We start from the raw sequence: 144179 nt of genomic DNA on the forward strand, positions 1-144179 counted from the left end.
GCTATTTTAACAGTGTCTGTGTTGTGTTGCTGTGCGTGAGACTGACAGCCGAGAGCTCTCAGTCATAACTGTGGCGCAAGCAGGGGGGACGTGGTCACTGGACTGCGTGTCCTGTTCATGAGTGTTCTGTGATTGGTTGTTAATGTTCTGTTGGCGTGGTTCTGGTTGGCTGAGGGTCAGTAACAATGTATATGTTCATGTTTATCTTTTCAATCTAGCTGCTGAACTCCACCAAACGGGATTTACCCACTTCTTTTATTTACTACACCACTGGTTTTATCAATATTTAATAATTAAACAGTAGACCTGTTTAATTAAATGTATAGTTGCCAGCATACACTGCTAAATGTTGAACTAATGATTAACAAGTTAATTCTAATTCAATTAAATAACCAATTGCATGACATTAATTAAAATGTTTCTAATTAATTGTCCAATCACCAACAATGTGCTGCTGAAATAGTTAATTTTTCATCCGTGGGTGGCAGAATGTTGTCCCCTTGTGAATCCCTCCACAGTGAGCAACAGGTGTCACTGCTTACAACAAGGATTCTTGTTTTGTTCTCTTTCTTTTTGTCTTTTTTTCAAAAAGGGACTTTAATCACGTTAGGCTACCGTATCTACAATTATATAAAAAGTTTTGTATCAAACTTTGTCATTTTAACCCCAGTTCATGCCTCGTGACAGTTTGCCTTTCCAAACAAATCAATTAGAACTGGTTGCTGATTCTGAATTAATTAATGGGTGATTGCAAGTCAAGTGTTATAATATTGTTTGCACAGAGGGATTATCTTAATTAGTGCTGCATTGTGTTTGTTTACTGTTGCAACCAAGACATCTCTGGAATAGAAATATCTAACCAGTGATACATCACACATTCCTGGATTGAGAGATGGGTGTAAGGTGCAAGTTAACGATGGCTTGTCTGCTAGTCATGGTTAATATTGTAAGCTCCTTGTTTGGGGCAGCAGTGTGGAGTAGTGGTTAGGACTCTGGACTCTTGACCGGAGGGTCGTGGGTTCAATCCCAGGTGTACTGCTGTACCCTTGAGATACTTTAACTAGATTGCTCCAGTAAAAACCCAACTGTTTAAATGGGTAATTGTATGTAAAAAAATATATATATATTGTGTAAATAAAATAATGTAACTGTATGTAAACATAATGTGATATCTTATAACAATTGTAAGTCGCCCTGGATAAGGGCATCTGCTAATAAATAAAAATAGATGGAATGTTTTATTAATTGTATAACTAAGATTAATTTTAGTCCTACAGGAAATCGTATTCCTAAAGTTTGATAGACCCCAATTAGCATTAATCTTGGGCTATCAATTGTTATTATTATTATTATTTATTTCTTAGCAGACGCCCTTATCCAGGGCGACTTACAATCATAAGCAAATACATTTCAAGTGTTACAATACAAGTAATACAATAAGAGCAAGAAATACAATAACTTTTGTTCAAGCAAAGTACAAGTGTGACAAACCACAATTCAATAATACAGCATATAATAGTGATAGTTACATCAGGATGTGATTAAATACAAAGTACTACAGGTTAAACACTTGGCAGATTACAGTATTCTGAAGTACAGGATTAAATGCAGTAAAATAGGGGGCAGATAAGAGCAAAATAAAGCACATTTACATGAAAGGTGATAGTGTCCCAGGATACAAACAGAGGAGTTCTACAGGTGCTGTTTGAAGAGGTGAGTCTTAAGGAGGCGCCGGAATGTGGTCAGGGACTGGGCAGTCCTGACATCTGTAGGAAGGTCATTCCACCACTGCGGAGCAAGGGTGGAGAAGGAGCGGGCTCTGGAGGCAGGGGAGCGTAGCAGAGGTAGAGCTAGTCTTCTAGTGCAGGCGGAGCGGAGAGGTCGAGTGGGGGTGTAGGGAGAGATGAGGGTCTGGAGGTAGCTGGGTGCAGTCTGGTCAAGGCATCTGTAGGCTAGTACAAGAGTCTTGAACTGGATGCGAGCGGTGATCGGGAGCCAGTGGAGCGAGCGGAGTAGTGGATTCTTCGGATGTTGCTCAGGAAGAATCGGCAAGTGCGTGCCAGAGTGGAGATGTGCTGGGAAAATGTGCTGGGAAAATGTATATCTAATGTTATATTCTACCAATGTGCCAAACTCACAAAGGAGTGGCAGTGATTATATTGTATTATAAAACAGTCAAATATGGAATATTAGAAATCCTATGGCCAGGCACTTTTAAAGACTGTAGTAATGTTAAGTTGTATTGCATAACATCTTGTTATTAGTTTATAAATAGGTTAATATACATTATTAACACAAAATGACCTGTATTTGTTAACATGTTAGTGAGTTATTTGTTAGTTGTTAACACAATAAAATAGTTGCCCCTTTAAATAAAGTATTACCCCACTGGCTTAGTTTGTCTGAATTTTTGTGAAACAGTTTTTAAAGTTTTTTAAAGAAGGAAAGGGAAAATACTTGTAGTTGGTTGTGGAGGTGATGATGTGACAGGCAATGTTGTGGTTTTGGAAATCTGACAGAAATGTCTCTTGAGTCTTTCACACAAGAAGCACGCTTCTCTTTAAATAGGATGTTACACAGTCTCTGGAGATTGGTTTTAAGCGCCTTGCTCCAGGCTCGCATTAAGAGCTGTGAATTGAGTTAACCAGTCTAGGAGATTACTAATCTAAGAACAAGCAAAACAGAGAAAGGAATGAATCACAAGCTACTTTCAAGCTTTCCAGTGATCAAAACACTGCACGCTTTGCCTGAAGGGTATATTATAGAGCATATATTCCATATTGTCCTTTTCATTTCTTACCTGTGTATTATTATATGCTGTCTGTTATGTATAATTCTCTATTGTAATGATCTCAGTTCAAAGGTCACACAAAAAAATCTTAATATTGGAGCAACCAAACTCGAAATGTGTTGTTTGAGCCATCAATTTTAGCATTCTCAAAAATGTTTTTTCAACTTAATTGAATACTTGGCTGTGGGTCTAAGAGGCTCAGAGTCAAGCCCTACCTGCAATTAACTACTCCAATCACCTGACTGCCCCCTGCCTGTATTATAAATACTGCACTCTACTCACCTGTACTTGTCTTTTTGTTTTCATGCGACCGCCATCCCTCCATCTCAGCAAAGGCTGGAATCTTTCCACCATCCCGTCCTCTGCCAAGCCAAGCTGTACCTCATCATCCCTGCAGAGAAAGCGAGTCAAGGCCAGCAACATGTTCTGTGTTTCTGTTTGCTGGTAATAGAATGCTATATCAGGGGCCTCAAGAAGAGAATTAATGTGCCAGTGGAATGGCATTGTGGGGTAAGTGGGAGCCAGGCCTGTCCTATAGTTGGTCCTGCAGTATAAAGGGATGCCTCATTTAATCTAATCTGAATCAATGTTTGTCTATGTGCCTCTTTGAAATGCATGTTCTGTTTTGTTAACTAATGTTGCATAAGTAAATGTGCACAATATGTAATTTGCTTTTTAAGTTAATAAAACTCCACATAAGTAATCCAGCTTTGAAAATAAGTGTACTTTACTGTATGTACAGAAATGTGATAAATACCATACCTGTGTCCTGTTGATTTTGTAAATGAGATGGAGAAAAGTCGACATAGTCTTTTATCCTAGTTAACAAATAAACAGCAAGCAACATGTTGTGAGTTTGTAGGCAATAACACACCACAGGGTGTGCATTTATGAAATTACCACACACCCTGGAGTGTGTTATTGCTCTTATAAAAAGTGCAATTAATACAAAAAATCACAATATTCAGTATTCACTCAGATGACAACATTAGACCTAAATTGTAGTGCAAAAAATCCTGCATGGACCAGCATGTGATTGCTAAGAACCAATCAGAGCACTTAGTTTGCCTATGGCATTTTATAATGCACAGGGTTCCCTTTTAAAGTAAGGACACATTCAGGGTGCTGCTCAGTACGTTTATTTACGTGTTTTGCAGATTTTCTCAAGAAATCACATTCATGTGCAACTTTATTAATGCATAACAATATGACATTCACTTTCACGATGAACAGAGCAATACATTAATATACACTGGTCCACAAAATGCCTTTACAGCACCAATATCCAACCTGGCAAGTACAGCTAGTCTCAATCAGTTTAATATTGCCTGCATAGTTTCAGCTATATTTTAATCACAACATTTCCACATAGTTACTTGATGCAACTCCCTATTAGTAAACTTAAAAATCCTCGCCGATATGCAAAATCCTCTCTTTCTGTTTCTCTATTTAAAACTATATTGGTACATATAGAGGAGTGTATTTCATTTTGAGATATATATTAAGAATACCACACGATTCAAAGTGCTTTTGTTAGCCTTTCATGCTTTTCCATATAAAATATTTTCTTATCACAAATGATATTTGCATGCCACAATCTAGAATGTTCGACAGCGTTGAAGCATTTTGGCTGTGTCCTATTTTTCATGTGGTTTTGGTGGGTCTTTCAGTCCATTCCAAAGCAGGACCTTGTTCGAACACACAGCTCAATTACACAATGAAGGATCTGGCTGGAGCAATGCTCTACTGCTCAATTCAACAATGAAGGACATGGTTGGAACAAAGTCCTGGACTGAAATGGATTAAAAGATCCACAAACTGTAGGATATGCTTGCTTAGGGGATTTGATCAATTTCTAACCACCCCTGGATTCTAATAGAAATTGTATTAGAAATTCTCTTAATTAAACTTCATCATTGTTTTCCTGTAGTCTCCTGTCCACAATGTAGGAAAAATAAAAAAAAAACACAAAAAACCAACCGGGTCTCCATTTGAATCCACAGTTTCAGAATAGTCATTTGTCAGGAAGTTGAGGGTGCATTGTAGAGGCTGTAGCAAGCATAGCCATGCCTGTGCTGGTATGGCAAACATGTATAGAAAAATACATTATTACAGCCAATCTTTGCATTAAAAAAGCAAAGATTGGACTGGAATGCCATTGAGCCAGTATACTATTGCAACACAATACAAACACAAACACAAATCAGAGATAAATGATACAGACTTGTACAATCTTAGTTTGTAGTTTATGGATTATATAAAGATTTAATTATTTCTAAACTAAATGGAGGCAGCCTTATTCTGCAGTGCCCCAATAAAATCCATCAGTGGCTTATCCCAGCGGTTATAGATTGATCAAATCATCCCATTAGTTCCAGAAAGTTATCTTTCTCCAGCATAGTTCAAATTATAAAACCAGATTTCTAGCTTAGTCTCTTTGTACCTACATTTGCTGAATGACTATCACATGGTGATGACAACAAATGCATGACATGCAGTTTCCAGGGACGCTTAAGACCATGCAATTTATAGCTCAGATGCTATAAAGGTTTGGAGCACTTAAAAATCTAATACATTTTTAAAGACAATGTATTTAACAGAGAGCTATACAAGTGGGACTTTTTCATGGTTCACTTGACTACACTGTTCACAGTTAACAGCAAGGACGGGTTTCAGTCTTGACAATTTAAGGGATTTGTCAGATCATATGGACATCAATGTATTACACCTCTTGTGGAGCACAAGTCTGATAATGTATTGAGATGTAGCAACATATTTTTTTTGCTTTACATCAAAACTAAACTCTAAAATACAGTAACTGATTTGAGATATGATTTGAGAGACTAGGGCTGGTCTGAAATATCATAGTTGACTTAACTAATGGATTTTTCTTTTAGAGCCACATTGCAAATCATTTTCTGTTTCATTCTGGAGACTTTTTAAAACCCAGCTCATCCCTGTGGCCACTATGGAGCTCATGGCTTGTACACCAGAGTCCAACCATTACCTTTCCCTGCAACACTCTTCCTCCAAGTGAATGTAGGAAATACCTTGTGGCGGAGTGTCCCGCCCCTATTTATTATTATTTGTATTTGTTTGCGGCGCGGATAAAAGCGCAGCTTCTTTTGGTATTGTTTTTTATATTTATAATTTAAAAACCCATAAGGATGCGTGGCTGATCAGCTACTGATTATTTAACTAGCTGACAGCCATGCATCCTTACCAAACGCGTGCAGACTGTGGCCGAGGGGTAATAAGATAATTAACAGCTAGTTAACCCCTCGGCCAGAGTATAGGAACCTGCAGCTGTCCGTGCTGCAAGGTTGGGTGTATAGAGAGGAGGTATGGGGAGATAGAGAGGAGGCAGAATTTAAAATAACAATTGCTAAAATGTGCTGGATCAGCCAGCACAACACTTACTTGTTTCTCTGTTTATTCGTTTGGCCCTCGTGCCCTTTTGTTTTTGTTGTTTTGTTCAAATCGTTTGTTTTGTTTATAATAAAATCAGCTGAACGCCGTTGCATTCAGTTTCACCTGCCCATCCATTGTTGTGGTTCTGTTACTTCCTGGTCTGTGACGTCACCACACCTCACCACTGCAAGCCATCCTGCCACATACCTGCTTTGCTATTTGTTACTCATGTATTTCTTACATCCACTGGTCACACTCTGGTGTACCAGGGTTTAACCTCTGGGTTTTAAAAAGTGATTAATCTTAGAAATCAACTAAAATCACAAACATTAAGCTAATAAACAAATTTAATAAATCTTACCTTAAATTGCCGAGCTGTTCCCTGTACTAATCTTTACTCACAGAATCACACTTTTATTTAAATTAAACCTGATTGAACCTGAACCCCTAATGATACTGAAATCCACCAATTTAGAATCAACAAACTAATAAAGATGGTTCTACAGAAATGGAAATAAAACCAGATCATAATGAGTTCTCCTATGGTTCTTAGCCACATTTCTACGTGCATCATTAACCTGTAAATCTCATCTCGTTCCAATTTCAAACAGGGCATCTACAGTCTACCATCCAATTCAAATGTTACACACAAGATCAAAGATTGTGTGTCACGTTTTTGTGTAATTTCCCTATAAATTCCTTATTTCCCTGATATGAAATGAATTGAGAGCCTTCCCTGTATTCTACAGGGTTCTTTCCCTCTCCAGTTCAAGGTTTACACGAGCACCACGACTATCGTCCTTTACAGTAGATCTTCCTTAGATCACTTCCTCCATCATGGAGTCAAGCTGGAGGGACCTCTTTCTGCCAGTCCCACAGTCCTAACTGGGGATGATGGTCCCTATTTAGACTGGTTTGATCTTGGTCTGTCTGCTGCTAATGGAAACAAAAGGTACTGATTTAGATGGAGAGATAGACAACCCTACTTCCATTCTGATTCTCTCTGTATATTAGTATCCGAACCACATTTGCCTTTTTTATAAAATACCACCTCCATGCACCATCTCTCTCATAGGGGAACGATCCTACCAATCTGTCTACTATCAGCCAAGATAAACTTCAGACAATGCCTCAGAAACTAAAAAGTCTCCCAGGTAAAGAGAATTCAAGGGGGAGTAATAAATAGCCACTCTAAAGATGTTTATACATATTCACAAAACTTAAAACAATTAGTTAGAAGGTTAATTAACAGTTACTGAACAAAGAAATTATCTGCTTATAATCACATTTTACCAAAAAAAATGACACAGCTGTAAACACCATTTTAAAACATTTCATGGCACTAAAATCAATTAAAAGGCAACTTGGTATGTGTATGGAATGGCACACTAACTAATGTATTCTTTGTTGTTTATATTTTCTTTCTAAGAGTAACATATAGAGCAAATGTGGTATTTCTTACATGCACTAGGGGCAGAATGTTGCAAGGGGACAGGCTAATGGTTGCACTCCTGTGTCCCCAATGTACTTAAAGTTTAGACATGACTCTGGGCCTCATTTACGAAACGGCACTAAATGTAGCTGTAACATGCACATTAAGTAATGAGCCAAACGTGCACCATGAATCTAAATTTACTGTCCCATTTACTAACAGAGAACGTATTAATTTACGTGCACACTATTTGGCTAATTTACATACCATAGCATGCACACTACATGTATTGTGAGCGATAATTTAATGAGCACGGTAATGTCCAAGACTTACCTGTGACCACCGTGATATAAAAAGCCCCAGCAGTGGTCAGTGCTTATTGTGAAAGGTGGAGGTGGCTTACACTGACCGAAAAGGAGCAATCAACAGACGCAGCCCTCTGCAGGGGACAGGCAGAGGCAACACAAACTAAAACTGCACACAGAGGAGTTAGAAATTCTAGTGGAGGAGGCTGTTTTAAATTATAACACCTAGTTTGGTCCAGTGTTTTATTTAACCACTCTATTGTTTGTACCAATGTAATGAACTATAAAATAAAATCTAAGAAATTATAACATTCATTCACGCTTAATATAACCTGTTATTTACAGGTAATTTTACTGCTCTGTATGAAAACTTTAATGCAAGTAATGCCTCCATGGTGCCAGATAGATTTCAGTCTAGAAAAATAGGTTTAAATAGTGCACCTATCAGTGGTTAAAGCCTGGTTTCAAAACAAACTAATTATCGCTTACTTTAAGGTGCACATTACGATAATTGCCCTTTAGTGAATATGGTGTGAATAAAGCACATCTCATTATTCAGAGCAGGGTGCCTCATTTAAATACATTATCACGGATTACCATAACCATCAAATATTCATTCTGATTACCATAGTGGGGCACAATAAAATCAGTGTGTGCCATAATATGCCCACTATTTTGCACAGTAATGAATACAATTGCAAAAGTAAATATGGAAATTATGAACGTCCACACGAATTGCAATTATGGTGCACCATAGTGTTTAGTGCCATTTCGTAAACAAGGCCCTAAGACCACTATAGGGGACACCCTAAAATGCCCAAACTTTGACATTTCATTCCCATAACAATTTATTTTTGAGAGAAAGTAAAACAGATTCACTTAAAAAAAAAAAAAAAACACTCAGCATAATGCTATTATTATGTTGTTTTCATCTAAGAGTTACTGTCCTGCTGTTTGGAATGTCTAAGTGCTAAAAGTCAATTTGGTAACTTTATTAGTCATACTGGACCCTCAGTCAAGCCTTCCAGAGGCAAGCTGGTCGCATTGTCAGCAGCAGACTTTTCTTCCTCTTCAGCTGTGGCCTGCATCATGAGGCTGGCATACGGTAGATGGCAATCTATGTGAAGAAAGGGGGGATAATGCTGTCTGTAGCAGATGTAGGCAAAGACGAGACCAACCAATCCACCAACTAGGGCATCTGAAAAGCAAAAGTACACAGTCAAACAAAGTTATACAAGCAACATGCTGTAAGTGGCTATGGCTCAAAGGTTACTGGAGAGCTCTGAAGTGACACTGTACAAAAAGTCAAGATTTGGCTAATGCCTTGATCAACGTTTCTTATTCTTTATGATTGAGTTCATTCTGCCAGAAACCTGTTGCGGTGATGCCCAGGATAGAACATCCAACATAAGGGAAAGCACAACACAGGGCAGACAGTCTCATGTGTCACTGGGCTTGAAGTAAGTAAGTGTGAAGTTCAAGCTACGATTGCAATACATTGTTATCCTTTAAGAAAATAGGTAGTGTAAAATATTTGATCAACTTAAATAAACAACTGTACACTGCTCCAAACAAAGAATAAGTAGATCAATTTACTGTTTTACATTTAATTTCTTTATTTATTATTATGTATTTCTTAGCAGATACCTTTATCTAGGGCGACTTACAGTTGTTACAAAATATCACATCATGTTTTATGGTGCTTGCTGAGTGGTTCTGGGTTCTGATGCTCCCATACTGAGTTTTCATTCTTCTCTAAATCTGGCTTTACCTTGCTTTATGCTTGTCTGGAGAATCCTAAATCCCGGCACTGAACAGCTTTCCTTATTGTGACTCAATGTAACCTTTGAACTCTGCCAAAACCAATCTCAGAGAATAGGTGGGACTGACAGAGTTCAAAGGTGACATTAAAAAGGACCATTTAATTGCTAACTTTTGTAATTAAAATATCTGGAAAAAGAGATTAATTATCTAATTTAAGTGAGTGGAATGGAAAGGCCTCGCTGATAAAGACCATTTCAAATGACTTTTAGTTCCATCTCAGGCAAGGGATTTACGTCATCAATGTGAGACTAAAGCTGAGGGAACACGAAACCACTTATTCAGAAATAGTGGCTTGAAACCTGGTTCCAGGAGACCAGGAGACCTAGTTTGAGACAACTTTGCTCTATTAAGCTCTAAGTCTACCATGTTGTGCCATGTAGTGGCCTGAAACCAAGTTCCAAGCCACATAGATAGTGAGACTGTGAGATTAATTGGATTATTAGTCTCACCTTCCCCATCTTTACGAGATTCACTGCTGACAGTTGCCATGTGCTGAGTTGGTTGTGCTAATTGCTGCTGTTGTAGAGATACATTGAGTCTTAATCCAGTTAGTCTCACTCTCCATCCTTTAGTCTTACCTTGATGATACAAAAAGCCTTTGCTCAAAGCAACTAACATGACTGTCATGTTGATAAGAGAATAATATATATTTTCGAACCCATTCCATTCTACCTTTAAAGGCTGATAACTGCGCAACACCATATAGTATGAACCACAACAGCCGTACTGTTTGTTCTTATTGTTTTAAACTGAAAACATCTCTAAAATATATTTAGTTTTGTAGTGTAAAAAGACATATACATGTTCCTTGTGTTTAAATACCAACCATAACCCATCTCTCTTGAAATGTCTTCTAAAAGATTAAATTATTATTATTATTATTATTTATTTATTTCTTAGCAGGCCCCCATTATCCAGGGGTACTCAAGCCAGTCCATTCCCCTCCAGGCACTCACTGCAATATGGTTCCCAGAAAGCAAAGCTAAATAGATTCAGGTTGCTTTATCTACCTAGCACGGCCATGTTGTAGTTGAGCTTGTCTGTCACTCTGTGCGCTCCTGTTTAAATAATTTAAAAAGCCATGTCTGAGCCAGCTCTCAGTTACCATGACATCCGGGGTCATCTGCAAGCCCGGAGGCTGATCTGCTGGGGAATTCAGCTTTCCACTTGAGAAACGAAAATCGAAAACGTGAAGCTGTTTGTGTATTCAAACAAGTCTATTTAAATTAAAGATCAATTGAAATCTGCTGCATGTTTAGCTTTAGTTAGCTGATTTAATTGGTACATTTCATGACTCTCTCTAAGAAAATGCTGTTCACAATGTACTATAATTATAAAGCATGTATGAGAAATTCACCAATCAGTGCATGGTCTTGTCTTGTTTACAGAGAACATACGTCTCAATTAGTTTTTTTTTTTTAGGTTCCTGACTATAATATCTGTTTTTGTGATTTATAATACGTTAATATGTTGTGCGTAAGGTGTCTCTTATAATGAGAGACATACTTTTCCACAGTTTGAGCTGATTATTTTTGCTTTGAAGTCCTCTTACCCAAATGCATTATTTATACAATAAGATACACCTTACACATCACATATGAACATATAGTATAGGATAGAATTCTGGCCTTTGCACCAGGGCTTTGTTTAAGTTCCTTTAAAAAAAATCTAATCATCTCCACTATTTCTCTCAAATCCAACTTCTGTGTTCCAATAAAATACAGTATGTACATCAACAAGGGTTTCAAATTTTTCACCTCTGGACCAGTACAGCCAACATAACAGATTTTATTTACAAGCAATTCTCAATTTATCTAGTAATGGTTTGTATACAAACATATTGTACTAAAGGGTGGATTACGTTTGTAATATTTCATGTTTTATTAAATTATATGGATATGTACAGTCATTTAAACACAATCAAAATGATGACCAACACAGGTGATTTGATTGGATTTGCATTACTTAAGAAATTCCACCAGTCTTTTGACACATTCTTATTTTCCATCTGTATCAAATCCTGTGCAGGCCCACTTGAACAATTTTGCTAATTTTAAGGTATTTTTTCCTAATTTGCATCCAATGTGATCGTCATTTTTAAACTTCAGAGGGTAACACTTTACATTGTGTCTCTAATTAATGTGTATTTACATAGATACATGTGTACTTACACATAATTACATTGTTATTATGCATAGGGACAATGTACTTAAAGTGTTTTTGCATGATATAACCCTAACACTAACTCTAAACCTAACCCCAACCCTTTCCTGATACAACTGTGTACTTACATATATCATGCAAAACGATGTACACGTATATGTATCTACAAGTACATGTATCTACTTGTATGTAAAATAAAGCATTTCCTGCTATGAATAAAAAAAAAAAAACATTCAAAATAATATTGATCATTATTGTCTCATATCAATATTGGGTTTTTAAGTTCAATCAAATGATTTAACTAGGACTGGCAGATTCAAGAAATGGTTTTAAATCAGTAACTAGTGTATTAACTAGGATCTAAACTGAACTCATGCTAGTAGTCAATGGTTTAATAGGCACAGATCTTTACATCTAAAATTCACACAGTTATGTTGAATATAACACAATTATAGACAGGTCTTCAGATAGCAATGTCTTTTGAGGATCGAGTCCAGTATAGTTGAATTAATAGAACATCATTGCAACTTTGTTCTTAAAGTTCAGCAGAGTTCTGTTGTTCCAGCTTGCTTGTAGAAGAGAAGTATTTGGTTGTTGTATATTGCTGCTGATGCTGACTGCTTCTCCCGGCCTTGCTTTGTCTGAAGAAAGTCAAAATGAAACAAGCACAGGACTAAAGGCCAGCATTGATCCACAGGGCCTCTAGTTGAGATGAAGGGGGGAAAGATGAATACTTGAAGGTGAAGATGAAGGAGAAAGAGCGTGTCTGAGATGGAGAAGAGAGAGAGAAGGAGATGGAGATCATGTTCTTCTTGAAGCAGCACTTCTTAAACACCTTTCCAGAGGTGTGTCATTGTTAGAATCATCCAGTTAAAGTGTATCCACCCAGATGATGCAGAGAAGTGATCACTCCTTTCCATGTCTCCTCCCTGATTATCATATGAAAACAATAACGTTGTTTAATAATGATTACAATAACGTTACCAAGAGGACACATTCTGTGTAACTCAGGGTCTGCAGCGTGCCACAAGTGACACATATTGGTTAATTAGCCTCTTGGACTCCAAAGAGTCTGTGTAAGGCCATATAACTCTCACTTTAATCCTGATAAGAGAGGTTTACACTGGGAAGGTTGACAAGTCAACCTGAAAGCCTCTTTCCTGAAGACAGATACTGAAACTGCTGTATGAAACATGCATTACATACAATTCTATATACATAGAAATAAGAGGAATATGGCAATAGATATATTTCATTTTTGGCTGTCACTTATTGGCAGAATCCCCATCCTGTCCATTACGCTCTAGGGTAAAACTCTTTGAAAACTGTGTTCAAGGTTCATCATATAGGATTGAAATATATTGAAATTATCAGGACTATCCATAGGAGAAAAATAAGATTTACTGTACAATCATATGGTAAAAAATTCTTCACCATATTTGGCTATCTGAAGTGTGTCCGTTTGTGTCCAGCATGTTGAATGTCAAAAGCATTTGAGGCCATTTTGAAAGTACACATCATCTCAAGTTAACTTGGAAGGAAGGGGCTTAAACAGTAGGCATAGATGTGCAGTTTAATAGGTCAGGTATCAAAGCCTTGGAGCAGGAACCTGCTGACTCCCATTACAAGCACAGCCTGACACAACCTCCAAACAACTTTAAAGCTGGACTAATGCCTTCAAACAGGCAGTGTGGTCCTGTGATTAAAGTCCAGGGCTTGTAACCAGAAAGTCACCAGTTCAAATCCCACCCCTGCCACTGACTCACTGTGTGACCCTGAGCAAGTCACTTAACCTCCTTGTGCTCCATCCTGTGGATGAGATGTTAAAATTGTAAGTGACTCTGCATATAATGCACAGTTCACAGCCTACCTCTGTGAAGTGCTTTGTGATGGTGGTCCACTATGAAAGGCGCTATATAAATATATTATTATTATTATTATTATTATATGCCTGGGGCTTCAAGACCGATTAAATTACCAGTCAAACCATATTTAAAATAGCACGCAGTAAATCATGGTTTTGCATTCACGATGAGTCATTCTTTATCCCGCATTGTTCTACCTAATTATGTTCCCTCACCACAGCAATCCCGCACAACAGCTCAGGAGAACTGAAAGTCAGTAGGCATCTTCCGATCCCACCACCAAGCCAATTGCTCTTTACACACAGGAACTGTAGCTTGGAGGTCAAAGTTGAGTTTTGGGCACATGTGACACCAGCATGATGAATGGAAGTGCAGGACAGTTAAGCTTTAAGGAATGAGTTATTTAGCTAGAACCCCTTTACAAAGCAGGAAATTAATTCCAGCAGCATACAATACATCATGACAAGAAATGAAATGCAAGGTCAACAACTTAAAGATGCAACGGTTGGATCAATCCCTACAAATAAAACTGTACAGCTGTGGTAATTATTGAGAAGAAAAGAAGACTCCTCAGTAATGGAGAGTAACAGATTGCGGTGTCCCCCGTCACATGCAAATGCAAATAACTGTAAATACTGTGTATTAGGGTAGTGGTTGGGTTAAATCACCCGGTTTAGTTCCCCTGCAATAGGCAGTATCCAGGCATGTGAGAATGTGGCTGGAATGCTTTAAGTCTGATCAGATTGGAGGGGAATGAAAAGCTCTGTGAGGATGTGGTCAGGCTAAAACGGATAATTCATTGTCAATTTAGCCTGGCCACATGTAAGCTCTCGGTTTCAACCTAGGTGCGTGACAGCGCTATCATCACTGCACAACACAGAGGCAATATTGCGGAGGAGAGGGCTTACCTTGCCAGTGGTGTTTGTAATCACAGGTGCGTGACAGCGCTATCATCATTGCACAATACAGAGGCAATATCGCGGCACACAGTCGCCAGCTTTTTCCACGCCCGTTGTCTGTGAAGCATTGCAGCTTCCCCGCCAAGTAGAAGGAGGTGAATCCCAAGCCAGAAAAGGCAACTAAAAACAAACACAAGGGTTTCATTAACACTGTGTCAAGAACTGACATGTGTCAATTCTATCCTATCAAAATTTCTGCATTTGTTGTTGTGCACATTTTCTGGTGTCTATATTTAATAAATAATTGATATAGAGTGTTGCTTTATTATTATTATTTTCTCTCCTGTTACCATTATAGATATACACCATACTTTATTCAGACAAGTAGTTTAATTTGAAAGTGACACATTTATATGACAGTTCAACACTAAATACAAGCTTTTAAACAATATGGATCGTTGTGTCCTATATTCCAACTTTCTAGCTTAATTTATTTTTCATTTGTTGTCTCCTTGCATTTCTCTGAAATCTATATATTTGTTTTCTCTGTTCCTTCCCCACTACCATTCATCTAATTACACTGTATAGTGCAATTTAAGTAAAAATATATTACAATTGGACTTTACAGTTGAGATTATTGTAACAGACTGACAAAAATATTTCACTGTGCTTCCCTTTCCTCCATGGCAAGGTAATTGTTACAGCAGGGAATGGTGCAGGTTTCATGTGAGATGCTGGTACTTTGACACGCGAAACTTCTCTGTGTACCATTAAAGTCTCTTACATGCTAGACTTTGATAACACAAAGTACATGTACCTATGGTTTCAATTAACAACTCCAACCCAAAGGTTTTTCTAACAGCAACACTATTCTTATAATCTCTAATGTTAAAGGAGAGATAATGAATAATTTAAAATCAACGTTCTTCTTCTCAGCACTAGCAACATTATCACAAAACCGGTTCTTGACTCTGCCCCATGGCTATATGATGTCCACAATCATTTTGAAGGGTTCTTCCTGCAATTCCTCAGGTACAGTGTTTTTTTTTTTTTTTAAGTCTGTGCTTTGATGTGAGCTGAAGAGTTGTTCTTAAGTTCTAGTGCTAGCCTTAGACATATGTAAGAATGACTTGGGGCAAAGTGTCTTTATGCGTCCTTTGTGTCCTTATGTGTCTTTATGTTAGTTATGTGGCCATCTATTGAAGAGCCACAGAAGTTCACTAGATGGCACGGGTGCTTACTATACAAAGACGTTTGGCTTACCTAGCCTATGTTACTCATGTCTACAATTGTCAACTGGAGAGCAGCCTCTACTTAGCAAACACAGTTTTTAGTAATTTTAATAAGAGCCACATCATTAAAAGTATTATTGAAGAAAACAATTACAAATGTAATTTGAAGCTAATTACTCTTTAAAGTCTGTCATGCAAGTTGTCAGATCCAGTATTAAAGTGAGTGTAGCTTAAAAAATATTTCCATAAATCTTACCTATTGTCCACTTTGCTATTTTGGTCTCAAATGTGCAGTTTTAAAAGAAGCAGATGTTATAGTAATATGTAATTTTTTTTATTTTAAAACGAGATATGTGTTACTACACGAGGTTAAAAAAAAAATCATGTTTGCAAGCCATTCTTTCAGGTAGTGTTGCAATTCCTTAGACATTTCACCCAGGGAATGAAATCACCCCACCCCTTCAACGGCTTCTTTTCTATTATTAACCAATGGGCTGCGTCCCGTATTGACTGAAAATGTTAGTGTTTTAGTTCCTGTACACGTTGGTCTTGGTATAAATGTTCTACAGGATTATTCATATTCCTCCAGGTCTAAAACGTTATCCGCAGCTCGTGGTAAAGATATAAATCATGCCACTGTGCTGCATTTTAATTATGTGAATTAAATCCTGATGACAAAACTGTAAGAAGCAGCATCCAGACAAGGCCATTCGTTTCCCTGGCAGTGCAGTGCACAGTTCCACAGAGATCTGCCACTTTGATATGGGGTAAACAAGAACATAATACCAACAGGGGAGACAAGGAGTTAAGCCAAGTTCAAGTGAGCTCAGGCAGCATCTTATACCACGTTTCCATGAACCACATAACCCGGGTAAGTGCTCGAGTTGCCCCCCACAGTGGATAGAGTTCTTTCGCGTCACCAGGGCAACATTCAGCATTACAGTGGAACTGGTAAAGGAAGATATGCAGCCAAAAAGGAATTACGTATGGCCTCCTGTGCCAGCGGAAAAAAGAATGGCGATTGCACTGTATAGGCTGGCATCCTCAGTTGAGTATCGGGTAGTTGGCAATGTGTTAGGGTTCATAAAACCACAGTTCATCGCTGTATTTATAAGTTTCAGAGGCACTGCAACACGTACATAGCTATGCCAGATGTAACTGAAACAAAAAGCACTGCTCTGCGGGACCGTCCTGCTTCTGGCGAACAGCACCACCTTGCTTGTTCCTGCGGTAGGACTGTTTCAGTTTTTTTAATTTGTCCCTAGCTTGTGGGACTGTATGCTGTATTCCTCTTTCTGAGAGGGCATCAACCACTTGTTGGTACACATGCTTGTTACGCTGTTTCAGGCGATCGAGCTGGCTCAACACATCTAAGTCACTAACTATACTTATTAATGCCCAGGTTTCCTCCTCGCTCCAGCGATTTTGAGTGGAGGGCGGACACGCGTTGTCTTTGGACATAGATGGAATCAAAAGCAAGGGAATTCAGTTACAGACATGTAGAAAGCAGCTCACTTGCTCTTCGTTTTTAACTTTAGCATATTTTTTACAGCAAGGGTATTCTCAAACAGCTGCTTTAGTACTATAACAAGGGCATATAACGCAGTTCATGGTAAGTGGTTTTATACAGAACTGTAAACCCACACAAGATATACAACATGACAGTCCAGACACAGCATAAAACAATAATAAAAAAAAGCCGCCCGCATTATCATTAAGGTGAACTACACCACTGCTAACCATAAAACTGCCCATCAGCCACTTACTTGGAATCTAAAGTAACAACTGACCTGCTCCCTTGGAATATTTACAGTCATGTCACTTAAGGATAAACAAGCTCATTAACATTTACATCTGAAATGTGGGTTTCCAGAAGAAACGGGGTGGATTTTCCAGTGTTTTTCATCATTTACACAAGTAAATGAGATTTACCCCATCCCTCTTTTTTTCAGCCACAAACCTGATTTACATGAGTAATTCTCCCAAACGCGAATCACCATTTTATGTGTAAATAGCCCCACATGGAAACCCCATGATTGTGTGCAAGTTTCCCCTTAATGCAGTGTGCATTGCTTTTTGGATACAGTTTGAAAATGAAAACAATAATACTTCACCCTGCCCTTGTAAAGTACTTTTAGCCTCAGAATTATCTTTGATGTATTACCCCCACCATAGCGTTAAAAAAAAAAAAAAAAAAAAATTGTTGTTGGGTAATTTCAACATTACCTCTGGCAGTTGTTGCTATGGATTCAAAACCACCAGAAATTAGTGCAGAAAAAAGAAGCATGGATTTTCTCGTTCGATCCTGTGGTAGAAAAAAATGCTACTCATTTAAATTTAATGTCATGTTGTTTTGCACGACTGCAATTACTGTACGGAATTAGAAATGTTTCACAAAGCTTTTTCACATGCATGGCCTGAGGGTGAAATACTGGTATCTATATATACAGTATATATTAATTATTATTGTACATATGCTTCAACAGTAAGTTGCCATTTTAAAATATATATGTTTGTATATATTCACCTATGTTTCAGTGAGAACAGTTATGCGTAAAAAAAACAGTTATGCCGAACAGGAAGGGTAATTTAAACTGCTAATGGTAACTGTAGTGTTGCGTTTTGACTGAAACATACCTGTGCTGGCTATGTCATGTCAGCCTTTCCCTTTCACTATTTTGCCTAATCGTGTCTGTCTCTCCACCCATCTTTGCCTGTCACACTATACATGTTGAACACGATAACTAGCTTCAATTTACACAAATCTTCACCAAATCTTTACCCCTAGCTTCATATATACATTTCAAATTGATGTGGCTTTAATCTGATAAATGTATACAATATTTTAACCAGTACACTCACTTTTTTACATTTTATCGTGTTCTTACTTTCGCGATTATGAGGACCCACTGGACACAGCTGGACATTCTAATTTATTATTATTATTATTATTATTATTATTATTATTATTATTATTATTATTATTATTTATTTATTAGCAGACACCCTTATCCAGTGCGACTTACAATTGTTACAAGATATCACATTATTTTTACATACAGTTACCCATTTATACAGTTGGGTTTTTACTGGAGCAATCTAGGTAAAGTACCTTGCTCAAGGGTACAGCAGCAGTGTCCTCCACTGGGGATTGAACCCACGACCCTCCAGTCAAGAGTCCAGAGCCCTAACCACTACTCCACACTGCTGCCCCAGGGAGAGGATGAAAGCCAGGCCAGAAACAATGTGAAAAGTCTTGAACACTACAGCACACGATTACTCCGTCTCTACAGTCTATATGATTGTGTGTATTGCATGTACAAACTGCAGATAATAATTTATTTTAAAATAAACTATTCACACAATAAAACACTTGAAGAAATAGGGTAAATAAGGTGCAGGCTACATATAGTCATGGACCACAATGTAGTTTACAAATAAGTTGGAACACTTTTTTAGCCTATATGCGAGGAACAAGAAATGCTACAACATAATAAAATAAAAAAGAAAATGACTAGCTAACACTCTCCATAATAATGACCTTCAAATTACACGATATACAGTATATATGGACAAAATGCAAAATGACTACATAAAAGTGCGATTTAAAATAAATCTTGAATCAAATTTCTCTACAATAGCAATATACTGTATTAGTGGTTGTATTTCTTCTCAAGCTGGATGTGTCTGGGTGAAAAAACTGTAGTTTACTGCAAAGTTAGTAATGCATAGTAAAGAAAACAGGGGGTGTGTGACAGTGAGGGCTGCATTGGTGATGTTAGACCAGGAAATGAAACAGAAACACAGGATGGTACAGGGCAAAACGGCGTGGCTGCACTCGTATTTTAATTAATTAAACAAAAACAAAGAGTTTAAACAAAACACAGAAGAAATGGGCACATTGGCCAAAACAAAATAAACACTAACAATAATAAACATTTCTCAGAAAACGAGTACCTTTGCTCGCTGGCTAGTAGCATTCGCTCTCACTATTATCTCTTCTCACTCTTCTCCTGCTCTGAGTCCGGAGTGGGTCTTTTATACTGTGGCTGGAGCCTTAATTACCTATCAAACAACCACCTCACTAAGGCTCCAGCCACACTCCCACGGGCTCCACTGGGATGGGGATTCAACCCCATCCACGGCGGCTACATTTTTGCCGGTCTCAAATAATAAATAATACTATCGGACGGCTTTCGTCCATCCGCACACAAACATAATTTATAATCCTAATAATAATAATAATAATAATAATAATAATAATAACAATCATACATAAATAAAATACACACAAGGGGTGGGCACCCTGTCATACTGCCCCCCCCCCCCCCCCCTTGTTTATGTCCACAGTCTGGGGTGGGAGCGGAGGCTTCCCCTGGCCTCCCAGTGGCAACTCGGGCCATAGCATACTGGCAACCCCAGACAGTAGCATACAGGCGGCATCCACTGGCGATGGCATGCAGACATCGTCAAGGCGACGGCGAGCAGGCGACAATAGGCGACGGCGAGAAGGCGTCCCCAGGCAACGGCAAGCAGGCGACCCCAGGCAAAGAAGTTCTGGCGACCCCCTGCTAAGCAGAGCCGGCGACCCCAGGCGACGCAGAGCTGGCAACCCCAGGTGAGGCAGAGCTGCCGCTCTCGTTCTATCCACATACCATCTAAATGCCCGAACCGGGAAGAGGGAATTTAATCTCCTATCCATCTCCTCCACAAAGGGAGGCGGATGGAAAGCGTGTCCTTTCGGTCCATTGTGATAAACCTTTCGCCCGGCCGGACAGACTGGCGAGTACGGCAGACGCCAGCATCTCATTCTCTCCCGTACCAGAGTACAGGAGGGGAGCATTGAGGCTACCTGCCGAGACGCCTTGCGTTCTTGGTAAGAACGCTGCAGCAATTCCTCAACCTCTGGTTCAAAGGAATGGTCAGGGGAGGTAGGGGCTGCTTCTGAAGGAAGGAGCCACCTTCCCATGAGGCCGCGATTTAACTCACATCATGGTCCTCCTCAGCAATGCTGACATCCGGGGTGACCACTGGTGCAGGCGGTGTACTGAAGGATCAGGGCACCGAGTGCAGGTGTTATTGACATGCTGTGGCGCTAAGCACCGAGGCATGGGGCATCTAAACACCAAGGGCGCCGAAGCACCAAGATGCACATAGCCTTAACTGCGTGTAATCAACACAAACCCAGGGTAGCGCATAGGCAATCAGGAGAGCAGTATAGGGGAGAGCACGGTGCTGCACCACGGTGCAGCGTGGCGATAACCTGGTTCTAGACCGCGTGCAGTCACACAACGTGGTAGCATATGCCAGAGTGGAGCACAGGGTCAAGGAGCATGTTAGCAGGAAGATAAATTTACTTCTTTTTAATTAACTGCAAAGGCGATAATAGAAAAAAATAGATGCTTACACACCAGCAATTCAGCTATGAGAGAAACACATTCACCATGTCAGGCGGGTGAAGCGCGCCAAGTAGGCAGGCTGAAAGCTTGCTGATTCAACTCAACAGTGGGACACAGCAAAGCTGGGTCCCGGTGGGGGAATCACGCTGCTAATACTTTTTCTTTTTAAACTGCAAGGCAGTAAAGAAAAAACACATATACACACACAACAGAAAAGTTGTAAAGATAAAATAGCAGTCACCATGGAATCGCATCTAACTGTTTTTTTTATTTATTTTTTTTACCAGTGCACCGAGTAGCTGGGCTGAAAGAAGCCAGCGGATGCAATTCAACAGCGGGGTGCAGCAGAGCTGGGTCCTGGTGGAGAAACCGCGCTTCTTTTTTTTTTAACTGCAAGGCAGTAAAAAGGAAAAACACTGTAGCGATCTCGGTTAACGCAGGCAGGCGCATCACACAAGGTGATGCAATCCACACACAGGCGGAAAGCGGGCGCGAAACCGGGACCAGCTTCCAGCAATGAAATTGAGAGAGAGATAGAGAGCTGTTTCACACAGTCTCGATCACACCAACATCTACAAGCAGAGGGCAATGAAGCACCGAGGTACTAGACACCTGCGTACCAAGCACCATGCGCACCAAGTGCACCAGGTACTGTAAGCACCGGGGCGCTATGCACACCGAGCACTGTGCGCAACGAGTGCACTAAGCACTGTGCGCACTGTGTGCACCGAGCACCATGTGCACCGAGGCACAGCCAGGATGCGAACCTGCACTCCCCTGACTGGCAAACCTGCGCTCCCCTGACTGACGAACCTGCGCTCCCCTGACTGGCGAACCTGCGCTCCCGACTGGCAAACCTGCACTCCCCTGACTGTATGACTCATGGCCATGTCTTAACCAGGTACCCCCACCCCCCACCATCAGATCTATTTCTTGGACCACACAGCCTCCTGTGATATCAATAGCATCCTCATACAAATGGAGCACACTGTACACCAGATAGACTGGTCATGCTGAGAACAGACTCTAAACTGACTTTGCTTATTCTAAACTCCAGACAAGCATGCACTGGAAATCAGTACACCCAGACTGTAATGAGATGCAGCATCAGCACCCACAGGCATAATGGACTGTGAAGCAATTATACTCAGACCATAATGACAATACAAAGCTGCCGCTGCTGTTACCCAGACTAATGGGACAGAACCTAACTGATTACAGAACATTGCAGAACTGAAGTCCAGTGCGCTGGAGTACTTTTTAGAAAATACACACACCCACACACACAAAGATAATGATTCACAGTTTCAACTTGTGAAGAGACAGTTCTTAGGAATTTAATAAAGTTTTGATATTCATGAGATTGTTCTAAGCTATAAATAACGTCAGACACCAAACTTCAAGCCGAACAACTGGTCAAAACTATAGTAAAGTATATTATTTTCTCAAATTGCCTGCAGTAGGAGAACAGTGCAGTGTTGTGTAACTGAATACTGCAATATTCTCCTCCTGCATGGAGGGGGAAAGGGAGCGTGGGGGACTGAACAATAATATAGTACCGGTTGAGTGTTAGAAAGTGGTACATTGTCAGACTGTGGTACGTGTACCAAAACTCAAAACTTGACCTGTGTAATGTCAGAAAACTTACACTGGAAACTGTCAGAAACTTTTTGCAAATTTACACTGGAAACGGACAATCAATTTCTCTAAAAAGAAAAAAAATAAATCACAACGAACAAGACAAAATGAGAAGTCCACCTCAAAGTTGCACAAGTAAAAAAATGTACAAGACCCAATGTATTGCATATGATAAATATTTGCATACTATTTTCTTGGTGGAAAAATATGATAAATTACATTAACAACGATGTAAAAGACTGAAAAATATTATGAATTAAATTAAAAAAGATGTAAAAGACCAAGAACAACATAATGTACCAGATTTGAATGGGCGCTTCCCTGCTTTCTTAGCAGAAGTTGTTTAGGGATGCGCAAGCAAGCACAGTGCGCTGAGTACCTGAAAATAATACTACACCGGTAAGAAATGAAAGTTACTTTCGCCTCTGACTATAACTTCTACTTTGACTTCAGTTTGGGTAAAATCTGCCAATCTGACTTAGACATTGCCAGAACTGTATATATACTGTATTCTAAATAGTACATTTAGTATTATTTTTATTATTTGTTTTGCAAAACATAAACGTTTCACTTTCATTGCATTTGCACTTTTATTAAGTCTGTAATACAATGACGCATTTAACTGTGATTCAGTTCATTTGATTTCAGATAACAATGTATTTTTCATCTTTTCTCTTTTACACAAAAAACATTATTTTGAGTGATTAATGAAGTTGACTGTACCAGGGAATGTACAGTTTTCTAAATTAAATGGCTGTTTCTCTAGCCTCCTGAGAAGCATTGGATAGCAGCTGTGGTGCATACACAATGATTAGTGTAAGTACGTGATAGATTGGCTTCCTTACAGAGTGACCATTATCTTGAAAAGATAGTTGATATTCATGGGCTCCATTGTGTACCACACATCCTGGATGTTGAGATATTTTTGTGGGGGACGCTTGGGATGTAGATAAAAAGTGGGCGCGCCTAGGGGCAGTTTTGAAAAGTATTTTTTAAATGATGACACTGGGCACATCGCGTTTCCCAGGTAAGGCATACAAGAAACCTTGGTGCTGTTCCTTGTTTGCCTCTGTGTGGCGCTTGTGATTTTCTGTGGCTTTGTTATACTGTAACGTCACATATTCTATCCCATCTTCATCTTGCTTGATAGCGAATTAACTCGGTTTGAGTTCTCCGAGTCCCTCTCTGCCACGTCTGGCCATGTTTAGCTGTATGTCCAGCTACACTTTACGTACTAAGCCAAGTGCTGTACGAGGACAGAAATGAAGACACTGTTTGCTGTTTTAAAGTGGGTATCTGAAATTATGTTTATAGATCGTCTCACTGTGGGAGAATTTAAAAAACTATTCAGGCCAGCTCGCAAGCTTGTGTAGCTGCTAACTGAATACTGTGTGCCAGCTGATGTTATCACTTCAGCAAAGAAACTTCTTAAAACTGTGTTTATTTCAGAATTAGATGCAGTTTTCCAGTCCATATTATTTTTTTGTTTGTGTTGACCAATCATTAAAAACTGACACAGCCCAAGTGGTTACTTTTTTTGTATTTCGCTCTTCTTTATTGACTTCAATTCTATTAATTTCAGCAGTACTGAGAGAGAGGTGTCTTGTAATACTCACGGTTTCATTTTTTTCCTGACCTTTTTTCTTTAATTATTACTGTTGGTTCCATTACCGAACTGTTGTGGTCTAAATTCTCCAGGAATGTGTGGGCATTGGAGTCAACAAACAAGTTAAAATTTACATGGAGGAAGTCTGAAATTGTATTATTATTTTGTTTTTATTGGGGAAAAATGGTGGCCAATTCAATTTTTTTTTTAAACGGTATTAAATGCTTGGCGCAGTAATATCTGTTTGTAAAAAGTCCTAGTTGCTGGGACTTGATTTTACCCGTTGGTTGTACTGTAATAATTCAATGGCTTAGAATGCCTATCAGCCAATCAGGACGCAGATATCTCCCAACCCATTTTATAATAATCCATAATGGAATAAAAAATGAAGTTCACACAGACAGAGATTTCTAGGGTGACTCATAATACTGTATAGTGCAGCCAGTACATGCTAGAGCTGGTGAAAGGAAAAGTAGACCAGTTGTTCTTCGGGTCGGGTTTATTATTTTGAACCCGTGAAGACCTCTTCATGGACTTGGACGTTATTCCTGACTATATCTACTATTATTGCCCAGTGTGTGCTGTTTTCTGTTGCTCTCTCTCTTTCTCTCTCTGTTTTTGTTGCTCTATATTTTTTCATATTACCTTGTATTCTATTAGGAGTTTAATGATGGTGGAAGAAGGCTTTCTAGGGTGTTTTACTTTCGTTGTTTTGCAATAAAGAGCAATCATTGCGCTTTGTTATTTTTATGGCTTTATATTTGGATATTATACTCTGCATTTATACGCAGCGTATTGTTAATTGTTTTTCTCTCCTCCATAATAAATTATTTTCATTTGGTATTAAGTTATTCTGTTGTTCTTTTTTTGCTGTCACTCAGTCCTCTGTCATCTGTCTGATATATTTGCCTGTTTGATGGTAGGCAAGTTTCAATTTGGGACTTTAGTGCCTAGTTTTACACTGAATTTTCCCGGTGAATTAATTGACTTTCTGATATGAATTAAGAAGCTCTAAAAGTAAGATTATAACTTATATGTGTATCCTTTTTCATTCATTTTTTAAAGTAGTAAAGAGAAAGGGTCATTAAAAGCCAAATAATTATGTACTTTTTTTTACCATGCTGACATTAATTATTCCTTATAAAACTTAATACAAAAGAGAAAAAAAAACTTGGTCTTTGCGATTGCAGTTGGATTTGTAGCTGGACTGTGGGTGTGTTTACGCTACAACATAACTTGCATCCAATTTCTTATTCTTACTATGATTGGCTGTAAAGACAACAGGGCTAACTAGTGATTGGATAATGTTTCATTGGGTGGGTTTTTATAGTGCAGTTTCCTAGCAACTGAAGACATTGCATTCTGAGAGATGTGTGACAATGTAGGTTTTGGATTTGTGGGAATACGGGTTTTGGATTTGTGAGAATGTGGGTTTTGGATTTGTGGGAATGCAGGTTTTGGATTTGTGAGAATGTAGGTTTTGGATTTGTGGGAATGCAGGTTTTGGATTTGTGAGAATGCAGGTTTTGGATTTGTGAGAATGCGGGTTTTGGATTTGTGAGAATGTGGGTTTTGGATTTGTGGGAATGCAGGTTTTGGATTTGTGAGAATGTAGGTTTTGGATTTGTGGGAATGCAGGTTTTGGATTTGTGAGAATATAGGTTTTGGATTTGTGGGAATGTAGGTTTTGGATTTGTGGGAATGCGGGTTTTGGATTTGTGAGAATGTGGGTTTTGGATTTGTGGGAATTTATTATTATTATTATTATTTATTTCTTAGCAGACGCCCTTATCCAGGGCGACTTACAATTGTTACAAGATATCACATTATTTTTACATACAATTATCCATTTATACAGCTGGGTTTTTACTGGAGCAATCTAGGTAAAGTACCTTGCTCAAGGGTACAGCAGCAGTGTCCTCCACCGGGGATTGAACCCACGACCCTCCGGTCAAGAGTCCAGAGTCCAGAATGCAGGTTTTGGATTTGTGAGAATGTAGGTTTTGGATTTGTGGGAATGCAGGTTTTGGATTTGTGAGAATGCAGGTTTTGGATTTGTGAGAATGCGGGTTTTGGATTTGTGAGAATGTGGGTTTTGGATTTGTGGGAATGCAGGTTTTGGATTTGTGAGAATGTAGGTTTTGGATTTGTGGGAATGCAGGTTTTGGATTTGTGAGAATGTAGGTTTTGGATTTGTGGGAATGTAGGTTTTGGATTTGTGGGAATGCGGGTTTTGGATTTGTGAGAATGTGGGTTTTGGATTTGTGGGAATGCGGGTTTTGGATTTGTGAGAATGTAGGTTTTGGATTTGTGGGAATGTGGGTTTTGGATTTGTGGGAATGCGGGTTTTGGATTTGTGGGAATGCGGGTTTTGGATTTGTGAGAATGCGGGTTTTGGATTTGTGAGAATGTGGGTTTTGGATTTGTGGGAATGCGGGTTTTGGATTTGTGGGAATGCGGGTTTTGGATTTGTGAGAATGCAGGTTTTGGATTTGTGGGAATGCGGGTTTTAGATTTGTGGGAATGCAGGTTTTGGATTTGTCCTGAGGCTCTGGGAACATCATTGGCTCCAGGAGTATCTATACTACGGGGTAGGTGTACTGAAGTGTTGTGCCTGTCGCAAATATCGCAAACCAGTTGCAAACAAAATGTACTAAACAAGCGCAATGCTATTTGCAACTATAGGGAATGCTTTGCTGCAGCAGTTTTACTTTGCGGTTCAAGCATAGATTAATATGTATTTATTATTATTTATTTCTTACAATTGTTACAGGATATCACATTATTTTTACATACAATTACATTATTTTTGACACACAATTACCCATTTATACAGCTGGGTTTTTACTGGAGAAATCTAGGTAAAGTACCGTGCTCAAGGGTACAGCAGCAGTGTCCCCACCTGGGATTGAACCCACGACCCTCTGGTAAATAGTCCAGAGCTCTAACCACTGCATATGAGGGTTCTCAAATATTATAATGAGATGTACAAAAGCTCCAGGCAATTGTGACACTTCAAATTGCATCAATTTGTTAAGAACTTTTGAAAGCACGTTTAAACAGTTCCAATTTTTGCTGGCATTTCCTTGTCCGCTATTTCTTGAGCTTTGCCAATTGTGCTCAATGCATTTTTAAGCCGAACACCCAAGTACCTAATTATCACAGAATGCAGGGTGTACTTACAAGCCTTGAAAACAAATTTCCATGACAACGTGTTGAGAGCAACAGACTGCACACATGTGCCATAACCCCTCCAGCTCATTCTGAGCATCTGCATAGGATCATGATCCATTTTGTGTCAATTGTCTAGGCTACTAAGTAGGCCAAGTTAATAATAATAATAATAATAATAATAATAATAATAATAATAATAATAATAATAATAACCCGCTAAAATCATTTGTTTCAATTTAAAATAATCTTTTATTCGGTAGGCTAAAGTAAAAAGAAAGTGTGCTAGGTATTAATTAGATTTTACTACTGTACTTTATAGGCCTACTGTACAGATTACATTAATGTTATTTCAGCGCAATGATTTGCATTTAAAATGCAATGAGCACTATAAATGTATGTGTGTGTGATTTTATTGTATTTTTTTTTAAACCTGACAACTCCTTATGTCGGACAAACATGTCTGTTTTAGCGTGGGGCTAGTGTATGATTATGAAAAGCTTTTTGGGGGTGAAGATGGGGGCCCTCCTATAGAATCTAATGGGATTAAACGGCCTTTCTTTTATATATATATATATATATATATATATATATATATATATATATATATATATATATATATATATATTCATTCTACCTTCATTTGACCTATTTTAATATATAACAGTATTAAAATAGGTAAAATGAAGGAACAGAATGCATTGTACAGATGAAGTTTACATATAACAAAACAATGTTATTTTGATTAATTTTTTCTCATCTTAGTACACCTAAGTAATGGATATTGCTGCAGTGTTGGAAACAACCCGTTTGTCGATATCGTTGAGCCGTGTATTAATTGAAGCAATTGAGACTATGATGGGGTGAATGAGGGACTTCACTTCATGTCTTTGAAAATTATGAAGCTTAAGTATGGGATCTGTTCGGCTGCGCTGCACCGGAGAGGAGGGGACGACATGACTGGAGAGGAGGGACTCTGGCGAGCTAGTTTGCGAAAGCAACGTGGGTGTAGCAGATAAAAAGGTACAATTATTATTGAACAATGTTATACGCTCGCTTCCTGTTGGGATGTTGATATTGTTGTCGTGCAATGTTTTTAAGAGTTTGGCGAGTGGCCAATCCTTATAGCTTCTCCAGAGGTTGAGCCTGCTGGCGGGGTGTTTTCATCTTCATAGTGCCGGGGCAGCAGGTCTGGTTGCTGGGTAGAGGTCTGCATTAGAAGTAGACGGTACTGAGCTTCCATTGGAGAAATGAGATAGAGAAATGAATGCAATATTTTGAGGAGATCTGGCAGGGAGGGAGAACAGAGAGGGAGAATGTAAAAAAGCAAAACGCAAGAGAAAGAGCTGAGCTGTGACTGTGATTAAATAGGGAGTCAATGATGATAGACAGGTGAAATTAGTCAATGATGATAGACAGGTGAAATTAGTCAATGATGATAGGCAGGTGAAATTAGGAAACAGTGAAGCCCTGGTTCATGCCCCCCAAATTTTCACAAGTTAACATTTAAAAGAAACTTGATAAAATGTGCCACATTCCCAAATGTTCCTTTACATTATTTTGAGCAGTACTTTGAAAATGCTGTTTCACCAGGAGATTAAGGGAATTCTAAAACCCCTGGCGTTTGGCTCAAGCAATCAATAGACTGAAAATGAAAAGAGAAGAGAGTCGACAGAAATGTAATAAGAGGCATAAACAAAACTGATTCAGGGCTCATTGCAGCTGACAAATCATCTGCAAAGTGTTATTTCAGGGTTGAACACACACTTGTCCTGCACTCAGTCCTGGCTTTCAGAAATGGTTTAGGAATAACACAGAAATGACCAGGTGCCAGGAATTGGAGCAATCAGGCCTCTGCTAAATATGAACCGATCTCATCACAGCATGAATAAGTCTGTAGGTTTACTAATAGGAAACGGTAATGGAGCTATAGGCGAGGTATCATTTTATTTACCAGAGGCCTGTTTGCTCACACATCATATGATTCAATAGGGAATCATATGTTTGTGTCTGCATAATTACATTCAAATTACGAACACTTATTAACTGCTGCACTTAATAGAATTAGAAACAAACCGATAAAGAAACTCTTGCAGGCATGCAGATGTTTGAGTTAAGGCGTGCCTGTGTGTGTGGGTGTGTGTTTGCTTGCTGTAGCACTGATGGGGGCCCTCTGTGCTTGCTGCCTGCAGCTTCACTGATACCCTATTCAAATAATGTATTGAAACCACGGGATTCTGAACATTACATAGGTAGTGACAATAGCTTGTTAGCTGAAGATGGCTTTGAATAGACATGGACACCAGTTATTATGTAGCTTGTACGTTTGTGATCCAGAGAATTATAGAGGATTGCTTTTTGTTGCACAAGACCACACTATGATAATCCTTAACAATACTGGCACATTGGTCGAGACAGTAAAACAATGAGCCCTCTTGTTAGTCACGGAAAGGGTTAAAGCTTTTGTTTTCTTGTTATGTGTTCTTTGCTATTGTGTTTTGTGATATCATTAATCTTCCCGTGAACCTGAGAAGATTAACAGGGGTGTGTATGCATGTGCTCTAAATATAAAAACCCACACACAAATAAAGTACCATACCTTATTTGAAGGTGTATAGGAGCCAGCTGTGTTCAAAATGTAGTTTAATGCTGCAATATCACCATCTCCCAAAAGGAAATATTGTTCAGAATGTAAAACAGATATGAATCGCTTAACAGGCTTTCCTGGATGAAATGGGGATTAATAAAGGGTAAAGAGAACTGAAACATCTGCTTAGATTTAGTCCTTTTAAGATAAACAGCTCTCCAGGCTGCATTTAATGTGTGGCATTGCAAAAGGGGGATTGCATCTGCTTATTTCAGAGCAGTGCGCCTCTAGCCACAACACTTTTTATGAAGCAGTGTGTTCATAAGAAACAGCTTAATAGTAAATAGCTTCAGTCATAACGTTTTTCGGTCTCTGAGGCAAATCTGCCGCCAGACAGTTCTGCCTCTGGGGCAGACATGATAAAAGTGCAACATATCACAAAGGGGGCAGACTTCCTACTCCAGGGTGATGTTGTCTTTTGAATATTTACATTAGGTAGAATTATGTCCATGGTGAAAAGACAGCGCCCTTGATAAAGTGATTTTTTTAAGCATAGAGAATGTTTAATAAGCATCGTGGTGGTTCTGGTAGGGAACTTAGTTTAACCCTAAATCAAATCACGTAAACATCAAGCATATTTTAGGTGCTTCCAATACCAGATTAAATCGTCAATCAAACAGCTAATTCCTTATTTGTCCAACGATAAACAATACGTCTAATGATCGGCAAGGAAATCATTTATATTTTGCCTCAATCCATTACATCCCTGCTGTGCTCCCCCTCCTCCACCTGCTTTTTGGCTTCACTTAACTAGGAAGGGCAGCTATCATGTCCCCCTGCCTATGGCTTCACTACAGTCAGCTCCTTCACTTATATGCGAGCTAATTTATGGGCAAGGGTACCTCGAAAGACGAGGACAAAGAATGTAGTGTAAGATGTGTATCTGTTATAGTGTTGCCGAGTCTGTTTTAATAAATAATCTATCGTATGAGTTTCCTGACTAAATCATAATTATCCAAATATGCAAACTTGTTCTCAGTTGTCTTACCTTGCTAAAGGGCTGATTGACTGACATTTCAATTTGTAATGAAACTTTTTTTTTTATGTATTTCATTAGAAATCTGTGATTTGGATAATGCATTAATTATCTGTAGGTTAGTTTCACAGACCCTGGACTACCTTACCTACTGTAATATTACACACAGTATTCCAAGATTGCACATTATCTTCTCGGGTTATCGGGTGTGTTTTTGCTATCTGAAAAAAAAAAAAAAAAAACATGCTAATGCTAATGATGATTTGGAGTAAGCAGTTCTGGGAATCTGGCCCTGTGTGTGTGTGTGTGTGTGTGTGTGTGTGTGTGTGTGTGTAAATATCAACACTACAAATCCTCTAAACCTCTTTCTTTAAAAAGCACACTCATCTGTAGTCAAAATATGAAATATTGAGTGTCTGATGAAGTCATAAAAAAAGTAAATTCCACAAATGTTTCAGCTAATGACTTCATCAGCACCTTAACATTGATGAAGGCAAAACAACATTGTGCAAAATCTGCAGCAGATGTTCTAGGGCAGTGGTGTGAAACTGAAATGAATGACAGGGCCCCATGTGTAACCCTAAACAGCCCTGAGGGCTACCAGACCCAACAACACATCCAAATGCCAGAAACCGCCAATTACAATACATAAAGAAATAATCAAAAATGCATTCACTGACTAAAATAGAAGCCATGTTACCATTTCAATTGAATAACACATGTAATTAAAAATAAATATGCAATTCCTACCATTAATGTGACTTTTGGGAGACCATAATTTCCACCAGCTTTTTGAAGTCCGGGTAGCTCAGCAGGGAGATTTCCATCAGTCAGTCTTTTGTTAATTATTTGCTTATTTATTCCACTGCCCTCTTCCTTTTTGAAGCAGCTGGTGTGTTTGACTACTCGACACTCTTTCCACTTACTCTTGTCACCATTTTAAACTGTCTTTGCTATCGCTAACTCAAACCTCTTCCCAATTTTATGGCACTAAAAGTGTCGCACGAATTACATTTACTAACAACAACCATCTCCTAGCAACGCGGCAGTCGCTCTCACGGTGAGACTTGACTATTAAAACTTGCAGGTTTAATCTTCTTACAAAATCATTGCTTCTTTTGGTTTAATTAATTGTAATAGTAAGTAATACATATTTACAAAATATAGTGAAAATCTTATTTTTGTGATATAATTGTTTGAAATGATTTGTAAAATAAGGGACAGGGTTAGGGCAATGCTTTGTATGATATTATTAGAATTTAAAAATGATAAGAAATGATAAGAAAGCAGAATATCATAAGTTAATTTCCACCAATAAAGTTAAAATGTATTATCAGTCCAGGATATTTTTTGTGTTAATGTGTGTGATTATTTAAAAAGCATATTGCAGGAGGGGTGCTCTTGTAGTTACGCTTGTGTAATTTCTGGTTACCGCTGTTCATAATACGCTCCATTTGACAGTGGTTTGATATAGCAAAGCTAGACCGTCTGAATCACATAGATCAGCAGTTCTGCGACCCCTTTCTACCAATAAAAATTACTTTGTGACCCCACTGCCCTGTATTACTGCAGAATAGTTAGTACTGATAAGTAAAACACACATTACAAGGCAATATCAACAAAACTAAAATATAGCCATTGCTTATTTTACAGCCAACAGTATAAAAAATAATAATAATACATTTGTACTTACCTAATGGGAGGGGTGAGCTTGCATGGATGAACACAAATGCTTGAAACAGGGCTCCATGTGGCTGAGGTAAAGGCGAAGGTCCTCTTCAACAGCGAGGCGGGTCCTGTACTTGTTTTTTTAGTAAAGTGACTGCAGAAAAACCTGATTCACAAAGGTAGGTAGACAGGAAAGGCATGCACGCTTTTAGAGCTGCAGATGATAGCTCTGGGTATTCTTGTTGCACAGAAATCCAAAAGTTAGCAAGAGGTTGCTGAGAAAATCTGAGCTTCAGTGTCTTGTCACAAGAAAAGTCAATCAATGTTTCTTCTGCTGTAAGTGACAAATTAGCACCTGCAGTCGCTTCAGCAATAAAGGGGTTTCTAATCCACCCCTCTGCTTTCTGACCCTTTTCAGGGAAGTACTCTCAAAACTGTAGCTGAAGGTGGCTGACGATAACGGATTGCAAAGACGCTCTCATCCAGAAAGTTATCTAATAAATAAAATGCTACCAGATTGTCAAGATTTACACAATTGTACCACAAGGTCAGCTTCTTGATCCAGCTTTTGATTTTGTCGATGTAGCTCGTCCTTGGTGTGACATGTTAAGGTTATTCAAGCAATCGAAAATATCTGCCAGGTAAGCTAGCAAAGAAAGCCATTTAGCATCTACAAGCTTTTCAGCCAGCAGAGAATTGTTGTTGGAAAGAAATATTCTCACTTCCTCTCTGAGCTCAAACAAACGATTGAGCACCTTGTCCTGTGACATCCAGCAAACTTCTCTGTGGTAAAGTAGCTGACGGTGCTCTGCTCCCATCTCATCACACAAAACTTCAAACAGGCAGGCATTTTTTGGACAAGACTTGATAAAGTTGACATTGCTAACAGCTTCATCGAGAACGTTTTAGAACAGGTGGCATTTTTTTGCAACAAGGGCTTGCCTTTGTATCATGCAGTGAGTCCAAATAGCTTGTGGTGCAAGAGCCTGCACTCTGGTGACTAACCCGCTGTTTTTTCCTGTCATGGCACAAGCACCGTCACTGCAAATGCCTACACAGTGCTGCCATTCTAAGCCAGCATCGGAGACAAAACCATCCAAAAAGAGCAAAGAGTTGTTCTCCTATTGCACGCTGAGGCAATGGCCGGCAGAACAGAAATTCCTCTTCGAGCTTCCCATCATCTTCAAATCTAATGTAGGTCAGCATCTGAGCAGCACCTGACACATCAGTCATTTCATCCAATTGAATAGCAAAAAAAATACTTTGCTTTACCTTGACGATCACTTGTTCATACAGGTCAAAAGCCATGGTGTAAATACGCCTGGCAACAGTGTCATTAGACAGGGGAAGGGAATCAAGCTGGCTGGCAGCACTTTGCCCCATCATAATCGAAAACCAAATGTTTCTCCAATATTGCCAGCTATCCAGTGTGACACAGTAAAAGATGCACAGAGAGCCTTCTCGTTAGTTGTAGCTGCCAGCTTGAGTACTTTCGTTTGGCCCCTTAGCACTGTCAACTTTCACTGAAAGAAATCTATAGGTTTCCCTTGAAGAGAACCCTGCTTTGTCTGCAGGTGCTGCAACATTTTCGATGGTTTTAAGCTCTCCTTAGCCAGCACTTCACCACACACTATGGCCGTGGCCCCAGTTCAGAACCAAACCAGGTAAAACCGTATTGCAAATATTTTTTATCATAATTTGGGGTTTTTGTTTTTTTGCTGCTGATCGGATCCTTGTTGTCAGCACTTCTTTTTCTTGCAGTGCCGCTCGACTCCCTTTCATTACTACCGTTTATAATACTCTTCTTCAGAAAATGCTCCTTTTTAAAATACTGTAGCAAAATATTATTGCTATGGCGAAGAAGGAACACGGACAGATACTGGGTAGGGAGGGATAGAAAATAAAAGGAGGTATGCACCGAAACACACAATAAAATAAAAATGTAAACAAAACAGTTGCCTATTACTATACTTACTTTATCGTTTTCCAATCGGACAGAAGCTCCCGCCAATCTAGACTAGCTTGTGGAGCACAGATTTCACCCAATATTTATAGCCCACAGCCAACCCACAACTGCAACATTTAATCAGCCCCCAACCAGTCACACTCTCCCATCCTGTAACCCCCCCATACACACCTCCCTCCAGTTGCACCCCAAGTCCCATGTGCACCCTTCCTGCGCTGGCGAGGGGTCAGTCTCGGTGCAGAACATGCACCCATTATAACTATAGGGAAAACAGATTTGCAGGGCTGTCAGCCAGTGTCCTGTCATGTATCCAGCAAGGTACTGCTAGTTCTTGTATTAACACAATGTTGACATTTGCCAGAGCTTGCAAACAACTCATGCAGCATTATCCTGTAGCAGCAATGGCTACAATACACTAAAACTTTATGAACTCCCTTCACAGCAAATATAGTCGAGTTAACACTACAGAAGTGGATTCCGCTGATTGGCTGACATGCAAGACCGGTACCAAAGTGCTGATTGGTTGACATGCAAGAGTGGAAAAAAGCCTTAGTTGGTTGTTAGGTAACCAGATCAGAACGTACAGACAGAGGCAGAAAGAGAAAATGAGGACTTATTTGGAGTAAAAAGTGCCAATAATAAGAAATGAACGTACCTGTTTCTTAAACAAAAATAGTTTTTTTTTTTAATTGCACAAGTATTCGCGACCCCATTAAAAGGCACTCGCGACCCCATGGTGTGTAAGGGGTGACCCGTCCCATGGTGTGTAAGGGGTGACCCGCCCCGTGGTGTGTAAAAGATGATCCGCACAGTGGTGTGTAAGGGGTGACCCGCCCCGTGGTGTGTAAGGGCTGACCCACCCCGTGGTGTGTAAGGGGTGACCCGCCCCGTGGTGTGTAAAGGATGATCTGCACAGTGGTGTGTAAGGGGTGACCCGCCCCTTGGTGTGTAAGGGGTGACCCGCCCCGTGGTGTGTAAAAGATGATCCGCACAGTGGTGTGTAAGGGGTGACCCGCCCCATGGTGTGTAAGGGGTGACCCACCCCGTGGTGTGTAAAAGATGATCCGCACAGTGGTGTGTAAGGGGTGACCCGCCCCGTGGTGTATAAAGGATGATCCGCACAGTGGTGTGTAAGGGGTGACCCGCCCCGTGGTGTGTAAGGGTTGACCCGCACCGTGGTGTGTAAGGGGTGACCCGCCCCGTGGTGAGTAAGGGGTGACCCACCTCGTGGTGTGTAAGGGGTGACCCGAACAGTGGTGTGTAAGGGTTCTTGGAAAGCCATGTTGACGGATTCCTGTGAAAAACTGTTTTTTTTCAAAATTGCAGATCCAAGCGCACAACAAAATGTGATATCACTAACTCTGCTTTGCAGATGGCACTCTCCTGGTACCCTCGAACACTCACGGAAGAAGAGAAGGTAAAGTAAACTCTGTCACCCGGGTGGACTTACAAGAGGAGTGGTTACTGGGGAAACTCTTCCTGCCATCAGACACCAGGCTGGGCTCCCCGGTGCACTGCATCGCCGTGGTCATTACCCCGTCCGGGAAACAACGGTAGAAGAAGTCTGGCCGCGGCCTGCAGGGGGAGACAGAACAGCCGTTCAGGACCCAACAGTGATGCACATAGCCATGTATTATAGACTGCTGAGGATATTTCAGCCACAGTGTGCACATATTGCCTGCTGTAAGCCACAGCACAGCACAAAGAAAACTCATTCATTACATCAATACCTGAGGCACCTTTTGGAATACAAATTCAAAGCAGTGACGTTACAAACAGCCACCTTTCTCAGTCACTTAATGGTATTCTTTTGATCAGCTTTTTCCCCACTTTTCAATGAAAATCACAGCAGTCTAAATAATGGTTGGTAATGAATAGAATACAATAAGATTTGTATAAGAATGAAGCAGTATATAATAGAGTTATAGAAATGCAAGCTTTAGTGTGTGGGTTATATTGACACTTATAGCATGTAAAGAGATCTCGACTTTAAAGACTCAACCAGTTCATGGTATTCCTGCCGATATTAAGGATGGTGAACAGACGTTCACCGTCCTTAACCTTTTATTAGAGTTGCAATAATTGTTATGCATATCCTACCCAGTGGTGTAGTCCTAAATCAGAACACCACTAAAATATTGATTTTCTTGAACAAGAATTATTATCACATTTTATTTCTATACTGAACTTCTAGTAACACATGCAATAGGTAATGCATTTATCTAATTTCTACACACAGTCATAGTCGATGCACTGTTGCTGTCGTCTTCCTCAGCATTTTAATAGAATAGAAGAAGTTCCTAATGCTGTTTTCATTGCATCAGTGGGACTACTGACTGAATCAGACAGTTGTGCAAGAGATGTGAGTCAGACTTAGCTTGTCTAGTATGTGAGTTCTACACCAATGTTGCCTATAGAGAATAATACTGGAACAAACCAGCTCTGTAGCAAACACATAACAGGAGCAGTGATAATGTAGCTAAGGCTAATAAGACAAAAGAAAGGTGACTTCAAGCCTTGGTTATCGCTCCATTCATGACAGGTGATAGATAGTTACTATTGAAGGTGTAATTTCATGAGGCAAACAAACAGGTTTCACAAGACCAATCCGTACAATAGTAACAACACTATAATAATATGAAACGTTAAACAGACTCATTTATAGGTTAATTATCTGACAGATACTGTTGGTATAGATTAGTGTATAATATCATGTGTCAAATACCTAATGATATTCATTGTACTTCTACAGTAAGTTAGGTAAGACCATTATAATTTCAAGCAATGTTTCATGTATTTTCTTATTAAAAAAAGGCTCATAAAAGTACAGTAGATCATCCTGCTTTAACATTTGTAAATCACTGAGCACACAGGGCTGTTCAGCCGAGCAATCTGTTTGTTCATTCCCTTTATCAGTGTTTATTTACGTTTTTTTTATTTTCAGGCTTTTTGTACAGGGCCAAAAATGTGATAATAAAAATATCATACAGAAAACATAACTGACGGGCTCTTCAACAGATGGACAATGTGTTTTTTTCGTTTTATTATTATTATTATTATATATTTATTTTATTAAGAAAAAGTCATAGCTGATTTTATTAAGAAAAAGTGGTAGTTTGTTGAAACAAAATAACAAGGTGCCTTTGATGTTCTTTCCATGTGTATATTATAAAGTGTAGTGTCTCTAATTACTGTGTATGTGCATAGCAGTTAATTAGTAAACACATGTGTACTTGCACATAATTACAATGTTGTTATGCATACTTACAATGTGCTTATGGCCTCATTTACTAAGTGGAGGTAATTTGGCCAGAATTGCAGGAAGAAAATTGAAATGACTGAGCATGGTATTTCCAAAGCGTCACGCCCTGTTTACTAACCAATTAGAAGCAAAAGTACCGGTTGAAAAATTCTAATGGGATGGAGTTGCACATGGTATTTATCTACTGAAAACAGGTGAAGGAGTTTACTTACTGGAGATAAAAGAAAGTATGCTGAAATAATTTAGTTTTAATTTAAAATCATATTTTATTATCTAAGCGTCCTATAACAATGTGAAGCCTACAACACATCAATCAGCATGGTTTGTTTTGTACTATATTGCATGTAGGATCGACTTAAAAGAAAAAAAAAAAGCCTGCTATAGGTATTCATTTAATTTTACTATTGTACTCTTTAAGCCTATTGTACATATGTACAAACACATTAATGTTATTTTAATATGCCCTAATTTATTAGGCTATTTTTTTTTTTTTTTACATACAAATACAAATACATCGAGAGAAACTGTAGTTCCTCACGCCAAGTTACAGCGAAGCCCGAGAACTGCCAGTGACTGGCGCAGGAAAAGTAAATCAGTAAATCAGCCAAAAGGACCATTCCACATTTAATTTGTAGTTCCCAACACTCTTATGTGAAATGTAGAAACAAAAAGTAAATACCTGTCATACAGTAAGAGAAATAAGTCGCCAAAGGAAGGTAAAAATGTCCTTCTCCTTTTTCTCCCGACGTATTTTTTGCAGATTTTTGCAGACCCCAGGCACTTTTATCTACGCATATGTATATTACAGGACATCAGATTTTAATGACAATTAACTTGTTTTGTCCACATGGAAATATACTAGGGAACACACTTATTGATATGATTTATTTCTCTTTTAAAATGAACATTTGTCTGCAAAAATATCTTCATATTTTCAGTAAAAAAAAAATTAAAAAAAAGGCAGGTATATGTGGGGTTTGAACTTACAACCATGTTGTGTTATCTGTCAGTGCTACACAGTTAGTTGAGACAAACAGTATTTTGAAAGATGAAGTCAGACATATTTGAGATTTTTCGAGCTATCATTCATCATCATCATCCTCATTCTGAGATTCTGAGCTTGAATTCTGAAAATGTTTAGTTTCCTGTGAGAGTAACGCTCATTGTGCTCCCTATTGGCACAAGCAAGTACGGCTTCCTCTCTATATTTATGTATTTATTTATTTATCTTGATATTTATTTATTTATTTTTCACTATCATATAAACAATGACACTTACTACTGTATGAAACGAAAATAATACAATTGAACAGTTCTTGTTCAGTTGTATATTGGTGAAGATTTTTGTACATAAAGGTCATCATGCTTTCACATATTTTTACTTTCAAATTTAAAAATATATTGTAACGACCCGGACAATTGCTTTGTTGCAGGACTTGTTGTCTGTTCAGCTTGGCTTGTTTGTCTATGTTACATGTAAGGGGAACGGGACGGGTCATGCCGTTAGTGATTGGGGAGAATGTGTGTTGTTGTTTACAAGGGTTGCAAAACATTTGATAATTCAACTCCGTCTCCTTTTCTTTGACATATATTAGTTGCTTAAACGATTTTCACTATCTTATGTAGAAAAATGTACTGTTTATTACTGATCTGTACATTCTGCTTTGTCCCCAGCATTTGAATAAAGTCTGGTTCACACTGGGCATACGATTGAGCGGAAGCTATGAACGGACACAGGCTGTAGTTAACACTGAGCGATCTTCTCCCTGTGTTAGTTCATTCCGATGGGTTTAAAAAAGACAACAGTTTTCTGGAGGTTCGGGGAGTCGTGCACACAGCTGCAGTTAACTTATACGCTGTATAACCGCAGCGCCTCTTTTTTTATAAACAGACTTTGTTGAGCTGGCCCGCTCAATTTAACCATCCCGCTTTCAGTAAACACTGTACATAGCTGCTGAGAGACACACATCAAACACGGTTTAAATTCAAGACAACAAACATATCCACGTGATGTAAACAATCCAAGTTGCAGTCACGTGACCCCAGCAGGCTACATAACTCGGTATTTTGCAACCACAGAGTATTCTTCTTATAAGTTGTCACAGGAATTAGAAAGACCAAGGCTGACTGAGAAATATGTCCGAGTTTGGTCTGTGGAAAAAATGGCAGCCCTACCCTGAGTACTACTTCCTAAACATGAACACCTTACAATACACTAAATTAACAGATCAAGCTTAGATGAAAACGTTCAATCAGGATAATACATAATCATGATTTACAAAATCTTGTTCATCTCTTTATAAAAACTGTAACTTTACTGCTATACTACTTGCAAACTTGCATACTACTTCGTAGCGTGAAAGCTACCGTCCCTGCACTGCAACCTGCGTTAGAAGCATGTCTTGGGTTTGATTCCCACACTGGGTTTATATTGCAAAAAATAAATAAAATGTATTTTATTTGTGTAACAAACACATTTTTAATGTGAAAAAAATGTAGTTGATATGATTGACACTTTCATTGAACAGACTTTTGAACACATATTTATCATGCATATATAATATATATGGTTGATGGTTTCTATTGTATACTGTTGATGAAATAATATGAAATCATGATTGAATCTGGATATGTCAATTGCATTATGCTGAATCAATTATTATATTTATTTTAAAGAAATTCACTCTAATTTATGTGTCAGATTGCTGCTGAACATACAGTATGTAGCACCCGGGAGGGGCACTCCTTTTTTCTGATCAGGGTGGGATCAGCCAGGTAGAATACCAGAAGGAAAATATAAACTAGACCAAACTACTATGTCGGGCAATGAACATAATTTTATTAAATACAGCTGGTAAACTATACTTAACAAACATGCACACTTTGACCAGTCTTGGCCATAAAAGCCTGTAGCTCTTGCAAAGTTGCCATTGGTCTCTTGGTAGCCTCTCTGATCAGTCTCCTTCTTGCTCGGTCATCCAGTTTGGAGGGACAGCCTGATCTAGGCAGGGTCTTGGTGGTGCCATACACCTTCTACTTCTTAATAATCGTCTTGACCGTGCTCCAAGGGATATTCAAGGCCTTTGATATTTTTTTATACCCATCCCGATCTGTGCCTTTCAACAACTTTGTCCCAGAGTTCTTTTGAAAGCACCTTGGTGCTTATGGTTGAGTCTTTGCTTTGAAATGCACTACCCAGCAGAGGGAACCTACAAGAACTGCTGAATTTATCCTGAAATCATGTGAATCACTACAATTGAACACAGGTGTAGGCCACTTAACTTGTGTGATGATTTTGAAGGCGATTGGTTACAACTGAGATAATTAAGCTATTACAAGGGGGGTGGACACTTATCCAACCAAGCTATTCGAGTTTTTAATTTTAATTAATTTTCTGCAAATTTCTAGAATAGTTTTTTCACTTGGAAGTTGTGGGGTAGGATGTATAGATAAATGAAAAAAAACTATTTTAATGCATTTTAATTCCAGGCTGGCTATAAGGCAACAAAAGGTGAACATTTTGAAAGGGGATGTAGACTTTCTATAGGCACTATATATACTGATGCACAAAAGAAATGCAACACTCAGGTCTAATGGATTTAATCAAAAATACAGAGCAAAGAATCATGATAAGCACCAGCAACCAAGCAAATAGGCACAACTGTCAAAGCGGTGGGGGTCAAGGTTGCCCCAATTGTTTCTACTAACTTGGCTTGTGTTTTTCAGGCATTTGATCCACGTTTATTGTGCCTGAAAAACACAAGCCAAGTTAGTAGAAACAATTGGGGCAACCTTGACCCCCACCGCTTTGACAGTTGTGCCTATTTGCTTGGTGCTGACCAAGGTTGCCCCAATTGTTTCTTGTAACTTAGCTTGTCTTTTTGTACTTTATAACACACACATTACGGGAATAGCAAAATTGTTCAACCTATTTTCAGGCAATGTATTGCTGTTTGGATAAGGTAAACCAAGGAGAAACCAGAAAACCAGCTCTGTGAGTGACAAGCCACGTCCTGGTAGGCAAAGGGTCACCACACCGGCCCAAGGCCATTATGCTGAATGTTGCATTGTTCAAGCCAACCGGTGGGGCAAACGCGACCAGCCAACCTTTGCCAGCCGGCTGCAGCTGCACAGGAAGAGCAGCAGAACATCCCACAGCAGTCATTCCAGAGGCTGATCAGGTCTATGCGCCAACGCTGCCAGGATTGTGTTAATGCTCAGGGAGGTCATACCCGATACTAACTTTGTAATGTATTCATTTTGACAGTGTGTCATGTTTTATACTGAAAACCTATCATGATTCTTTGATCTGTATTTCTGATTAAATCCATTAGACCTGAGTGTTGCGTTTCTTTTGTGCATCAGTATATATACTGATATATATATATATATACACACACACACACACAGTATATATAGTAGAAAATATAGATGTTAAATAAAAGTCTACATCCCAAATGTGTGTCAATTATTCATACTTTATTCATTAAAACAAGGTAAAAACAGGTACGCTGATGTGTTTTGACATGTTGTCTTCATCAGAGCGTATTGAAAGCAGGACTCATCAGATCTATTAAATGGGCTCTCTCAGGGGCTCTGGCAGCGCGGGGCTCTCTCTCTGGGGCTCTGGCGGCACGAGGTACTCTCTCTCTGGTAGTGCAGGACAGACTCTTCTGGGCAGCGGGAGGTACTCTTTCGCTGGTGTTGCTGTGCAGTCTCTCACTGGCAGTGTAGGGCACTTTCTCTTGGGCGTCGCGGGACACAGCCGGCAGTTGTGGAGCGGAGCTCTCTGGTGGCAGCTGCGGCACGGGTTTCTTTCTCAGGCGGTAGCGCTGGGCACTCTGGTGATGCTGGGCTCTCTCTCTGGGGCTCTGGCACTGGCAGCATAGGACACTCCCTCCTTGGCGGCATGGGGTACTCTCCCTCCGGCAGCGCCAGACTCTCTGGCAGTGGCTACGTTCTCTCCAGCAGCGACTTGACGACCACCTGGATGACCTCATCCCACTCCCTCTCTGAGCGGCCCACCCCCAGCTGTGATCTCTCCCACTCATCCGGTGCGGGGTTCTCGGATTCAGCAGGTGGTAGAAAAACAAATAGGAAAGAGCCAACGAATTTAAAGGCCTATCTCCCTGCCTGCGCCTTTGGTCTCCATTTTGTCATGTATGTGTTTTTGAACTAGGTTTTAGAGGAGTGCTGGAGATGGGCTGTATTGGTTTTATTGCAATTTTTTTTTTTTTTGTGAGCTACGTCTCCCTGCAGATATTGAGCCACACTGCTCTTTAGTTTTAAATTATAATTCTGTGTTTAGTCGCTCGCCGTGACTGTGTATTCTAGATCTGCTCTGTTTGTTAGGTGATCTGCCCCTGTTTAATAAAATGATGTTCATTGCCCGACATAGTAGTGTGGTCTAGTTTATATTTTCCTTCTGGTATTCTGCCTGGCTGATCCCACCCTGATCAGAAAGAATGAGTGCCCCTCCCGGGTGCTACATACTGTATGTTCAGCAGCAATCTGACACATAAATTAGAGTGAATTTCTTTAAAATAAATATAATAATTGATTCAGCATAATGGAATTGACACATCCAAATTCAATCATGATTTCATATTATTTCATCAACAGTATACAATAGAAACCATCAACAATATATATATGCATGTTAAAGATATGTGTGCAAAAGTATGTATGTTCAATGAAAGTGTCATTCATATCACCTACATTTTTTTCACATTAAAAATGTGTTTGTTACACATAAATAAAATCCATTTAATAAAATATATGCAATATAAACCCTGTGTGGGAATCGAACTCAAGACATGCTTCTAACGCAGGTTGCAGTGCAGGGACGGTAGCTTTCACGCCACGAAGCAGTACGCAAGTTTGCAAGTAGTATAGCAGTAAAGTTACAGGTTTTATAACAAGTAACGAGATGAACAAGATTTTGCAAATAATTATAATGTATTATCCTGATTGTATTGAATATGTTCATCTAATTTTGTAAACTACCATAATAATCTTTAGTATATTGTAACGTGTTCATGTTTAGGAAGTAGTACTCAGGGTAGGGCTGCCATTTTTTCCACAGACCAAACCCGGACATATTTCTCAGTCAGCCTTGGTCTATCAAAACTGCAGTATACTGTAATACAGTTTAGGACAATTAATCAGGTTGGTGATTCCTAGTCCTTACATAAAATATGCCTTTACTGTTAACATAATGCATTATACTACATGTATTACTTTACTGAACTAATATGAAATCACTGAAACATCATCATTTATAACATATTTAAAAGTACAATAATTGCAAACAGCATCCATCTACCTGTAATTTTAGTCAACTTGAAAACTGCTTATCTTAACCGTTTAGCTGGCACTTGCTGAAGCTGATTTTACAGGAAATATACAGACTCTTACTGACGCTTCGTAAAACAAAAGTTTATTTTATTATTTTTTTTTTATCCCCGTACAAAGTTATGATACTCTTATACCAAATATGTCATATACAGTACATTGTTTTAATAGTAAGTCTATTTAATGAAAGATGGTACACGTTTATAAACGAACATAGAAATACCGTATATAATTCATATTAGTACTGTATCTTGTAAGAAACTATTGAAAATGTATTTTTTCTTAATAACATGTACCGGTAAGTAGGTTTTCTTAAAAGGAAAAAATAATCTTGGTCAAATCACGTCAAAGTGTGCTTGCTCATCGGTGGTGCACAGTAGGGGTCACAAATTCCAAGTATCTGGCATATCATAAATTATATCTTTCTAACAGAAAGATATAAGAAAAATACTGAGTTATGTAGCCTGCTGGGGTCACGTGACTGCAACTTGGATTGTTTACATCACGTGGTTATGTTCGTTGTCTTCAGCATTATTCAAATGCTGGGGACAAAGTAGAATGTACAGATCAGTACTAAACAGTACATTTTTCTAAATAAGATATTGGAAATCGTTTAAGCAACTAATGTATGTCAAAGAATAGGAGACGGAGTTGAATTATCAAATGCTCTGCAACCCCCCTAAACAACACACACATTCTCCCCAATCACTAACGGCGTGACCCGTCCCGTTCCCCTTACAATACATGTAACATAGACAGACGAGACAAACTGAACAGACAAGAAGTCCTGCAACAAAACAATTGTAAGGGTCGTTACAATATATTTTTCAATTTGAAAGTAAAAATATTTTCACTAACAGTTATTGTTCAATTGTATCATTTTCGTTTCATACAGTAGTAAATGTCATTGTTTATGATAGTGAAAAATAAATAAATAAATATCAAGATAAATAAATAAATACATAAATGCCTGTATTAAGTTATGTATTCATTTATTCCAATATTTATATTAATGTATTATTTATTTGTGTGTTACGTTTACCAAATATATAGGCTCTCCTTCAGCATAGCTAATTCTCAGAAATTATGTTCTTTTTTTTGTCCACCGGGGACCACAAATAGCGTTACTCTCACCGACCTGTATATAGAGAGGAAACTGTACTTGCTTGTGCCAATAGGGACTACAATGGAAACCAAATATTTTCAGAACTCAAGCTCAGAATTTCAGAATGAGGATGAAGATGATGAATGATGGTTCAAAAACTCTCAATGTCTGGAGAATTCTCAACTGGCTGACTTCATCTTTCAAAACACTACTTGTCTCAACTAATTGTGTAGCACTGCCAGATAACACAACATGCTTGCGTGTAGGTTCAAATCCCATGTATACTAGACCTTTATTTTTATTTATATTAAGAAAGATTTTTGCAGGCAAATGCTCAATCTTTAAACAGAAATAAATCATATATATATATTCAGGACCTTAAATATATGCCATTTGAAATCACTACACAGCTTCTGCTACCTATGCTCTCTGCTTTGTGACAGCATTCAGTCGGCAGAATTTTTTGGTCATTTTTGCCTGCGCAAAATCCTTGTCAGACCTTCGTGAATAGCTCATGAATGTATGGCAGCTCATTATCTGTGTTTAACATGCTGCTTTGCACACGTTAACATCCTTAATTCAATGCAAATGAGGCGGCAGTGCTATTTTTGCATCTGCTAAATCCTTGCTTTCCGCATGGAAATGGGAATAGTAAATAGGACGAGGACAGAACTGCACCCTGTAATCATGTTATGCGTACGGTAAATGCTTCGTCCTTAATGTGCACATTTTTTTGCATGCTATAACCCTAATCCTAACCCTAACCCTAACTCTAAACCTAACCCTAACCCTACTTGCATATATGGTGCAAAACTATGCATAATAACATTGTAATTATGTGTAAAAGCACATGTATTTACTATGTAAATGCACAGTAATTAAACCCACAATGTAAAGTGTTACTTATTTGTCTAATTGTATTACTATTTCATTATTTAATTTTAGTACCACTGGATATTGAAACTTGTCTGAATAATTTGCTGTGCCAGTGTAAAGGTCTCCACACACCAGACACGATTCGATTCTTTAATTGGCGACGAGACAGTTTCGCAGCGACATGACCACACACACCAGAAGCGACACAGAGGTGATGTTTGAAAGCTGACAGATCTATACAACTGTTCAGAATTGCAATTAACAAAACTATGATCAAGACTGGTACATATTCGTCAACATGATGTGAAAATTATGAGTGTCTTCTCTGACGGTATTTCAACATATATGGCAATAAATCTTACACACCAGACTTATCCAGTTCCTTCGAAATAGACTCCTATATATTATCGTTCAAATCTGTATCTTTATAATTGTGATGCCCTTTGTCATAAGCTCTGGGTATTTTTTCAACGACAAGTATAATTGTTTTCTCTGTCATTTTGGATACTGCTTCACCCTGCTGGACCACGTGCATTGAAGCTGTTCTCTGATTGCTCAATGCCCTAGTTCACGCGCGTCAAAGCAGTGCCGCTCCTGTGTCATCTGTGGTGTGAAAGATACTTATCAAAAGTATAGTTCTATTAATTGCTGCACAGTTCAGCTTGCCGGTGGGTAGCAGCGTTTAGTCTTGTTGAGGTCTGTTTGAGAAGCAAGATGAGGAAAGCCCTTCCCTCGGGTACTGAAAAGGTTAATGGATACATGCAGGAAAATGATTCTCCTCAATAGATGACTTTTACAGACGCAGTCAAAACAACTTGTAAGCGGTTGTTAGGTTGTTAAGTATTCATAGTTTATTTCATGATGGATCTCTGCAATTAAATTACTGATTAACTGTGCCTCCATTCTTTTGACAGATTAGAGAAGGCCTGGGAACCAGCTCTTGGCCTCTGGTTCGTTAAGATATTTTAAGGACGTTTTGAATAATCAATGGAGAACTCAAATGGCTTACCTTCCCACTATTAATTTAATGGTGTTCGTAAAGACTCCATTCAGACCAAGAGCCAAGGAAACAGCTGTAAAATAAAAAGAAATCAGACAGGATTTACACAGAGAGCACAGGAGAGGGAGTCACCAATCCAATTACACTTGTAGATACCTCATCCCATTCTTCATGCTAGATTAAAACACAGGATCATCACTGCACTGGATGGATAGTACCAGTGCCAAAAGGTTATTCGAACTCTAATTGAATTGCATCAGGAAAATGGGCTTAGTCTGCAGAAGAGTGTTCAGTGGAATCTGTAATAGAGGCTCTAGCGTACAACCCAACCTACCTGACTGAAAGAGCCACACAGAAGAAACATTTCCAGCTGTAACTGTAAATAGGTTCCGTTTAAAAAGTTGACTAATAAGTAGCAAGAAAAGTGGGTCTATTTTGTTTATCTAAAACATGGCGGATATTAGTTCAATGTCTGAAAGAGGAACAGATCTGATGTCTGCACACAGAGATTCCTTTCACCTATTGTAGAACCAGATGGAATGTGTTAAATTAAGTAATATAAAAACTGCACATTTAAGACCTGTGTAGCTAATGGATGTGAATGGCAGATAGTTTATGGAACTATTTTGTTAGCTACAATCACTATAAGTAGAGATGTTTTTTTTTCACGGTAAACAGGTATTTCAAGATATTTCACGATTAAACATAATATTTATTAAAGCAGAAAAAAACGGCGTTGTCACAGTCAAAACTGATCATTTCTCTAGAGTTATTATACAACAAATGTTCCAAAATATGTAAATGCTCAATTGTAGAATATTTCGTTTTTTATGTCTGCCTTTTAAAGACATAAAAAATAAGCGTGAAAAAAATACAGCCTTAACTATAAGGTTTGAAAAAAAGCTGGGGAAGATAGGAGAAGTGAGCCCCTATCATCCATCCTCCAAATCTCAGCCAAGGCTTACCAACCTGCCATTTTTACTTACTTTAAAAGACAAAAAATACACTGAAGACTCACGCAAATGGCTGGAGATTTTTTAACTACAATAGCATTTAATCTGCCACCAATTGGATTAATCAAATAGACCTCAAGGTTATCCTAGATTAAACTAAGGCACATTTCCGTATTTTGTTTCACATATTAGTCTTGTTACATTTCAGAGGTTCCTTCAACCTAAGGTGACCAGTTTTTTAAGTCCTTAAACTGGGACAGTATGGAAATATTGTGAATAACTTCCAATGTCCAAGCTACGGGGAAGATCTCAGGTTTTTATTTTTGCTTTGGCAATGTTTGATCTCATATTATATTGAAAGTGAATGCAGAGACTGGTGATATTAAGAGTGGAATATTTTACTTTTTTTATGAATAAATGATCTTATTGTCTTTGTAATATCATTTCTATATAACAAGTATAGTTATTACATTACACAGTAACAATTCAATAATATCAAATTTCCAAGATTCTACTTTATTGAGGATCACTGCTGCAAATCTAGTCCCTTTTCTGCCTAAGAAACTGCATCTGATCTCTTTGATTTCCACTTTCCATCTCGCTCTCTCTCTATGCTATCCTCCAGTTTTCATTCTGCAAATCAGGCCCTTCCTGGATGAAAACATTACATATGTCAATATTTCTATTTATTAAATGGCTACTTCATAGAATCTAATCAGCTTTTCATCAGAGTTTTGTTTAGAAGCTGCCCTGATTGCAGAAACAGGAATTTCCTTCTGAAGTAGTTATTAAGTCTGGTAAATAGTAATCCATGTAGGTAAACCCTTTTTCTCTGAATAGTTGAAATTTCCAAATTCCCCCTTTAACATGCTGTAAGGCGATGGGCATCACTTAAAACAGAAAGGAATCTGTTAAAAATTTGTTAATTGCATGATAACATTTCCTGCATATTCTATTTTTTGGTACCAGTCAATGATCATGAGAAAGCGTCTTCTGACAATCTAAATTAGATACATTTTCCAAAGGCTAATTTCTTTGCTGGAGTTTTTTTTTTTTTTTTTTTGAGTCAACAGTACAAGCTGAGACATGGATCAATGTGTAATAATATAAAATCATATTCCTGTTCTGATCAAATGAAATGTTGTCACTTCTTTACTACGAAAGGAATACTATTTAATCTTCCTTAATATAAGCATAAGCATTAGCCTATTTAAAATGCGAAGTTTTCAGATTGTAAGGAGATGCTTTTTCATTATCATTGATAGGTACTGAAGAACTGCAGAAATGTCATCATACAATTAACATATTTTTAACAGGTTCCTTTCTGTTTTAAGTGATATCTGTCTGCTTAAAACATGTTAAAAAGGAAATCTGGAAATAAAACTATTTGGAGAAATTTAAAGGATCCCCAGTAATTCAAGCCCTGACATTTGCCTCTTTTGCTATTTCATTATTGCTAAAAACAACATCAAATGTCTACTTAAAGAAATAAAAAATGTTCTGAAACTTGTAAAATATTTTTACAATATGAATTTCACAAATGTGAAAATAACTAGTTTATAAATTATTCACGAACATACGTTTTTCAGAGGGTACCTGTGGTGAACTGAAAGTGAATATAGACTTATTTCAATAGAAAATATGTTTCCATGCTTCCGAGTGGCGCATGTTTAAAAATGCTTTTGTCATGTTTTACAGCCCCATCCTATTGTTGTGATGGGCTATTTTAATGCACAAAGTGTTCAAACTATGACAAGCTTCAGTGCACTGCATTGTAAAGATGGCACAGTGATGTGACATGACAGCGTTGATTTCCGCAATTGATAGCCTATCGCTACAAAGTAATTTGCATGCAGATATACAGATATCATGGATGAAAAGAATAATTCCAACACAATACAAATGGTACCTGTATGAGCCATTATTTTTAGACTACAGTAGTCTAACCTCTTCACACTGCGAGAGTGATGAGTAGTCAGTGGATAAACCCGCCTGCAATTCTCTGATTGGTTGCAAATATGAACGTTGACTATTCAGTAAGTCTCCACATTTACACGGCGCTGTACAGACGCTTTTTAATGCTGCTCATTCAACCTTCTTTAGTCACTGTGCCAGTGGGCAACTAAAGGGTTAACCCCTCTGGATAGTGATGGAGGCATGACCCGGTGGGAGTGCTTCCAGGATGAAGAAGGGGGGCTTATTAATAAAAGATACGCATAAAACAAAGCATGGGGTCCGGTGTGTTCTCTACACTTCTAACAAACAACACAACATGGTGTCAGAAGTGAAGAACTCCATAAGTCAAAAGTAAAGCTTAGTGCTGAATAATGTAGCAGTATTTTTAAAAAAAAAGAAAAAGAAAAGAAGACAGCGGAGTAAAGATAAAAGACGCCAACTTACTGCAAAAAAAGGGGGAGTGCGTCTGAAAGCAAATAAGCAAATAATCGGAAGAAAACAATGGATCAAATATTTTCAATCACACCGCCAGGCAGTTTTAACTTTTCTGATCTGAGCTTGTGGCCTAAGTGGATTCACTGTGTTGAAAGATTTAGAATAGCTTCAGGCCTGGTGGAATACCAAATAAGCTTGCTTGTGGAAAACACAATGTTATATATGAACATGCAAAATTGAACAAACACCACCAGGAGTCGGGGGAGACCACAGAGTGCTTTATAACAGATGTTCACAGGCTAGCGGAGCATTGTAAATTTGGCCCGCTGCTGGAAGAAAAGATCAGAGATAGGATCGTCGTAGGAATAAGGGACTCCCGTTTATCTGAAAAGCTGCGACTGGATTCAGAATTAACACCAGCTAAAGCAATTGCTCAAGTTAGACAGCATGAAGAAATTTAAAAACAACAACCACTACTTCGCCAGAAAGAGAAAATAGAAGATAATAACGCGAATGTAGATGCACTAACATTCAACAGGAAATTCAAAAAAGGAATTCAGTGTGGCAGGCCTGAGAAACACACATTTAAAACACACAAAGAAAAAAAATAGAGAATATAAAAACAGCTGTGGGAGATGTGGAAAAAACCCTCAACACCAATGGAATGTGTGTCCTGCCAGAGATGTTGAATGTAGAAAATGCCACAAAAAGGGACATTTTGCAGCTGTATGCAGGACAGTAAAAAGACTGGAAACAATACTGGATGATGGAGAAACAGAACAAATAGCATTTCTGGGAGCTTGTGACAGAGTGGCCGTGTGGTGACGTCAGGCCAGATGCAGGAACAATAACAAAGGCAGTACTGCAGGTGTGAAGGCACTGCGGCACCATTTATTTAAACAAAAATAAAATAAAAGGTTTAACAAAAACACACTTGCTCACAGAGCAAAACAAAACAGGAAAACAAAACAAATCCTGAACACAAAACAAATACAGGTCAGGCTGGGCAAACGCTGTCACTGATCCTGTATGATTTTAAATTTCCTTTCTCCTCTCGCTCTCCCGTACTCTCCTCTGTACCCCCCTCCCCCCTCGAACTGAGAGCGCTGCAGGTTTATATACCGTGGCCGAGGGGTTTAACTAGCTAGTAATTATTCTATTACCCCTCGGCCACAATCTGCACAAGTTTATTAATTACGTGTGTCTACCGGCTAGTTTAACAACGCACTAGCCGACAGCCACACATTACCACAAGGTTTTAGATATACACTGGCAGAGGACAAGCTGCCTAATCTTGCCTCTGCCAGAAATAAAACAATAACAAAACACATGGCTTTCGCCGTCATTATATATACATACATATACATAAATCATACCATAAAATAATACAAATAATAAGCTACACAGGGGACCCCGTTCTAAAATAATCGAATACATTTTAATTCACCAGGGCTTTGCTCTCACCCCTTTTCATGTGCAGGACTTTCTACGACCCTGCTACAGAGCTATACACACTCAAGAAGAAAAAGAGCTGTGGAAACAATGGCTGATACAGATACAGGAGCTGCTGTAACAGCCATCCCAGAGAACCTATACTCCAGACAGCACGACGGAGATTTAAAGAGACCAAAGAAAGCTCTTAGTGGCCCAAATAAAAGGGCAGTTCATAGCTATTCTGGAAAAAGGAGCGAAGAAGGTTAATCAAGAAGTTTTTGTGGTGCCTGGGCTAGTAACATCATTACTAGGATTACCAGCAATACAAAGTTTACACCTTTTGAAGCATTCAGCTCATCCGAGATGCAGAAACACAGTTCAAAGAATGCTACCCTCAAGTATTTACTGGATTGGGAAAGCTGCAGGGGGAATATAAAATCAAATTGAAAGAGTCAGCAACCCCATAGCCCCATTCTGCACCAAGAAGAGTTCCTTTGCCCTTACTGGGAAAAGTAAAAGAAGAACTGGGAAGGATGGAACAAATGGGAGTTATTACAAGAATTGAAGAGCCAACAGAGTGGTGTGCAGGTATGGTGGTAGTTCCGAAACCAAATGGGAACATACAAATTTGTGTAGACCTAACCAGACTAAATGAAAATGTATGCAGAGAAAGACATATACTACCAGCAGACTTTAGCACAGTTAGCAGGAGCAACAGTCTTCATGAAGCTCGATGCCACAGCGAGATTCTGGCAAGTACCGCTCTACAAAGACTCAGCACCACTAACCACATTTATAACACCATTTGGAAGATATTGCTTTCATAGGCTACCATTTGGAATTTCATCAGCGCCCGAGCACTTCCAAAAGAGAATATCATAATTGATAGCTGGAATAGAAGGAACAGTTTGTCATGCTGATGACATACTAGTCTATGGAAAAGATAGAGAAGAGCATGACAGAAGATTACACAAAGTGCTGCAGATGCCTCTACGGGCTGGGTGGAGTTTTGACAGCCAGACGGGGAATGGAGACCAGTTGTCTTCATTTCCAGAAGTCTAACTGACACAGAAACCAGATATGCACAGATAGAAAAGGAAGCCTTAGCAGCGACCTGGGCGTGTGAACGTCTGAGTGCATACTTGCTCAGATTGGACTTCACAATCAGGACTGATCATAAACCGTTGATCTCGTTGCTAGGATCAAGAGCCTTGGGTGACCTACCACCAAGAATTCTGAGATTTAGATTGAGACTACTCAGATTCAGATACAACATAGTGCAAGTGCCAGGAAAAAATCTAATAACAGCAGATACATTGTCAAGAGCACCACTGCAAACAAAGCTGACAACAGAAGAGAAACTGATAGAAACTGAGTACCAAGTGTACGTAGACCAAATCATGCAGCATGTACCAGCAATTAAAACAAAAATAGAACAAATAAGAGAAGCTCAAAACAGTGATAGTACATGCAAACAGTTGGGAAGATACACAGAAAAAGGCTAGCCCAGTAACAGAAGAGAAGTTCCAGAACACCTTCTCCTATTCTGGCAAGAAAGAACAGATATACACAGAGCAGAAGGCTTGCTGTTAAAAGGTGAGCGAATAGTAATTCCTCAACAGATGAGACAAGAAATACTTGAAAGGATCCACCAAACCCAAGGATCTATCTGATGGCCAGGAATAACAAAACAGATATGTGAATTAGTGGGAAGATACGAGATCTGTGCCTAAGAATCACAGACCAGACCAGAGCCTCTGATGATGACTGAACTACCATCTAGACCATGGCAACGAGTTGCGGCAGACATATTTCACTGGAGAAATGGAAATTACATAGTAGTAGTTGACTACTCCTGCAGATATATTGAAGTTTCAAATCTGCCAGTTACCACAACATCCAAGACCGTAGAAAGGTTAAAAGCTATCTTTGCCAGGTATGGTGTCCCTGAGACATTGATTACTGATAACGATCCACAGTTTGCATCATCAGAGTTTGCAGAATTTGCAATTGAGAATGAGTATGACTATCACACTACAAGCAGCCCCTGTTATCCTCAGGGCAATGATGAGGCAGAGAGGGCAGTTAAAACAGTTAAAATGCTGCTGAACAAAGAGAAGGATCCTCACAAAGCACTAATGGCATACCGATCCACACCATTAGCACATGGGATATCACCTGCTCAGTTGCTAATGGGAAGGAAGATAAGAACTCCATTACCAGTTCCATCAAAGCAGCTGAAGCCAAAGTGGCCTGACCTCAGTACATTTAGAGAGAAAGAAAGAATGTTGAAGGAAAGTCAGTCAAGGAACTACAACAAAAGACATAGAGTGAATTAATTACCAAACATGGAAATGGGACAGAGGGTTTGGTAAGAAACACAAAAGCAACAGGAGCAGTTGTAGGACCATCAGCTACCCCCAGGTCCTATGAAATTGATTCAACAATGGGAAGCCTTCGCAGAAATCGTTCACATCTGCAAGTTATTCCAGAGAGTCCACAGATGCAGCCCAGAGACACTGTGACCAGATCAGGAAGAATTTCCACTGAGAATGGACTTGTAAAAAAAAAGGAAAGGAATATGTGTGCGTCTAAATAGAATTAGAGAGCTGACTGAAAGATGGGGCAAGATAATCCCCTCAGCAAACTCTTAAGGCACAGGCAGTCTACCCTGGCCTTTAGTTCATTTCTGTTGAATTATTAACTGTGTTGTAGAGAAACAAAAAATGTAATTGGAATTAATAAGGTCTTAGCTAAAAGGGGGGGATGTGCCAGTAGGCAACTAAAGGGTTAACCCCTCTGGATAGTGACGGAGGCATGACCCGGTGGGAGTGCTTCCAGGATGAGGAAGACGGGCTTATTAATAAAAGGTAAACATAAAAGACAGCATGGCATCCGGTGTGTTCTCTACACTTCTTACAAACAACACAACAGTCACATCAAGTGTTGTACTGATATGGTAGAAACACAGCACCCTGCATGAAAATACAATATTCTGTTACCAGTGCGACAATAAGCTGGGAAAAAAGGGACGAAATGAGCATCCCAAGAAAGGTTCTGTGGACACTGGGTCCAGTGTTCCAAAAGTGGGACTGTCCCATCTAAAATGGGACGTCTGGTCACCTTACTTCAACCAAAGAAAATGATATCTCGTTGAATTATTTTTCAAAGCCATTAAAATTCTTAAATGAGATGCTTCACCTATAAATCAGAAGGGCCTCATGGTTGAGCTCAATGAACCGTACAGTGTGGTGCTTATAAACACTATTAAAATACAAACTCACCTTATATGTCTATATACCGCAAACAATTGTCAATATTTTTTGCCATCATTGTTTAATTTTAAATACATACATTGATTAATGTAACAGAAGTGCATACACAATATAGCTACACAGTAATACTTGTTTTAAAGATAGTGTTTTTTATGAGTGAAATAGACAGTATCACTACAGTATATGTGCTTTTGTTTCATGTTGGTGGTCTGTAAGAAAATCCTTTTTGCTGTTATTTTCACATTAAACATAATTAAAATGTCTAGTAATGTATTTTTTTGTTGTATTTCTTTTAAACAGACAGATATAGAAAACAATACACTTGAATCCAAATCGAGCCATATTCCTTGGTAGTGGGGCATGACAATTATCTTTTTCTTTTTTTTTTCAGCATTGGCACCGTCCTATAAAGGCACAATTAATGAGCTGTTGTCTTCCAGGGTTTAATTAACATTTAGGCCGAGCAAACACATCTGATGAAAGTATCAGTTTGTATAATGTGAGGTAATACTGGATTGAATTAAAATATTCATAAATATAAACATAAAAAAAATATTTCAGTAAAATAAAAATAAAAATGCCAAAAAATTTGTTTAAAAAAAAAAAAAAAAAATCATGTAATCTTTTTACTAAGAATGATGCACAACTTGGAGTGGGGCATTTTCTACTTAGAAGCTTGCATTGCCCACCTATATAAACCAAGTGGGCTGCCAGCAAGGTCCGCTGGCAACCTACACAAATGGAAACAAAACAGATTTCCAGAAAGCAAAAAATGCATTGGAATGGAAAATCCTTGCCATTAATGTAACCCCACTCAATCCCCTTATTTGTCTATCTTGGTATCCCTGAATATAGTATCATATCTTTAGATACATTCATTTTAATGAGCAAGCCACAGTGCAGTTGTACCCTAAATATTATTCATTTACTGAACCACCACTGAAAGCCCTAAGATACTGGTACCTCATTTAATCACCATTGCAAAAGGTGTCTTTGTACATTTTAATGATCTAAACAGTCAGCTACTGCAATTAGATGTGATGATGAAGACACCCACATATGTGATAGATAGTTAACTACTCTGTGTCAGCGTTCTGTAAATAGTGCAATAACCCTCACCCTCCAAAATGCATTATACTAACCTTGATCCCGTTGTAATCAAACTCATTTTACTAAATACCATGATGAAATGCAAAATAGATTTTGATCTCAAATTTCCAACAGCAAACACAGCTTCATCCCTGATCAACCTTCAATTTTAATTAGATTTCTCAAATGGTGTGGAAGTCACTTTCATGATTTTTTCATTTACATTTTTAAACGATCAAAATATTAAATACTGTTCAAGCACTGTAGCTGCAACCTTGTGCATTTATAAAAAAACATGTTTCTAAGGAATGAAATACACCTCCATAAAAAATCAGCATACGAATACATACAGACCATAAAACACATCATATTGAACTCAGTAAGTATAGGATATGCTTTACCTAGGCAGGCTTCTTTGATTTCCGTTTTATCTGTCCTTCGGATTATTTTCACCACAAAAATGACTGCCAGGGGTGTCAGGAATGAAATTGCCTGCATAAAACAAGGAAGAAAGTCAATCGATTACAAGACTAGCCTTTCTCCTAGCAAAATGTATTTATCAAAGGCAGTTCAATGATCCATCCTTTAGTCCAATCATATTGTCACTGCAAGAAGTTAGTTAGTTAGTTAGTTAGTTTTTGTAATCAATTCAAATCACAATCTGAATACTACCATTTCCACTAGATGTCCTTTCTCAAGGTCTAATTTAAATGTTGTCATTAAATGTATGAAGTTTTTCATTTTCAATTTACTCTCTCGTTTCTCTCAGCACCAGCTACTATTTGTCTATATATGTGTAGAGTGTGTGAGGCTGGCAGGGTTGAAGACTCATTATTGCCACATGAGACGAATGGAATGAAGAGTTCTGTCCAGTTCTGTTCAGTTCTGTGCAGTTCTGTTCTGTTCCAAGCAGCTTAAAGCCAGGTAATGGGAGATTTAGAGGACCCAGAATTACGCAGGGCGATTGCAAACACCATCAATAGTAAGGGGAGATTTTAAAAAGAAATGAAATGTCATTTGAAGGTATAGTACTTAATATTATGGTCAGGTTTGATGAGCTGGAGCAAGGGATTATCTACAAAAAACCTAAAAGCAGATAAAAACTCCAGGCTCTATTTTCAAAGCATTTCCAGTCTTGAATTAACTCCTGATGATTTAAAAAAAATAATCTAGAACTAAACAACGTAAGTACTGCAATGCATGGCTTTTTAAGCACTCTGAACAGCTTGCTTCTGTTTTCTATCATTTACATGCCATTTTCTCTTTTAAAAAATTAAGACTTTATTAAAGATTGGCATACATGTGCTGATACTGTTTTAAAACAAAAACAAAGTGTTTGATCTTATATTAGATACATTAATTAGTGTTGTGTGGCTGTATAAAAAAAAAAAAAGATTTCCGAAGAGTTTTCTTTACTAATGCATTCCTCTTGTTTTGAAAATCCTAGTGACTTTTTGAAACTTGGCCTCAATAGAGCTCTTCTTTCTTTTCTTACATCAGCCTCGGGCACAGTGTTGCAGGAGGACAATTGTTTTCAGTCTGGTCTACCAGCTGTACAGAAGAAATGTGTGAGAGCTCTATTGAGGCCACAGGGGCACTTTAAACTTGTACGACTTAAAAAGTTTCAAGAATGTAATGACTAAAACAGAAAATTATACAAAGTCAATCAACAAGAAGAACACATTAAGAAAATTGTGACGTTACATATCTGTACCAAGTTGCACTTTAAGTTGACATCTTTATCTGGGTATGACATTAGTGGTAGTGTTTCTATTTGTATTGGTAGCAGGAATGCTAATCAACTTCACTGCTCTGTTTTGAATGTAACACTGTGAACAAGCATTGGTATTTCTGTGACAAATACAGACCTGACTAATAACGAAAAAAGGAATGAGGAAGTAAAGAGCTATTAGTAATGCAAGATACTTTTAAGGTGTCATTAATTTCCTGGCTCACCACAGAAACAGATTTTAGCATTTCTTTGTTATTTCACTTTTCTTCCAGCAGAAGACAGATATGCACATTAGAAAGGCTTGTATAATTTTACAGGTACCGTGAGTTTCATATTGCTGATTGAATCTGAATTCCATGTTGAAGCAGGAGCAGGTTCTTTTTCACAGGACTAGGGTTTCTGCATGTACCCGGTCCTTTTGCATATACCTGGTCCTTTTTAGTACTAGTTATCAGGAGTATCACATTCTGGAGGTAAATGTTGGTACCCTGTCTGTCTATCTGTCCTTATGTCGCTATTATGTTTTTATATCTAGAAAAAACACCTCTGTGATAAAACATGGAGGCGCCTGTGCATCTGTCCTTTTGTGCTGGAAGTGGATATTGGTCTCTTTGATCTATTTGATAATATTGTATTTACAGGGTGTTAAATTTAAAAAGATCCACTCTCTGGAAACCAGTAAGCAAACCGAATGGAAAAACTGATAAAAAAAATAATAACCCCAACTAATATCTTTAATGGTCTATACCTTTTCTCAGTGATTGGCTAAACATTTGTAGTAATAGTAGTAGGAGTAGTAGTATTCTAAACCAGAGAGTGTACAAGTCTAAATGCAACATCTCCACTTCAAAGAATGAACAAAGATGAAACCACAAGTTATCCACAATGAAAGCAGAAGAGTAAATCTGGAACAGATGTACTTACAAACATGACCTGTGTAGGCAGGTCTGACTGCACCAGTGGGTTTTTGTAAAGCCACACCTCTTCGGGTTGAATAACTCTCTCGAAGGGGTCCAGAAACTCTGTGAAGCTGGACAAAGACACAAGGTTTGAAACAGAGCTCCAGTCAGTTTCTATTAGGTACAGATTGGCCTCTTTAAGAGAATCAGAGCCTTTGAATAGCAAGTCATTTGTAAAGGTTTCCTGCTGACAATCTTTCGGTTCTTTGCTTGTATTTCATACTACAGGCTGAAATATTTCAAAGCCAACCCTCAAACTTCTCACAAAGTAGAAGTGATATTAACCCAAGATGCTTTTTGATTCAAATATCACTTCTGTCACAGTGAGAAAACACACATTGTCTTCCACAAAAGATCCATACTTCCAGTAAGATCTACACATAACCCTAATCCTTTTTCCCCAAACTTTTCACTTATTGTATTACAACCCTTATGATGCCCTAAAGTCACTATCACGGTTCGGTTTAAATTCCTATTCATTACCCCAGTGCGACGACTGAAATAAAATTATGTATAAAACAGATGCTATTCAAAGTGTGGATGCTCCCAGAGCATTTAGTACTGTCTAATTTTTACTTTGTGTCTGAAAAATTGGTACATCCCAGATAAAACAACAGAAGAAAATGGGGCAGAGCAATAAGACTGCTCAAGCCAACAAGAAGAGGAAGATGTTAAAGCCTTGGTGAGCACTAACTACTCAATCTATGCAAAGAGCTCGTCTGGGGATGTTCCACATGGAATCTCTTTTCTTTTGAGATGTAGTGTAACGCTGAGTGATGTCTATCTATGATGTGTGTGTCTAGTGTTATCTCCCTAACCTGGCTGGAGTGCAAAGGCCAATACAACAGACAGGATTCGAACCACGCTCACACTTCAAGCACCCCCAAGCGTGTCCATCTGCTGGAGAGGTTTAAACTGTAATGTAAGGACACACTAGGTCACGTAAGTCTCAACAGTTGGGTTTTTAGTACAGACCACCCAAGTGATCTGCAAATTGACATTAAAACCTGCAGACCCGCGACAGTCTTTGTACAATCCACGAAATAAAACTTTTTATATCACCGTTTGGGTGATATAAAAAACTGAAGTTTGTTATTATCAACATACAATTGTATGTACACACCATTCAGTGATGGGTTCTTAATTCAAGTTGCAAATTACGGTATATCATTTTAAATTAACCACATTTTTTTCTCGATTCAGAATGTAATTGTAATAATTGATCTGCTCATCTGCAGCAAATAGTCTGGACCAGCATTCCAGCTGTTGAAACTTGGGATCTACATATTACAGTTTGCTCTGATGCACTGTACAGTGTGTCCTTCAGAAGCCTGCTGCCAATCTTGGCTTCAGCCAGCTTTTTCTAGCTCTTTCTAGCTCTATCCACTGCAAAACCGGTCGCTAGCTATATAGCCCATGGAAGTCCCTCCCTCCAGGTGCAGCCTAGCCTATCAGGTTCCCAAAACAACTGCAGAACAAACCCATGTGACTGAGTACACATTTATTAACCCATAGCGTGCCACAAATACGTATCAATGCCCATAGCCCTTGGGTCTCCCCAGGTGGTCTCCCCAGTTGCCAGGCTCTGTCATCCCATATATGGTTGTATGTGGATGACATGCTACAATGGCAAGGAATGTGGTTAACTGAAAAGGCTACTAAAAAAGTATTTTTTCTTTGTGTACAATTAATTTAGTAAATATCTTACTTGTCTAGAATTACAATGTGGAACAAACTGCATTAACCATTAACTGTTAATGCAATGAAATATTCCCTAATGTTTAAACTGAAAATTAATGACGCGCACAAATTGTGACGAAACACATGCATTCATGTCAAGGAATCAAAGAAAAGCAATGCAAATTAGATTTAAATGCACACAAAATTGCACAATAAATGAATCTGTACTGCTGCTGTCTTACAGCAAAGCATTACCAGAAATGGCAAACCTGTAACAGATATCCCGCAGTGGTCTTGATGTTGACGCTATCTGATACTTATATAGTAGCACGGCATAGGGATGAAATATCAGTTGGTTCATATTTGGTTCATTTATAACCTTAATAGTTATTGCCATTTGTTTATCAATTTCTGTAGAAAACCTCACTGTGCTTTATTACACCGTGCTTCTGTACAGTATGCTGTTACCGTGGCAAACCTTTATTAGCAAAATCTTAAGTGCTGGAGCTGAACAGCCTTCCTCATTGCATTAAATAATTTGACAATGTGACCCTTCACCTACACATTTATATGTAGAACAAGAGAGACATAGAGATGACTGAGAATTATTGCAAACACCATCAAAGGTGTAATGGAATGTAAAGGAGAAATTCAGATGACATTTGAAGCTACCTACTCTTCAAAATTGAACCCAGCAATGTCAGGGATTTAGTTTTACAGCACTTACACCTCAGAAATAAATGAAACACAAAATGCTCGTGGTGGAAATGCTTTGGATACAAAGAGTTCCTCATGGATCTAATCTAAACCATTGCTCTTTTTCACAGAATGACGCAGCTTTCAGAAGAAGGATTTCAGGTATATGTTAATAGACAGGAGAGGGCCGTAGTGTGCAGAGAAGTAAATTGAATGCGTATGTTCTTCTGTTACACTGATACGGGTTGACCTCCAGAAAGCGAAGGCACATTTTCTGTGGAGACCAGAGCAGCTGTTTGTCTGCGATACACAGCAAGTCTCTGGGGACCCATTCATCTGATCTGAACGGTGACAGATATAAATATCAGATTCTGTGGAGAGTGTAGGCTAGTTAAATCTGCAAAATTCAATTTTTACATTCTCACCTGGATTTCTCAGGAAAGCAACAACATTCCTGAGAAAGATACACTGCAGACTATACAGCACGTTCCTCAAAACATATAGGCTTGCTCCTTTTTAATGTTTATTTTTCAGGAGCTTACAAAATACTGTAATTAATCACTCACCTTTATTTTTTTAGAGTTTATTTTTTACATCAAGAAACCTGTTATTGTGCAACCTGTTGCAAGAGCTTTGCTACTTAATGTGATCATTTTTAATGTATTCTTTGTTTCTGACCAGCTGCTGACCAAATGCGCCCAGAGAGAACATATTTCCAAGCCATGGAAAATCACAGCAAATAAAACGGGCATCAATCATACCGGACGCTTCCCTATTGTTGACTTTGGATACCAGTATTACTGCCCCAGCTCAGCTCGTCACAAATGACTCAATCTGAAAGTGGAGAAACCTGTTGTATAATTAACAGGTTTGATGGTGTTCGCCAATGAAGAACTTTCATCAGATAGTAGGATTGTAGTATTTTGTGAGACCCTGAAAAATAAATGTTGAAAAGGAGCAAGCCTAAGTACACTGTAACTTTTTTACAATACATAACAATATTTTCAATGCATATTATAGTCATGCCACTCCGTCACAGAGAATAAAGAATAAAACCTGGAAATCAGACTCCTGATGTCCAAACACATACAGTTTAAAAACACATTACGTACCTGCCGTTATTATACATTTCTGTATAATTGTCATGTTTTTTAAATTGGATGTTTAGTTACTCCACTGTGGCCACTAAAGATTATGGAGTGGCAACATCCAAATATGTTACTAAAGCAAAGCTTGGTTAAGATAAAACAGAAATATGGGAAACCAAATAGCAGTCTAAAGCACTGGGTCCATGAGACCAGGTTTCAAATCCCAAGATTTCTTTATATTTGAAATAATATCTGACCATAAACTGTTCATGTACTCAAACAACAGTTAGAGTGAAGACCAGTGTCTTTATCTAATTGCTGAGTTCCCACAAGCACTTTGAAGAAATTGACTTACAACTGATGAGCCTCTCTCCCTGACTTTTAAAAGTGTTTCAAAACATGATACAATATTGTACAGCTCCGGGGAGATGTTCTGCAGATGCAAGCTTTCTCTGAAGCATCAGTCCTGTAAAAAGGACCCGGTAGACCTTTGCTGCTTGGGGCTGTTGTTTTCAGATGGACTCTAATGAAGGAGTTGACAACACCAGCACATCTTACAGGTAGCTGCAAAGCAGTGCTGACGCTGCAATTCTGATCAGCGATTGAATCAAGTTAACCCAGAATATGACCATTCAACTCTGCTAATAAAGCCATTATTAATCCCAACCAGGGAGTTCAGTGCAATGACTTTAAAATGTCAAACATCTACCTGCCTGGAACACCCCACTTTACTGTAGTTTCATATTTTCATTATTTTCCATTTGGATGCATGTGTTTCTTCCCCTGTATAGCAAGATGTATCCGCTGACCAGGGGTTAATAATGATTTGCAGTCTAAGTCAACATGACCTATTTTTCTCCTGCCTAGTTATTTCTTTTTCAGTCTCAGGTGGTATTTTTTAAGAAACGGTACAGTGTGCAGCTTTTGATTGACAACTTCACAATAAACCCTGCTTTATGATACATGCACACTTTTTTACTGTCAGGAGACCCTGTTTTTCAATTGAATTTCTTGTAACCTAGTAACAGATGTGCCTGTTCTTACTGGAGACTTTGCGAGTCAACTATAGCAGGCTTTTAAACATTCCAGAAGAAATGTTCTGGTCTGAATCTTGACAGCTATTATTATTATTATTATTTTTATTTATTAGCAGACACCCTTATCCAGGGCAACTTACAATTGTTATAAGATATCATATTATTTTTACATACAATTACATTATTTTTTACACATTATTTTTACATACAATTACCAATTTATACAGTTGGGTTTTTACTGCAGCAATCTAAGTAAAGTACCTTGCTCAAGGGTACAGCAGCAGTGTCCTCCTACCTGGGATTGAACCCACAACCCTCCAGTCAAGAGTTCAGAGCCCTAACCACTACTCCACACTGCTGCCACTATTGCACATCCCCAGCTAAAACACTAAAAGGGCAACAGTCTGGAGGGCCCTACCTATCACACATGGGACAAGAATAGCTGTGTCCAAAATGTATGTGAGTTTGTAGTTCCGGTCATCCACCATTGCACCCATCTGTCATTATGATGATTTAACACTAGCACCGCCATAGCCGCTTTGGAACGGCTTTTGTAATTCAAATTTAAATATCCCCGCGTATGTGAATATCTCATGCATGTCTGTTCTTAAGTGTTACTAAATATTTGAATTAAATACCAATACAGTGTTTCGAAATCAATACAATTTAGTCTGGGCTTTGTAATGAATTCAAAGTCATTGTGAAAGAACATATTATATACTCCTGTCGAGTGCTGAAACACTAATGAAAGTCATTCTACACACCATTTATTATTATTATTATTATTATTATTATTATTATTATTATTATTATTATTATTATTATTTATTTTTTTAGCAGTTGTCACAAAATATACACATTGAATCACAATACAGTGTGATATAGCTACGCTACTTTTTTTCTCGTCTGCCTGTCCTCTGAATCAGCTCAGTAAGTTTGTAACTGTCCTTTGTAATTCAATCTTGAGAACGTTGCAAACCCAGGTGTTGTGATCAATGCCTTGATCAGTCACCTCTTGATCAAAAAAAATAAAATAAAATAAAATAATGTGATATCTGTATAATGTGAAATAATGTGATATCTTATAACAATTGTAAGTCGCCCTGGATAAGGGAATCTGCTAAGAAATAAAAATAATAATAATAGTCATGTATGCTAATTCTTTTGTATTAAGTGTAGGGCTGGCTACAGGCTGGCTGGTGTTAGCGTTTATTAGATTCTGCTGTGGGTACTCCATTATTATCTGTATATTGACTGAGAAGATGGCTTAAAGACGAGTACTGAATACGGAAGAAGTGCTTGAACTGTTACAAGATTTGGCTGAAGGAGATTCCGGTGGCGGGGTGAGTGATAATGACATCGACGCATCCAGGGCTGTCGAAACCAGCAATTCTGACAGTGAAAGTGAGGACAAACACAACAAGTGCCAACCACGGGGGAGAGGGAGAGGTCATGGCCGTGGCCGTGGCTGTGGCAGATCCAGATCCACTACTGGAGAAACAGATGCTGTCCCTGCGGCTCCTCCTGCATCTGCCGCTTTATCACCACCAGCACCAAGGACAAATACACCTGCTGCATCAGCTTCTCCAAGCGTCATTCAGGAGACGTGCAAAGACGGGACAGTTTGGAAAATTATAAATCCCAGTGATGAGGCTTTGAGAAAACGCACATCAGAAAATGTTTTGTCTGACGCTTCAGGCCCAACACTGCACGCAAAACAAAACATAGATACCCCACTCAGTGCATTTCTGTTGTTGATCTCTATGCAACTGCTGCTACATTTAGCGCTGTACCGTGGCAGAGGCACAGTGGGTACTGAATGTTGACCCCTGGGAACTGTCTTAGGAGGAATTACAAGCTTTCATTGCAATCCTGTATGTGCGTGGCACATATGCGAGCAAAAGCATTTATGTGGCAAGCTACTGGGTCTTCCCGTCTTCAAGGAAACAATGTCACGGAATTGCTTTCGGGAAATCCTGAGATTCATACGTTTTGATTGGAGAACAACAAGAGCAGCTCGACTTATTAAAAACAAATTTGATATGGCATCAGAGGTTTGGGACAGCTTCATCACAAATAGCATTGCCTGCTATAAGCCTGGACCTAATATCACCATGGATGAGCAGCTGTATCCCACAAAGGCACGCCAACAAACCAGACAAGTTTGGCATCAAATTCTGGCTTGCACCTGACGTGAATTCCAAATAAATGGTTTCCCCTACCTAGGAAAGGACAAAATGCGCCCAGCTGGTGAGAGACTGGGAGACAGTGTTGTGCTGAGGCTGATGGTGCCGTACTTGGGCAAAGGACAAAATGTCACCACTGACAATTTTTTTACTTCTCTCCATTTGGCCAGGGAGTTGAAGAAAAGTTGAAGAAGCTCTCTGCACAAATCAGTGACCATCGGGACTGATGCTAAATGAAAACCAGAGACTGTTTCATTTTACAACGCAACGAAGTACGGTTTGGATATACTGGATCACATGGCACGGTTGTATTCTGTCAAAGGTGGTCCTCGCAGGTGGCCTGTGTCTGTTTTTTTATAATGTTTTGGACCTGGCAGCCATCAACGCTTGGGTTTTGTACAAGGAGTGCACCGGCAACACAATCACTCGGAGGGACTTTGCAGCTAGCCCTGGAGCTACGGCAGAAACATTTTTATAAGAGACACAAAAGCCGGCTAGCAAATGCCCCTCAACCTTCAGCCAGTGCTGCACCCACTGGCACATGGAATAAAAGACAGACAGACAGAGAATTTGAACTCTGTTTCACTCAAAGTGATTTCACGTTACATAAGTTATGTTATATTTTTGTTTTATGCTATTTTAATAACTAGTTGTTTATGTTTTATAATTGTATACGTGCATACAGCTTTCTACACCTGTTTACACAGAAGTTTATTGCGTAAAGTTAATTTTATTACAGTTTTTGTAATAAATGTTTATGTATATGTGCTCTTTTTGAAAAAAAATAAGAAAAAAGTTTAATTTTCAATGTAAATACGGTGTTTCTGCTCTGAAAATGTTATTTATGATGTTCATAAATAAAAAGTATTAAGTTGTATCTGATTGTCTGTTTTTCATTTTCATATCGAAGCCGTTTTAAAATGGAGCCACACAATTTGTGGGTGCGGCGGTTCTATGAAGTCCGAAATCTCTGTGGTTCTAGTGTTAATGGACTCGAGTGCAATCACGTCTCCTCCAATCCAGTAGTAATGCGCTGACTTCTAGTATTGTGGCTTTGCCCCCGTTTTGGATGGCCGACTTTCGACTGACCCTGGAATGAACTGTCAAACCACCCAGTCCGGGGCACACACAGGTCGGGAGGGAGATTGTTGACTTCACCACATACAACGCTGCACTGAAGCAGAAGCCCACCGACAACTACAAGATGATCCCTGGTCATTGCCCTTGGAGGAATTAGAAACTTTCATTGCACTAGTATATTCCCATTGAGCATTTGGTGCCAGAAGCTTGGATTACTGTTGATAGCTGTGCCAAAATATGCAGTGCGGTAAGTGCATTGCATATTTTGAAAAGCACAGGATCCTTTCATTATAATATTTATGTTGTTTTTAACATGCCTGTCAAATTGACCAGTCATGGTTGTTCTAGGTATGCCTATAAACATGGTCGTTCTAGTGTTAAAGGGCAGGTAACTTCAAATGTCAACGTACTTTTTTTTTAATTGCAATCATTCTGAGTTGTGTTGCTCCACTATTACGTTATTATCATTGTTCTCTAAATCTGCCTTTATCTGGCTTTGCGTTTATCTGAATGTATATAGACAGAAGGAGGAGGTGGAGATGGCAGAGTTGAAAAGTGACATGGTCACATGATTTGAATTGAATGAGGAAGGCTGTACCATCAGGATTCACCAGATAAACCCAAAGCAGGTAAAGGCAGCTTAAGAGAAAAGGCGATAGAACTCAATATAGGACAGAACCCTGAACAGAATGATTGTAAATAAGCCCTGGGGGTACTTCTAAGAATCATAGGGAGTACACAGGATAAATGAGAAATGCAAAAATAAAAATGACAGTAAAGGAAAATAATGATCTTGAATTAGCATCCATTTTTGGCTTTGCATTTTTATTTATTTTTTTTGCATTTTTTAACATTTCATGCAAGATAAAGAATATTAATAACAGAATAGATTCAATGTTTCAGATGGTTCCTTTAGGTACATTTCGCTCCAATGGCTTGGATACAATGACCAACAGCACAAGAAGTGAAGCAGTTTATTTTAATGGATGATGATAACTGATTGCAGATCAAAGAGTTTCTACACACAAACAAGAAGACCAGTGATAGCATTGCTTCTAATGCCTTAATTTGTAGCCCTTTTCATCCCATCATCCAGTAAATAGTTTAATTATCCTGGTAACGCATTGATAGTGATCAGTCTACTGGTCAAACCAATAAAGTGCCACACTGACAGTTATTTATTGGGCTTATCAGCTAGTTCAGAGTGCCATTAATAATGGCAGGGTGTTTATCAAGAAATGAAGGTGCAGTTCATCATCATTCCAGCGACTCATTCTGTACACTGGGTTCTGGAAGAATGATCTTGGGACTGATGTATACAATAATTCTGACACACATTATGCTGGTACCTTTTTTTTCACCTTCTGTTTCTTCTTCTTCTTCTCGATTGTATTAACTTTTGATTATTTTGATTGTAAACTGAAATGCTGGGGAGAGCATTGACAGATTGGGCCAAAATGTAGGCGTTTTCTTTTTTTGTAGCAGCCATGCTTCTTGAAAACCACAAGGCACTAAATGTGAATTTGTATGTTCTATGTTTATTTATTTTTTCCTTGATATTCAAACTATTGTTTTAACAGTACAGATGGAGGACAAGCATCACTGTTATCAATCGCTGAGAGAAAATGGCAGCTTTATCTCTAGAAGAGCATGCCTTATACATCTTTTTTTCCCACTTTTGTGAAGCACATTTTGTCACAATGTAAAGCTACAGTATGCAAAGTTGCAGGCAGGAAAATAAATCTACAAATATAATCATTTGATTGGCAGGAGGAAAATCCCTTCATCCAAAATTCAAGCAGGCATCAAACCCGCCTTCAATCAGTAGCCGCTCCCAAAAGTATTGAAGCCAGGTAAATATTAACCTGTTTGCAGTCAATGCCATGCTATAGAGTTAACCTCCTTCTCCACAACCTCAACCTCATTTCTGAGCTCACCAGAGTGCTTAGCAGTCACAGTGCCTCCTTGCCTATCTCACACTGCCAGATGAAAGAGGTAACTCAAAATGTACCTGCAGGTATCAACTGTTTATATTTTTGTACTACAAATACAAAGACTTCATTCTTTGGATACAACTCTGAATTGAAAACAGCATATTAACACAAACAAAACTAGAGGTTTTGTAGCTACTGTTTTTTTTCTAGCACCCAGCTGATTAATGCTATGCTGTGGTTTTAACCAGGAGCAGTATTTATTGAGCACACTACAAAGATTCTGTGTTCTTACTTTAATTTAGAACTTCATTAATATGCAGGGGCTGTGTCTGCTTGTGTGTTTGGCATGATTGAGGGCCCATCAGTTTTATTCATTAAAATACTGTTGACAATAATTATTCTAGTTGATTGCTGAGCGATATATCCTGCAGTTACGGTATTAACATGTTTTTGTGTGTATCTGGTTCCCTGTTGTGCAGATGGCCCAGTTTCAAATGTTGTAGTAATTTGAATTCCAAATCTCAATTAAAGCAAAACAAATAATAATAAGTCAAAAGACCCAGCTTTATTACCTTCTAATAATACCACAAACATAGGCATCATGTACAATACAGTAAATACAGTAAACTAAAGCACTTAATCAAATTAACTAGTGAAATCCATTAAATCCTATTTAGGTCCACTGCATATATTATTACAATTAGATTTATTTACAAGGCAATTCTGAATTGCTTAGACAACACTAATAAAGGGTGCAGATCAATCATCTTGTATGGTGCCTCATAAATGCAAAAAAAAAAAAAAAAGAGCAAAGCACCAATACAGTAATAATTTCTTACAGAAAAAGTGAGATGAATGAAGGGATGAAACAATCATTGGTTTGGTCAGCTGATCATTCCCCCTCTGAGGGTAAACTAGCCAGAGACAAGTCTGCTGCCCGGAGGGTATTTTTGAAAGGACAGCGTCAGAAGATGCAGTTTCAGTGCTATTGCACTCTTTTAATTAAACAAAAAAAAACAAACAAAACACAGCAAAAAACAAACAGGCGCAGTGGCCAGGATAAAAGGTTTAAATACAACAAAAATGACTGTAGGCAGGGCATTCACCTTCACTACAAACTTCCCAACACAGTATACACATTCACAGGTTACACTCACCTACACACCAACCCCCACAGACTCTCCTTTGTTCTATATTATGCCATGTGGCCAGCGGTGATTGACAAGCAAATATCCAATCACCACCTAGCCACTTCTATTCAAACAACTGATCACTTAAAACAATCAAACAATAAAACACAATTAAACACAATTTCCATCACCACATACATATGCAGAGCCTCTGTTCTGCACACATCCTCCCCCTTGTGCGCAACACACATGGCCATACCAAGGTCGTTCCCCCCTGCAACCCAACCACTTACCCACAAGTCCCAATTTGTCCATTCTTTGAACTTCTTGCGGGTGGGTTGGAGGATGGGTCAGTCCACATTCTGGTGTCTCTGGGAAGGGGCCGAGAACCGGCGACAGGGGACACAAATGGGGTGGCAGGGGAGACTGGAGCACAGGCCAGTGACTGGGTGGTTGCAAAGGCAGGCAGAGGTGAGAACCCTTGGCCGGCGAAGCGATGTCTGATCCACCAGGGGGGACAAAGCAGGAAGCAAGGGCAACATCACTGACGTCTGCTGACTGTGCAGTGATGTCTGGGGTTTCAGGGGGAGTGCAGTAGGAGACCAGGTGAACAACTGTGCCTGGTGTTGCATTGACCTGGGATCTAGACCTAGCAACAAGAGGTCCAAACACCACGGCAGGTGGCTCCTTTTTTTCCAGGTTCTGGCAGCAGCAACCCTTGCTCTGGCAGTGGCGACGCTGGGCACTGGGTGTGACAATGCTGGCAGCGATGAGGGACATTACAGCAGTGGCAACGCTGGCAGTGACACGGGGCACCCCGGCACGAGGCACCCCGGCAGGGGCGGTGGCACTGGGTACTCCGCAGGGGAGGCAATGCTAGGCATGGGCGGTGATGCTGTCAGCAGTGTGGGGCACTCCGGCACTGGCAACACTGGTAGTGGCAATGCTGGCAGTGGTGGGGGGCACTCTGACTGTGGAAATGTTGGCAGTGGTACAGGGCAATCTGGCAGTGGCTCCTATCCCTTCTTCCTCTTTCGGGCAGGTGGCGACTCCTCTTCACCCTGAAGGGGGCAGAACGCTATATAGTGCCCGAGCTCTCCACAGGTGAGGCACCAAGCTTGGGCCTCGAGGCAGTCGAAAAGGGCATCCAGCCCACCATCCTCCAGGGCATAGACGGTAGAGTGGTCCGTCTCACACTGACAGGCTGACAGCTGGGGTTGGATTTTTCTGAGGAGCCATTCCTCCGCTGAACCTGCCTCGGACCTCCCGAAGGCCTCCAGAAACCACGGGTGTCCTTATGGGCACACCTTGAAACAGTGTCCAAGATCCACACAAGCTTGGCACCATGGAGCCCCTTCCAGGCTTTTGTTCTGTCCATTTTTTTTTTTTTTTAAACCTGCAGAGTCTCTAGGGGTGCTGTCCCACTTCTGACACCAAGTGTGAAAGGATAACATCACTGGCAAGGTGTGTTACCATCAGGAAGCAGACCAAGAGACAGAAGCTGCAGTTTCAGCGCTATTGCGCCCTTTTAATTAAACAAACAAAACACAGCAACGAACAAACAGGCGCAGTGGCCAAAATAAAAGGTTTAAAAAAAATAACAAAAACGACTGTAGGCTGGCCATTCGCCTTCACTACAAACTTCCCAACACAGTATACATATTCACATGTTACACTCACCTACACACCAACTCCCACAGACAGTCCTTTGTTCTCTTTTATACCATGTGGCCAGGGGTAACTGACAATCAAATATCCAATCACCACCATTCCACACTTTGCCATTCAAGCAATTTGTCACTTAAATAATAAAACAATTAAACGCAATTAAACACAATTTCCATACCCACACACGTGTGCACCCATGAGCAGAGCCTCTGTTCTGCAGACATCCTCCCTCCACTAATACACAGTATTCTATCAGATATTAACAGTATTTTATCTCTTATAATGTTAAGAACACAGACATTGAAATGACTTGTTTTAACCACAGGGGTCAGGATTGTTTCATATAGGGGGCTTGGTATCTCAGCCCAGTGAATTGAATAGAAAGGCGCAAGGGCTGGATGTGAACCGGTAACCTCACGGGTCTGTATTAGTAACACATTATTAGCGGAAAGTCTCAAAATGACATGATTTGCTGTGCTAGTCTTTATATTGGAGAGACTGGACAATCACTGAGAAAATGTATTGCCATGCACAGATATACTGTGCTTAAGTTTAGAGGACCTTAAGTTTACAGCATTAAAAGGGAATTTCATATCTATCATTTCTTCTGATATGCAAATGTAAACAATAACACCTGTTTCTTTAAATTTCAACATACCTGCAGAAACCTGTGAGGCTTGAAAGCTGGTGATTTTTTCATCACAGATTATCTAATAAGCAGAATCAATTCTTCTAATGTAGTACCATGTGTTATGTTTTAAGATGCAAACGTATGTTTGTTATGTGATTCTTTCAAAACTGCACATTTGAGACCTATATAATGAAGTGAAGAGCACAGCAGGTATGATTTTGCTACAACCACTTTAAATGCGTTTAATTGCCAGTCATTATATCTTAATCATCAACAAAATATTTTTCAAACAAACAAATTGCCTAAAACTAAGACAACAAGCTTTTGCTTTTTTTCCAACATGCCATGTAACCAAGCAATCCACTCTGCAACCCCCCAGGTGGGCTTAAATACTGAAATACAGGTCAATTATCAATTAATCAACTGAAATACCTGACCAATCAGGCTTTCAACAAAGCATAGCATAACTTACGTTTGCACACAGCTAATTAACAAGTGATTTTAAAGAGATTTTTAATCTATGATAAACTACACTAATATAGAACTATAGATAAAGAAGTAAAACATACAATTCTTTAACAGTTTATATAAAGCGGGTATCTTTGGTATCTGTGTGGAGTTGATACAAACTGTCACACCAGGGTATTTTTTACAACCAAATACATAATATATATATATATATATATATATATATATATATATATATATATATATATATATATATATATATATATATATATATATGAAGATTTCAGGAGAGTTTCAAAACTCCTGTTTGTGTTATATTTCCAGTTTCAGGAACAACACAGACAGAGCTCGCCTACTGTGCAAGTAACATCATTTCTACAATGTGGTTAAAAAGAACCAACCTCTATAACCACCAGCTCGTTACCTACAGTATACTTCCAACATCTGATGAGCCAGATTACAACAAAGAGATCAAATGGAAACTCTTGTTGCCTGCTCTCTGACAATTATATTGAAGCAAAGACAACTGTTTTGGGATACCGTGAGTGTTTGTTTATTGTCGTTGCTAAATTATACTTGTTTGTTATTATTTAGACGGTTAAACACGATCCAGGAGCTGTTGCTAAAGGCCAGCACAAACCTGGACAACACTGCACTTTGTATCACCACTGAACTGTATTTTCACTACGAGCACTAGAGCACGCACTGTGGACGGGTGTTTGCATTTGTGTATGTGTTATGTATGTGTTGTGTATGTGTGTGTGTGAAATAAAATGGGACTGTTATTATTTTGGGGCCAACCCACGGATTATAAATAAGCAATACATGCCACTCTATTGCTTCTCATTGACATTGTTTATTGTTTACTGCTGTTTGCCAGCAGGCCATTCGATTTAAAAACCATTAAACAACATTGCACCTGGATTATAATTGTCTGTCTGTTCATTGATCACCTGCACCTGCACACTGCTAACCACTTTGCCACAGCAGTGCATAAAACTGCATTTGGATACCAGAATCAGCATCAACTGTATTTATCAAGGAAGAAGCCAGTTGTTACCAAACAGTGGAGTTCCTAGGTCCTCTCTTCCTGTATTGTCTGCAGCTACAGATGCATGGAACTGGCAAAATGCTGAAGTGCTGTTCAGTTTTCAAAAAATGTATTCTGTATTTGACCTTGTTTACCAGAACATTACAAGCAGTCCCACTCCCATTCCTTCTGTGAATGGTCACAGCTTCAGTACTCACTGGGAAAGCAGCCACAAACACCAAATGTTTCTATAAGAGGTAAAAAAAAAAAAAAAAACAAGCATGTGGAATGGGTTGTTTCTCATCCCATTGAACTAAAGAGGGTCACAGTTCTGAGACAATTATCATACTATCCAAGCTCTCCGGTCCAAAGTTAACTATGTCTTATGGTGAGATCATTATTGAAAGGAATGGTAGTTCCTTGCGCCAAGTTATCAGCGAGAGCTGAGAATTCTCGGGACTTATGTTTTGGAGATTTTTCAAGTCATCATTCATCATCATCATCATCATCATCATCATCATCATCATCCTCATTCTGAGATTCTGATCTTGAGCATTGAAAATGTTTGGTTTCCTGTCAGTGTAATGCTCATTGTGGTCCCTATTGGCGCAAGGAAGTACGGTTTCCTCTCTCGATACTGTTTAATGAGAGTAATGCTATTTGTGGTCCTCACTGGACAAAAAGGAACATTAATTTCTGAGAATTAGCATGCTGAATGATAGCCTATATATGTGGTAAAAGTGAAACATAAATAAATAAATACATTTATATAAATATTGAAATAAGTACATAAATTAATACATAGATATGTTTTTCTTTATTACTTTATCTTGATATTATTTTATTTACTTTTCACTATCATATAAACACTGCCATTTAATACTGTATGAAACGAAAATAAATATTCAACAGTTCTTGTTCAATTGTATATTAGTGAAGATTTTTGTACATAAAGGTCATCATGCTTTCATATATTTTTACTTTCAAATTAAAAAATATATTGTAACGACCCAGACAATTGCTTTGTTGCAGGACTTGTTGTTATTATTATTATTTGTTTATTTAGCAGACGCCTTTATCCAAGGTGACTTACAGAGACTAGGGTGTGTGAACTATGTATCAGCTGCAGAGTCACTTACAATTACATCTCACCCGAAAGACAGAGCACAAGGAGGTTAAGTGACTTGCTCTGGGTCACACAATGAGTCAGTGGTTGAGGTGGGATTTGAACCGGGGATCTCTTGGTTACAAGCCCTTTTCTTTAACCACTGGACCACACAGCCTCCTGTGTCTGTTCAGTTTGTCTCGTCTGTCTTTTAGGTTACATGTATTGTAAGGGGAACGGGACGGGTCACGCCGTTAGTGATTGGGGAGAATGTGTGTTGTTGTTTACGGGGGTTGCAGAGCATTTGAGAATTCAGCACCATCTCCCTGAGTTAGGGCTGCCACCTGTCTGGGTTTGACCGGTCAATCCAGGAATTGGCATCTGTGTCCGTGTGGCAGGAATTAACAACCCTGCACGCCCTGCTGTCCAGTTTTTAAGTGAAATGCATAAGAAACACCAACTTTCCTATAATATTTTCTTTGACATACATTGGTTGCTTAAACAATTTCCATTATCTTATTAGAACAATGTACTGCTTAGTACTGATCTGTACATCCTACTTTGTCCCCAGCATTTGAATTATGCTGAAGACAACAAACATATCCACATGATGTAAACAATCCAAGTGAGGGGTTGCAGTCACGTGACCCCAGCAGGCTACATACTGTTGGTATTTTGCAGCAACAGAGTATTCTTGTACTTTCAGTCACAGGAATTAGAAAGATATCATTTATGATGTGCCAGATACTTGGAATTTGTGACCCCTACTGTGCACCACCGGTGAGCGAACACACTGACGTGATTTGACCAAGATTCTTTTTTCCTTTTAAGAAAATGATGTTATTAAGAAAAAATACATTTTCAATGGTTTGTTACAAAATACAATACTAATATGAATTATATACAGTATTTCTGTGTTGTTCATATATAAACGTTTAACATATTTTGTTAAATAGACTCATAATTAAAACAATATATATATATATATATATATATATATATATATATATATATATATATATATATATATATATGACATATTTGGTATAAGAGCATCATAACTTTGTACGGGGTTAAAAAAAATAAACTTTTGTTCTACGAAGCGTCAGTAACTAAAATAAACTTTTGTTCTACGAAGCGTCAGTAACTGAAATCTGTATATTTCTTGTAAAATCAGCTTCAGCAAGTGCCAGCTAAATGGTTAAGCTAAGCCAAGGAGACGGTACTAAAAGGACTGTGCTGTCCAAAAAGGAGCACAGCATTAACAATATGTAAGGTATGTGCATAATGATTTCTGTTCAGTTTTCAAGTGACAGAAAATTACAGGTAGATGGATGCTTTTGCAATTATTGTACTTTTAAATATGTTATAAATTATGACGGTAAAGACATATTTTATGTAAGGACTGGGAATCACCAACCCGCTTACTTGTGTTAAACTGCATTACAGTATGTTGCAGTTTTGATAAACAGGTTGACTGAGAAATATGTCCGGGTTTTATTGTTATTTTAAAATATAGCCCCTTTCATAGTGGACCACCATCACAAAGCGCTTTACAGAGGTAGGCTGTGAACTGTGCATTATATCCACAAGATGGAGCACAAGGAGGTTAAGTGACTTGCTCGGGGTCACACAGTGAGTCAGTCAGTGGCAGAGGTGGGATTTGTTCATCTCATTACTTGTTAAAAACTGTACCGTTACTGCTATACTACTTGCAAATGTTATGAAATGGAAGTACAAACTTTGTGGCGTGAAAGCTAGGGCGTCTGCATTAGAAGCATGTCTTGGGTTCGATTCCCACACAGGGTTTATAGTGTAAACATTAATTTAAATGTATTTTATTTATGTGTAACAAACACATTTTCTATGTGAAAAAATTTAGTTGATATGAATGGCACTTGAACATACAGACGTGCTCAAATTTGTTGGTACCCTTACAGCTCATTGAAATAATGCTTCATTCCTCCTGAAAAGTGATGAAATTAAAAGCTATTTTATCATGTATACTTGCATGCCTTTGGTATGTAATAGAATAAAGCAAAGAAGCTGTGAAAAGAGATGAATTATTGCTTATTCTACAAAGATATCCTAAAATGGCCTGGACACATTTGTTGGTACCCCTTAGAAAAGATAATAAAGAATTGGATTATAGTGATATTTCAAACTAATTCGTTTCTTTAATTAGTATCACACATGTTTCCAATCTTGTAATCAGTCATTCAGCCTATTTAAATGGAGAAAAGTAGTCACTGTGCTGTGTGGTATCATTGTGTGCACCACACTGAACATGGACCAGAGAAAGCAAAGGAGAGAGTTGTCTGAGGAGATCAGAAAGAAAATAATAGACAAGCATGGTAAAGGTAAAGGCTACAAGACCATCTCCAAGCAGCTTGATGTTCCTGTGACAACAGTTGCAAATATTATTAAGAAGTTTAAGTTCCATGGAACTGTAGCCAACCTCCCTGGGCACGTCCGCAAGAGGAAAATCGACCCCAGATTGAACAGAAGGATAGTGCGAATGGTAGAAAAAGAACCAAGGATAACTGCCAAAGAGATACAAGCTGAACTCCAAGGTGAAGGTATATCAGTTTCTGATCGCACCATCCGTTGCTTTTTGAGCAAAAGTAGGCTCCATGGAAGAAGACCCAGGAGGACTCCACTTTTGACAGAAAGCATAAAAAAGCCAGACTGGAATTTGCTAAAATGCATATTGACAAGCCACAATCCTTCTGGGAGAATGTCCTTTGGACAGATGAGTCAAAACTGGAGCTTTTTGGCAAGTCAAAACAGCTCTATGTTCACAGACGAAAAAATGAAGCTTTCAAAGAAAAGAACACCATACCTACAGTGAAACATGGAGGAGGCTCGGTTATGTTTTGGGGCTGCTTTGCTGCGCCTGGCACAGGGTGCCTTGAATCTGTGCAGGGCACAATGAAATCTCAAGACCATCAAGGCATTCTGGAGCGAAACGTACTGCCCAGTGTCAGAAAGCTCTGTCTCAGTCGCAGGTCATGGGTCCTCCAACAGGATAATGACCCAAAACACACAGCTAAAAGCACCCAAGAATGGATAAGAACAAAACATTGGACTATTCTGAAGTGGCCTTCTATGAGTCCTGATCTGAATCCTATCGAACATCTATGGAAAGAGCTGAAACTTGCAGTCTGGAGAAGGCATCCATCAAACCTGAGACAGCTGGAGCAGTTTGCTCAGGAAGAGTGGGCCAAACTGCCTGTTAACAGGTGCAGAAGTCTCATTGAGAGCTACAGAAAATGTTTGATTGCAGTGATTGCCTCTAAAGGTTGTGCAACAAAATATTAGGTTAGCGGTCCCATCATTTTTGTCCATGCCATTTTCATTTGTTTTATTATTTACAATATTATGTTGAATAAAAAATCAAAAGCAAAGTCTGATTTCTATTAAATCTGGAATAAACAATGGTGGATGCCAATTACTTTTGTCAGTTTCAAGTTATTTCAGAGAAAATTGTGCATTCTTTGTTTTTTGTGGAGGGGTACCAACAAATTTGAGCACGTCTGGACATACTTTTGCAGTATATATACAAGTTGTGGTCAAAAGTTTACATACCCCAAAGGAAATTTATAATTTCTAGAAATTTCTCAGAAACAAGTAATTATAGGAAAAATCTTTTGTAGCAAAATTTTTGCTTTTGTGGATGAGGAAAAAAAAAGTTATAAGATGTAACTACAATTATTTGTTTCAGCAATGTTTTTGCAAAAATCAAAAAATACTAATTCAAAAGTATTCATACCATGACAAGGAAAATGAAATTAATAGTTAATTGAGGCACCTTTAGCAATACTAACCTCTTTTAAATGATTAGGATATTTGTCAGTGAGCTTTTGGCATGATTCTCAATCAGATTTAGATCGGGACTTTGACTAGGCCATTCCAGAACCTTGATTTTATTCTTTTTTAACCATTATGACATATTTTTTGATTTGTGCTTTGGATCGTTGTTGTGTTGGAATGTCTAGTTATTATTATTATTTATTATTATTATTATTTATTTCTTAGCAGACGCCCTTATCCAGGGCGACTTACAATCGTAAGCAAATACATTTCAAGTGTTACAATACAAGTAATACAATAAGAGCAAGAAATACAATAACTCTTGTTCAAGCAAAGTACTAGTTGCGCTTTAAACCAAGTTTTGTAGCAGATGGTTTCAGATGATTGGCCAATATCTTTTGGTATGCTATGGAATCCATTTAACATGTATTGGAAATACATTTCCTGTGCCATTAGAGGAAAAACAGCCCCATAGACGGATATTACCGCCTCCATGCTTGACAGTAGGTATGGTGTTCTTTTCTTTGTACGCCTCACCAGACAAACGTAACGACTATCAGCATGAACAAATAGCTTCAATAATTTTTGTTTCATCACTCCACAAAACCTTTGACCAGAACTCATATCCATCATTCAAATGCAGTTTTGCAAGCTTTAAGCAATTGACATTTACCTAAGAATGGCTTTTTCCCTGGCCTGTAACCATTGAGACCTTCACCATGCAATACTCGACCTATGATTGAAATGGAAACCCCAGTCCCACTTCCAGCCAATTCACTTTGAATATCTTTGGCAGACAATCTCGGATTGTTATTGACCTTCCTTCTATTTGTTCTGGGTGAAACAACCTTCTTTCTTCCAGACCGAGGGAGCGTTGTGACAGTACCATGAGTCTTGTACTTCTTGATAATAGAAACAATAGTTGAAATTGGGATACTCAAATGCTTGGAAATCTTCTTGTATCCTTCTCCAGCTTTATGACAATAAATAATGTTCTGCCTAAGGTCTTCAGATAGCTCTTTACTTTTTCCCCTATTGATTTATTGGTAATGACAGCAATCATCCTATGCCTAACCCTTTTATACTCTCTAATGTTCACCTACAATCCAGCATTTTCTAGTCTTTTCTAGAATTAAGTTCTGCATTATCATATTGAAATTTCTAGCACCTTGTATTAGCATTTTTGGAGTTTTGCTAAATAAATTGTTGAAATAAATAATTTTCTTCATCCACAAAAGCAAAACTTATGCCACAAAAGATTTTTCCTATTTTTTTTTTTTTTCCGAGACATTTCTAGAAATTATACATTTCCATTGGGGTATGTAAACTTTTGACTACAACTGTGTGTGTGTGTGTATATATATATATATTTATATACATATATATAAAATACATGGATGAAGGCTATATTTGCATCCTGAGCCATTCTAAAAAAAAAGGCATAATACCACAGTAGTGACATCAAAAAGTGATAATTTGTCTAGAGGAAAATATACTTGAACTTTCAAAGTAGTTTATAAATTACTCGACCTTCGTTCTCATAATTTATGACGTTACAGAAACCCTAGAAGAAAGTAAGAAATAACCCGCGACAGGGTGTGCAGTAAGACAATTCATACCGCACGCCCTGGGTGCGTTGTGAGGCATGTGCCTTCAACCACCCAGGAAGTGTGGTAAGAATTGTCTTACCGCACACCCTGAAGTGGGTTATTTCACTTATAAAATGGCTACATTTTGTTTTGAAAATAATTACACAAACTAGCTTTTTTAAGGAAAAATTAGAAATATATTATGTATCCTTCCACTGAAAAAAATAGTCCCTGAATACATATATTTTGTACTTTTTTATTTGCCATAAACATTACATTGAACATTCCGATTTACAGTAACATTTCCGAGATAAAATGGACTTTGGGAATTGAAAGCAGACTGATTTCCCACATCTGAGGAAGGATTCACGGAACAGCTAAACACTGCACTGGCACTTGACATCGTGGGAGGAGCTTCCCAGTGTTTTTTTTATGTGTGTGTGTGTGTGTGTGTGTGTGTGTAGGAAATTATCTTATTCAGGTTTTGCAGTGTTCAAGAGAAGCTGACCAATAATTTCAGAGGCTGTTTTCACATCGATGGCTGGTAACCAGCATCATTTCCTTAGATTGTAAACCAGCATTAGCTGATATGTGGACTAAAAAACTTCCATGTCAGTTTGCGCAGTGCTGCAGTCCTTCCCCTACGCGGCAAGCACAATAGAATTCTATGCTGAACCCGACCTTGTTTAAAAGCCCAACGGTTGTGTCAGCAGAGAGCTGGAGAGATTTTAATTTTGTTTTAAATATGTTTCTGAAATCGGAGTGTAGTATGAGATGTATCTGTTGTGTCTAATTTAAACATTGCATACTCACTAGTCAGTTTTATAAGGCGATATTTAGTTTAATAAGTAGATGCCAATGCTGCATATCTATTACATGCTGAGTGAGACTTGCGTGGTGATTTCTCAGATGGCTTTTGAAAGTGTTACTGTTACTGCTTACCTCAGAGTTGTCTTTGTTCTGTTCTCTAAATACCACAGTATATTTACCATTTTTTCTGTAATTAAGACATGAAAAAACATTGTTTGTTGGTCGATTTAAATGCTGTTTCAGTTGTATGTTGACATTTTTACCTACAGAAACACTGTTTAAATAATTAATTACTATTAAGGTGTAGTAATATTAATAGGTCAGTTAAGTAAGTTGGTCTATGATGTCATAGCCATGCGCCATTTTCTAAATATGTACAGGCTAACTTCACTATAACAAACCCTTCTTATAACAAACACCAGTTTTTAATGATCCCAACAGCAAGAACCTATTTTTTCAATGCAAATTAGCCCTATTAGAACAATCACGTACAGGATCGACCCGGATACAACAATCTCAGTACTGACTGACAATGAACTTTCTCCAGTGTCAAGTTTGTTATTCTCTCAGTGAAAACAAAGACCATGGTTGACTAATTCAAAGATAACGCTAATTCAAAGATGACCTATTGTAGTAAGAATCATGCATGACAAATGCAATCGTTGCCTGTCCGTCATCTTCACACAAACTGCAACCAGGCAACGGACGTGAGGAGCAATCTAAGTGTAAATGTAAATCTAGCATGTAAGTGTAAATTTTTTCCTTTTTCATTTCTTTCCTGTTTTCTTTTAAACATACCTGTAGCAGGGTGATTGCCCTGCACAGGGGGACATTAGTGTTGGTGTAATTTATATGTGGAAAAGGGTTTGTTTTGTGTGCTTTTTGGAGTTGTTATGTTTGATCAAATGATTGTTTACAGACAGGCGCTCGATTGAGACTGCCTGCTAGGTTTGGTTGAGAGGAAGGGCAGCGAGTGATTGGGTGTGCCGGTCCTCAATCAGCAGGTGGGCGGGTCTCGAATGAGTGTCTGTCAGCATAAAAACATCCAGTGGGGATCGTTCTGGGTGACTGCACCGCAATGCTACACAGAGGAGCACTGCGTTTACTCAGGAGGAGAGCGTCCGCTCTGCAGGAACGGAAAGCTAAGCAACCCTGAAACTGCAACACGGTACTTGTGAAGGCAATCCCAGCCAAGGCCGTATGAAGCAGCAGGAGTCGTCGTAAGAATACCGGCTCATAAGTAGGTTATTTTAGGGGATATTGATCCCAAGTAATGTATAGTGAGGGTTACATAGTGTAGCAGGTTCCTGGACTGGGACGCCTCGTTCAGTAAAGCTAGCGCTCGTCCTATGTGACACCTTTTTCTTGTAGTTTATGTACTGTGTTTTATTTTGCCTTTTGTACAGTTTTTTATGTGTCCTCTGTGCATTACCATCGTTGGTAGCGTCACATGGCCTGTTTGTTTACTTTCTGTTTTGTGTTTAATAAATCCTGCGCGCCTGTTCTGGCATTTGAACTCTAACTCCCATGTCTCTCTGTCTTGCAATGCGGTTACCCACACATGTGGCACGAGTACCTTGTCACAATACCGTTTAAATGTTGATCAATGGGAAGGAATCTTCATAGAAGTACAATATATTGATGTTCAATTCAAATTTGCCATTTTGTCATTATTCTGATACAGAAAAATGCCAAACCCTATTATAGTGAACACCCTGACATAACAAACATTTCTCCAGGTCCCATGGGGGTTCGTTATAGTGAAGTTAGCCTGTATATTCAATGACAAAAAGTTTGTTAAAGTAACGTTAAGGTTTGGTTGCAAAAGTCCAACAGGTTAGGAAATTGCAAGGTAAGGTAGCCACGCAACCTTAACTCTGCACCCTTATGTGTATGTTTCCCATCACATATGATATCATCGATGACATCGACAATGACATCACTAAGCATATGACAAATTCTCCCTGAAGACTGGCCATACGGACATAACACTGGGAAATCATAGCCCTTGTGATTGGTAACATGTTCACTAACTGCATTAGCATTCCCACAATGTTTGCTGTCAATGTGTGACGAACAACAAAATTCCTTGTACTCAGAAATGTGTAATTCATGTTGAGATGAGTATTAGATTTTTGGAAAGGAGTACCTGAAAACAAATGGGATGTGCAATACCCTACATGTATGTTAACGTAACACCTCCCTGGCAACACGGGAGCGCACAGGCACAGCACAAGCAGCACACACCTGCCTTTAATTCCAAAATATCATAAGATGTAGAGCGACTACGCCAGTTCAGTGCGATAAGGCACAGAACAAATTACAGAAGATCCTTCAGGTTCTTTTTATTCAGATAACAGATCTAAAAATGTAGGAACAAGCTCGCCAAGAAAATCACAGATACATTTTAGCAGATGTTTGTTTATTGTAAACTTCCAATAGCAACACATGCTGTAAAACGGTACTGATATAATAAGATAATAATTCCATTCACCTATTAATAGGCAGCAAGATTTCAAGCAGTTAAACAAGGTTCACATTAATGAGGTCATGTATTAAAGTGCAAATGCAACAAAGATGCTACCCAGCAAATAAAGTGGAGATACACATTCAAAAGACACAGTAAAACTGTCATAGTAAAAACAATACCACAGTATAAAAATACAAATACCCACACCACACACACACAATGTCCATGCAGGGGAGGGAACACACAGAGAGAGCGAGAGAAAAACTAGCATCAGAATATAGCCTGTACACTTCTTAAACTCCAATCAACTACCAAACAGGCTGATCTGTTTCAGTCTGTCTCACTCATCGTTCCACGCTCCAAACACTGCGTTCCCACTCCTGCACAGACATACGAACCCCAGGATGGTTATCCTTTCGACTACGCAAAAAAATCTGCAGTGTCACGGGTAGGATGATAGCAGTAACCAAACAGTTAATTATAACAAAATACTTGCAATTGTAATGCCGGCTACGCCACCTTGTGTTTTAAAAGGGCAAGGACCTTTGTGGCCAAATATAACTATTAATAGCCCTGCACAGGTAATCCTTGATCCCCAGGGGTCCCTAAACATACACATTGGACGGTTTAAAATTAATAAAACAAACTTTATTAATTATCCACAGGGTAAAAATGATTTTCTTTTTAAAAGCACACACACAAGGAATACTCCCACACAATAAAAACACTAAAAATGAACAAAGGAGTTCCCCTCCCGTGGGTAAAAGCACACACAAAAAGTATTCTATAGCTAAAAAAAAAAAAAAAAAAAAAGTTCAATAAGAAAAATACAGTCCACAGTTAGCTGCCAAAAAGGCTGCAAAAGAAAAAGAAAAGATGGATTGTCTACAGTCGCCACCGCCCAGATAGACGTCCTCCAGGAGGCGCTGGACCCGTCAGGCGATGTCTCCTCCACGTCAAACATGGAGGGGAGATCCCAGGAAACCTGGGAAAGGACACAGACCGGCTTTCAGGGACAAGGAGTACAGGTAAGTAAATCACAATCGCTCTATTACAGTTTTACTTCCCTTTGGCCTGTCTTTGACCCCTGCATGTCTCCATCTCTCTCTCGTAGCCTAGAGGAGTCCGCCGCTGCCCCCTGGATACTGTAACCAGTAAGTACTTCCAACATCGGCTACCCCAGCAGTGCCTTGAAACAATGCACATGGAACAACTCAATGGAGGGTAAGTATTTGTAAATTTCTCTTTTTTTAGCTAACTAACCAAAAACAGACTTTCAAAAGAATAAAAAGAAACTCTACTCCCTTTCGTGATCTTTCCAGGTTTTGGCCAGCACTCCCAAACTGGCCTCCTCCGGGGCCCGAGCAGCCTCTGCTTAAGGAATGGATTTACTGCGCGCCCAGGCAAGTAACTCGGAAACGTTCAGCCTTCCAACAATAGCTGTATCACTGCCTCTCTTCCTCTCCTTCCAGGTAGCATCCCCCTCAGGCAGACCCGCCTGACTCAAGTGCAAAGTGAAAGAAAAAAAACACTGCAGCAGAACTAGAAAAAGTACACAGGCTCACCCCAGCACAAGCCGGAATGTAAGCCAAGGGAGAGCACAGTTTAATAAAATAAATAATCTGCGTTAAAACCAAAACACTGTAATCATGAGTCAGTTCTTCCTTCTTACTGATCTATTATTAGTACGGAGCCAACATGAGGCGTAGTTAAAAAATAGAGTGACGTACCATAGCCAACATAAGTGGAAAAAAAAGAAAAAAATAACAGTCCCGATACAAAAAAACAAAAAACAAAATTCAAATTGGCTACATTACCTGAGCTCCAGTAAAGTCCCGATGTCCAAAGCAATCTGTGGTCAAAAGCTCCAGTTAGTATTCCTTCAATCCCTTCTGATTCCTTCTTCTGTCCGAAAGTAATTCCAACACAACACTGTTCCCCAACAACTCGCAATGCCCTGTCTCGCACTTCCAGTAAAGAAAGACCCTCTCCTTCCTGGTTCCCCAGCCTCCCCTTTTATACTCCCCTTCCTAACCACTCATCCAATCGCCAGTCTTGCTCTATGCTTACCAATCACAAGGACTATGATTTCCCAGTGTTATGTCCGTATAGCCATCTTTGGGGAGAATTTGTCATGTGCTTAGTGATGTCATTGCCGATGTCATAGATGATGTCATATGTGATGACAAGTGTGACGGGAAACATAGACATAAGGGTGCAGAGTTAAGGTTGGGTGGCTACCTTAACTTGCAACCAAACCTTAACGTTACTTTAACAAAGTTTTTGCCATTGAATTTCCATTGTTTTGCAGAAGGCATCCTGGAAAATCAAACAACCACATCTGCCACATAATTTAGTGGTGAAAACACAACTTGAGACACTAAATAGCACAGAAGAAAGAGACATGCACCAAGTATGTATTTTTTTTTTAAGCCAGATTTATTGAATCTAAATCAAATGTGAGGCTGAAGAGGTGGGGACAGCAACGGCTGCCCCTGAGGCTGGAGAGGTGGGGACAAATTTGAACATTAGTGCTGAGGGCAGTTATTCATGTTGTATGGCTTTGTCAACTCTCTTTAGAAAGATCATGTAAGAATCATGCAGGTTTTTAGGCAGTCTGATGCATTGTGTGCATTGCGTATCATTACATTGAAACTATTGCCCATCTTTTTGCACCCAGGCAACATAGTGACCATGGCTGATGGTTTTCTTTGTGGAACACAATTGCCAGAGTTTAAAATGTTTTCCTATCAATTACAACTCTGCCATGCTTGAAATTGGTAAGTGCTGTATTAATTGCAATATCATATCATTTTAATAAACAATATGGGGGATAATTAATTCCATGTTTGAATTTTAAAATGGCACTATATATAAATCTGGTGCTATGCAGAATGCTATAATACAGCAAATATAATACAGATATTAATATACAAATAATATACAAATATAATAAATAATACACAAATAACACATGCACACAATGTCTAGAAGTGCAATATCCTATCATTTTAATAAACTAATAAGCAATATAGGGGATAATTAATTCCATGTCTGAATTTTAAAATGGCGCTATATAAATCTGGCGATACGGAGCAGTATGTTTGTTTTTCTAACTCAGCAATGGTAATATTCCAAGTAAGTCATTTTTGGTAGGAAGAAACATAAAATACAAGCATGTCTTTACAAAATCATTTTCATTTTGGAATATTCTTTTAAAAACTGTAAACAGCAGCATGTTATCATTTGTCTTGTTGTCAACCAACATTTTGTTATTGTTAAACTTCGCTAAATGTGGACCTCAGTACGTACAGTGTCGTTGCTCCCAATTGCTGTACTAAAAACATGCTAGAGGTCACATCTCTACCAGTTTCATTTAATCTTAATTGTATAATAAGTAACACTACACAGGGGCACTTTCATGTTCACGTTTTATGATTTATAAGCACAGAGACGTTAACGGTTTTAGTACCAACAGCAACACAGATTTGTTTGTGGTGATGAACGGTATCATTGGTGACGGGAAAAATGAAAATCGTATTTTATCCTAAATTAAAAAAATGATTATTAACTTCCCCAGTGTTGAAGGCACAAACACAAAAAACATTGTTGCTGCTTACCAATTTTAATCCAGACAGAAACACAGATGTGACCCGTGTTTGCTGAACTATATATTCCATGTCTCCTTATTCAGTGCAATGGAACGGTCGCAAGTCACTCTGCCTAGCAACGACGTCAGGCAGCAGTGACGTCAGACCGTTATCGTTGCAGTTCGATTTCTGTAAAACTAGGACCCCCCCCCCCCCCCCCCCCCACAAAAAAGTGTCTTAATTTCTAAAAAAAAAAAAAAAAGAAAGAAAAACAGCTGTTTTTTAGCCACTCTGCATCTCAAAAAGTATTGATCTCAAGGTTTGTTGAGCCTGCCTATCTGACCACACATTAAAACGTTGAGGCATATTTTGAGCTGGTTTTAAAATTGACTTTAAACTGGACCTTTGTTCAAACCTTGCGACCGCACAGACATAATATATGGGAAATACTTCTTAGATGTTGCCACCGCCGAAGAGAAAATACGGCAAATCATTAATCAAGCAGGACATGATCGTATCTTTCACTGTTCTTACGTTAAGTTAATTTTCAAATGGCTATTTATACAGATTCTTAATCAACTCAAATAACAAACACTGAGCACCTGGCATTTTTATGAAATCACAGGACTTGAGCTCAGTATTTTGTTATCCCAAGGAAGAATACTACTCAAACAATCAACAAACCTATCTGCTCACTATTTAAAATATAAATAACATTATGTATGTGCCCAATGAGTTGTTGATGTAAAACTTAGACTGTTGCATTTTCATTGTACATCAATATATATACAGGTAGTGGACAAAAAAATGGAAACAGCAATGTAAAGTCACTTAATAGGGCTTTGGGTCACTACGGTATCCCGCTCTGTGGAGTTTTTTGATGATAATGGCTGCTCGTGCCCCAGGTTGGAATTTGCAATCAATTGATCTGCAGTTGCTCGCCTGTTTTGCCTTGCACTTCGAATTAATGCATGGATATCACGATCCTGGAGTGTGCACTTCCACCCACTGTTGTCCTTGGCTGATGATGTCTTTCCCTCGGAGTTCCATGCCGACATCACCTTAGACACCGTTGCTCTTGAAACATCAGCAAGTTGAGCTGTCTTAGTCACTGAAGCTCCTGCCAAATGCACCCCAACAATCCCCCATCTTTCAAAGTCACTGAGGTCTCCTCTTGCAGTCATGCTAGCCATAATTATAGACAACCAGGCCTGTCCAGCATTTTTATACATGACCCTAAGCATGCTGGGATGTTATTTGCTTAATTAACGCATGAGCTACACATGTGTGGAAGCCCTTGCTTTCAATATACTTGGTGTCCCTCATTTACCCAGGTGTTTCCATTTTTGTGTCCACTACCTGTATATATATATTTTCGTTTATTTTGTGTATCAAAACAATATTCAAGTTCTGTGTCTGTGTCTATCTTTGAAAGGGGCAAACAAACCGCGGAGAGTGAGCCCGGTTTACAATAATATATAGATAAGGCATGCAGGGGGTTAAAATCCTCCATGCCAGAAACGTGTATTTGTTTAGTTATTTGTATTATTGTTAGTATTGTTTAATTATATTTGTTAATTGTTTTATTATTTATTATCCCCTGCACCTGGCGAGCATTGTAAATTAGAGCCAGGTGCAGGGTATTTAAGAAAAGCAGCCAGTCTCTTCAGGGCTGCTGTGTGGATAAGCCCGACTGTGAGTGTGTGTGTACAGCCGTAGTGAAAAGAAAGGTAGTGTAAAACCTTTTGGTTTGTGAAAAAACTGTGTGTTTTTGTTTGTTTTGTTTAACAGGTAAACAGCACAGCTGTCCTGTTTTATAGTTTAGGTTCCTGTTTATCTTTAGTTATTGCTCGAGTAGAGGTAGGTGTTTGTTTTCATTTATTTGTATTTGTATTATTAAAAATAGCGTGTCAACTACATAACCGCTATGCTACACAGATTCACACCTTAACCCTTTCAACAGACTAGACTTCTATTTACATTTACCCTATCCAAACGGCAATGCATTGCCTCAATACAGGTTGAACAACTTTGCTATTCCTGTAATTTGTGTGTGTGTTATAAGTGAAACAAGAAGTGATATCTGAAACAAAAACACATTGGAAATGTGAAAAAATGCCAATTTATCAAAAGTGCCCAGCCATTTAAAGTGGAGATATCAAAAACACAAGCCAAGTTTCAAGGAACCATTGGGGCTACCTTGCCCAGCACAAAGCAAATAGGCACAGCTGTAAAAGCGATTTCTACTGACTTGGCTTGTGTTTTTGATGAAGTTCGATCCGCTTTTATTGTGCCTGATGCCCCTGTCACTCAATTACCTATTTGAGGAATGGCCACACCTGTAATTGCTGGCAGGGACAGATTTAACCCCATCCCTGCCAATCTTACATTCCCACACACATTATTTGCTGCCACACGTACATACAGTAGAAATGCCCAGGCTGTAAAAAACAATGTAAAACATTTTTATCCAGCAATATGAAGAAGTTTACCTTCATATCTATACGGTAGCCTATCACTCCTATTGACCCATTATTCATGTTATGTTAAAATAAAAGCTATATTTTCTGGATACGCTCCTATGAAGGCATTTCTAGTTTACACAGGGGAGAAGTTGGGAATTGTATTATTACTATTACAGCTGAAGTAACTGATTTAACTGTGCCACCTGAGTCAGTTTAAATAGTTTAATTATTCAGGTATTAGTAAACATTAGTTAGTGTATGCATTTTAACTTGTTGGAATTTTAAAAAGTTTAACTGTTTACAATGTACCATTATTGACTGTTTTTGACAGCTCCAGTACGTTGTTTTGCCACTACACCCTGTCTTCATTAACTTTAATGCTGATCTAAACTATTAAAGGTTTCTAAAAAATAAAAAACAGTTTTCTTGAATAATATACAGTAACGCTCATATTTCCTACCTGTGTTTAGTAATCTATTCCAGATCATTTCATATTTTTAAGTGCACCTTTTCTTTATGTGTCGGGTTTGAAACATATATGCGGATATTTGGCTTCTGACTCCCACTTTTTCTTCATCAGTCAGTGCCCATCTCAAACTCCCTTCAAAATCACAACACAAAGGAGACAAGCCAAGCCAGCGCAAATGGAAAGCACTTTGCTCATATTTCTAACATGCTAACAGTATGTACCATTATAAAATAAAAGGAGAACTGCATTTCACATGTCAATGGATTTACTGAGTGGGGGGTGTTCAGTCTAATGTCAAAGTAGCAAAAGGATTACTGTAGGCCGAAACAGAGAATATCAGATGATTTGCTTCTATTTCTGCTGAGTCTATAAATTTAACTTGAAGCGATTGTGTTTTAGCTAATGAGTGCCTGAGGTAAAGCTGTGTGGACCATGAGCAGATAACACGCTTGCTAGAGACAAGTGGAAAGGTGAGATAACAAGCCAGGTCAGAGCTTTATCAGAGCCAGGAGACTGATCAAACTGAGGAAAGAAGGAATCCGTTTCCACAGTCAGGACCCTGATAAGAAGCCAGGTCAGAGCTTTATCAGAGCCAGGAGACTGATCACACTGAGGAAAGAAGGAATCGTAGTGTGAGTAAACGTGAATGGATGTTATAATTTCATAGATTTTATTGTATAGTTCATTACATTGGTACAAATAACAGAGTGGTAAAATAAAACACTAGACTAAACTAGATATTATAATTTAAAACAGCCTCCTCCACTAGGATTTCTAACTCCTCTGTGTGCAGTTTTAGTTGGCGTTGCCTCTGCCTGTCCCCTGCGGAGGGCTGCGTCTGTTGATCACTCCTTTTCGGTCAGTGTAAGCCACCTCCACCTTTCACAGTAAGCCACTGACCAAAAGATATGCCTGGACTGCTGGGGCTTGGGCATAGGTAAGTCTTGAACATTATCGCGCACATTATCGCTCATAATACATGTAGTGTGCACGCTGTGGTATGTAAATTAGCCAAAATAGTGTGCACGTAAATGAATGCATTCTCTCTTAGTAATGGGACAGTAAATTTAGATTTATGGTGCACGTAGGCTCACTACTTAATGTGCCCGTTACAGCTACATTTAGTGCCCTTTCGTAAATGAGGCCCTAAGTACATTGTAAGAATGCATAATAACATTATGATTATGTGTAAGTACACGTGTATTTACTAATTAACCCATGTAAATACACCGGAATTAGAGACACTTAATGTAAAATGTTACCATATTTACTATGGAAGTTGTTTAACCTTAAATGGAACTGCCATAGGGTAGCAAGATTGATCTTGTCTATTGCCAGATTCTTAGTTTCCTCCATGTGTATCATATTCTATGCTGTCAAACAGTAATAGACTTGTCTGTTCCACAGTTTAAAAATCTCATCATAAAACTAGACTTTTGTTGCCAGATCAGTTTATTCAGCTGTTGCCAGGGCCAACATTGTCATCTAAGGACTCTGCACAATAGTGCCATAGAGTAGAAACGGAAGGGGTTATTTTCTTTAGGAACTCTGTAGAGAAAATATTACTGAGCGCTCTCAAACTTCCCATTACAAAAGAAGCCAATACAAAAGACGTATGGTTAGTAAGATCCAAGGTACCTAAAACAATTACAGTTCTGTCGTGTGTATTGATTAACACCATTCAGGTAATGATCTGCAGCCTCATCTTCCCTTGTTCACTGATGAGGGATGTTTGCCATTCTTTAAGAGATGCTGAACTCAAAGGTCTTTGATTTCATGGCTACAGTTGAAATCTGGCATTCAGATAATCTGTTAATAACTAACTTTCAACTGTTTTAGGTCGTATATACTGTGCATCATTCAGCTGCATTATAATTAGGGCTTCTGGTTTTCGGTGCTTTACCCTGACTTTTCTACTCTCCTTTTAAAAATTCAATTGATACCTGTTAAGCCATTTGTGTAACATTGATTTAATTTATAGGTTTTTCTTTCTGTGAAACAACTAAATTGGCTTTTAACTTAATTTGTGATTAACAAGCAGAACGTACAAACGAGAAAGCAACATGTTAATATGCGACTAATCTTTATTAAAGCTACAATGAAAAATAAAGTTTATGCTGGACACACTTTGTTACAATCATTCTGTGTGACTGTATTTACATTAACAAAGAGGAGTCGCTTCTGCTTTCAAATGAAAAAGTAAGACTTACAATTTCAAAGACCATTTAGTTGTTTCATAGAAAAAAAATCAATTGTATTATTAACACGTTTCTCAGTTGTGATTGAGATACACAAATGGCTTAACAGGTATCAATTGTATTTTTAAAGCAGAATAGAAAAGTTGGCAGAAAACACAGAAAATCAGAAGCCCTAATTATAATGTGCCATTTTTATTGCTTTAATAAGCATTTCTAATATTTGGCCTCTTCTTGTAGTTTCAGCATGTAAATAGTGCTACAGTATCAGGGCTGAGGTTGTTTAGAAAAGATTATCTAAAGAACACAGCAGGGTGCTCGTTAAAATGTATATATCTTTGCTTGCTCTTCTGATCCTTTTAGCAACAAAATCGATGCTAGCTGGTAATACTGGCAATTTCCATCTTAGGTCTTGAAGTTCTGTGGGTGTTATTGCAGTTAGAGAGTGGGTTTGTGAAAGACTGGAGCGAGGAAGGATCAAACAGAATTTGAAAAACTACCTGATATTTGTTCTTACATACCCAAAATAACAACCAAAGAGGCATTTGTCCAGAAGCCTTTTTAAACTTATGTTAAGTAAATCTTCGTAAATACCTGTCATGCCGTGGAAAAAAATGAAATTACAATTTTTCTCTTAAATGTGTTTTTTCTATTTGTATTTTACAAACACCTAATTTTAAAGAATTAGTAGCTTCACATGTCATTGTATTAGCTGTTTTTGTTACATTTCTCTTTGCAATCATTCTGATTGGTTCGGGGTTCTGTTGCTCCATTATTACATTATAAACACTGTCCTCTAATGTTGCCTTATCTGGTTTTAAGCAGCTTTGAGCTTGTCCTGGGACTGAACAGACTTCCTCCTCATACAGTTCAAATCATGTGACAATCTGACCTTTCAAAAGAGTTGGCAGAGTTGAAAGTTCACATTGCCACATGATTTGAATGAATTAAGAAGGCTGTTAAGTCCTCACATTTAGGATTCTCCACACAACCTCAAAGCCTGGTAAAGGCAGTGTTTGAAAAAAAAAAATGATATTAACTCAATAGTGGAGCCGCAGAACCCAGAATGATTGCAAACATCATAAAATAATGAGGACACATTTTAAAAGCAATTCAATTAAATCTGAGAGTAAACATGTCTGTGCAGTGATAAAATATAGACAAGGAATAGCAAGGTAGTTTTTCATAACGTTTGTGTTCACTGCATTCTCAGTTTCAGAAACATCTCTTTCAAATCCCAATCAGTTACAAATAAATGTCTAACAAAGTAAATTGTAAGAAAGATGATTTCTAAAATGAGTTTCTTCTAGTTATAACGGTTATTCCTACTATCAATGTATTCTTTTTCTTTTTCTTTTTTATTTATGCAATTATTTTAACCTCAATTTTCTCCCCAATTTTAGAATGTCCAATTATATTCCCTCAACTCCGATCCCACATCTAAGCCATTTTCTTCTTTTACTGGAACTGCAGGACAAAGGCCAGCCTTGCAGATGTCTGCCTGAGCGCCCCTGGAACCTGGCCGTTAGGGTCCGCTGTAGCGAGATGAGGAGAAACAGTCCCTGCCAGTTTTGTCACTCTAACCCACGGGAGATTCAGAGCCAATGCAATGCTCTCTCTGGACTCCCCAGCGAAGACCGGAGACTTTGCATAGTCAGGACACTAACCTGCGCTCCCCTGACTGTTTGACTGACCCTGCACACCACACACCCGTGCTTTACCAGGGAGACACTCGGGGACCCCCTCTGTCAATGTTTTCTGATAGAGACTCCAGCAAATAACATCCTTATATGTAGCATAGCCTTCCGTGTTAGTATTTTAAAGCTGTTTCTCTTAACTAAATTTAACATTATATTTATGTTAAGACCTGTGATCATTGGAACTTTAGGAGTCTTCAAAGAGAAAGTAGCTTCAAATTACTTTATTTATTTTTCTTACATTCCTTTTGCCATCTACAGATAAAAGATATTTGGGGTCAGCTTTATTTCTGAATTGCTAGCCATACACAGCTGTATGGTGCTGGTGCTTACTTCTGTAAAGACACTTTGGCTGGTCTAACCTGGGTATTGTGTCTATGGTAACTAGAAAAGAAGAGCAGCTCCTGAACAGAACATATATTTAATTGCAATCTTTCAAACATTATAAAAAGAAAAGGGGAGTTTACTTTTTAACATTTTTTTTTTAAATTAAGTCGTTGCCAATGATTTTAACCCCATTTTTCTCCCCAATTTAGAATTGCCAATTGTGTTATTATTAATCCCAGTTCACTGCTGCAACCCCCTGGTGACTCAGGAAACGGTGGCTGACACACCTGTCCTCCAAAACCTGTCCCTGCCTAGCCATCTTTTTTCGCACTGCGGATCCACAGCGAAGCCACCAGACCTATAGTGCCAGAGGACAACACAGATCTGAATGGCTCCACTGCAGACCTGCAGGCACCCTATCAGCCACAGGGGTCGCTGGTGCACGGTGAACCGAGGATTGCCCTGCTGTCCTAAGCCCTCCGTACTCGGGCGGTGCTCGGCAAATTGTACGGTCACGGTCGGCACTGACATAGCATGGATTCGAACCTGCGTTCTCCAGGCTATAGGGCGCATCCTGCACTCCACGTGAAGTGCCTTTACTGGATGCGCCATTCGGGAGCCCCTAAGGGGATGTTACTTGACACCTTGCATCAATGGCTTACATATGTTGTTTTTTGGTAAAAAAAACAACAACCTTGAAACAAACTTTAAAATGATAGTTAGTTGTCTAGGGTGGTCATCCCGCAAAAGGTGAACAATGTAGTGAAAGGCCTTTAAAATTGTCATTTTTGCAAACTTCAGACAAGTCCCACCATATGTGGGTGAATGGGCCATGCATGCACACATGAAACTTATATTGAAACCCCTTTGTCTCCATGTGTGATTCATGCATCATCAGCAAGCACTTATGGAGGAAACACCTCCCCAGAATGTGGTCTCCCCTGAGCTGGAATGAATCCACTTACCAAGTTTTTTAAATACCCACCTACAGAACACAGCTGTGATTAATATACAGAGGAACAAGAAGTATGTATTCAGGCAGCAAAGAAACTAGACATTCATATTCTGTGGTTTACCAGTTGGTCAGAGCTGGTGACCTCTTAGTGACCGTACAGTTTTTACTCGATTCAGAATCTGTTAAAAATCACAGTAAAGTTGAGTTTATCTCCCGTCCACCTGTTCTGTATCCATTTTAATTCTTTACCATCTGGTCTACCCTGTTCCGCCCCATTATTCTGAATGCCATGCATAGAAAAAGCACCTGCCTCCTCAGTAACACAAACAGCCTTGAGCATTACGTTCCCAGACACATCAAACTACGAGTTTCAGAAAATCTGTGTACAATTCCTCACAAGTTTTGTTATAGAAGAATGCACAGCAATGTTCCACATGATGGGGTCTAATTCGATCTTGAACTAAGAAGAACGGTAGTTCCTCACGCCAAGTTATCAGCGAGAACTGACAGAGACTCTCTATACAGCATGGATAGTTTATGTGTTTTCAGAGTATTGGCATAGCAAAAGTAAATCAGCCAAAAGCACCATTTCACTTTTAATTTGTAGTTCCAAACACTCTTAGGTGAAATGTAGAAAAAAGTCAATACCTGTCATACAGTAAGAGAAATAAGTCGTCAAAGTAAGGAAAACAATTTCTGCAATACAATATAGGTTGAACAATTTTGCTATTCCTGTAATGTGTGTGTGTGTTATTATCCATTAAATTGAAACAAAAGCACATTGTAAATGTGAAAAAATACCAAGTTATCAAAAGTGCCCAGCCATTTAAAGTGGAGATATCAAAAACACAAGCCAAGTTTCAAGAAACCATTGGGGCAGCACAAAGCAAATAGGCACAACTGTAAAAGCGGTGGGAGTCAAGGTTGCCCCAATTTTTCTACTAACTTGGCTTGTGTTTTTCAGGCACAATAAAAGCAGATCGAACTTGCATCAAAAACAAGAACAGCACATGTAGGTTTCTTTAGTGTATTAATTTGTTAATTTAAAACCAATTTATTTATTTGTTATGTCACATTTTCAGCTGTCACTGGGAATGACTTGAAAGCAGTTCGAAATCTGACTTGTCTATTTACATTAGCAGCTGATCAAAATCAAACCGATTTATTTTGGGATTGCGTAGCAGTTAGGATTGCAGACCTGCAGAACTCCATCCCTCTAACTTTCACAGATGGTGGAAGTTACTGTATCTTATGTCCAATGCAAAGGGCATGCAAAGAGGCGGCTTTTAAATCTTAGACTGCAGAAAAAAAAAAATTTAGGCAGAACATGATGGCAGTGAATATTGGGTAATTAATTTATAAATAGCATGACACAGACGGGTTTGACTTTTGTGTAATATCCAGTTGCAGATTGGATTGTAGGCTGCAGATAGAATTGGAACCAGTCCCATTTTGATAATGGAATAAGATGAGGGTGTTTTACAGACCATGGTTGCATGGTGCTGATGGAAACATGACTGTGACACTGTGAACCCTGTCACTGGTTCATCTGTGCTGCTGCTGATTGAACAGGGAGGCTCGCTCGGGGCTGGGCTTATGCTCACAGACGCTCCCATATTGCCACCGAGGGGGAGAGCTTCCGCTCCAGGAGGAAAATTACTACATGAAACCCTTCAGCCAGGTCCGTGAAGGCGCTGCCCAGCTGGAACTGTCAGAGAGAGACCGGGACTCCAGGAGCATCAGAGCTAGGCTAGTTTAGGGGATTTTTATCCCTCGACAGTATAGTGAGGGTTTCATGGTGTAGTAGTTTCCTGGAGCGGGACCTTTCTTTTAGTGGGAGTAGCTGTTGCCATCTGTGGGCAAACTTTTATTTGTTAACTGTGTTTTGTTTTTATATTTATTAAATCCTGCACTACGGCTACCATTGTTGGTAGCTTAGTGGCAGCACTTGCGTTTGTTTATTGAATCTGCGCACGTGTGTGGTGAGTCAAACACCAATGCTCTGTGTCTGGCTCTTATTATCAATGACGACCCACACAGGTAACACAACCCCCCCCCCCGTTACCACAGCATTATTTTCTTTTATTGCTATCAATTTGGTGGAGATAATGTTGAAATCGACAATTGTTACTAATTGTGTTTGTATTTATTCTGCATAATATGTCATTCCATTTTTTCAGGTTCCTTTGCATTTCTTGGTCATTTTGGCCTACATTGCCTTTGTTTGAAACATGACAAGCATTGCTGCTGTGTTGTGTGTCATGCAGAATCTACAGATCTGGTCAAGAAGGACATGAGCGATTTAATGTCAGATCTGTAGGGTTAAACATTCAGCTTTTCAGCTCTAGGGTGTTCAAATCTGCCTAAACCTACATTCATATCACACACCTAAGGGTAGCATCGCATAGTTGAGGAGTGGAATAGAAAAGTTGTATCATTGTGGAGAGCAGTTGTGGTTGCAATCCAGATTGCCACTCAAAGTAAGAGTTGTTCTACCCCTACACAGCTTCTGCTGAGACAGGCCCAGGACTGAGCGACAGGGTGTTCAGATTTGAGTCAACAGGAACATGTGACAGTTGAACAGAGTACAAGGATGGTTCAGCCTGCCAACACTTACACAGGAAAGACTAATGAGCTTAACCTGTAGGTTAATACAAGCTGCTCTAATGCTGTGACTTTGAAACTCATTTCTGGAAAACGACATTAAGTAGAGGATGTGATAAAACTAAAGTTTTCACAATCTGAGCATGTTATTAATGTATGGGAGGTAATCGGTTCAGTAATACACTATGGATATTCCTAATTGCTTGTTTCTTCATCCATGTCGGTGTGGTGTTATAATACGTATTTCCATACCAATAGCAATGAAGCAGTGGACTCATGACAATACACATTTATGCGACAGTGTTTTGTCTAACGCTTTGGAAAAATGTTTGAGACAACTAGAACCTTTTTTTCATTTAAATAAAGGATTTATCTTAACCTTTAGACACTTTTAAAGGCTTGATGAATACATACTATAATACACTGCTCTAAACAATGAAGGGCAGTTCAGACACACACACATTGCAGTCTGCAGAATCAATGCCAGACCTGTGTTAGTGTCTGTGGTGATCACACACCATATTGACACCGGAGGCAGCATAGACAGTCAGGAAACTCCTGGGATAGATTATTTATTAAAACACTACAACCAGACAACACTACAACATTATACATATTCTACACTACATTCTTTGGTCTTTGGCCTCACCTTTCAAGGTACCCCTGCCCATAAATTAGCTTGCAGATAAGTGCAGAGGCTGACCATGGGAAGACCATGGTCAGGGGGGCAGGATAGCTGCCCTCCCCCGTTAGACGAAGCCAAAAAGCAGGTGGAGGCTGGGGAGGAGGAGGCGAACTCTGGTGCTCAGCAGGGACGTAATGGGTTGAGGCAAGATATAAATCCTTTCCTTGCTGATCATTGGACAAGATACTAGATATTTCATTGACGATTTGATCTGGTATTGGAAGTGCCTAAAATATGCTTTATGTGATTTTCTTGCCAGAACCACCGCTTTGCTTATTTGTTGTATATTTGCATATTACCATCACCTGACACCTCACCTGTTTTTTCGTTAAAATGACTCGGGAATGCTGAGGGCCTGAAGGCAACACGCTGCTGTAATATACAGGTACTGTAACTTTGTTATAACCTTGAGTGAAACAAAAATAAATTGCTTTTCGTAACACTTTACATTAAGTGTCTCTAATAGTAATTACTTAGTAAATACATGTGTACTTATACATAATTACAATGTTATTATGCATAGTTGCAATGTACTTAATGCATACATCTTTTTGCACGATTTAACTTTAACCCTATCCCTTTTTTTATACAAATGTATACTTACATATATTGTGCATTGTAACTATTGAGCAGGGCAGAGGCTCTGCACATGTGTGTGGGTGTGCTTGAAAGGTTTAATTGTGTAATTGTTCAATGGGTTGAGCTATTCATTGTTTTATTAGTTATATGACAGTGTGGAATGTAGCAATTGAATGATTGCCAATTAACCCTGGCCACATGCTATAAAAGCACAAGGAATTGTTTGTTTGTTGTGCAGAGTGGAGTGTGTGTTGCTTCGTATTTTAGGTTACTGGTAAACTGCTTAGCCCCCCGGTGTTATAGTCAGACCTATTAAAGTTTAGTTAGCTCCTTGATGGAGCTAGACTTGTGTGTGTTTTCTTAAAGGGCCAGTGGCCTATCTTTGTGTTTTATTGTAAATAAAGAATAACATTGTAATCATGTGTAAATATGTATTTACAAGGTAACTACTATGTAAATGCACAATGATTAGAGACACTTAATGTAAAGTGTGCACCTGTGCACGGTGTGTGTGTGTGTGTTTGAATCTTTGAATCTTGCATTCTGAATCTTATGTACCGGGCTGCAGAATGAACAGCCTGTGCAGTAAACAACAAGATTGCTTGATTTTAGTTTCCACTGTACTGTCTGTCTTCATTTTCTTTCTCTCCACCTTCCTGTTTTTCATTCTCATTCCCTCTTTTTTTTTTTACTCAAGCTATAGGCACCTTGATGAAATTATTGTCAACATTTCTTCCCAGGTTTACCTTATCATTTATCGATGAATGAGAGGCACAGATAGTCAAAGCAAGTATTGGTCTTAGCCTTAGACTACACAATGTTGCCATATGTAAGGTAGTCTAAGAGCAGTGCTAATCATGGTCTATGAAACCAGGCATTGGAAAATAGAGCTTCAATGTGTTTTTACTATTTAATACTTTAAAATATAAAAGCTGACCAAACTATCCTTTTGCCTATGTGTATAGTGTAGATCAGAGCACTTATTAGGCTGTTAATCCTTTCAATACCAGGTCTGTTATTATTAACCCTTCATTGATGGTAGACTGGTATGTTTAAAGAAGTGTCAATTGTAAACCCACAGACGCCCAGATTAGGGAGGGCAAGGTAATGTGACAGAACGGGAGTCTTGACAGATTTGTATTCATTGTTTTAGTTTAAATATAATCAATCAATGCCGATTCTCATTAAAAAATAAATACTAAAGGACTGCTGCAACATGCAAGGAAAAGCACCTGTTGCTAGGGAGCCATCAGGGCAATTAATTTATCAATTAATATTTATTGAGGCTTGCAAAAAAGCAGTTTTTAGGAGGAGAGCTCTAGTGCAAAATTAGAATTAATTAAGCTATACCCTGCACCAGTCTCTACAGTGTCATTTAATGACCTCCCTAATGGATCTCTGCTACTGTTTTTGAGTACTTTAACTTGCTGAATCACCACTAGTTTTGTAAGCAATCTAAGCAAGTGAAAATGGACCCACAGGTTATTCTGCTTTTCTACACTCAAAAGGATGGCTCCTGGGTGCTCTATATGTATTAAGCAATAAACCAAAGCCCTGTGCATATAAGAATAATAATAATTGTTATTTTTAATATAGCGCCTTTCACAATAAGAATTGCCACAAAGCACTTCACATGAATAAAAACATTGACAAATATTAATAAAAGAATGCAAGAAAAGCAATAAAACAAAAGAAAAATCACATAGAACAGTAAAGCAGGCACAGAATAAAAGGAACATCATTTTAGCATACAAACGCTACATTATAAATGTGTGTTTTTAATCTTGTTTTAAAAGCAGTGACACTTGGTGCTTCCCTTACAGAGCTTGGCAGATCATTCCAGAGTTTTTGGACCGGAAGCCAGTGCAGAGATATCACAGGAGTAATGTGATCTCGTCTCTTAGTCCCGGTTAAAATTCTAGCTGCAGCATTTTGTATAAGGTACCAGAGACTAGGGCATTACAATAATCAATTATAGAAGGTACAAAAGCATGCATCAATCTCTCAGGATCTGAGTGGGAAAGAATAGTTCTCAATTTGGCAATATTTCTTAGATGATAAAAATAAATGTTAGTTATATTCCTGATGTGTGGCTCAAAAGAAAGATTTGGTTCGAAAATCACACCCAAATTTCTCATTTCATCTGCAAGTTCATAAGAGAAGCTGCCAAGGAATAAATCAGACACATTATTATAGCTTCTGAGACCCCAGAATCATCACTTGTGTTTTATATTAATTTAGCATTAAAACGTTTTCAAAGCATCTATTTTGTTATGTTAGTGAGACAGGTACTCAATATTTACAGCCGAGGTGTTACCCTGGTTCGGAGATACTGTAAATATAGCTGTGTATCATCAGTGTAACAATGAAAATTAAGCCCATAGCGATGCATAATATTGCCCATAGGCAGCAAATACAGTAGCTATAGACTGAAATAGAAATGTAGGTTTATTCTTGTTTATTTCAAGATTGAATAATACGCTGATCTTGCTGAAGATAGTGCAGCCCTATATTTCAAAATATCATCTTTCCAAATTAAATTAAGGACCTGAAGTCTAGGAGCTCTCCATCTACAGTCTAGTTTGTGATACATGCGTTTGTTCATAGGTGTTGTGTCGTTAAACCACGGGGAGAATCTTTCTGTACCCACTTTCTTCATTGTATATGGTGCAATAGTATCTAAAGCAGGTGTAGTCATTAATTTTATGTGAAGGTCCAACATTCTTAGTTACAGGAAGGTGAAAGTCGGGAGCACATTTTAACTCTGACCTCTATCCCCATACCCCCAAACAAACACATAACTACACAAATATCATTATTACACAATGTTGGTGGTTTTAGAGTTCTCTATTTATAGGAGTTTTTTGCTTTTTGGTAACACCGTGTAACAATTTTTTAAAATAATTTTGTAAAATATTTTTTTTGTTCCGGGGTAGTAAGTGTTATTTCCTAATTGCTTATGCCTCAAAAGTATAGAAAATGGCTATTATTCCCCACAAACTTTGCTTTTGTGACCAGGACAGTGATATTTTGAAATTTACCTATTTTCCAGAACATTCCAGATAGATTCAGTGCTGAGTAAACTTGGAGTAACTTCTAGAACTTTCTAGAACTTTCCAGTAATATAAATAGTAGTATAAATACAGGGGCCTTAAGCCCACCAGTTCAGTTTAGTTCCAGCTGCCTAAGTGGATACATATCTGCATTTTTCTGAGATGGCATCAAGAGGCTGCAAGCATCCGGCAGACGCATTTTGCTATGTCTGTGGCCAATTTATCAAGACAAGAGCGAAAAAGTACTCCGTGGAAGCATCTGCTAAGATGTGTGAGGCCTACAAGGCATATTTCGGCATGCCTGTCGGGGATCAAGACAAGCCCTGGGCACCTCATTTCACCTGCGAGCACTGCTAAAAAAAACTCTGGAAGGTAAGATGGACAATTGTTGCTCGGAATTTTATGTTATAAAATTTGTTAACATTTTTAAAATTGTAAAAGTTTTTAATTTTAAAATGTTTTACAATTTTCAATGTTATTGAAAAAATATATCATATATGAAAAATGTTGCGAGAATCTCTTACACATTAGTCATGGGTGAAATAAATGTATTTTTGTAGGATGGTACAGAGGGGAAAAGAGAGCCATGAAGTTCGCTATCCCAAGAATTTGGCGGGAACCCACTGACCACTCAAGCAACTGCTACTTCTGCATGGTGGACCCTTCCAAACGTCGGACTGGCAAGAATGCACCTGCTATCACATATCCGGACCTTCCTTCATCCATCGCCCCGGTGCCACACTGCCATGAGCTCCCCGTACCCACTCCTCCGGAGAGAGAGCAGCCGTCTTTAGAAGAGAGCAGCAAGTCAGAGAGCGAGGAAGACGTTGTAGATCCAGATGACAATTTCAGAGGTGGAGCTGAGGAGAGAAACCCATACTACCCCAACCAAAAAGACCTCAACGACTTGATTAGAGATCTTGGTCTCGCCAAGTCCAATGCCGAGCTTTTGACGTCTAGGCTCAAGCAGTGGAACTTGTTGGATGAAAGTGTGCAAGTCGCAGATCAGAGGAAGCGTCACCAACCTTTTTCCAGCTTCTTCACCCGTCAAGATGGGCTCTGCTTCTGCCACAATGTGACCAGTCTGTACGAGGCAATCGGAATCGCCTGTAACCAGAATGAGTGGCGCCTCTTCATTGACAGCTCATCCAGGAGCCTCAAAGCTGTGCTGCTCCATAATGGTAACAAGTACCCGTCTCTTCCCCTGGCTCACTCGGTGCACCTCAAAGAGGATTACAACAGCATCAAGACCTTGCTGGACGCCTTGAAGTATGATGAGTACGGCTGGGAGGTAATAGGAGACTTCAAAATGGTGGCATTCCTGATGGGTCTCCAAGGCGGTTTTACCAAGTTTCCCTGCTATCTTTGCCTTTGGGACAGCAGGGACACCAAGGCGCACTACCACAGGCGGGACTGGCCACAGCGGACCGAGTTCTCTGTGGGGAGGAACAATGTCAAGTGGGAGCCACTGGTGGACCCCCGGAACGTGCTGATGCCACCACTGCACATCAAATTGGGCATTATGAAACAATTTGTCAGAGCTCCAGATAAGGAGTCGGCAGCCTTCAAGTACCTTCAAGACTTCTTCCCTAAGCTGTCTGAGGCAAAGGTCAAAGCCGGTGTCTTCGTCGGACCACAGATAAAGAAGATCCTGGAGTGCAATGAATTCCCCAAGAAGCTCACTAGTAAGGAGAAAGCGGCTTGGAACAGCTTTGTCGCAGTGGTTCGGGGCTTCCTGGGCAATCACAAGGCCGAAAACTATGTGGAGCTGGTTGAGACTCTGGTGAAGAACTACGGCACAATGGGCTGTAGGATGTCCCTCAAAGTCCATATCCTTGATGCTCATCTTGATAAATTCAAGGAGAACATGGGAGCGTACTCGGAGGAGCAAGGCGAGCGCTTCCACCAGGATATACTGGACTTTGAATGCCGCTACCAAGGACAGTATAACGAGAACATGATGGGAGACTACATTTGGGGGCTGATTCGTGAAAGTGATTTACAGTATAATCGTAAATCTCAAAAAACTACTCACTTCTAAATCTTTTGTAGTCATTTTTGTATTACTTTAGTATAAATACATGTTAATTTGGATTCATATGTTGTTTTTTTCTGACTTTATGTGAACGAAAAGACACAAATTCGCCCGTTTTCTCATTGGAAATAGGTAAATTTCAAAATATCACTGTCCTGGTCACAAAAGCAAAGTTTGTGGGGAATAATAGCCATTTTCTATACTTTGAGGCATAAGCAATTAGGAAATAACACTTACTACCCAGGAACAAAAATTGTGTTACATAGTGAATCAAAATGACTTTTTCACGAGTCTGCCTTTTTTCTGACTTGTTTCTACAGGAGTTATTTCCCTGCCAAAATTATAGAATTGTATAACTACTGTATTCTTATATGTTTCTGTGCTAGCAGACTGACACATTGTGTTTACCATTGCAAAAACAAAGCTTACTGTAGCAAACAAAAGTGAAGCACACGAATAAAAATGAATTGAAAAATGACTGTGCTTTCTCTTTCAAGTGAATTCAAATATAAATATAAAAACCTTAGAAATAATAAAAAAAATAGTACTTTCACATTTGTAATCAGCTAATACTCACAGTAACTTAAGTTGGAGAAGTTGCAGGTCCTCAAGGGGCTTGAGTTATAGGTGAGCTCAGTAAATACTCACTTAAATACTGTGTGCCTTCCCAGAGTCAGGACTATGAATACCAGCACACATATCTCTTAAATACTGTGTGCTTTCCAGTCAGGAGTATGAATACCAGCACACATATCTCTTAAATACCATGTGCCTTCCCTGAGTCAGGAGTACGCTACAGAATAGCACGAATACACGTGGACTTGTACATGTTTTCAATCAATCAATGTAATGTATTTTATATAGCACCTTTCATGCCAAGGCACCCCAAAGTGCTTCACAGTAAAAACAACAATATATAAAAAAAAAACAAAAAAAACATTAATACTAAAACATTGAAAATAAGTACTTAAAAAATTATTGATAAAAAACTAATCTAAAAACAATTTAATACACAATATAACACAGCATGTCCACATTCTGATACACTTGAATAGACCATCCCAGTCTACAAATAGGCCTTTGTGTAAAAATGCGTTTTAAGTTTAGATTTAAATGTATTTAATGAATCAACATTAAGAATTTCGAAAGGGAGAGTATTCCACAACGCGGGTGCATAATGACTAAAGCCTCGTCCACCAAGAGAACTACGCTTAACCACTGTAGACACCAGAAGTCCAGTATCTGCTGAACTCAACTGATGTCCAGGGACATTATCCTTAAAAACTGGCTATGATATGGCTAAGAAATGCAGGTCATTTAACCCAAGAGTCTTGGCCAATCATTTGTCCAAGCAATTCTGTGACAAACCACTGGTTCATTTGGGCTTTCTCTGGAAATTTTATTTAGGTTCTAGAACCTTCCTTGTGTACTTAGAAAAACAGGGTCCTGTATTATTGGTCCAATACAAAAGCACAGCTTTTTAGTCAACCAGCAGGTGTGCTTTTCTGTATATTGAAGAGCCAGCAGCATCAAATTTCATTTTCTTAATTTTAGTTTTCTTTCCCGATACATTGTTATGGTTTTTGTAATCATTCGTTCTTTTTACAATTGTTCAAATGCTGTTTTTGTATTATAATATATTTAAGCCTGTGGTGCTTTCACTTGAGTTCAGGAGCTCTTCGGTTCTAGTTACCTAGCCTAGATATCTGTATCATCTAGTGATCTGCCACTTTGCCTCAGGTTTTATTTGTTTTTTTTCTGGCAAAACAAAGAGGCTTCTGGTGGGTATTCATATAAAGAGCATTACGTGTTACTTCATGTTTGATTTAAGCTGTATCTAATTAGCGACTAACAAAGCATAGAGCTTACCAGGGTGCAGTAGTTAAAGGGTTAATTGAAAAGGCTTTATTATTTTGCTACTTTTCCATCTTGCGGACCTTGTATTGTATTGCATCTGGTGCAGTTTAGGCAAGTTTGGGTTGAGGTCTGATTGCTCACTGTGCAAAGACACCCTACACACTACATATTAACTTATTGCAAATCACAAGACAACTATTGAGCTCAGGTACTACAGTTAAACATGAAAACTTTAGTTTCTTTAACATTAAAATGGTGTTATGTGTTCTATGTACAGGAAGACATCTGACCACACGATAAGACGTACTGGAATTTCTCACATAGTACATGACTTATAATAAAAATGTATAGAATTGACCTGTGACAGGGTTACCCCTCTCCCCTGTGTGTATTTGTGTTATTTTGTATTCATATTTGTGGTATTATTATTTAAAATGTACTGTTTGGTGTATTTAAAAACACACAATTTTTATTGTTATCGTTTAGAGCCTGGATGGGGTTAAAATGCCCCATCCAGATAAAATTGTGAGAATACGTGGTCAACAGCGAGTGCTTATTGATAAACTGGCTGTTGACCACGCATATGAGAAACCCTGTGCAGAATGTGATCAGGGATAAACTAGGTAATTGATAGCCAGTTAATCCCTCTGCCACAAAATAAAAACAAGCAACTTTGGCTGAAAAGGTTTGAATGTGTTCAAAGGAGGAACGTTAGAAGAACTAAATTTAGAGAGTATAACCAATTGCTACTCGTGCGCATCAATGCTTTCAATTACCCCAGTGCTGTCTGTGTGTGCTACTCCTTCCTATGGAGCGCCATTTGTGCCAAAACTATCCGGCCGTTAGTTTGTCAATTTGTTTGTCAATTTGTTTGTCAGTTTGTCAATTCGTGAATTGGTCAATTTGTCCAGCAATTCATCCATAAATTTGTCAATTCATACAGTAATTCATAAATGAATTTGTTAATTCAATTAATTAATTTGTCAATTAATTAATACAAAAGGCTGTACGGACCTGCAAATTTCCAATCAACCAGACAAACTTCCCAACAACCAGACAAACTTCCAACTGTCAATCTCACACTGTGCCGAAAACACTGCAACCTTTCTAGCCAATGGGAGCAAACACTAATATTTGAATCAACGAAAATCCAGCCTCACTCAAAACTGCTTCAGCCAATAATATTTAGAAGGACGTTTCAAAAGATATTCTATTTAACAAGATACTCGACTCCACTGATTTTCAATGGCCGCTGTCAGCATTTCCGCTGTCCGCACTGCCACTGCCAGCATTGCCCTTAGCAGCATTTCCACAAGCGGGGCCACTGGAGGAGGTCCTTGTTCCACTGTCAGCATTTCTGCTAACAGGATTGCCCCAGCCGGAGGAGCACAAAATATAACCAATTACTACTCATGCTGGATTTGAACCAGCATGATAATTGTTTATACAGCATTTTGTTTTGTATCTGTCTATTTATTTTGGCCACTGTGCCGTTTTGTTTTGGTAAAGTGTTTTTGTTTAAATGTTTTATTTATAATTAAACTCTTGCATCAGGGCTTTCATTTACCCCAGTGTTATCTGTGTGTCATACTCCTTCCTGGCCTGACGTCACCACACAAGCCAGCCTGTTCACAGGACCCAGTTTGAGTGTTGGACCGCTACACTGTGAAATCAATCGCGTCATTGACTGGACACTAATTGGGTGAAAATTCAAGATCAAAAATACTTTTGCATTAAACAAAAATTAACATATTAGACTCTGTGCCAGGCAGGGGTTTCTTGAGCTCTGTAACAAATACCTTATCAAAATTAAAAAGTGGTCTAAATAACACCCCCACAACAGGAAATGTAATGACCAGAAATATTCCAATGCTGTGTAAACGGTTCCCTCTTAATATCAGTTTCTGGAGTCACCAAGGCTGCAAGTATCTCTGACAAAGCAGAAAATAAAAGCTCCTCCCACCAGTGCTTTAATCACTGCTCCTCTGAAAACACTTAGGGGTAGGTTTACTAAGATGGGCCAGTCGCAGCGCAAACATACCGCAATGCTAAAAGATGCTCGGAATGAGCAGGAGGGGTTTGGCACATGTGTGCAGTCTATTGCTTCCAACATGTTGGAGAAACCAGAAATGTCATAGAAATGTGTTTAAGTTTTGTAAGTGCACCCTGCTTTTAGGGAAAAATAGGTACTTGGCTGTTTGCCTCAAAAATGCATTGAGCACAACTGGCAATGCATGAGAAAAGGCAGACTGGGAAATGCCAGCAACAATTACAGCCGTTTAAAACATGGTTTCAAAAGTTGATGCAATTGTCTGCAGCTTTCATACATCTCATTAAAATATATGAGAAACCTGGATTCTCCACCCTATATTTGAAAATGTATGCAGTAACACCCACAATTACATATTCATCGACACTTGAACCACAAACAGAAACTGCAGACGCAAAGTATTCCCTAAAAAGTCGCAAATAGCATTGCGCATGTCTAGTACATTTCACCCTAGACTTCCAACTCGTTTGCAACTGGTTTGCGACCATTGCGACACATGTAACACTTTATTAAACCTACACCTTAGTAGTCCAGCAGAAACACATTTTTTATTGCAGCAACTTGCAAGATATTATTGTTCTGGTTTAGCCCTGTACTGTGTTGGCAAGCTTTTTCAAATGTGGTTCATACTGTGTTACATTGCAAAATGGGAAAGCCACTCTATGAACAGAAGTGAAGGGAGCACATTGAAACAGCTGTTAGCATACAGAAGCTGAAGTGCAAGCTACACCAATGTGGAGTGTCTGGGGACCCTTGGGGTTCTGTTGAGTGCCCAGGGGGTCCTCAGAAAAGTCTGGAGATGTACAGTACGGTATCTTTTCTTGACAGAATACTTTATATCATTGATATGTTCTGAAAATGTAAAGAGCAAGTTGCTTACAATGCGATTGTATTTAGTTATTCAACTTCCCTTGTATTTGTGGATGATTGCCATCATTGAGAGTGGTTCAGGGTTGTCACACTGCAATACTGAACTGGTATCATTCTGCTGTGTATCTGTCTTTACTTGGCTTTGAGCTTATCTGGAAAATTCTAACTGCCAAGCCCTGAACATACTTCCTCATTCTAACCATGTGACAATGTGATTACATATATGGAGGGGTAGGACTAGCCAGGTTGAAAGGTAATTTTGTCACATGATTTGAATGAATATTGGATCAATCAGTTTTGCATGACATCCCTGATCAATCAGCATTTTAACAAATTAATCACAAATGGATACAAAATAATTCAATCTAAGACCAATGCAGCGGAACAATATAGGGTTCCCGTAAGCTTACAGTTCATTTAATCCTGTTCCATAACCTATTCTGTGTGTTCTCTGACCTTCTCTATTGCTGTTTCATATTGCTTAGATGGTCAATTTACATACTATTCCAGCAAGAAAAAAAAAAAAATCAACCACTATTAGAAGACTGAATTTTTGAAGGTGGTTTTAGAAATGACTGTGAGTTATGCCCCATCTGGTGTATGTTATGAAATGGAAAATCTCAAATCATAGTTTAGGAGAGGACACAAATTATAGCTGTGCGCTTACTGGTTGTTTAAATGAGCATAGCCAATAATAATCTATGCAGAAAGAATAATAGACAATGATACCGGATATAATATAATTTTAAACAGGTAAGACATGATTACGAATATATGTAAGCAATAACACACGACAGGGTTGCATTATACAATGGATATTTAAAAACAATTAATATCACAACATTTGCTCTCCACTTTGAATAAGTCGGACCAGTGCTGTACAAGAGCACATATTCCTGCACGGCCGCGTATAGTCGCTAAGAACTACTCATCGTTTGGCTCGCCCGTGACATTTTATACAAATGGTATAAATGACCTCCTTAAATTAATAAAACTATTCATAAACTGTCAGAGAACAATAATTTAACATCGTCATCCTTCAACTGAGTTGTTTCATTCCTCTCCGAAATGCATTTCCTATAGCCTTTGACAGTAGTATAATTTATACCGGTTCTTCTTCTTCTTCTTCTTCTTCTTCTTCTTCTTCTTCTTCTTCTTCTTTCTTTTTCTTCTTTTTCTTCTTCGTATTATTATTTTACTGAATTCAAATGAAAACGCACATTCTTCAATTTTGAGTGAGAGACGTGCTACTTTGAAGGACTGCACAATGTATTAATAACGGGTTTCTTTAAAAGCATTTTTACATGCCTGAGTTCTTCCCACGACTTTGTTAAATTTGAACTGGGGCTGGGGTGTACATTAATTAAATACACATTATGAAGAAAGACATGTCTTAAATAAATATACACTTCATTTAGTGTCAAAGTATTTGCTAGTCTATAATATATCGTAGATTGGGAGCTCACGTAAAAGGATGAATGTCCAGTCTCTATGCAACAAGTAACAGCTGAAAGGTAAAAAGCCTATAGCCTATGAAATACAGTGGGGGTGTTAACTGCTTGGGAAGTGATTTTATAATCCTATCAGTTATTCGTCACAACGTTAGACATTATGAAATTAAACTGTTAAATCCAATATTGTAACCATACATTGAACTGTGCGCGGTTTTAAATGTATTTAAATGCAAGTACCCTGCTTGTACGTACTGGAGACACATTTTATCTGCCTATAAACTCACACAGCCGTTTATCTAAAGGCTATTAAATGTCTGAGGGATAACGCTCATCATCCCTTTGAATTAATCAATGCAGCTGTTGTATGTACATGGCATTAGTACTTCTTATTCTGATAGTCATTATTTGAAAGAGCCGAGACGCTGTGTTGCCACGAATTTAAATAATGACTGTATTCTTTAAATACGTAGACCTAGCAGATTGTCTTTTTATAAATACGTACTAAACACCACATCAATCATTGGAAAAAAAAACAGTTATTGTAACTCGTACATATGAAAGGAGCTGTCCGTTTCAGCACCACGTATTCGTGTAATATCTATTGTGGTAATTTGCTTCATTAATAATAACATTTGTGTTGGTGATGGAACCCAATAGAGCGTGCACACTCCCCTCGAAAGAAAAACGAAACCCTTTTAATTCATCAAGCATCGAGGCTGTGGCAAAATGTGAACTATGTGCAGACTAAAAACATCTAAACCGTGATAGCACCTCCTGCAGCTGCTGACAACAACAGTCATATACTTGCATGACGCAAGCCTCACTTAAAACATCCAGAAACTTCGTGAGACTTAATTGGCGAAAACAATTTGTGATAATTAATTTCAGATTTTAAACATGCTTATTGTTTTACACACCCTGCAATCAATAATGTGGTATTGTGGACCATGAATGCATGCAGCAAAATTACATATTTAATATAATTAAAGGATGATTTCAGGTGTGCTGAGCATTCTTTCAGTAACACGCGAACAACCGTACAAGATGTATGAACCAGTTATTTTGTTTTTGGTGATTCTGTTTAATATGACCAGCTATTAAGAGAATATTGTGTATTCAATGTCCACTTCTCAGGTGTAGATGACCTTTATATATATATATATATATATATATATATATATATATATATATATATATATATATATATATATATATATATAGTTGAGCTTATCCTATAAAAAATGTGTTACCAAAAAAAAAAAAAAAAAAAGTGCAAGACGTATTTGATAAACAGAAAGGTTGGAAGAATAATGCAGTCCTACATTGTGTAGAGAATATGATACAATCTTTAAACAGACTATGATATATTAAATTGTTAATACTACTAATAAATAATTCAGTGAGTCATGTAGAATAAAAACACTACCTATATTATTGAAAGCTGCTCGTAAGAATTTAAGTACAGCTATGGCCAACATTTTTGTATCACCCTATATAATAACTAATTTTTGCTTCATAAAGTCGCATGAAACCTGCTGTATAATGTTACGTCAACATTCTCAATGACATACCGCTTTGTAGTTTTCCATATACTTAACGAAAAACTGACGAAATTGGAAACATGTCACATTTCAAAATCTAACATGAAATACTCTGCTACTATTGTGGCTTCCGGTAGACTTTTGCGATATCGTTTTGCTGTTTGTTTGATTACACTATGTTAAATACAATATCTAAATTATGTTCATGTAGTTTTTGTTTCTGTTTTTGTTTAATTATGTCTCAATCCTAAAATTCTAGGTAATGCAAAACCTTTGGCCATAGCTGTATATCGCATTAATGCACAGTCAGTTCAGTGCTACTTACATGGAAACTCCAAGGAGCAGAACTCGTATCCCAATCTCCAAAGCTAAGTCGCGCATGCTTTTTCTTCGGTCTCTTGGAGACAACTTCATTTTAGACTTAAATCCCAGAGAACGAACCCAATAGATACAAATCCGAAGATTGCCTTATTCGCGGGCTTCAAATGAACAGACATTCAAAATCTTCAACAGGATCATTATTCCAGCACCTGAAGCGCACGCCCTTTCTGCAAACTCTTGCGTTCTGCTACCAGCAACCACGGGTTATTTTGTACAGACTAGACTGTTGTGTGCAATCGCTCCGGTGTGGATGGGAAGCCGCAGAGTGGGTCTCGACTCCAGGTGGTTCATTAACCCAGTGCATTCATGTGTAACATCGCAGCTATAGGTGGACTGTCTGGCAAGATAGCAGAGTGTTATTTCATAGTGATCAGGAGCTGCTTACGAGCGCGGAGGACTGTGCTAAGATTCCACCGGTTTTGTCACAGAGATATTGTAAAGGGCAGTGCCTTTTTAAAATGCTATGTACCGTACATCCGTTGCAAGTGTAAAAATATAGTGCGTATTTGCATTCATTAAAGGTCGATTCAGGTGCCAAATAAGGATTGACTTCATGCGGCATGCATGTAACAAACTACATTGCTGTTCTTAAACCGATATTTAGACTTCTCCCTATTCAAACATATCGAAATATTGTATATGACAAATACATTCAGACGCAATTATACCATATACTGTATTACTGTAAAAGCTATGCAATAGAAGAGCGAGGTTATTTCCAGTTTAAAGCAAGTGCTGATCAGAGCTGAAACTTCAACACTGTAAAACAAGTATTTCAATCTTATGCGGCAGATTATAAACAGCCTGCACAATATTACATCGCTTATACAATAAGAGACCCCATACACGCGACGTATTAACGTATGCACTTTATAGTGTTTGTAAGTGTATTCTTAAACCATTATAATAATCACCGACATGTATTTATTGTTTGTTCCAAGTTACATTCTTCCACATTTGGCTTTACAGTGTATAGCTGGCATAATGCCTGTGCTGGTTGGAAAGCTGCACGGTACTTAAATGACTGGGTATAGTTTACAGTTGTTTAAATACAGTCTATTCCCTCACTCACACCCCAGTATTGCGATTTTAATGCCATCTTGTGATATATGGCCACATTAGTAATAATAATAATAATAATAATAATAATAATAATAATAATAATAATAATAATCTCATTTTGCCTAAAGACTTTTAAAGTACACAGTGATGAAGTTAAAAGATACTGTATATCCTCGACATGTTCTTAGTCTGCAGTCATTCTTAGTAGTTCTAATTGCAATTACCCACAATTTAGCTTTTTTTTTAATTTGTTGCCTGCCTGTCATAGACACCTAGGCTCGATCATGCAACGTGCATTTATATTAGTAAACGTCAGCACCCTCTAGTTCATTGCTGTGTATTACCAGAAAAAAAAAAAAAAAAGGAAACTTGATTCAAACTGACGATCACTAGATGGCGCTGGCTCAATAAAGACACCTTGCTGATCTAGCCTGTATTACATATAGGTTTGGTAGGCAACTACAACTGAACATTAAACACACACACACACACACACACACACACACACACACACACACACACGCACACACACACACACACGCACACGCACACACACACACTATTGGGGTAGCTGCAATAAGAACCACAATAGGAGACAATGCAAACATCATAAAAAGGTAGGTGGGGAAGTATATTACTGTAGCATATTTCACTGAAGGCAAGGAGGTGATCTATTGTGCACTGAATTCTGTGCAATCCTAATATTCTTCCTACGGTTTCTTCCACAGAATCAGCCTTGAAGAGCTTGAGAATGTTGCAGAACACACCCAACATGATATTAAATAGATATGAAATTAAACATTAGAAAAATGTAATATAAAGTAACCATTTATTGTTCAGTAATTACCCAACAGATGCAATTGACTGCAATAACAATAATATATTGTGACAGTATTTACAAAATTATGTGAACCAGAGACTCAGACGAAGATCAGCTGTGGTTTCCATTGCAGATCCCTGGTTTGACCTACAGCACAGGAAGAGAGTGGATACCAGGAGACAGCAGTTTAAGCATTGCAAATCTGTATGCTAAAGAAACCAAAGAGAGCCAGGCCAGCTCAACCCCAGCTTCCGCAGGTACATTTTTTCTACAAATGACGTCACTCAGGATTCATCAATCAAGTCCACAATGTTTTTTTTTTTTCATATTCAGTTGCTTGACTTATGTGCTGCGTTACTATAGTACTGTATCACATTTGTTAAACTAAGAAGTTTTGAAACATGCAACATTTTATTGTGTATGTATAAATTCATGGATTAAGACTATATTTGCATCCTGAGCCATTCGAAAAAAAGCCACAGTAGCATAGTGGTGATGTAAAAATATCATAATTCCTCTAGAGGAAAATATACTTGAACTTTGACCCATTTGACTGCTCAAGCCCACGTTCAATTCAAAACACAAAATGTCTCGTTTTCAATCACCCGACAACACCCACACTAGTGAAATGTTCATTAATGATTTTCAAAATGAGAATATGTTAAAAAAAAAAAGAAAAGAGACTGGAGAGGAACGGGAGATTAAAGACATTCCTGTCAATGACTTTCAAAATTTCAGTCACTCAACAACACCCACAATTCGTGTTTTTTAGGCCCTTAACAAATCTGTCTCTGTGAAGATTTACAATCATCCTTCACCAACGGAAGCACCAACCAAGCGAGTGACACAAATCTTCGACTCTGACAGAGACTAATAATAATAAAAGCATACCCCATTGAAACACATTTTCCTTAAAAATCTGTTATCCAATATCCATGTATTATAAAAAAAATAAATAATAAGAGATAGGCTTAAGTGAGTTAAAGGAAAATAATCCTATCTTGGCTTTCTGTGACAGTTTATAAACTACTCAACAGTCTCTTAGTTTATAAAGTCACATAAACCCTAGATGGTCATCTATTTCTCTCTCTTTCTCTCTATAATATATATATATATATATATATATATATATATATATATATATATATATATATATTAGCCTCCCCACTTGTTAAAGTCAGGAGCCGCTACTGCTCTGCTAATTTAACACATTAAGTGCCATTTCTTTATGGACAAATGTGTTATACACATTTTTTCTACAGCAGTGGAATGCAAACATTTTTTATGGAAATATCCATTTGAAATGTTTCCTTGTTAAGCTATAAAAGGAAATGTACATACAGCAAGTAGTGAAATAGTCACTAGTAAATGAATAATATCCTCTTAAGGTGTCAGGGATGTCAGTGTCTTTGATTTCAAATTGAAGTACCATTTCTATGAGGAGGAGAGCATATGTCCCTGTGACAGAGATCGAATGATTCTTGGTGTTAGATCTCCCTCTCGACCTGTGAGGGCACGGTGCAAGAGGAACAGAGTACCCTTAATTAAATGGCACGACAATTTATTCCGTAGGGTAGGTGGAAGTCGGTCATTTAGGAGAGGAACGGAGCTACGGTATCCAAACTCAATGACCCCGATGGTAAACGGTGTGGCATCCGAGGATTGGAGGAGCGGATGTGCTCGTTAACTTAGGGGTCATGAGCGAGGATATAAATAGGGGGGTAGCGTACATGATCTGTTCCTTTGTAAATGGTTAGAACAACCTAAAAGGAGCCTGCTGTTTAAGTGAAAACATGAGTGTTGTGTTTGTTTGTTTTGTCTTAGTAATAACTGTTTGTTTTGTTTCTAAAGACTACTAACACTATCCGGAGCTGCAGCCGCAGGCCAGCAACAAATCCGGACACCAGCACTTATCTGTTTCACAACGTACTGTCTTTTCACCACAAGCACTTAAATCACGCACCGTAGGAACTGTGTCTGTGTCTTTGTGTTTTGTGTGGGTGACAAAACTGTACTTTTTGGTTGCGGGTCAAACCCGTGGGAGTTAACAAAAACCGAAGTGATACACGCCGCAGTAATCACTTCCAACATTATTATTTACAGGTATTTGCATTTAAGGCTCTGGACATTGTAGTTTATCAATAAACACCCTTGCACCTGTTAGTAATTGTCTGTGTGATTTGTACCTGCACTGCACTCACCTGTATCCACTCACCACTTTGCCACAGTCCCCCATAGACAGACTTGCTGTCACTCACAATCTTTCTTTCTGCCTTTTTAATGCAGATATCTATTCAATGACTGTGCTTGACGAATTACTGCATAGAATTTATAATACAAGCTGGTAAATTGCTAATATGTTTCCACAATCATTCACCCCGATTTTTATATACAATCCTCTTAAAGCTTTTTGGTTTACTAATTTAGGATTTGCATAATATTTTTTTATTTTTGAATTCCCTGTTATAATGTGTTAATAATCATCATGCATTGTTGTGTTTGCACTCATGAATAATGTGTAATAGAGACACCAGCCTATTTAAACTCCCAATAGTGATTTTGTACACTTCACCTGACATGGCATTGACTCCACAAGGTGCTGCAAGGTGCATTAGGGGATGTTAACCCATGTCTTCATTAGTATTTCATGCAGTTGGTGCCGAGAGGTACACAGAGCATCGTGATGATGAATGCATTCTTCAAGGTCATTCCAAATGTGTTCAATTCCATTGAGATTCAGGAATTGTGGTGGCCATGAAAGATGCCTAAAGTCTTTGTCATGCTTAAGAAACTACGGCATGTTTATAGTGCTGCAGGGATCATATAATCAACCTCATTTGCATATCTAATTGCAGGCGATGCTAAATCCAGTCAGGTAGACAGGTTCCAATAATGTGGCCAGGCAGTGTATCATGTTTACGTGAGGGTTAATGCAGTGTATCATGTTTACGTGAGGGTTAGTGCAGTGTATCAAGTTTACGTGAGGGTTAGTGCAGTGTATCAAGTTTACGTGAGGGTTAGTGCAGTGTATCACGTTTACGTGAGGGTTAGTGCAGTGTATCACATTTACGTGAGGATTAGTGCAGTGTATCACGTTTACGTGAGGGTTAGTGCAGTGTATCACGTTTACGTGAGGGTTAGTGCAGTGTATCAGGTTTACGTGAGGGTTAGTGCAGTGTATCACGTTTACGTGAGGGTTAGTGCAGTGTATCACGTTTACGTGAGGGTTAGTGCAGTGTATCATGTTTACGTGAGGGTTAGTGCAGTGTATCACGTTTACGTGAGGGTTAGTGCAGTGTATCATGTTTACGTGAGGGTTAGTGCAGTGTATCACGTTTACGTGAGGGTTAGTGCAGTGTATCACATTTACGTGAGGATTAGTGCAGTGTATCACGTTTACGTGAGTATGGCGGAGTGTCCCGCCCCTATTTATTATTATTTGTATTTGTTTGCGGCGCGGATAACAGCGCAGCGTCTTTTGGTATTGTTTTTTATATTTATAATTTAAAACCAGTGAGGATGCATGGCTGATCAGCTACTGATTATTTAACTAGCTGACAGTCACGCATCCTTACCAAACGCGTGCAGACTGTGGCCGAGGGGTAATAAGATCATTAACAGCTAGTTAACCCCTCGGCCAGAGTATAAGAACCTGCAGCTGTCCGTGCTGCAGGGTTGAGTGTAGAGAGGAGAGTACGGGAGAGCGGAGAGAGAGTGAGGAGAATATAAAAAAACAATTGCTATATTTAAATATATACTTGTTTCTGTTTGTTTGGCCATCGCGCCTTTTTGTTTTAAATCTTTTGTTTTTGGTTTGTTTATTTAATAAATCCAGCTGAGTGCCGTAACATTCAGCTTCACCCGCCCATCCATTGTTTTGGTTTCTGTACTTCCTGGTCCGTGACGTCACCAGACCTCACCACTGCAAGCCATCCTGCCACAGTGAGGGTTAGTGCAGTGTGTATAATGTTTATGTGAGGGTTAGTGCAGTGTATCACGTTTACGTGAGGGTTAGTGCAGTGTATCATGTTTACGTGAGGGTTAGTGCAGTGTATCAAGTTTACGTGAGGGTTAGTGCAGTGTATCAAGTTTACGTGAGGGTTAGCGCAGTGTATCACGTTTTCGTGAGGGTTAGTTCGGTGTATCACGTTTACGTGAGGGTTAGTGCAGTGTATCAAGTTTACTTGAGGGTTAGTGCAGTGTATCAAGTTTAAGCGAGGGTGTGGCAATGTGCCCCGCCTCTGTGTGCAATTGTGTGTTGCGTGCGTATGTTAATGTTGGTGTATAGATTGGTACACGGGATATAAACGGGTCTGTGTTTCACGTGTATTTAAAAAGTGTAGATTTGTATTTAGGCACGAGGAGAGCACAAATCACTTCACGTGCTGGTTAAATGTAATATGTGAGCACGGGGTTGCACAGAATTAATTCACGTGCTGGGATTCAAGTGAATAATTAATTAGTAATTGAATCCCAGCACAATAGTATATATAGACGCACATTTCGTTCAGTCAGGGTTGGGTGTTCGGAAGAGGAGAACGGGTGAGAGAGAAAGGAGTTAAAATAAGTTATAAGAATAATTATAAGTGTTTTGTACTCACCGTGTTTGTTTGTCTCCGTGCACCGTTTGTTAAGTGTTTAGTCGTTTTGTCTGTCTGTTTATTTTGGCGTCAAGTGCCGTGTCCTATTTTTGTACTGTTAAACCTTTTTATTTTGTTAATAAACGCTGAGTGCAGCCATTGCACTCAGCTCATCATCACAACCACTGTCTTTGTTTGAATTCCTTCCTACTTCCGGTCTGACGCCACCCACTCTGGCCGTCTTTGTGACAGAGGGTTAGTGCAGTGTATCAAGTTTATGTGAGGATTAGTGCAGTATATAATGTTTACGTGAGGATTAGTGCAGTGTATCATGTTTACGTGAGGATTAGTGCAGTGTATCATGTTTACGTGAGGGTTAGTGCAGTGTATCAAGTTTACGTGAGGGTTAGTGCAGTGTATCAAGTTTACGTGAGGGTTAGCGCAGTGTATCACGTTTTCGTGAGGGTTAGTTCGGTGTATCACGTTTACGTGAGGGTTAGTGCAGTGTATCAAGTTTACTTGAGGGTTAGTGCAGTGTATCAAGTTTAAGCGAGGGTTAGTGCAGTGTATCAAGTTTATGTGAGGATTAGTGCAGTATATAATGTTTACGTGAGGGTTAGTGCAGTGTATAATGTTTACGTGAGGATTAGTGCAGTGTATCATGTTTACGTGAGGGTTAATGCAGTTTATAATGTTTACGTGAGGGTTAGTGCAGTGTATCAAGTTTACGTGAGGGTTAGTGCAGTGTATCAAGTTTACATGATTGTTAGTGCAGTGTATCACGTTTACGTGAGGGTTAGTGCAGTATCATGTTTACATGAGGGTTAGTGCAGTGTATCAAGTTTACGTGAGGGTTAGTGCAGTATCATGTTTACATGAGGGTTAGTGCAGTGTCTTACGTTTATGTAAGGCTTTAGTAAAGCCTTACCAAGAAACATATCATGTACAAAATCAAGTTTTTAGGTTTTTAAGTGTGCCTACACTGAAAACATTATCTCTGGCTGGTAAATTAGCAGGAAATGTACTCAAAAGTGCATCATAAATATTTCAGACAATCCAAAATAAACTTTCAGTTTACCATTGGTTTGCACTAAAGGTCTTCCCAGAACTCCCCATAGTTCATTTATTTTACGATCTGCTGTATGTCTTCCTGTGACAGGACGGTGAGTGGGGTGATAATAACAATGAGTCACACTGATGTACTTTCAAAAACGTCTGAATTTAATTAAACTCTACACAAATTAATCTCTACACTCTCCAGCAATGGTATAGGAGAATCAAATACGGTGGGTTTGCATTCCCAAACAAAAAGACACACCCTTAACCACGATCCTCCGTACACAAAACAGTGCTCTGTAATCTTGTCTCTGTGCTGTGCTGTGCTGTGCTGTGCAGTGAGGTAGTGATTTGTGAATGAGCTGGCTCCATGGCTGCAGTGCTGGATCTCCTCCTACTCCTCTGCAATAAGCAAACACAATGACAACACAAAACATGTATGTGCTCCGGCTGGGAACTACGCCACAGCGCAAGGAGCCGTACTCACGTAACTGTGTCCCCTTTGTACCACCAAACTCCTCCTTGCAATCAACCTGTTGCCATGGTTTATCTAATCGCTGCCTGACCCATATCTGATCGCAATGGAGCTGTTTAGTGTACTTGCAGCTACGTGCTTTCCCCAAGATGGCCGACTTTCGGTTTCCACCTACCGTCGAGTCCACCAGTTGAGGAGAAAACATACAACCAGCCTTACACAGCACCTCTTCTGTCGGGAGGGAGATTTACAGTTCAAATACCTTCGCTCTCTGTCACATCTCACCCCTTAGAGTGATGCCGAAGGAACACTTGGCCACCTCTAAGTTCCCTAATTCAACTCCCTCCCGTGAAAATAAATAAAATAAAAATCAGCATTTTGGTGCTCCTTACCTGCACAATGTTTCACTGTATAGTGGAAGGGTTGTAGTGCCAGATACCACCGATTTATCCTGGCGTTATTGTCCATCATCGTGTGTAACCACCTTAAAGGGGCATGGTCTGTGACGAAAGTGAAGGTACGCCCCAACAAGTAATATCGAAGGCCATGAGTAGTTGATCTCCCTTGGAGCCATTTTTTTGCTCATATAAAATGATCGGGTGTTCTGCTCCACTTAATTATTTTTGGAGCCGTCTTTTTGGTGAGCTCTACCAGGGGGTTAACTATGGTGGCATAAAGCGGTGGTAATAGCCTGGGATCGCTGTTGGGTCTCTTGTTTGCTGAATGCATACTTGCCCAGATTAGCCGTGAGAGATTGTAGGACCAGTAAATCCATTCGTCCCTATACCAGCAATGGTATAGGGGAATAAAATATGCCAGGTTTGCAGACCCAAACAAAAAGACTCCTTTAACCACGCTCCTCCGTGCACAAAACGGTGCTCTGTAATCTGGGGGAAAGTGGTGCTTGTACCTTTGTATTCATGCATTTTTTTATTGTTATGTGATCATTTTTATGCTACTGTGACAGAGTAGCCGAGGGTTGACGTTCCCAGACCAGACAGCTGACAGACAAACAAGTACTGTGTTGGTGCTTCCAGCACGCATAGCAATTATTATTCTTTACTTTGTTTCATTTTGTTTCTCGCTCTCTCTTGCACAGTTACTCCTTCCTGAACACCCACCCAGAACAAAAAAAGCTGCAGGCTTGTATACTTGTGACCATCTCCGAATTAACACTCAATCAATTTCGGAGATAGTCACATTCTACACAAATTTTATGGAATGGGGCTTCAACCCCATTGATGCTGCCAAACAATAACAAAACATCGTATTTTTAAATATACACAACATACATTCAAATCATACAATAATATCCCCCATTTACCTAAACTTAAACAATACATTTTAAATCATACAATACATTAAATCGACCATTTAAATAATCACAACAATACAGTGTTTACAATACATTTAAATGAGCCGGGCTTTCCCCTGCCCCCTTTTATTATGTGCAGGGCTTTTCTGCTCTGCCACAGCTATGAATTAAGTATCCCTGTAAGGAAGTTTGCAAATCAGCCACACAGTTACCCCTGCAGCTGCTAATATCTCATGAACCATTTCAAATCAGCCACATCCTAACGCTTTGAGATATTGGCTTCATAATCACAACTGCATGGGTAGATCATGGGTATTGTACAAGAAAAATGAACCCTTTTGTGCCAGTTTGTAAAGCTGGTGCTGCCACAGTGTTAAAGTAAAGCCTCCTACCTATCTTAGCTTACATAGACTCCTTTCATAAAATAAGTTAATTAGCAATCCGACACACAAGTGAATGATTACTTGCTCTCCTCTGCTCTCCGCTCGGCAAGAATCACACTGCGATCTGCTGAAAAGAAATGGAAGAGAACCAAACTCCCTGCTGCCCTAGACCTTTACCGCACTCTCCTCTCCTCCTTCTCCTCTACTCTCTCCTCTGCTAAATGTGCTTATTTCCAATCTGTAATCCAAGCCTCCACTAACAACCCACGTAAACTATTCTCTACCTTCTCCTCCCTCCTAAACCCTCCCCCCTCCTCCTCCCTCCTCTATCTCCCCTGATGACTTTGCCTCCTTCTTCTCTTCTAAAATCTCAGATATCCGCAAACTCTTTAACACCAATCCCTCCCCCGCACCCCCTCCTGCTCCAACCCCTACACCCACTACATTCCCTACTAACTCGCCCTCCTTCTCCACCTTCTTGCCCCTCTCAGACTCTGACCTCTCCTCCCTGCTCCAGGGTCACAAACCCACCACGTGTGCCTTGGACCCCCTCCCCACTCATCTCTTTCAAGCTGCTGCTCCTGCTCTACTCCCCTTCATCTCCTCCCTCCTCAACACCTCTCTAGTTTCTGGTATCTTTCCCTCTGCCTTCAAAAAAGCCTCTATCACTCCCCTCCTCAAAAAACCTACCCTCGACCCCACCTCCCTCCAGAGCTACCGTCCTGTCTCCCTCCTACCCTTCCTCTCCAAAACCCTCGAGCGGACTGTACACCGCCAGCTCTCTGCTTTCCTGTCCAACCACTCTCTGCTTGACCCTCTCCAATCTGGCTTCCGCTCTGCCCACTCCACTGAAACCGCCCTCCTGTCTGTCACCAACTCACTTAAGTGTGCCCGAGCTGCCTCTCTCTCCTCTGTCCTAATTCTCCTCGACCTCTCTGCTGCCTTTGACACTGTTGATCACTCTATTCTACTATCATCTCTTGCTGACCTGGGGATCTCTGGCACTGCTCTGGCCTGGTTCTCCTCCTACCTCTCCAACCGCACTTACCAGGTAACCTGGCGTGGAGCAACCTCCACACCTCACCCTCTCTTAACTGGAGTCCCCCAAGGGTCAGTCTTGGGTCCTCTCCTGTTCTCTCTCTACACCCGCTCCCTGGGCCCCCTCATCGCATCCTATGGTTTCTCATACCATTTCTATGCTGATGATGCTCAGATTTTCCTCTCCTTCCCCACCTCTGACTCCACCATCTCCTCCCGTATCTCTACCTGTCTGTCTGCTATTTCCTCCTGGATGCACTCGCATCACCTCAAACTCAACCTCTCTAAATCTGACCTCCTTTTCTTTCCATCCTCCTCCCCCTCTTCTGATCTCTCTATCTCTGTTCCTCTGGAATCTACCACACTCTCTCCCTCTTCCTCAGCTAAGAACCTTGGAGTCACCCTGGACCCCTGCCTCTCTTATTCCCAGCACATCTCCACTCTGGCATGCACTTGCCGATTCTTCCTGAGCAACATACAAAGAATCCGACCCTTCCTCACCAACTATGCTACCCAGCTCCTGGTCCAGGCCCTGGTACTCTCCCGCCTAGACTACTGCAACTCCCTCCTGGCTGGCCTCCCTGCGTCCGCCACCCGTCCGCTCCAGCTCATCCAGAACTCTGCTACCCGCCTAGTGTTCTCTCTGCCTCGCTTCACCCACGCTACTCCACTACTCCGCTCGCTCCACTGGCTCCCGATCACCGCTTGCATCCAGTTCAAGACTCTTGTACTTGCCTACAGATGCCTTGACCAGACTGCACCCAGCTACCTCCAGACCCTCATCTCTCCCTACACCCGCACTCGACCTCTCCGCTCCGCCTGCACTAGAAGACTAGCTCCACCTCCGCTACGCTCCCCTGTCTCCAGAGCCCGCTCCTTCTCCACCCTTGTTCCGCAGTGGTGGAATGACCTTCCTACAGATGTCAGGACTGCCGAGTCCCTGACCACATTCCGGCGCCTCCTTAAGACTCACCTCTTCAAAGAGCACCTGTAGAACTCCTCTGTTTGTATCCTGGGACACTATCACCCTTCATGTAAATGTGCTTTATTTTGCTCTTATCTGCCCCCTATTTTACTGCATTTAATCCTGTACTTCAGAATACTGTAATCTGCCAAGTGTTTAACCTGTAGTACTTTGTATTTAATCATATCCTGATGTAACTATCACTATTTAATCATATCCTGATGTAACTATCACTATTATCTGCTGTATTATTGAATGGTGGTTTGTCACACTTATACTTTGCTTGAACAAAAGTTATTGTATTTCTTGCTCTTATTGTATTACTTGTATTGTAACACTTGAAATGTATTTGCTTACGAATAAGGGCGTCTGCTAAGAAATAAATAATAATAATAATAATTATCCATTATAGATTGGATATTTATTAACCATTCCATTTTAGCAATACATGTAATAATGTTGATGAGAAAGCAATAAACCAGTAGGTTAACAATGCCAAGATGGCTTTTCATAATTCAACAAGTGCAGCTGTGACCTTGGACGGATGATAACACACTTGTTTTCGCATAAGAAAGCTGTTTAGAAAACTGTTTTGAGCCTATATACAAACCATAATCAAAGCAATTAAAACTAGTTATAAAATCACTTATTTTTGTTAAACGTGATACACTATAAACTTTAGGTAAGTGTCACGGAACGCATAATGAATGCACACTATACATTTGAAACACGTAGGCTTTTTTTGATAAACACGCACCTTGTGTGGGGCAGTGTACACATCGTTCCAGTTAAATGGGACAAGCTCTTATTGTTTCATCGGCTTTTGTTCCTTTTCATTATGCAACATGTTACTTATGCTTCCCATTTAAATGGTGAAAGTAGTGAGAAATTATTGAAACTGTCTGTAAACATTGTGTGATTTTCCTGTGTTTAATGTAAGCTCTGAATCAACGCAAGGTTAATAAACTCTTAAAATTAAGCTGTACATAGCTGGTGTACATCAGCAGTTTGCAATCACCAGCCTTGTCGTTCGACCTTGTGATGCATGGGTATAGCGCTTTGCTGCCTGTGAAAATTGAGCAAAACTCATATTATTGTTAAATATAATTTCTTGTTATCTGGGTTTCTGCTGACATTGGTAAAGTGAAGAAGAAATGCAAATGTTAGCTTTTAATGTGCTTTGTCTCACACCATGCATCATGCTAGGGAAATAAGACAAGGAAATTACGTAAGCTAGTTGTATATCTGTGCTGTTCAAAGTAATTTCCCGGCTCAGAAAATAACATCTACACTGATGCCAGCTCAGCACACCATCAACTGAGGCTTGTGTGGTGAGATCACTGATGTATCACATTTGATTTGCTTTGTTCCTGTTTGCATTTTTGATTCCTGAATAAACTTTTTGATTGACTTTATCTGAAGAAGACTAGTCAATTACTTTAAGAAAAAATTGAACCTTACAAGAGGCCTGCTGTATAGGGGGTAACATTTATTATTATTATTATTATTATTATTATTATTATTATTATTATTATTATTTAGCAGACACCCTTATCCAGGGTGACTTACAGTCGTAAACAAAAAATACATTTCAAGAATCACAGTACAAGTATTAATACAATTAAGAGCAAGATAAAATACAATGACTTCAGTTCTAGTAAGTACAAGTATATTACAAAATACGATTCAATATCAGAGCAGATAAGTGTCAGTGATAGTTACATCAGGATACGATTAAATGCAAAATACTACAGATTGAATAACACTAGTGGCAGATTACAGTACAGTAAAGTAAAGTATATGATTAAATGCAGTAAAATAGGGAGCGGATAAGTGCAAGTAAAGCGCATTAAGGAAGAGTGATAAAGTGTCCAGAGGGAAAAGAGGAGTTCTGCAGGTGCTGTCTGGAGAGTCTTGAGGAGGTTCCGGAAGGTGGACAGGGACTGGGCAGTCCTGACATCTGTAGGAAGGTCATTCCACCACTGCAGGGCGAGGGTGGAGAAGGATCGGGCTCTGGAGGCAGGGGAGCGTAGAGGAGGTACAGCCAGTCTTCTAGTGCAGACGGAGTGGAGAGGTCGAGTGGGGGTGTAGAGAGAGATGAGGGTCTGGAGGTAACTGGGTGCAGTCTGGTCAAGGCATCTGTAGGCAAGTACAAGAGTCTTGAACTGGATGCGAGCGGTGATCAGGAGCAGGCGGAGTGAGCGGAGTAGTGGAGTTGCGTAGGAGAAACGAGGCAGAGAGAACACCAGGCGAGCAACTGAATTCTGGATGAGCTGGAGTGGATGGGTGGCGGACGCAGGGAGGCCAGCCAGGAGGGAGTTGCAGTAGTCTAGGCGGGAGAGTACCAGAGCCTGGACAAGGAGCTGGGTGGCGTAGTTGGTGAGGAAGGGTAGGATTCTTCGTATGTTGCTCAGGAAGAATCGGCAAGTGCGTGCCAGAGTGGAGATGTGCTGGGAATACGAGAGGCAGGGGTCCAGGGTGACACCGAGGTTCTTAGCTGAGAGGAGGGAGAGAGAGTGTGGTAGATTCCACGGTTATGGAGATAGAGAGATCAGAAGAGGGGGAAGAGGAGGAGGAGGAGGAGGGAAAGAAAAGGAGGTCAGATTTAGAGAGGTTGAGTTTGAGGTGATGCAAGTGCATCCAGGAGGAGATATCAGACAGACAGGTAGAGATACGGGAGGGGATGGTGGAGTTAGAGGTGGGGAATGAGAGGAAAATCTGAGCATCATCAGCATAGAAATGGTATGAGAACCCATAGGATGCAATGAGGGGGCCCAGGGAGCGGGTGTAGAGAGAGAACAGGAGAGGACCCAAGACTGACCCTTGGGGGACTCCAGTTAAGAGAGGGTGAGGTGTGGAGGTTGCTCCGAGCCAGGTTACCTGGTAAGTGCGGTTGGAGAGGTAGGAGGAGAGCCAGGCCAGAGCAGTGCCAGAGATTCCCAGGTCAGCGAGAGAGGATAGTAGAATAGAGTGATCAACAGTGTCAAAGGCAGCAGAGAGGTCGAGGAGAATTAGGACAGAGGAGATAGAGGCAGCTTGGGCAGAGTTTAGTGAGTTAGTGACAGACAGGAGAGCAGTTTCAGTGGAGTGAGCAGAGCGGAAGCCAGATTGGAGAGGGTCGAGCAGAGAGTGGTTGGACAGGAAAGCAGAGAGCTGGCGGTGTACTTTAGAGAGGTAGGATAGGAGGGAGACAGAACGGTAGCTCTGGAGGGAGGTGGGGTCGAGGGTAGTTTTTTTGAGGAGGGGAGTATTAGAGGCTTGTTTGAAGGCAGAGGGAAAGAGACCAGAAAGGAGAGAGGTGTTGAGAAGGGAGGAGATGAAGGGAAGTAGAGCAGGAGCAGCAGCTTGAAAGAGGTGAGTGGGGAGGGGGTCCAGGGCACATGTGGTGGGTTTGTGGCCCTGGAGCAGGGAGGAGAGGTCAGAGTCTGAGAGGGGGGAGAAGGTGGAGAAGGAGGGTCAGTTAGTAGGGGACGCAGTGGGTGTAGGGGTTGGAGCGGGAGGTGGAGGGGGGGAGGGAGAGGTGTTAAAGAGTTTGCGGATATCTGAGATTTTAGAAGAGAAGAGGCAAAGTCATCAGAGAAGATAGGAGGGAGGAGGAGGGGGGAGGGTTTAGGAGGGAGGAGAAGGTAGAGAATTGTTTACATGGGTTGTTAGTGGAGGCTTGGATTATAGATTGGAAATAAGAACATTTTAGTAGAGGAGAGAGTAGAGGAAAAGGAGGTGAGGAGGGAGCGGTAGAGGTCTAGGGCACCAGGGAGTTTGGTTCTCTTCCATTTCTCTTCCTCAAATGTTGTATAGCGGGTATGATGCAAAGTGGGTTGCAGTGTGCAGGTGTAGAGGTGATGCAGTGCTCAAGACAATGACAAACAAAATACTGGTGGTTTAATTGTAATCCAAAGTCTGATGACAACAGTAAATAATAATGGCAACGATGTGTAATGCACAGTTAAATAACACTGGGTTCAGTCCCGAAATAATAAACATACACACAGAACACAAACATGGTCACAGTGTGCACAGTGGTGAAGTGTTGTCCAGTATTTGTGCTGGCCTGTAGCGACAGCTCTGGATCGTGTTAGCCAGCTAATAAATAACAAACATTACAATTAGACTTGGCAAAACAAACAAACACTAAACACTCACGATTATTTTACTTTTGTCCTTCAGCATTTCTCTTAATCAGAAACAAAGGAACAGATCACCTAGCTACGTTCCCTATTTGTACCTTCAGTCACGCCCCCTTGGTTAGCGAGTGTAGCCATTTCTCCTCCAATCTGCAGTTGCCACATCGCTTTCCCTCTGGGGTGATGACTTAATGTACCGCAGCTGAGCCCCCTTTCTAGATGGCCGACTGCCACCTAACCCTGGGAATTAATTGGCAGGCCATCCAGTCCAGGGCACTCTGTTCCCTTTACACAGCGCCCTCACAGTTGGGAGGGAAATCACAGGGTAACATTTAAATATCCTCAGATGTCCTTTTAAAATAAGTAGTGTAACACAAAATCAGCCACTGATTATTTGGAACATACGGCTTACCTCATGTTCTGAATCTATTAACAAAAAATGTTTGACAGTAAAATCTATCCTCTTCATTTCTGAAGAAAAAAAATGTAATAGCACCACATGGTAAAAATACATCACCCACCTTGGCTATAAATACACATTAAGAGCTATCCATATCATGAAAAGATATTTTACCATGGCCTTCATCCACACGGTATACATTAGATACTGTAATGAATTAGTATCGCAGCCCATTGAATTGAAGGACAGACAAGGGCGGGACTCGAACTGCAAAACATACAAAGACGAACGTTCAAAGATGAACATCTTACCATCTTACCGATGAACATCTTTGTGGTTGAGATATAAGTACATCTCTTATGCTGATGTCAGTATTATTAACTCATCAGCCCTTAGGAGGAGAGTCACTACAATACAGACAGAAGGACAGACAGACACCTCCTTATATCCCCAGATTCTGGTATCAACAACTTAAGAAAAAATAACATTTATGAACGAGAGGAAGCCATTCGGCCCATCTATGCTCATCAGGCTCCTAGAAGCTGATTGATCTAAAAACTTTGTTAAGTTGGGGATTCCCAAGTGGCGCATCCAGTAAAGGTGCTCTGCGTCGAGTGCAGGATGCGCCCTATAGCCTGGAGGACGCTGGTTCAAGTCCAGGCTATTCCTTTGCTGACAGGAACTCCCAGGGAGTGGCGCACAATTGGCCGATCGCCACCTGGGGGGAGGGAGGGTTAGGTCAGCCAGGGTGTTCTCAGCTCTCCGCACACCAGCGACTGCTGTGGTTTGGCCGGGCACCTCCAAGCTTGCCTGTAAGCTGCCCAGGGCTGCGTTGTCCTCCGACGCTGTAGCTCTGGGTGGCTGCATGGTGAGTCTGCAGTGTGTAAAGAAGCAGGCGGCTAATGACACACGCTTCGGAGGACAGTGTGTATTCATCTTCGCCTCTCCTGAGTCTGCGCAGGGGTAGCAGCAGTGAGCTGAACTAAACAAAATAATTGGACACTACTAAATTAGGGAGAAAATAACAAAAAATTAAATTGGCGACTACTAAATTAAAAAATGAATAGATAAATAAATAAATATATAAAACGTTGTTAAGTTGATTAGGTAATCCATTATATACCCTCATGACTGTGAGAAGGGTCTCCTTCCCTCTGTCCTGTCTCCACTCATTTTACAAGTTTGTCCTCTAGTCCTGGTTTATGTGCTCTACTAAAAGTATTGCTTAGGTTTCATCAAACTTGTACAAGTGGTTTTTTAGATAGACAGCTATGGCCAAAGGATTTGCATCACCCTATATAATTAACTAATTTTGCTTCATAAACCTGCTGAATAATGTTATGTTAACATATTGAATTACATACTGCTTTGTAGGATTCCATATATTAAACGAAAAACTGTCAAATTGAAAAACGTGACATTTCAAAATCTGAAATGAAATACTGTACTACAATTATGGCTTTCAGTGGGCTTTTGCGATATAATTTTGTAGTTTCTTTGATTACATGTTAAATGAAATATCTAAACGATGTTCATTATATATATTACTAATACTAAATACAGCACAGTAAGACATTCCCCTTAAAAAACAAGACTGTTTAATGACTGCAATCCCTGTAGCTGTATTGTTTTAATTAAGAATCAATTAACACAGAGGGCAGAAGTCAAAGAGGCTTATTAAAGCGTTGTTATCCACACTGTCAAATTTGTCAACACAATTACAGTGAATCATGTTCAGGAAACGCAGTCACTTCTAAGTGAGGTCTGAGTGATCACCTTTCAACAACATTGTTGGTGTGCTAGATTTTCTTTAGCTCAATAATGTGACAGTAGTTGCTTTGGGACTCCACCCAGAGTTCAATAGAACTCATATCCACAACAGAAAACATTAGCCTCAATTGAATCAGGTCTGGAAAGTCACCACAAGAGGGTTGGGAGTCATGGAGCTCACATTGGCTGAGTTAGAATAAAAAGATAGAGGAAAACTGCCTTTGCAGGATCAGACTTTATGTGAAATTGTGGCAGAGTGTCCTGCACCTTTGTATTATTATTATGATGATTGATTGTATTATTATTGTTGCGGCGCAGACCAAAGCCACCGCCATTATGTGTTATTGTTTTGTGTGTTTTTAGAACCCTGTGAAGATGTGTGACTTATCAGCTACTTAGTATTTAATTAGCTGACAGTCGCGCATCCTTATTAAACTCGTGCAGACTCTGGCTGAGGGGTAATAAGATAATAAACAGCCAGAATATAAAAGACCTGCAGTTTGGCTGCACGGGGAAGAGAGTGTTCAGGGAGTAATGAACGGGAGTTAAGGAGAGAAGAAATAAAAAGGTAAAAGAAAAACTAAAAACTGCTATTTGGCTGGAACCGTCAGCACAATATTTGTTAGTATAATTGTTTGGCCAACATGTCCTTTTGTTTTGTGTCTTTGTTTTGTATAAATCTTATTTTTCGGTTTATTTAATAAAGCACTAAGCGGCATTGCGCCTCAGTTTCACCCGCCAGTACTGCCTGTCTGTGTCTTCCTTTCTGGTCACCACCAGCTATCCCAACTGTTTCAGTGCCATTCAAATTATGCTTCTAACATCACACACAAAATAATATTTTAATATCTAGATATAGGAGGATTTAAAAGTGGAAAAACATTGTTTTTCTTGTTGACGAGGTAAAGCGTTTTAAATTAGCCACATCTTGTAGGGATTGAGATGAACTAGGGAATGTAATTTGTTTGACTCTGTAGATCTTGTAATCCTATTTTTCTTTAAATATATTTTTTAAATGAATTGACATATGTATTACCTCCTATGGCCACTAGGGGCAGTAGAGCAACAGGATCCATGATGATCTGTCCAGAAACATTTAACATGCACAAAAAGGGGCACGTTAGAATAACGAGTCCAGCCATAAAAATATCTGATATCTACAAAAACTGACAAGTTATATACAAAAAAGGGTCAACCAATTTTTTTTGGACAGATAAAATGAGCAACAAATGTCCCAGCCAGTCATGGGGTATGCGTGGGTAAAAAGATACATAAATGCCCCATCCCCAGTCGTTCTGCATTTATCTACCTGTCGCAATGCTTGTTGGAGTGTAAATTTATATGTATTTTAATAATTCACAGACTAGGTGCATCTCAAATAGCGCAGCACTAATACAAAGAGACCATACAATTACTATACATCCAGACAAATGCTGTGGTATACAGTACAATTTCATTTACTTGTAAATTGCATCACAATAATGTGATTTATTGCACTGTATTATCCTTTTACTACAATATAGTAACTAACATGTACAAAGTATTAGTAACAGAACACTGACATTTGGTAGGTTGCTTCGATGTGATGTATGTTACACACAAATTATTCCATATATCCGGAAAACCACTTTTTAAATTATGATGAAACTAGGTATTAACATTGTTTAGCATAAGTCATTGGAGTGTAAGACTGGGGGGATATAGAGCTCTCTGCGTCTGTATGTCACTCTTAAATCTTTACATGTACCTTGAGAGCAAAATAAAAGTTATTCCACATACAGTAAAATTACCATACAATTATTACCATGATACAAACAACTGCTGTGCATACCTAATGACATCTAGGTCTTAAATAGTACGTATCTAATTTTCACAAATCTATTCACTGCCGTTTCTCATTCTATACTATTCTGTATTGTGGCAAGGTCACTCTAAGACTGCCAATAAAGAGACTGTACCAATATTTTGGAATAAGCCACCTGGCATATTTATTAATTACAAGTGCATTTAACCACCACCAAAATACTATGTACACTGAAGTTTGTCCTTACTTCCTATGAGCAAGTCCCAGACTTTAAAGATATGGCAAAGGTAAGTGTGGTTTCGTGTCTCACGACTGCCCCTTGAGGTGAGACGTAGGGTTGCAGAGTGTATTGTTTTCCAGGCCCACACTGCATCCTTCCCCAGAGCAATTTCCAACACAGTATGATCCTTCTCGGCCAAGCAGATAAGTAACAACAGGGTTGTACTACAGTCGCTCTCAAAAGTATTCACCCTCCTTGGACTTTTCCACATTTTATTGTGTTACAACATGGAATCAAAATTGATTTAATTAGGGGTTTTTGCTACTGATCAACACAAAAAAGTCCATAATGTCAAAGTGAAAAATAAAATCTACAAATTGTTCTAAATTAATTACAAATACAAAACAGAAAATAATTGATTGCATAAGTATTCACCCCCTTGAGTCAATATTACGAGGCTGTGTGGTCCAGTGGTTAAAGAAAAAGACTGGTAACCAGGAGGTCCCTGGTTCAAATCCCACCTCAGCCACTAACTCATTGTGTGCCCCTGAGCAAGTCACTTAACCTCCTTGTGCTCCGTCTTTTGGGTGAGACATAGTTGTAAGTGACTCTGCAGCTGATGCATAGTTCACACACCCTAGTCTCTGTAAGTCGCCTTGGATAAAGGCGTCTGCTAAATAAACAAATAATAGAGGACCCTTGGCAGCAATTACAGCCATGAGTCTATTTGGATAAGTCTCTCCCAGTGTTGCACATCTCGACACTTTAATTTTTGCCCATTCTTCTTTGCAAAATTGGTGAACAGCAATTTTCAACTCTTTCCACATATTCTCAATTGGATTGAGGTCCGGGCTTTGACTGGGCCACTCCAGGGCATTGTCCTTTTTGTTTTTAAGCCACTCGAGTGTGGCTTTGGCTGTATGTTTGGGCTCATTGTCCTGCTGGAAGATGAATCTTCTCCCAAGTGCCAGGTCTCTTGCAGACTTCAGCAGGTTTTCTCCAGGATTTCTCTGTACTTTACTGCATCCATTTTGCCCTCTATCTTCACGAGCTTTCCAGGCCCTGACGCAGAGAAGCATCCCCATAGCATGATGCTGCCACCACCATGCTTCACGGTAGGGATGGTGTTCTCAGGATGATGTGTGGTGTTAGGCTTGCGCCAAACATAGCGCTTAGCGTTAAGGCCAAAAAGCTCTATTTTGGTCTCATCAGACCATAGAATCTTCTTCCACTTGGTCTCAGAGTCTCCCACATGCCTTCTGGCAAACTCTAGCAGAGATTTGATGTTTTTTTCAACAATGGCTTTCTTTTTGCCACTCTCCCATAAAGGCCAGTTTTGTGAAGCACCCGGGCTATTTTTGAGGACGGCCTGTTCTAGACAGATTCACAGTTGTGCCATATTCTCTCCATTTCTTAATAATGGACTTTACTGTGCTCCAGGGGATATTCAATGCCTTGGAAATGTTCTTATATCCTACCCCCGATTGGTGCTTTTGAAGAACCTTATTCCGGATTTGCTTTGAATGTTCCTTCGTCTTCATGATGTAGTTTTTGTTAGGAAATGTACTAGCCAACTGTGGGACCTCCCAGAGACAGGTGTATTTAACCTGAAATCATGTGAAACACCTTAATTGCACACAGATGGACTCCATTCATCTAATTATGTGACTTCTAAAAACAATTGGTTGCACCAGAGCTTATTTAGGCGTGTCATAGCAAAGGGGGTGAATACTTATGCAATCAATTATTTTCTGTTTTATATTTGTAATTAATTTAGAACAATTTGTAGATTTTATTTTTCACTTTGACATTATGGACTTTTTTGTGTTGATCAGTGGCAAAAACTCCTAATTAAATCCATTTTGATTTCATGTTGTAACACAATAAAATATGGAAAAGTCCAAGGGGGGAGAATACTTTTGAGAGCCACTGTATTGCTTTATTGAGTCGCTGTGTTTTCTTTGTTCATTATTTATTTCTTTCTCTTTTCAGGGTCCTGAATAATAAAACACTTTCCCATACAACACTATGCTTTGTATATTCTTTCTCTTGTCTTCTGCACTAGCACTAATAAAACCCACACACATTTACCAACTCAAACAATATAAGGGTGAGCTTCAAAATGGTACTCACATTATTTGCTTTGGTAAATCGCTGGGTTCCATGTTTCTTTCAGTGTGTCCCATTCCAGCAATTCTCAATCCAGTCCAAGTTTGTAAGCTTCGTGTCAGACACACAGTACTTCAGACACGTATTATTAAAAACCCTTGTCCATGGTTTAATTTTATTTATTTGTTTCTTCTTTTCAGTCAGCACCATCCTCTTGCTAACTGAACTCTTTCAAAAATAATAAATCTAACTCTTTAACCAGGTATTTTTCTTTCTTTGGTTCTCACTGGTCATAGTTCATTGCACCACTCCAGTACTTCCTGGTTCACCCTCACCTACTGAGTCCTGCCAGTTTCCTTATATTCCTAAAATGGGTGGTGCATCCTGTCTCCCACCCAATCTCTGTCTGGCTCCGTATTAGCAATCCACCACAGACTTCACACAGCAGTGTCTATTAGTGGTGGAAACCCAAAGTACTGACCAAACCAAAAGAAACATTAGGCAAAGTATAAATTAATCACAATCAGAGGTTTCTAGACCCAACCTCCTATAACTTATATAGCATCCTGCTACCACTTTGCCACAGTATACACTGTTCATATGCATCATGCTCGTCAACAGTTTCACCCTAATTGTGCTCTAATTTAGAATTTAGAGCCGTGACGTGGATGTCTGGTACTAGAAAAGTGTGATCAGTATATCAAAATAAACATGAAAATAATCTGCATTAACCATAACTGGTTGGCCTCCCAACAATTAGTGTTTTAATGAACCGTTGTGTATTGCTGGATTAGGTGCAGTGGCTCAGGTGCTCCTGGCATTACCCTTCTTGTATAATCAGACGCGGTCCCAGACCAACTGTCAAAATGAATTCCCATTACCTCTATCAGAGCAGTCTTAATATGTGTCTGCTACGTCCCTATTCTCTGATATGCCCTAATCCTGCCATAATGAAGTAGATAGAAACCACAAATGAGCTGTCAAGGTCATTTTCTGTCATCAGTATGCAAATTAAAGACCACCTAGAAGCACATTTCATTCCCAAGGATTGCAGGATTATTTTATACAGTCCAGTCCTGTACAGATCATGTCGGTTAAAGTGCTTGTAGCTACTAAAATAATTCTATAAATTTTACTTGTTGTGTAATACTTAACTTGTATTTGTTCACTAGATATGGATTCATTAATTTATTACCAATTATCAAATGACTCAGTTTAAACATGTATAGTAAATCCAGGAATTTCTGGGACTATAAATGCAGCCCTTATTAGCTGCTTTACCTTCGTTAAAGAGAAGCAGTACCCCTGCAGGACATCTTGCCATAGGCCTTTTTTTTGTCTGACAGGCTTTATATGTGTGTTGGGGCTCAAAGGTCATATGACACAAAGTAATCCAGGTATTTTACTCCAGAGAATGTGAAAGGACAGTAAAACTGACAATATCACCAATCTTGTGAGGAACAACTCAGTCAGAAGGTTTAACAAGTCCCTTATTCAAATTAACAAGATAAAAAAAAAAAAAAACATTATATCATATAATCATTCACAATTAAAGATGACTTCCCTTTATTATTTATTTACAAATGAAAAACCAAAACCGTTTTTATACATGTTGGATTTCTGTATCTCACTAAAAAATGCGTTTATTTATTTATTCTTTTTTTTTTTTTTTTTTTTTTTGCATATCTTGGTTAGGATGGCCCATGTTTAACTTTTGAAAGCACATTTCTGGTGCCTGCTGGGAAAGGCCACCCCCGGACTTTTAGACCATTTTACACCATAGGGATTAACTCTAATAAAATCCAGCTGTGGTTTATCCAGGCAGGGTATAGGTCTGTCCCCCCACCCCTCACATAACCAGCTGGTGGAAAGACCAAAGCAAGCTGCCTTCCCCTTTAGAAATGTAAAATATAACTTGAATGTATAATGATAATTGTATACCAGTTACATGTGTCAGTATTAATGAGCAACAAGGCCAACATAGTCTTAGAAAATAATTGAATAATTGGCCCAATATATATATATATATATATATATATATATATATATATATATATATATATATATATATATATTAGGACACTTAGTAGGAGAAGAAATGCTAGCAATTCTGCCAATGAAAAATCAAACAAGAGGTGAAGACATACTTAAAACTGTGCTGGATTTTGTGAACGAGAAGCAGATACAGTGAGGGAAGCTTGGAATCCTGTAGCACAGCTCGACAACAACTTTTCCTGAATTTTTGAAAAAATTACTGAATAAAAAAGGCAACATTTCAAACAAGCAAGTAACACCATATGAAGTTGAAAAAAGGTAATAGTCCACAAAAATAATTAGTAAAAAACAAACATACCTGTACATTGTTGTGTAGCCAAATACGTTACAGTTTACCGCACGCAAAATCGTCAATAATGTTTCCTTGTTTTTTTTTGTTAACTGCGTGGGTTTTGACCCACTTCAATAAAGAAAATGTACTTTTCTCCAGAGCAGAGAAATCGCCAATGTTTTGGCATACAAGTAAGTTCATGTGTTACATATGTTAGATTTCTGTACCCTGATGATTCCACACAGACACAGCAGCATTTTTTCAAAGATCGCTAGACGTGAACGCTTGATGTTTATGAAGAAGTTTTAAAAGAAAAAAAAGTTTTATGAGGTTACTTTAATCAAGGGTTTCTTGCATTGAGCAACGCAGGAGGCTGAACGTACTGTATATCTAGAAAATCAGTGGTGCTGAATGTGCTATTTTATTTTGCCGCAGAGTTAGTTTTGTCTTGGTTTCAATATCTGTTGCAAGCTGCGGCAGAACTCAAAGTGCTTGAGAACACAACGGGGCTCGAGGACAGAAATATCACGCATGCATATCCAGTGTTCTTTGAAAAACTGCATCTGCATACACATGGAATCATGTGGGCATACAAGATTCTATGGGTACAAAAATCTGTGTAACATCTGTCAGAACAATTTGATTTTGAGATACATGCCTCGGTTCGAATGTCAGTGAGTGAAGTTTTTTTCCAGTTTAGGCGCAAATTTGTATATGTAAAAAAAACAACATATAACCGTTTTGGGCCCCCATTGAGTTTGGGCCCTTGGCACAAGCCTAGTTTACCTATGAGTTAATCCGGCCGTGCTCAAGGATTCCGCCTCTGAACACACTTGGCCTCATTCAGCCCAAGCTGTGGGTTTTTATACATATGACCATCTCCAGTTTAGCAATAAATTAATCCATCTGGAGACGGTCACATTCTACAAAAGTTTAGCATTAGCATTTTAGCCCCATCCATGCTGTAACATAAAACGTGTTTTTAAACACCAAACCATACATTTTAAATAATAATAATCCTGCAAAATAATACAAAATGCACAACAGGGAGGGGTGTACCCCGTCTCACACATCCTGAACTATTAGACTGTGACTGGCTCCTCAAGTTGTATTATCTTGTGGACATTACAAGTAATTTTGAATCAACTTAATGTTAAACTTCAAGGGCAAGGAAACACAGTCCTGTCTCTACAGCAGGCAGTTTTTGCATTTGAATCCAAATTGAATCTGTTCATCAGAGATATCAAGACTGGCAGACTGACTCACTTTGAGATGTTACGTATGTTTTGAGGTTCATGCATGGTAGAGGATCCTAGCAACAATCATTAAACTTGTGTGGAAGCACCGGACTTGACGATGATTCAGAGAATCTCGAGAGGTTTGGAGCTGGATGTTGCCTACTTAAAGGAGTCAGACATTTGGGTTGAAAAGTTTCGCATTCTAAATTAAAATCTGGAAAGCCTTGCTCGGTAACACGCAGAACTAGCAAAACTGCACAAATGGACTGATTTAAATAAATTTGAGCGCGAAGATAACCTCATTCTGCAAACTTGGAATGAACTTCCACTTACACACGGCACAATGCAGAATGTCAGTTTTGCTCTCTTAAGAATGTTTGGCTCCACCTATATGTGTGAACAGGCGTCCTCCCACTTGAATCACATCAAAAACAATGTGCGCTCAAGATTAACAGTTGAAGGCATGAGTGCTTGCTGACCCCTGTTCTATGGCAACCTGAGGGTTTACACTTTCTCTTGATTATTTAAATGAATTACTGTAGCGCCTCATATCATTGATACTGTCGTAGGCACATTACCAAGCCTTCAATGCCTTACACCTTCGTGCTCCTTAGTGCCAGAGCCCAAATTGAATTGACACTTACAGTATCTGGGAATTGATCTAAATGTAATGCAGTGGCACTTTTAACATGGTCTAGACCAGCCAGTGGAATATTCAAAAGGACACAAGTTGTTTGGTATCTCTTTTGACCCTTGGTTCCTAACATCTGAACCTGAACCACAATCAAAGGGTTCTTGAATAATCCCAATGAACCAGCAGCAGCAGCATGGCTTGACAACCCATTCCATACACCCACCACTGTCTGTGCGAAAAACAAAGAGCTGCAGGTGTCAGCAAGCTACTGGCCCTTAAACGACAAAGATCAGCCCTGCAGGAACTCACCGGGAACCATTAGGCCAGGAGGAACACTCCCTGCTGATTTTGCCTTCTTTACCAAGAGCCAATGCAACTTTCCTACGAAATCCCCATTAAAGATTGACAACTTTACACAGCCAGGACGCAAACCTGTGCTCCCCTGCCTGGATGATTGATTCTACACAGCACACGGATATGCCTTTCTTCAGAGACCCTTGGCTGTGCCTTTTAAACTAACATTCTAGTGTGATGTTTATAACATGACTTACTGTATAAACTGCAATATAAACTCTAGAGTAGCCAAGGAACTTAAGTTAATATAAAAACTACAAAGAAACAAATAAAATCAATAATAGGAATAATTACAGGTTGTGTATTGTCTGCCTTCACATAAATTAGACATTGATCCCATTGTGATATTTCACAAAGGTAAAACAATGGGGAAATAATTTTGATATATTTCATTACCATAAAAATGAATACTTCCAAAAATTCAAAACAACAAATGCAATTCATAATGGGAATTCATTTCTGACAGCATCTTACATCAATCATCTATCTGTCATCATGTATTATTATTATTATTTATTTCTTAGCAGACGCCCTTATCCAGAGCGACTTACAATTGTTACAAGATTTTACATTATACAGATACCACATTATTTTTACATACAATTACCCATTTATACAGTTGGGTTTTTTATTGGAGCAATCTAGGTAAAGTACCTTGCTCAAGGGTACAACAGCAGTGTCCCCCACTGGGGCTTGAACCCACAACCCTCCGGTCAAGAGTCCAGAGCCCTAACCACTACTCCACACTGCTGCCCACGTATGCAACAATGAATCATCAAATCCATACGCAATGTTTCTGTGCAATAACCTTTCTGTGGATTCTGATTAATTATTCATGTACAGTATATTCCCTCAAGATCTATGTTTACTGCTGGGATTATTCATATAGAATGTTTCTTTGTTTTAGTTTGCAATCTAAGAAGCTAACCTTACCTTTAATGCAGCACTCTCATAAAAAAAAAAATTCTGGTTAAACCCCCAAACTATCCAACATCCTAGACCTAAGAAAATAAGTTCCTTCAATCAAAGCTGTAGCCGTTTGCATTAGGGATAATAACCAAGGCTTTAAAAAATTGTTCTTATTTTTTTGTTTTTTATTGTCTTTATTTTTCACTGTCTGCGTGACAGGCGATAGGACTTAAACTTTCTTTTTTGCGTATTGGACTTTTGGTGGTGTCAGGTGGGCCCTAAACCTGTTGCACAGTGAATCTGTGTCTGGTATGGTAGGTAAGAGATAAGCAATGATAAATGATGAAGAGGTTGCCATTAGGCATGATAAATTGTGAATGATCTGAAACACTGCCCCTGTAAATAGTGTATTGGTGGTAGTTTGTAAATTAAATGTGTTTGTGCGATTAGATATGGCAGGAATGGGAGGTTAGACTCCCCTCCCTGCTTAATTGAAATATCATGTGCAGCAGGTGGCCAGGTGTCAATTGAAAAATTAATAATCAATTAACCCTGATTCCCTGCCTTTAAAAAGGGTCTGGAAAGCCAGCCCTTCATTCTTCTTTGTTTTTTTCTTCTGCAAGCCTGGATGGGGAAAGAGAAGAATCCTCACAGCTGCATGTCGAGCTAAGGTGGGCTAAGGTGGGCTAAGGTGGGCTAAGGTGGGCTAAGGTGGGCTAAGGTGGGCTAAGGTGAGCTAAGGTGAATCACAGCCTGCACAACCGGGATAATTGTTAGAACTTTATGGTAGGGATTCATTTAGGGGATTTGAATCCCTCCAGTTTATTTAGTTTGTGTAGGGAGGGTCCTGGAGCAGGACCTCCCTTTTAGTGAGAGCAGCGCTTGGCCACCTTTTGCTTTTGAGTTATTTTGCCCACTGTTTTGTTTTGTGTTTTTGTAATTATGTACACGTGTATTTCCTTAAGCACTATGGATACCATTGCTGGTACCCTAGTGGTGGCCATGTACCACTGCACCTGACTGCCTGCGTTTAATAAAAAGTGGATGCCTGAGCAGTGTTTCAATATCAAACCCTCTGTGTCTCTCTCATCTCTCAGTAGATACCCACACAGTATACCCCTGTTACAATCTCACTTAAAACATTTTTAATTCAACAGATATTGAGTCAAAACGCCAGTACAGATTATTATTAATAATTATTATTATTTAATAGATCCCAACAAATACAATTAAAGTGTTTATTCCGGGCAAACTCAGCTGTTTGGATCTTGTTATGTGCCATTCACATAGATTTAAATAACAAATGCACTGCTTTATACTGTAGCAATCAGTCTTACTAATCCACCAATCAGCTGTTTTCACCTCGTTACCTTGCCATTCACATAAAGGGAGCGACTGAAGTTGATAACACTCTAGAGTGTGATGAGTGTACGTTCAAAACACTCAGCTGCGCTTTGAATTCATGCTCAAACCACTCCCTTTCAGGACGAAAACACTATAGCTAAGTACGCCCAAAACACTCCCGTGTAACAAAATCAAATCTATAAACAGTTTAATACTAATACGTATACATACCATATTTTCTAATAACTGCTTAAATAAATAAAAACAGCTACATATAATACGTTTAGCCTATTAGTTTTATTTCATCAATGACTTAAAGGGTACATTGGAAGAAAGGCTAATTTTCTGAGACAATGCCAGCATTTTTTCATTACAGATGGCCAACTAATGTACAAACACAAAGTACACAAAAAAACGACAAAGGTGAGCCATTCTACACATTCTACACATTCTATCAGTATGTACATCAGTATGTTACTATTTGTTATAATATTAATTGAACACATTTTTCTGTTTTTGTTCATTAAAAAGGGTTTTATTAAACAACAACATTCAAAACCAGGCCCACAAAAGGTTAATCCGGCCCTGAATGAGAGCCATTGTTCACTAAAAGCTAAATAAATAATAGACAACAGTTTCCTACTGCTTTGAACCGCAGCTGCTGTCTGTCTCATTATATCCTGGAAACCCCGCAGCTCAGAGCTAATATATAAAGTTAGCGTATTATTTCAAGCTATATTTTGATCCACATTGTTCATCTTTACCAGTCTAAAAAGTGAATGTAATATATTGTAGCGTTTCAGGGGAACAAACAAGAGCCAGACAACCGCAGCAAGATCTCATTCAGATGTTTATTCATTCAACGTCAGGACACCACAACACAGCCCCGAGCTGCTCATAGGCAGCTCCTAAATAGAGACCACCCCCCTGAACCCTATTGGCTCACACACACAAGGGCACATTTATATACACACTGACCAATCGCTCAGACCCTCGGTCCCACTCAAGCAACTGACCAGTGGAATCGAACACAGATCACAGTGCAGCCAACACAGACCCCATCTACATACAGCTGCACTGTGCACGTGACACCCCAGACAGCGTGCGAGCACTGCCTAGACACAAAACGCTCTTTACTCACAGATTCATGCAGGGTGACACACAAACGACGGGAAAGACAGGACAGCACACGCACACACACACACACACACATCACTACAATATAATATAAGACACCTTTTATGTTAGTGTATTGCTTTGTATTAGAGTAGCCATTAATTGTTTCAATGGCAGGTACTTAGTTCTCACACCCCTTTACTAACTTAAAATAATCACACTAAACTAGCTTTGAAATTTTATTCAATCAGAAGAGAGACAGCTTTAATTATATTGTTCTGTTCATCAAAACTGCCCTTTTGGAGGTGTGGGCTTTTGAATTGAGAGCTTTGTTGAAGTCTGAATCCTTCATTTTCAACTTGTTGATGGCATACACTAAAAAAAGAAGAAAAAAACATCAGCACATATATTAGTTTTATTAGAGATAACAGAACAGGTCATTCATCCCAGCAGAGCTCGCCATTTTCCTATAAACTAAATGAGTTTATCCAATGCATCAGTTCCCTTATAGTTCAGGTTGATACAGGTTCCATAAACCTAAATCCCTCTCTGCTACACCAAGGATTGTATTACATGTTAAGTCTCCTAATAACATCTTGCTTCCCTGGACTTGTAGGTGGTACTGGTAGTATTTGAACCAGAAAGCGCCTTTTTTATTCTTAGTCCCCTCCATTTTTTTAACACCTTTAGAAGAGCATAACATACACAGATATAAGAAGGATAAAATTAGAAAAGTTAAATAAAAAAGGTTAAATTCACAACAAATTAACTATCACTTATATTTACTAAAATCACTTTTACGTGCATCTTAATGCTTGCATTACAGGATTTTTACCAGCATTGATAACTTTTCCCTGATAACTCGTTTGGTAAATCTGTCAATTCACTTTTTTATCGTCAAACTTGGTCCTTTTTTTTTTGACATTTAGCAAACATTCCTTGGAGCCATGATTTATGAGACAGCCAGTTCTGTTGATTCAATCATTCATATCCCTGAGGGCACGAGTCATCTTGTTTTAGTATAACCTGAAACATAGTATGCATGTGATAAGATGTATTTGCTGAATACAATGTGGGGAAGCTATAAAAAAAAAGGCCAACAAGATGCTCGGATATATTGTGAGAAGTGTTGAATTTAAATCAAGGGAAGTAATGTTAAAACTTTACCTAGGATATTCTGTTCAGTTCTGGTCAACTCGTTACAAAAAGGATATTGCTGGTCTAGAAAGAGTGCAAAGAAGAGCAACCACAATTATCCCGGGTTTAAAAGGCATGTCGTATGTAGACAGGCTAAAAGAATTGAATCTATTCAGTCTTGAACAAAGAAGACTACGCGGTGATCTGATTTCAAGCATTCAAAATCCTGAAAGGTATACACAATGTTGACAATGGACTTTTTTGACCTGAAAAAAGAAACAAGGACCAGGGGTCACAAATGGAGATTAGATAAAGGGGCATTCAGAACAGAACATAGGAGGCACTTTTTACACAGA

General features: G+C 39.1%; 1 protein-coding gene and 1 long non-coding RNA gene across 3 annotated transcripts; both read right to left on the reverse strand.

Moving 5' to 3' along the window:
• Positions 1–3914: 3914 nt before the first annotated feature.
• On the reverse strand, positions 3915–113288 carry plpp4 (phospholipid phosphatase 4). Its single transcript, XM_034030735.3, has 7 exons — positions 112590–113288; positions 59389–59494; positions 57134–57224; positions 47600–47663; positions 36444–36568; positions 14700–14870; positions 3915–9137 (listed from the first exon to the last, which is right to left on the reverse strand). The coding sequence occupies exons 1-7, from the start codon at positions 112676–112678 to the stop codon at positions 8938–8940; spliced, it is 846 nt and encodes a 281-aa protein (XP_033886626.1). The 5' UTR covers positions 112679–113288; the 3' UTR covers positions 3915–8937.
• On the reverse strand, positions 84467–87614 carry LOC131740210 (uncharacterized). 2 transcript variants are annotated; one of them, XR_009330837.1, is made up of 2 exons: positions 85656–87614; positions 84467–85336 (listed from the first exon to the last, which is right to left on the reverse strand). It is a non-coding gene; the product is annotated as an uncharacterized LOC131740210 (long non-coding RNA). The 2 variants fall into 2 exon arrangements; XR_009330838.1 differs by having other exon boundaries at positions 84467–85340.
• Positions 113289–144179: the final 30891 nt, after the last annotated feature.

The sequence above is a fragment of the Acipenser ruthenus genome, chromosome 13, assembly GCF_902713425.1.
Source record: "Acipenser ruthenus chromosome 13, fAciRut3.2 maternal haplotype, whole genome shotgun sequence".
Taxonomy (NCBI): Eukaryota; Metazoa; Chordata; class Actinopteri; order Acipenseriformes; family Acipenseridae; genus Acipenser; species Acipenser ruthenus.

Excerpts from the sequence above, each read along its gene's own strand:
- plpp4 (XM_034030735.3), bottom strand. The coding sequence starts at position 112,678 with ATGAAGTTGTCTCCAAGAGACCGAAGAAAAAGCATGCGCGACTTAGCT. Across the intron at positions 59,495-112,589 it reads CTGCTCCTTGGAGTTTCCAT|CTTCACAGAGTTTCTGGACC; the intron begins GTAAGTAGCACT and ends GTCTTTGTCCAG. Across the intron at positions 57,225-59,388 it reads TGCCTACACAGGTCATGTTT|GCAATTTCATTCCTGACACC; the intron begins GTAAGTACATCT and ends TGTTTTATGCAG.